Source organism: Ranitomeya variabilis, chromosome 4 (genome assembly GCF_051348905.1).
Source record: "Ranitomeya variabilis isolate aRanVar5 chromosome 4, aRanVar5.hap1, whole genome shotgun sequence".
Lineage (NCBI taxonomy): Eukaryota > Metazoa > Chordata > Amphibia > Anura > Dendrobatidae > Ranitomeya > Ranitomeya variabilis.
The window spans coordinates 98,923,111-99,067,289 of NC_135235.1; the positions used below are offsets into that span (position 1 = coordinate 98,923,111).

The 144,179-nt window shown below is 44.0% G+C and overlaps 1 protein-coding gene across 1 annotated transcript; it reads right to left on the reverse strand.

The window, feature by feature from the left end:
* Positions 1-37,492: 37,492 nt before the first annotated feature.
* Positions 37,493-40,045, reverse strand: LOC143768453 (D(1C) dopamine receptor). The gene has a single exon (XM_077257133.1). The coding sequence runs from the start codon at positions 39,582-39,584 to the stop codon at positions 38,187-38,189; it is 1,398 nt and encodes a 465-aa protein (XP_077113248.1). The 5' UTR covers positions 39,585-40,045; the 3' UTR covers positions 37,493-38,186.
* Between the last annotated feature and the right edge of the window lie 104,134 nt (positions 40,046-144,179).

Consider the following 144,179-nt stretch of genomic DNA (forward strand, 5'->3'; position numbering starts at 1 on the left):
GTTTTCCAGTCCAGGACAGGATTATGAGTTTGTAACCATGGCAGACCAAGCACTAGTACATCATGTAAATTATACAGTACAAGGAAGCGAATCACCTCCTGATGAACGGGAGTCATGCGCATGGTCACTTGTGTCCAATACTGCGGTTTATTCATAGCCAATGGTGTAGAGTCAATTCCCTTCAGAGGAATAGGAACTTCCAGAGGCTCCAGACTAAAACCGCAGCGTTTAGCAAATGACCAATCCATAAGACTCAGGGCAGCGCCCGAATCCACATAGGCATCGACGGAAATGGAAGACAGTGAAAAAATCAGAGTCACAGACAAAATGAACTTAGGCTGCAGAGTACCAATGGCAAAAGATTTATCAACCCTTTTTGTGCGTTTAGAGCATGCTGATATAACATGAGCTGAATCACCACAATAAAAACACAATCCATTTTTCCGCCTATAATTTTGCCGTTCACTTCTGGACTGAATTCTATCACATTGCATAGTCTCAGGTGCCTGTTCAGAAGACACCGCCAACTGGTGCACGGGTTTGCGCTCCCGTAAACGCCGATCAATCTGAATGGCCATAGCCATAGACTCATTCAGACCTGTAGGCGTAGGGAACCCCACCATAATATCCTTAATGGCCTCAGAAAGACCATTTCTGAAGTTTGCAGCCAGGGCGCACTCATTCCACTGAGTAAGCACCGACCATTTCCGAAATTTTTGACAATATATTTCCGCTTCATCATGCCCCTGAGAGAGGGCTAATAAAGCCTTTTCAGCCTGAATCTCTAGGTTAGGTTCCTCATAGAGCAATCCCAATGCCAGAAAAAACGCATCCACACTGAGCAATGCAGGATCCCCTGGTGCCAATGCAAATGCCCAATTCTGAGGGTCGCCCCGCAGGAAAGATATTACAATCTTGACCTGTTGAGCAGGGTCTCCAGAGGAGCGAGATTTTAAAGAAAGAAACAATTTACAATTGTTCCTGAAATTCAGGAAGGTAGATCTACCTCCAGAAAAGAACTCTGGAATAGGAATTCTAGGTTCAGACATGGGAGTGTGAACAACAAAATCCTGTATGTTTTGAACTTTTGCCGCGAGATTACTCAGGCTGGAAGCCAAACTCTGGACATCCATGTTAAACAGCTAAGATCAGAGCCATTCAAGGGTTAAGAGGAGGTAAGAAGCAGCTAGACAGCAATTAAGGGCTAGGCAGCAAAACTCTGAAGGGAAAAAAAAAAAAAAAAAAAAAATTTCCCTTAAACACTTCTTTTTCTCCTGCTTCAGCCCAAACAATTAACACTTTGCGGGCCGGCTATACTGTCATGAATCCCCAATGGCTAGGGATAGCACAGGACAAGCAAAGTACAAATAGATAACGGACGAGCTCTAGGGTGATGGAACCTGGGCTGACCGCTGCCCTACGCCTGACAAACGCAACTAGAGATAGCCAGGGAGCGTGCCTACGTTGGTTCTAGACGCCACGCACCAGCCTAAGAGCTAACTAGTACTGCAGAGAAAATAAAGACCTCACTTGCCTCCAGAGGAATGAACCCCAAAAGATATAGTTGCCCCCTCACATGTATTGATGGTGAAATGAGAGGAAGGCACACACATAGAGATGATATATATAGTTTTAGCAAATTGAGGCCCGCTGTCAACTAGAAAGCAGAACGATACAAAAGGGGACTGAGCGGTCAGCAAAAAACCCTAATCAAAAAAACCATCCTGAGATTACAAGAACCCATGTGCCAACTCATGGCACATGGGGAGAACCTCAGTCCACTAGAGCTACCAGCTAGCATAGAGACATAATAAGCAAGCTGGACAAAAAAACAAACAACTGAAAATCAGCACTTAGCTTATCCTGAAAGATCTGGGAGCAGGTAGGCAGGAACCAAACAGAGCACATCTGAATACATTGATAGCCGGCAAGGGAATGACAGAAAGGCCAGGTAAAATAGGAAACACCCAGCCTCTGATGGACAGGTGGAAACCAAAGGCCGCAACCCACCAAAGTCACCCAGTACCAGCAGTAACCACCAGAGGGAGCCCACAAACAGAATCCACAACACATACTATCCCCACTGTGCCCCCATACAGTAATAATATCCCTTATTGTCACCCACATACAGTATACTGTATCTGATTGTGGCCACCATGCAGGATAATGTAAGTGTAGAGGGGTGTTGTGAATTTGCTTTTTGCTCCCTCTAGTGGTTACTAGTTTTTTGACTCTGGTTTTTCTGTCATTCCTTTTATCCGCACCTGGGTCGTTAGTTAGGGGTGTTGCTATATAAGCTCCCTGGACCTTCAGTTCAATGCCTGGCAACGTAGTTATCAGAGCTAGTCTGCTGTGCTCTTGTCTACTGATCCTGGTTCCAGTTATATCAGCTAAGTCTGCCTTTTGCTTTTTGCTATTTGTGTTGGTTTTGTATTTTTGTCCAGCTTGTTCCAAAACTATATCCTGACCTTTGCTGGAAGCTCTAGGGGGGCTGGTGTTCTCCCCCCGGACCGTTAGACGGTTCGGGGGTTCTTGAATTTCCAGTGTGGATTTTGATAGGGTTTTTGTTGACCATATAAGTTACCTTTCTTTATTCTGCTATCAGTAAGCGGGCCTCTCTGTGCTAAACCTGGTTCATTTCTGTGTTTGTCATTTCCTCTTACCTCACCGTCATTATTTGTGGGGGGCTTCTATCCAGCTTTGGGGTCCCCTTCTCTGGAGGCAAGAAAGGTCTTTGTTTTCCTCTACTAGGGGTAGCTAGATTCTCCGGCTGGCGCGTGTCATCTAGAATCAACGTAGGAATGATCCCCGGCTGGCTGATCTTGATGCGTTTTTTCTGGCGCTCGGTTTACTTTATGAGGAACCCAATCTTGAGATTCAGGCAGAAAAGGCCTTGCTGGCTATGTCTCAGGGGCAGGACGAGGCTGAAGTGTATTGCCAAAAATTTCGGAAATGGTCCGTGCTGACACATTGGAACGAGTGTGCACTGGCCGCTAATTTTAGAAATGGCCTTTCTGAAGCCATTAAGAATGTTATGGTGGGTTTTCCCATTCCCACAGGTCTGAATGATACTATGGTACTGGCTATTCAAATTGACCGGCGGTTGCGGGAGCGCAAAACCGCAAATTCCCTCATGGTGTTGTCTGAACAGACACCTAATTCGGTGCAATGTGATAGAAAAACCGCAAATTCCCTCATGGTGTTGTCTGAACAGACACCTGATTTAATGCAATGTGATAGAATCCTGACTAGAAATGAGCGGAAAATTCATAGACGCCGGAATGGCTTGTGCTACTACTGTGGTGATTCTACACATGTTATCTCAGCATGCTCTAAACGTATAGCTAAGGTTGTTAGTCCTGTCACCGTTGGTAATTTGCAACCTAAATTTATTCTGTCTGTAACTTTGATTTGCTCACTGTCATCTTATCCTGTCATGGCGTTTGTAGATTCAGGTGCTGCCCTGAGTCTCATGGATCTCTCATTTGCTAAGCGCTGTGGTTTTACTCTTGAACCATTAGAAAATCCTATTCCTCTTAGGGGTATTGATGCTACACCATTGGCTGCAAATAAACCGCAGTATTGGACACAGGTTACCATGTGCATGACTCCTGAACACCGCGAGGTGATACGTTTCCTGGTTTTACATAAAATGCATGATTTGGTTGTTTTAGGGCTGCCATGGTTACAGACCCATAATCCAGTCCTGGACTGGAAGGCTATGTCAGTCTCAAGTTGGGGCTGTCGTGGTATTCATGGGGATTCCCTGCCTGTGTCTATTGCTTCTTCTACGCCTTCGGAAGTTCCGGAGTATTTGTCTGATTATCAGGACGTCTTCAGTGAGTCTGAGTCCAGTGCACTGCCTCCTCATAGGGACTGTGACTGTGCTATAGATTTGATCCCAGGCAGTAAATTTCCTAAGGGAAGACTGTTTAATCTGTCGGTACCTGAACATACCGCTATGCGTTCATATATCAAGGAGTCTCTGGAGAAAGGACATATTCGTCCGTCTTCTTCCCCTCTTGGTGCGGGATTCTTTTTTGTGGCAAAAAAGGACGGATCTTTGAGACCTTGTATTGATTATCGGCTTTTAAATAAGATCACTGTCAAATTTCAGTATCCTTTACCGCTGTTGTCTGACTTGTTTGCCCGGATTAAGGGTGCCAAGTGGTTCACCAAGATAGACCTTCGTGGTGCGTACAACCTTGTGCGCATTAAGCAAGGTGATGAATGGAAAACCGCATTCAATACGCCCGAAGGTCATTTTGAGTACTTGGTGATGCCTTTTGGTCTCTCCAATGCGCCTTCAGTTTTTCAGTCCTTTATGCATGACATTTTCCGGAAGTATCTGGATAAATTTTTGATTGTTTATCTGGATGATATTTTGGTTTTTTCTGATAATTGGGATTCGCATGTGGAGCAGGTCAGGTTGGTCTTTAAAATTTTGCGTGAAAATTCTTTGTTTGTCAAGGGCTCAAAGTGTCTCTTTGGTGTACAGAAGGTTCCCTTTTTGGGGTTCATTTTTTCCCCTTCTGCTGTGGAGATGGACCCAGTCAAGGTCCGAGCTATTCTTGATTGGACTCAGCCCTCGTCAGTTAAGAGTCTTCAGAAGTTCTTGGGCTTCGCTAACTTCTACCGTCGTTTTATCGCTAATTTTTCTAGCATTGTGAAACCTTTGACGGATATGACCAAGAAGGGCTCCGATGTAGCTAACTGGGCTCCTGCTGCCGTGGAGGCTTTCCAGGAGTTGAAACGCCGGTTTACTTCGGCGCCTGTTTTGTGCCAGCCTGACGTCTCACTTCCCTTTCAGGTTGAGGTGGATGCTTCGGAGATTGGGGCAGGGGCCGTTTTGTCGCAGAGAGGCCCTGGTTGCTCTGTTATGAAACCTTGTGCCTTTTTCTCTAGGAAGTTTTCGCCTGCCGAGCGAAATTATGATGTGGGCAATCGGGAGTTGTTGGCCATGAAATGGGCATTTGAGGAGTGGCGTCATTGGCTCGAGGGTGCTAAGCATCGTGTGGTGGTGTTGACTGATCACAAAAATCTGATGTATCTCGAGTCTGCTAAACGCCTTAATCCGAGACAGGCCCGCTGGTCATTGTTTTTCTCCCGCTTTGATTTTGTTGTCTCGTATTTACCTGGTTCAAAGAATGTGAAGGCCGATGCTCTTTCTAGGAGCTTTGTGCCTGATGCTCCTGGAGTCGCTGATCCTGTTGGTATTCTTAAAGATGGAGTTATCTTGTCAGCTATTTCTCCGGATCTGCGACGTGTGTTGCAGAGATTTCAGGCTGATAGGCCTGAGTCTTGTCCACCTGACAGACTGTTTGTCCTGGATAAGTGGACCAGCAGAGTCATTTCCGAGGTTCATTCCTCGGTGTTGGCAGGTCACCCGGGAATTTTTGGCACCAGAGATCTGGTGGCCAGGTCCTTTTGGTGGCCTTCCTTGTCAAGGGATGTGCGGTCATTTGTGCAGTCCTGTGGGACTTGTGCTCGAGCTAAGCCTTGCTGTTCTCGTGCCAGCGGTTTGCTCTTGCCCTTGCCTGTCCCGAAGAGACCTTGGACACATATCTCCATGGATTTCATTTCTGATCTTCCGCTATCTCAGGGCATGTCCGTTATCTGGGTGATATGTGATCGCTTCTCCAAGATGGTCCATTTGGTTCCTTTGCCTAAGCTGCCTTCCTCTTCCGATCTGGTTCCTGTGTTTTTCCAGAACGTGGTTCGTTTGCACGGCATCCCTGAGAATATTGTGTCTGACAGAGGATCCCAGTTCGTTTCCAGGTTCTGGCGATCCTTTTGTAGTAGGATGGGCATTGATTTGTCGTTTTCGTCTGCTTTCCATCCTCAGACTAATGGACAGACGGAGCGAACCAATCAGACTTTGGAGGCTTATTTGAGGTGTTTTGTCTCTGCTGATCAGGACGATTGGGTGACATTCTTGCCGTTGGCTGAGTTTGCCCTTAATAATCGGGCTAGTTCCGCCACCTTGGTTTCACCTTTTTTCTGCAACTCTGGTTTCCATCCTCGCTTTTCTTCGGGTCATGTGGAGCCTTCTGACTGTCCTGGGGTGGATTCTGTGGTGCATAGGTTGCAGCAGATCTGGAATCATGTGGTGGACAACTTGAAGTTGTCACAGGAGAAGGCTCAGCGCTTTGCCAACCGCCGCCGCGGTGTGGGTCCCCGACTACGCGTTGGGGATTTGGTATGGCTTTCTTCCCGCTTTGTTCCTATGAAGGTCTCCTCTCCCAAATTTAAACCTCGTTTTATTGGGCCTTACAAGATATTGGAAATAATTAATCCTGTATCTTTTCGTCTAGATCTTCCTGTGTCGTTTGCTATTCACAATGTATTTCATAGGTCCTTGTTGCGGCGGTACATTGTGCCTGTAGTTCCTTCTGCTGAGCCTCCTGCTCCGGTGTTGGTTGAGGGCGAGTTGGAGTACGTGGTGGAGAAGATCTTGGATTCTCGCCTCTCCAGGCGGAGGCTTCAGTACCTGGTCAAGTGGAAGGGCTATGGTCAGGAGGATAATTCCTGGGTGGTCGCCTCTGATGTTCATGCGGCCGATTTAGTTCGTGCCTTTCATGCCGCTCATCCTGATCGCCCTGGTGGTCGTGGTGAGGGTTCGGTGACCCCTCACTAAGGGGGGGGTACTGTTGTGAATTTGCTTTTTGCTCCCTCTAGTGGTTACTAGTTTTTTGACTCTGGTTTTTCTGTCATTCCTTTTATCCGCACCTGGGTCGTTAGTTAGGGGTGTTGCTATATAAGCTCCCTGGACCTTCAGTTCAATGCCTGGCAACGTAGTTATCAGAGCTAGTCTGCTGTGCTCTTGTCTACTGATCCTGGTTCCAGTTATATCAGCTAAGTCTGCCTTTTGCTTTTTGCTATTTGTTTTGGTTTTGTATTTTTGTCCAGCTTGTTCCAAAACTATATCCTGACCTTTGCTGGAAGCTCTAGGGGGGCTGGTGTTCTCCCCCCGGACTGTTAGACGGTTCGGGGGTTCTTGAATTTCCAGTGTGGATTTTGATAGGGTTTTTGTTGACCATATAAGTTACCTTTCTTTATTCTGCTATCAGTAAGCGGGCCTCTCTGTGCTAAACCTGGTTCATTTCTGTGTTTGTCATTTCCTCTTACCTCACCGTCATTATTTGTGGGGGGCTTCTATCCAGCTTTGGGGTCCCCTTCTCTGGAGGCAAGAAAGGTCTTTGTTTTCCTCTACTAGGGGTAGCTAGATTCTCCGGCTGGCGCGTGTCATCTAGAATCAACGTAGGAATGATCCCCGGCTACTTCTAGTGTTGGCGTTAGGAGTAGATATATGGTCAACCCAGTTACCACTGCCCTATGAGCTGGATTTTTGTATTCTGCAGACTTCCACGTTCCTCTGAGACCCTCGCCATTGGGGTCATAACAGAGGGGTACACATTCTAAAATATACCTTATATTTGAATTAATTTAAAATTATCAAGTCATAACAAAATTACATGTGACATAGCTCACTTTCAATTCATTGTCTGTTATGACCTGGTGGTTAAGGAGCAACATGGGACGTGCTCTGGAGGAGGTGGTACCTGTACTGACCGCAGTTCCTGAGCTTAACACAACACTAGAAGTAGCCGTGGGATGTTCCTGTCACTCCCTAGACACCTCGTCACAGCCGGAGGACTAACTACCCCTAAAGATAGAAACAGGAAAGCTATCTTGCCTCAGAGAAAATTCCCAAAGGATAGGACAGCCCCCCACAAATATTGACTGTGAGTGGAGAGGGAAATGACATACGCAGAATGAAACCTGGATGTAGCAAAGGAGGCCAGTCTAGCTAGATAGATAGAACAGGACAGAATACTGTGCGGTCAGTAATAAAAACTAGAAAAATCAACCACAGAGTTTACAAATATCTCCACACCTGACTAAAGGTGTGGAGGGTAAGTCTGCTTCCCAGAGCTTCCAGCATAACTGAATAAATCCATACTGACAAGCTGGACTAGAAAAAACATAGAAAGTGCAGAAAGATTAAGTCCACAACAAGTGGATTGCAAAAGAACAAAGCAAGGACTTATCTTTGCTGAACTGGTCAGAAATCAGGGAAATCCAAGCAGAGATGTGAATCCAACCAGGAACCATTGACAACTGGCACAGGCTGAAGGATAGAACCAGGCTAAATAGCCAAGCCAGAAAGACAATCAGTGGAAGCAGCTGCTGACTACTAAATCCAAGAAGCAGCAGTACCAATTACAACCACCGGAGGGAGCCCAAGAGCGGAATTCACAACAGTACCCCCCCTTGAGGAGGGGTCACCGAACCCTCACCAGAGCCCCCAGGCCGATCAGGACAAGCCAAGTGAAAAGCACGAACCAAATCGGTGGCATGGACATCGGAGGCAACAACCCAAGAATTATCCTCCTGGCCATAACCCTTCCACTTGACAAGATACTGAAGCCTCCGCCTCAAAAAACGAGAATCCAAAATTTTCTCCACCACATATTCCAACTCCCCATCAACCAACACCGGGGCAGGAGGATCAACAGAGGGAACAACGGGCACCACATATCTCCGCAACAAAGATCTATGGAAAACATTATGGATGGCAAAAGAGGCTGGAAGGGCCAAACGAAAAGATACCGGATTGATAATCTCAGAAATCTTATAAGGACCAATAAACCGAGGCTTGAGCTTAGGGGAAGAAACCTTCATAGGAACATGACGAGAAGATAACCAGATTAAATCCCCCACCCGAAGCCGGGGACCAACACACCGACGGCGGTTAGCAAAACGTTGAGCCTTTTCCTGAGACAACGTCAAATTGTCTACCACATGAGTCCAAATCTGCTGTAACCTGTCCATTACAGAATCCACACCAGGACAATCAGAAGGCTCAACCTGCCCTGAAGAAAAACGAGGATGAAAACCAAAATTACAAAAGAAAGGCGAAACCAAAGTTGCCGAACTAGCCCGATTATTAAGGGCAAACTCGGCCAACGGCAAGAAAGCCACCCAATCATCCTGGTCAGCAGACACAAAGCATCTCAAATTGGTTTCCAAGGTCTGATTAGTTCGCTCAGTTTGGCCATTAGTCTGAGGATGAAACGCCAAAGAAAAAGACAAATCAATGCCCATCGTAGCACAAAAGGCCCGCCAAAACCTAGAAACAAACTGGGAACCTCTGTCAGACACAATATTCTCCGGAATGCCATGCAAACGAACCACATGCTGAAAAAACAATGGAACCAAATCAGAGGAGGAAGGCAATTTAGGCAAAGGTACCAAATGGACCATTTTAGAGAACCGGTCACAAACCACCCAGGTAACAGACATCTTCTGGGAAACAGGAAGATCCAAAATAAAATCCATGGAAATATGCGTCCAGGACCTCTCAGGGACCGGCAAAGGCAAAAGCAACCCACTAGCGCGGGAACAGCAAGGCTTGGCCCAGGCACAAGTCCCACAGGACTGCACAAAAGAACGCACATCCCACGACAAGGAAGGCCACCAAAAGGACCTAGCAACCAAATCTCTGGTACCAAAAATCCCAGGATGACCAGCCAACACAGAGCAATGAACCTCAGAAATTACCTTACTTGTCCATCTATCAGGAACAAACAGCTTCCCCACAGGACAGCGGTCAGGTTTATCAGCCTGAAATTCCTGAAGCACCTGCCGTAAATCAGGAGAGATGGCAGAAAGAATCACCCCTTCCTTAAGAATGCCAACTGGCTCAAGGACTCCAGGAGAATCAGGCAAAAAACTCCTAAAGAGGGCATCAGCCTTAACATTCTTAGATCCCGGAAGATACAAGACCACAAAATCAAAACGGGAGAAAAACAGGGACCATCGAGCCTGTCTAGGGTTCAGCCGCTTGGCCAACTCGAGGTAAATCAGATTCTTATGATCGGTCAAGACCACAACGCGGTGCTTGGCTCCCTCAAGCCAATGTCGCCACTCCTCAAATGCCCACTCCATGGCCAACAACTCCCGATTGCCGACATCATAATTGCGCTCCGCAGGCGAAAACTTTCTGGAAAAAAAGGCACACGGTTTCATCAAAGAACCATCAGAACTCCTCTGAGACAAAATGGCCCCTGCCCCAATCTCAGAAGCGTCAACCTCAACCTGAAAAGGAAGAGAATAATCCGGCTGACGCAGCACAGGGGCAGAAGTAAATTGGCGTTTAAGCTCCTGAAAGGCCTCAACAGCCGCAGAGGACCAATTCATCACATCAGCGACTTCTTCGTCAAATCGGTCAGGGGCTTAACCACACTGGAAAAGTTGGCAATGAAACGGCGATAAAAATTAGCAAAGCCCAAAAATTTCTGAAGACTCTTCACAGATGTGGGTTGAATCCAGTCATGAATGGCTTGGACCTTAACAGGATCCATTTCTATAGACGAGGGAGAAAAAATAAAACCCAAAAAAGAGACCTTCTGAACTCCAAATAGGCACTTAGACCCCTTCACAAATAAAGCATTATCACGAAGGATCTGGAATACCATCCTGACCTGCTTCACATGAGACTCCCAATCATCAGAAAAAATCAAAATATCATCCAAATACACAATCATGAATTTATCAAGATAATTGCGGAAAATATCATGCATGAAGGACTGAAATACAGAAGGAGCATTAGAAAGCCCGAAAGGCATCACAAGGTATTCAAAATGGCCTTCGGGCGTATTAAATGCAGTTTTCCATTCGTCACCCTGTTTAATACGAACAAGATTATATGCCCCTCGTAGGTCAATCTTAGTAAACCAACTAGCCCCCTTGATCCGAGCAAACAAATCAGAAAGCAAAGGTAAAGGGTATTGGAATTTGACTGTGATCTTATTAAGAAGGCGATAATCAATACAGGGTCTCAAGGAGCCATCCTTCTTGGCAACAAAAAAGAATCCCGCTCCCAATGGTGACGAAGACGGCCGAATATGCCCCTTCTCCAAAGACTCCTTAACATAACTCCGCATGGCGGCATGCTCTGGCACAGACAGATTGAAAAGTCGGCCCTTAGGGAACTTACAGCCAGGAATCAAGTTAATAGCACAATCACAGTCCCTATGTGGAGGAAGGGAACTGGACTTGGGCTCATCAAATACATCCTGGAAATCCGACAAAAACTCAGGAATTTCAGAAGAGGGGGAAGAGGAAATTGACATCAAAGGAACGTCACTATGTACCCCTTGACAACCCCAACTAGTCACAGACATAGATTTCCAATCCAGCACCGGATTATGTCCCTGCAACCATGGAAAACCCAGTACAACAACATCATGCAAATTATGCAACACCAGAAAACGGCAATCTTCCTGATGTGCTGGAGCCATGCACATGGTCAGCTGAGTCCAATACTGAGGTTTATCCTTGGCCAATGGCGTAGCATCAATGCCCCTCAAAGGAATAGGGCTCTGCAAAGGCTGCAAGGAAAAACCACAGCGCCTGGCGAATTCCAAGTCCCTCAAGTTCAGGGCAGCGCCTGAATCCACAAATGCCATGACAGAAAAGGACGATAATGAGCAAATCAAGGTCACAGATAAGAGAAATTTAGGCTGTACAGTACTGATGGTAACAGACCTAGCGACCCTCTTAGTACGCTTAGGGCAATCAGAAATAACATGAGCAGAATCACCACAGAAAAAACACAGCCTATTCTGGCATCTGAATCCCTGCCGTTCTGCTCTAGTCAAAATCCTATCACATTGCATAGGCTCAGGACTCTGCTCAGAGGATACTGCCATATGGTGCACAACTTTGCGCTCGCGCAGGCGCCGATCAATCTGAATGGCTAGAGACATAGATTCGCTCAAACCAGCAGGCGTGGGGAACCCCACCATAACATCTTTAAGGGCTTCAGAAAGACCCTTTCTGAAAATTGCTGCCAGAGCCTCCTCATTCCATTTAGTGAGCACAGACCATTTTCTAAATTTCTGGCAGTATACTTCTGCCGCTTCCTGAACCTGACACAGGGCCAACAAGGTCTTTTCTGCATGATCCACAGAATTAGGTTCGTCATACAATAATCCGAGCGCTTGAAAAAATGTGTCTACATTAAGCAATGCCGGATCCCCTGATTCAAGGGAGAATGCCCAGTCCTGAGGGTCACCACGCAGCAGAGAGATGACAATTTTAACCTGCTGAATGGAATCACCAGAGGAACGGGGTTTCAAGGCAAAAAACAATTTGCAGTTATTTTTAAAGTTCAAAAACTTGGATCTGTCCCCAAAAAACAAATCAGGGGTTGGAATTCTAGGCTATAAAGCCGGAGTCTGGACAACATAATCTTGGGTACTCTGTACTCTTGCAACAACTTGATCCACACGAGAAAACAAACCCTGAACATCCATGCCAGCGCCAAAATCCTGAACCACCTAGAGATTAAGAGGAAAAAAAGACAAAACAGGCTGCAGAAAAAAAAATGGCTCAGAACTTCCTTTTCCTTCTTTTGAGATGCATTTAATTCATTTTTGGCCAGTTGTACTGTTATGACCTGGTGGTTAAGGAGCAACATGGGACGTGCTCTGGAGGAGGTGGTACCTGTACTGACCGCAGTTCCTGAGCTTAACACAACACTAGAAGTAGCCGTGGGATGTTCCTGTCACTCCCTAGACACCTCGTCACAGCCGGAGGACTAACTACCCCTAAAGATAGAAACAGGAAAGCTATCTTGCCTCAGAGAAAATTCCCAAAGGATAGGACAGCCCCCCACAAATATTGACTGTGAGTGGAGAGGGAAATGACATATGCAGAATGAAGCCAGGATGTAGCAAAGGAGGCCAGTCTAGCTAGATAGATAGAACAGGACAGAATACTGTGCGGTCAGTATTAAAAACTAGAAAAATCCACCACAGAGTTTACAAAAATCTCCACACCTGACTAAAGGTGTGGAGGGTAAATCTGCTTCCCAGAGCTTCCAGCATAACTGAATAAATCCATACTGACAAACTGGACTAGAAAAAACATAGAAAGTGCAGAAAGATTAAGTCCACAACAAGTGGATTGCAAAAGAACAAAGCAAGGACTTATCTTTGCTGAACTGGTCAGAAATCAGGGAAATCCAAGCAGAGATGTGAATCCAACCAGGAACCATTGACAACTGGCACAGGCTGAAGGATAGAACCAGGCTATATAGCCAAGCCAGAAAGACAATCAGTGGAAGCAGCTGCTGACTACTAAATCCAAGAAGCAGCAGTACCACTTACAGCCACCGGAGGGAGCCCAAGAGCGGAATTCTCAACAGTACCCCCCTTTGAGGAGGGGTCACCAAACCCTCACCAGAGCCCCCAGGCCGATCAGGACGAGCCAAGTGAAAAGCACGAACCAAATCGGCGTCATGGACATCGGAGGCAACAACCCAAGAATTATCCTCCTGGCCATAACCCTTCCACTTGACAAGATACTGAAGCCTCCGCCTCGAAAAACGAGAATCCAAAATTTGCTCCACCACATATTCCAACTCCCCATCAACCAACACCGGGGCAGGAGGATCAACAGAGGGAACAACGGGCACCACATATCTCCGCAACAAAGATCTATGGAAAACATTATGGATGGCAAAAGAGGCTGGAAGGGCCAAACGAAAAGATACCGGATTGATAATCTCAGAAATCTTATAAGGACCAATAAACCGAGGCTTGAACTTAGGGGAAGAAACCTTCATAGGAACATGACGAGAAGATAACCAGACTAAATCCCCCACCCGAAGCCGGGGACCAACACACCGACGGCGGTTAGCAAAACGTTGAGCCTTTTCCTGAGACAACGTCAAATTGTCTACCACATGAGTCCAAATCTGCTGTAACCTGTCCATTACAGAATCCACACCAGGACAATCAGAAGGCTCAACCTGCCCCGAAGAAAAACAAGGATGAAAACCAAAATTACAAAAGAAAGGCGAAACCAAAGTAGCCGAACTAGCCCGATTATTAAGGGCAAACTCGGCCAACGGCAAGAAAGCCACCCAATCATCCTGGTCAGCAGACACAAAGCATCTCAAATAGGTTTCCAAGGTCTGATTAGTTCACTCAGTTTGGCCATTTGTCTGAGGATGGAACGCTGAAGAAAAAGACAAATCAATGCCCGTCCTAGCACAAAAGGCCCGCCAAAACCTAGAAACAAACTGGGAACCTCTGTCAGACACAATGTTCTCCGGAATGCCATGCAAACGAACCACATGCTGAAAAAATAATGGAACCAAATCAGAGGAGGAAGGCAATTTAGGCAAGGGTACCAAATGGACCATCTTAGAAAACCGATCACAAACCACCCAGATGACGGACATCCTTTGAGAGACAGGAAGATCAGAAATAAAATCCATGGAAATATGCGTCCAGGGCCTCTTCGGGACAGGCAAAGGCAAAAGCAACCCACTGGCACAAGAACAGCAAGGTTTGGCCCGAGCACTAGTCCCTCAGGACTGCACAAAAGAACGCACATCTCGTGACAAGGAAGGCCACCAAAAGGACCTAGCAACCAAATCTCTGGTACCAAAAATCCCAGGATGACCAGCCAACACTGAACAATGAACCTCAGAAATAACTTTACAAGTCCATCTATCAGGGACAAACAGTTTCTCCACTGGACAGCGGTCAGGTCTATCAGCCTGAAACTCCTGCAGCACCCGCCGCAAATCAGGGGAGATGGCAGACAGAATCACCCCCTCTTTGAGAATACCAGCCGGCTCAGGAACTCCCGGAGAATCAGGCAAAAAACTCCTAGAAAGGGCATCAGCCTTCACATTCTTAGATCCCGGAAGGTACGAGACCACAAAATCGAAACGGGAGAAAAACAGCGACCATCGAGTCTGTCTAGGATTCAACCACTTGGCAGACTCGAGGTAAGTCAGATTCTTGTGATCAGTCAAGACCACCACGCGATGTTTGGCTCCCTCAAGCCAATGTCGCCACTCCTCGAATGCCCACTTCATAGCCAACAACTCCCGATTGCCGACATCATAATTACGCTCAGCAGGCGAAAACTTTCTAGAAAAGAAAGCACATGGCTTCATCAAAGAGCCATCAGAACTTCTCTGAGACAAAACAGCCCCTGCCCCAATCTCAGAAGCATCAACCTCGACCTGAAAAGGGAGCGAAACATCTGGCTGACGCAACACAGGGGCCGAAGTAAAGCGACGTTTAAGCTCCTAAACAGCCTCAATGGCCGCAGGGGACCAATTCACCACATCAGCGCCTTTCTTCGTCAAATCAGTCAAAGGCTTAACCACACTAGAAAAATTAGCGATGAAGCGACGGTAAAAATTAGCAAAGCCCAGAAACTTCTGAAGACTCTTCACAGATGTAGGTTGAGTCCAATCATAAATGGCCTGAACTTTAACAGGGTCCATCTCGATAGTAGAAGGGGAAAAAATGAAGCCCAAAAAGGAAACCTTCTGAACTCCAAAGAGGCATTTAGACCCCTTCACAAACAACGCATTAGCACGAAGGACCTGGAATACCATCCTGACCTGAATCAAATGAGACTCCCAATCATCCGAAAAGACCAAAATATCATCCAAATATACAATCATGAACCTATCCAGATACTTCCGGAAGATGTCGTGCATAAAGGACTGAAACACAGATGGAGCATTGGAAAGCCCGAATGGCATCACCAGGTACTCAAAATGGCCCTCGGGCGTATTAAATGCTGTTTTCCATTCATCGCCCTGTTTAATACGCACAAGATTATACGCCCCTCGAAGGTCAATCTTGGTAAACCAACTAGCCCCCTTAATCCGAGCAAACAAATCAGACAGCAGAGGCAAAGGGTACTGAAATTTGACCGTGATTTTATTGAGAAGGCGATAATCTATACAGGGTCTCAGAGAGCCATCCTTCTTGGCCACAAAAAAGAACCCTGCTCCCAACGGTGACGAAGACGGGCGAATATGCCCTTTCTCCAAGGACTCCTTTACATAACTCCGCATAGCGGCATGTTCTGGCACAGATAAATTGAAAAGTCTGCCCTTAGGGATCTTACTACCAGGAATCAAATTAATAGCGCAATCACAGTCCCTATGAGGAGGTAGGGCACTGGACTTGGGCTCATCAAATACATCCTGGTAATCTGACAAAAACTCAGGGACTTCAGAAGGAGTGGAAGAAGAAATTGACATCAAAGGAACATCACTATGTATCCCTTGACAACCCCAACTAGACACAGACATTGATTTCCAATCCAGTACTGGATTATGAACCTGTAACCCCTTAAGGGAATAGGACTCTGCAAAGGCTCCAAGGAAAAACCACAGCGCCTGGCAAACTCCAAGTCCATCAAGTTCAGGGCAGCGCCCGAATCCACAAATGCCATAACAGAGTAGGACGACAATGAGCAAATCAGAGTAACAGACAAGAGAAATTTAGGCTGTACAGTACCAACGGTGACAGACCCAGCGAACCTCCTAGTGTGCTTAGGACAATCAGAAATAGCATGAGTGGAGTCACCACAGTAAAAACACAGCCCATTCTGACGTCTGTGTTCTTGAAGTTCAGCTCTGGTCAAAGTCCTATCACATTGCATAGGCTCAGGCCTCTGCTCAGAGGACACCGCCAAATGGTGCACAACTTTGCGCTCGCGCAAACGCCGATCAATCTGAATGGCCAAAGACATTGATTCATTCAGACCAGCAGGCGTGGGGAACCCCACCATAACATCTTTAAAGGCTTCAGAAAGACCCTTTCTGAAAATTGCTGCCAGGGCACACTCATTCCATTGTTTAAGCACAGACCACTTTCTAAACTTCTGGCAATATACTTCTGCTTCATCCTGACCCTGACATAGAGCCAGCAAGATCTTTTCTGCCTGATCCACAGAATTTGGTTCGTCATAAAGCAATCCAAGCACTAGGAAAAATGCATCTACATTAAGCAATGCAGGATTTCCTGGCTCAAGGGAGAATGCCCAGTCTTGCGGGTCACCACGCAACAAAGAAATAATAATCTTTACTTGCTGAATGGGGTCACCAGAGGAGCGGGGTTTCAGAGCAAGAAACAGTCTGCAATTATTTTTGAAATTCAGAAATTTAGATCTATCCCCAGAAAACAAATTAGGAATTGGAATTCTAGGCTCTAACATCGGATTCCGAACTACATAATCTTGAATACTTTGTACCCTTGCAGTGAGTTGATCCACACAAGAGGACAAACCTTGAATATCCATATCGACACCTGAGTCCTAAACCACCCAGAGGTTAAGGGGAAAAGAAAGACAAAACAAGCTGCAAAGAAAAAAAAATTGACTCAGAACTTCTCTTATCCCTCTTTTGAGATGCATTAACACTTTGTGGGCCAGCTGTACTATTATGGACCTGGTGGTTAGGAGCACTCGGAATGACCTGATGGTTAAAATGGAAAACCTGGGACAAGCTCTGAGGAGGTGGTAACTCTACTGACCGCAATCCCTAATCCTATCACACACACTAGAAATAGCCGTGGAGCGTGCCTAACTCTCCCTAGACGCCTCTTCACAGCCTAAGAGCTAACTACCCCTAAAGATAGAAATAGAAGCCTACCTTGCCTCAGAGAAATTACCCAAAGAAAAGGTAGCCCCCACAAATATTGACTGTGAGTTAAGAGGGAAGTGACAAACACAGGAATGAAACAGATTTTAGCAAAGGAGGCCGAAACTTCTCTAAGATAGACAAAGGATAGGAAAGTGAGCTATGCGGTCAGTAAAAAAAACTACAAAAACCACGCAGAGTGTGCAAAAAGACCTCCACACCGACTCACGGCGTGGAGGTGCAGCTCTGCACCCCCAGAGCTTCCAGCTAGCAAGGAAATATCATAATAGCAAGCTGGACTAGAAACATAGCATGTACTGAGAAATATATTCAAAAACCAATGAACAACAAATGAACTAGCAGGGACTTAGCTTCTGCTGGAGTAGACAGGTCATCTGAGAAATCCAAGAGAGATCTGAACCAGTACTGAGACATTGACAGCTGGCATGAACTAACGACCTGGGCAGAGTTAAATAGGGAAGCCAGCAGAAGCAATAAGCGAGGGCAGCTGAGAAAGCCAACCTCAAAGATCAGCAGTTCCACTCAAAGCCACCAGAGGGTGTCCAAGGACAGAACTCACCAAAGTACCATTCACGACCACAGGAGGGAGCCCGAGAACGGAATTCACAACACATCACAAGGTATTCAAAAAGGCCTTCGGGCGTATTAAATGCAGTTTTCCATTCGTCACCCTGTTTAATATGAACAAGATTATATGCCCCTCGAAGGTCAATCTTAGTAAACCAACTAGCCCCCTTGATCCGAGCAAACAAATCAGAAAGCAAAGGTAAAGGGTATTGGAATTTGACCGTGATCTTATTAAGAAGGCGATAATCAATACAGGGTCTCAAGGAGCCATCCTTCTTGGCAACAAAAAAGAATCCCGCTCCCAATGGTGACGAAGACGGCCGAATATGCCCCTTCTCCAAAGACTCCTTAACATAACTCCGCATGGCGGCATGCTATGGCACAGACAGTGTTATGACCCCAATGGCAGAGGGTCTCAGAAATAATTACTAAGTCTGCAAACACAAAAAACCAGCTCATAGGGCAGTGGTAACTGAGCTGACCATATATCTAATCCTAGCACCACAAATAGCAGCAGCCAGGGAACGTGCCTACGTTGGTTCTAGACGTCTCGCGCCAGCCGGAGAACTAACTAACCCTAGAAGGGAAAAGAAAGACCTTTCTTGCCTCCAGAGAAAAGACCCCAAAAGTTGGATACAAGCCCCCAACAAATAATAACGGTGAGGTAAGAGGAAAAGACAAACGTAAGAATGAGCTAGGTATTTAGCAAAGAGAGGCCCACTAGCTAATAGCAGAATATAGTAAGATGACTTATATGGTCAGCAAAAACCCTATCAAAATATCCATGCTGGATATTCAAGAACCCCCGAACCGTCTAACGGCCCGGGGGGAGAACACCAGCCCCCTAGAGCTTCCAGCAAAGTCAGGAATCACATTTAGTACAAGCTGGACAAAAATAAGAGCAAGGCAAATAACCAAAAAACAAAGAAGCAGGACTTAGCTTAATTTTGCACGAACCAGGATCAGCAGACAGGAGCAAACAGAAAGGATCTGATTACAATGATGCCAGGCACTGGACTAAGGATCCAGGAAGTTTATATAGCAACACCCCTGGACTAACGGCCCAGGTGGGTGCCAAACAGAGGAAAGACAATCCCAGAGTCATATCACTAGTAACCACAAGAGGGAGCCAAAAAGTCTAATTCACAACAGTACCCCCCCCTTAAGGAGGGGTCACCGAACCCTCACCAAGACCATCGGGGCGATCAGGATGAGCAGCGTGAAAGGCACGAACTAAATCGGCCGCATGCACATCAGAAGCAACCACCCAGGAATTATCCTCCTGACCATAGCCCTTCCACTTGACCAGATACTGAAGCCTCCGTCTGGAGAGACGAGAATCCAAGATCTTCTCCACCACGTACTCCAACTCGCCCTCAACCAACACCGGAGCAGGAGGCTCAACAGAAGGAACCACAGGTACAACGTACCGCCGCAACAAAGACCTATGGAACACGTTGTGAATGGCAAACGACACCGGAAGATCCAAGCGAAAGGACACAGGATTAAGGATTTCCAATATCTTGTAAGGACCGATGAAGCGAGGCTTAAATTTAGGAGAGGAGACCTTCATAGGAACAAATCGAGAAGACAGCCATACCAAATCCCCAACACGAAGTCGGGGACCCACACCGCGGCGGCGGTTGGCAAAACGCTGAGCCTTCTCCTGTGACAACTTCAAGTTGTCCACCACATGATTCCAGATCTGCTGCAACCTATCCACCACAGAATCTACCCCAGGACAATCAGAAGGCTCCACATGTCCCGAGGAAAAACGAGGATGGAAACCAGAGTTGCAGAAAAATGGCGAAACCAAAGTAGCGGAACTAGCCCGATTATTAAGGGCAAACTCAGCCAACGGCAAGAAGGTCACCCAATCATCCTGATCTGCTGAAACAAAACACCTCAAATAAGCCTCCAGAGTCTGATTAGTTCGCTCCGTTTGTCCATTAGTCTGAGGATGAAAGGCAGACGAAAACGACAAATCAATGCCCATCCTAGCACAAAAGGATCGCCAGAACCTGGAAACAAACTGGGATCCTCTGTCAGACACAATATTCTCAGGAATGCCGTGTAAACGAACCACATTCTGAAAGAACACAGGAACCAGATCGGAAGAGGAAGGCAGCTTAGGCAAAGGCACCAAATGGACCATTTTAGAAAAGCGATTACATACCACCCAGATGACAGACATGCCCTGAGACACCGGGAGATCTGAAATGAAATCCATGGAAATGTGTGTCCAAGGCCTCTTCGGGACAGGCAAGGGCAAGAGCAACCCGCTGGCACGAGAACAGCAAGGCTTAGCTCGAGCACAAGTCCCACAGGACTGCACAAATGACCGCACATCCCGTGACAAGGAAGGCCACCAAAAGGACCTAGCCACCAGATCTCTGGTGCCAAAAATTCCCGGATGCCCTGCCAACACCGAGGAATGAACCTCGGAAATGACTCTGCTGGTCCACTTATCAGGAACAAACAGTCTGTCAGGTGGACAAGAGTCAGGTCTACCAGCCTGAAATCTCTGCAACACACGTCGCAAATCAGGAGAAATGGCCGACAAGATAACTCCCTCTTTAAGAATACCAACTGGTTCTGCGACTCCAGGAGAGTCAGGCACAAAGCTCCTTGAAAGAGCATCAGCCTTCACATTCTTTGAACCTGGTAAATACGAGACCACAAAGTCAAAACGGGAGAAAAACAATGACCAGCGGGCCTGTCTAGGATTCAGGCGTTTAGCAGACTCGAGATACATCAAATTTTTGTGTTCAGTCAAGACCACCACACGATGCTTAGCACCCTCGAGCCAATGACGCCACTCCTCAAATGCCCACTTCATGGCCAGCAACTCCCGATTGCCAACATCATAATTCCACTCAGCAGGCGAAAACTTCCTAGAGAAGAAAGCACATGGTCTCATTACCGAGCAACCAGGGCCTCTCTGCGACAAAACGGCCCCTGCCCCAATCTCAGAAGCATCCACTTCGACCTGAAAGGGAAGTGAGACATCAGGCTGGCACAAAACAGGCGCCGAAGTAAACCGGCGCTTCAACTCTTGGAACGCCTCCACGGCAGCAGGAGCCCAGTTAGCAACATCAGAACCTTTCTTGGTCATATCCGTCAAAGGTTTAACAACGCTAGAAAAATTAGCGATAAAACGACGGTAGAAGTTAGCAAAACCCAAGAACTTCTGAAGACTCTTAACTGACGTGGGTTGAGTCCAATCATGAATAGCTCGGACCTTGACTGGGTCCATCTCCACAGCAGAAGGGGAAAAAATAAACCCCAAAAAGGGAACCTTCTGTACTCCAAAGAGACACTTTGAGCCCTTAACAAACAAAGCATTCTCACGCAAAACCTGAAACACCATCCTGACCTGCTCCACATGTGAGTCCCAATCTTCAGAGAAAACCAGAATATCATCCAGATAAACAATCATAAATTTATCCAGATACTTCCGGAAAATATCATGCATAAAGGACTGAAACACTGAGGGAGCATTAGAGAGCCCAAAAGGCATCACCAAGTACTCAAAATGACCTTCGGGCGTATTAAATGCTGTCTTCCATTCATCTCCTTGCTTAATGCGCACAAGGTTGTACGCACCACGAAGATCTATCTTGGTGAACCACTTGGCACCTTTAATCCGGGCAAACAAGTCCGACAACGGAGGCAAAGGATACTGAAATTTAACAGTGATTTTATTCAGAAGCCGATAGTCAATACAAGGTCTCAAAGATCCGTCCTTCTTGGCCACAAAAAAGAATCCCGCACCAAGAGGGGAAGAGGATGGACGGATATGCCCCTTCTCCAGAGACTCCTTGATATACGAATGCATTGCGGCATGCTCAGGTACAGACAGATTAAATAGTCTTCCCTTAGGAAATTTACTACCTGGAATCAAATCTATGGCGCAGTCACAGTCCCTATGAGGAGGCAGAGCACTGGACCTGGACTCGCTGAATACATCCTGATAATCAGACAAATACTCAGGAACTTCCGAAGGAGTAGAGGCAGCAATAGACACCGGCGGGGAATCAGCATGAATTCCCTGACAGCCCCAACTTGACACAGACATTGCCTTCCAATCCAAGACTGGATTGTGGGTCTGTAACCATGGCAGACCCAAAACGACCAAATCATGCATTTTATGCAGAACAAGAAAACGAATCACCTCCCGATGTTCAGGAGTCATGCACATGGTTACCTGCGTCCAAAACTGCGGTTTATTTTCCGCCAATGGTGTAGCATCAATACCTCTAAGAGGAATAGGATTTACCAACGGTTCAAGAACAAAACCACAGCGCTTGGCAAATGACAGATCCATAAGACTCAGGGCAGCACCTGAATCCACAAACGCCATAACAGGGTAAGAAGACAATGAGCAAATTAAAGTCACAGACAAAATAAATTTAGGTTGCAAATTACCAATGGCGACAGGACTAACAACCCTTGTAAGGCGTTTAGAGCATGCTGATATAACATGTGTAGAATCACCACAGTAAAAACACAACCCATTCTGACGTCTATGATTTTTCCGCTCATTTCTAGTCTGAATTCTATCACATTGCATTAAATCAGGTGTTTGTTCAGACAACACCACCAGAGGATTAGCGGTTTTGCGCTCCCGCAAACGCCGGTCAATTTGAATAGCCAGCGCCATGGAATCATTCAGACTTGTAGGAATGGGGAAACCCACCATCACATTCTTAATGGCTTCAGAAAGGCCATTTCTGAAATTTGCGGCCAGAGCACACTCATTCCACTGAGTAAGCACGGACCATTTCCGAAATTTTTGGCAATACACTTCAGCTTCATCCTGGCCCTGAGAAATAGCCAGCAAGGCTTTTTCTGCCTGAACTTCAAGATTGGGTTCCTCGTAAAGCAATCCGAGCGCCAGAAAAAACGCATCAATATTTGCCAATGCCGGATCTCCTGGCGCTAGCGAGAAAGCCCAATCCTGAGGGTCGCCCCGTAAAAAAGAGATAACAATTTTAACTTGCTGAGCTGAATCTCCAGATGAACGGGGTCTCAGAGATAGAAACAATTTACAATTATTCCTGAAATTCCTAAACTTAAATCGGTCTCCAGAAAACAGTTCAGGAATAGGTATTTTAGGTTCAGACATTGGACTACTGGTAACAAAATCTTGTATGCCCTGCACACGAGCAGCAAGCTGGTCTACACTTGTAATCAAGGTCTGGACATTCATGTCTGCAGCAAGCACAAGCCACTCAGAGGTAAAGGGGAGGAAGAGAGGAAAAAAAAAAAAAAAAAAAACCTCAGAATTTCCTTTCTTATTATCCCACTTCTGCAATGCATTAAACATTCAATGTTGCCCCTGGCATACTGTTATGACCCCAATGGCAGAGGGTCTCAGAAATAATTACTAAGTCTGCAAACACAAAAAACCAGCTCATAGGGCAGTGGTAACTGAGCTGACCATATATCTAATCCTAGCACCACAAATAGCAGCAGCCGGGGAACGTGCCTACGTTGGTTCTAGACGTCTCGCGCCAGCCGGAGAACTAACTAACCCTAGAAGGGAAAAGAAAGACCTTTCTTGCCTCCAGAGAAAAGACCCCAAAAGTTGGATACAAGCCCCCAACAAATAATAACGGTGAGGTAAGAGGAAAAGACAAACGTAAGAATGAGCTAGGTATTTAGCAAAGAGAGGCCCACTAGCTAATAGCAGAATATAGTAAGACGACTTATACGGTCAGCAAAAACCCTATCAAAATATCCACGCTGGATATTCAAGAACCCCCGAACCGTCTAACGGCCCGGGGGGAGAACACCAGCCCCCTAGAGCTTCCAGCAAAGTCAGGAATCACATTTAGTACAAGCTGGACAAAAATAAGAGCAAAGCAAATAACCAAAAAACAAAGAAGCAGGACTTAGCTTAATTTTGCACGAACCAGGATCAGCAGACAGGAGCAAACAGAAAGGATCTGATTACAACGATGCCAGGCACTGGACTAAGGATCCAGGAAGTTTATATAGCAACACCCCTGGACTAACGGCCCAGGTGGGTGCCAAACAGAGGAAAGACAATCCCAGAGTCATATCACTAGTAACCACAAGAGGGAGCCAAATAGTCTAATTCACAACAAGACAGATTGAAAAGTCGGCCCTTAGGGAACTTACAGCCAGGAATCAAGTTAATAGCACAATCACAGTCCGTATGTGGAGGAAGGGAACTGGACTTGGGCTCATCAAATACATCCTGGAAATCCGACAAAAACTCAGGAACTTCAGAAGAGGGGGAAGAGGAAATTGACATCAAAGGAACGTCACTATGTACCCCTTGACAACCCCAACTAGTCACAGACTAGATTTCCAATCCAGCACCGGATTATGTCCCTGTAACCATGGAAAACCCAGTACAACAATATCATGCAAATTATGCAACACCAGAAAACGGCAATCTTCCTGATGTGCTGGAGCCATGCACATGGTCAGCTGAGTCCAATACTGAGGTTTATCCTTGGCCAACGGCGTAGCATCAATGCCCCTCAAAAGAATAGGGCTCTGCAATGGCTGCAAGGAAAAACCACACTCAATGCCCCTCAAAGGAATAGGGCTCTGCAATGGCTGCAAGGAAAAACCACAGCGCCTGGCGAATTCCAAGTCCATCAAGTTCAGGGCAGTGCCTGAATCCACAAATGCCATGACAGGAAAGGACGATAATGAGCAAATCAAGGTCACAGATCAGAGAAATTTAGGCTGTACAGAACTGAAGGTAACAGACCTAGCAACCCTCTTAGTACGCTTAGGACAATCAGAAACAACATGAGCAGAATCACCACAGAAAAAACACAGCCTATTCTGGCATCTGAATCCCTGCCATTCTGCTCTAGTCAAAATCCTATCACATTGCATAGGCTCAGGACTCTGCTCAGAGGATACTGCCATATGGTGCACAACTTTGCGCTCGCGCAGGCGCCGATCAATCTGAATGGCTAGAGACATAGATTCGCTCAAACCAGCAGGCGTGGGGAACCCCACCATAACATCTTTAAGGGCTTCAGAAAGACCCTTTCTGAAAATTGCTGCCAGAGCCTCCTCATTCCATTTAGTGAGCACAGACCATTTTCTAAATTTCTGGCAGTATACTTCTGCCGCTTCCTGACCCTGACACAGGGCCAACAAGGTCTTTTCTGCATGATCCACAGAATTAGGTTTGTCATACAATAATCCGAGCGCTTGAAAAAATGTGTCTACATTAAGCAATGCCGGATCCCCTGATTCAAGGGAGAATGCCCAGTCCTGAGGGTCACCACGCAGCAGAGAGATGACAATTTTAACCTGCTGAATGGAATCACCAGAGGAACGGGGTTTCAAGGCAAAAAACAATTTGCAGTTATTTTTAAAGTTCAAAAACTTGGATCTGTCCCCAAAAAACAAATCAGGGTTTGGAATTCTAGGCTCTAAAGCCGGAGTCTGGACAACATAATCTTGGATACTCTGTACTCTTGCAGCAAGTTGATCCACACGAGAAAACAAACCCTGAACATCCATGCCAGCGCCAAAATCCTGAACCACCCAGAGATTAAGAGGAAAAAAAAGACAAAACAGGCTGCAGAAAAAATGGCTCAGAACTTCCTTTTCCTTCTTTTGAGATGCATTTAATTCATTTTTGGCCAGTTGTACTGTTATGACCTGGTGCTTAAGGAGCAACATGGGACGTGCTCTGGAGGAGGTGGTACCTGTACTGACCACAGTTCCTGAGCTTAACACAACACTAGAAGTAGCCGTGGGATGTTCCTGTCACTCCCTAGACACCTCGTCACAGCCGGAAGACTAACTACCCCTAAAGATAGAAACAGGAAAGCTATCTTGCCTCAGAGAAAATTCCCAAAGGATAGGACAGCCCCCCACAAATATTGACTGTGAGTGGAGAGGGAAATGACATACGCAGAATGAAACCAGGATGTAGCAAAGGAGGCCAGTCTAGCTAGATAGATAGAACAGGACAGAATACTGTGCGGTCAGTATTAAAAACTAGAAAAATCCACCACAGAGTTTACAAAAATCTCCACACCTGACTAAAGGTGTGGAGGGTAAATCTGCTTCCCAGAGCTTCCAGCATAACTGAATAAATCCATACTGACAAGCTGGACTAGAAAAAAACATAGAAAGTACAGAAAGATTAAGTCCACAACAAGTGGATTGCAAAAGAACAAAGCAAGGACTTATCTTTGCTGAACTGGTCAGAATATCAGGGAAATCCAAGCAGAGATGTGAATCCAACCAGGAACCATTGACAACTGGCACAGGCTGAAGGATAGAACCAGGCTAAATAGCCGAGCCAGAAAGACAATCAGTGGAAGCAGCTGCTGACTACTAAATCCAAGAAGCAGCAGTACCACTTAAAACCACCGGAGGGAGCCCAAGAGCAGAACTCACAAAAGTGCCACTTACAACCACCGGAGGGAGCCCAAGAGTGGAATTCACAACAATTGTCCACTATTTGGACAATTACTTGTCATACCCCTCACTTGGTCCCCATAAAATAATACAGTTTATACTCTTTCCCGTGGTGTCGGCACTCTTTCTCCATAGGCTCCCGTGCGGCTGTTGTAACATGTGACGCCAGCGCCCAATTGGCACCAGTGTCACTGTCCCCACCTCCTGTCAAATTGTGCATGAAGAGGAGGTCAGGGATCAGTTGCAGCCCTGACTTCCTCTTCATGTTCGTTTTGTCCAAAGGCGGAGCCAGTGAAGCCAGCGCTGATTGGGCGCTGGCATCACATGTCACAACACCACACGGGAGCGCCAGAAGAGTGAGTGCCAACACCGCTGGAACGGCACCGGCACATGAAGTGAGTATAAGCTTTATTATTATTGGGGTCCAAACATTTTGATGATAAAAGGGTGGACAACCCCTTTAAGTATGTGTTGCACCACATAGGCAGTATCACCTCTCTTCTAAAAAAGTATATTGTGCATATAAAAGAGAAGTATTATAGACAGATTTGATTTTAATCAGACAAGAAAAGAATTGAAGAACTGAATAATTTCAGTACTTAATCCATTCAGTTGTGGTTGAACATTTATTTCAAATTTTCAGCATAAAGGGATGATTATATAATCCAAATACAATCAGAGATTTTCATGCATATTCCCTTAGAACTCCATTAATACTTTCCTTCACTTATCTGCCTATTGTTCCACAACTATACTGTGTGCACAATTATTAGCAATTTGTATTGTTAGGCTAAGTGCCCACGTTCAGGATTTTTTGCATTTTTTTAAGTATTTTTTGCGCAAAAAACGCTTAAAAAATGCTTACATTAAGCATCCCATTATTTTAATGCATTCCGCAATTTTTATTGCCCATGCTGCATTTTTTTCCGAAAAAAACGCAGCATGTTCATTAATTTTGCAGAAAATCTGCAGATTTGCCACTATATTATTGCATTGGGAAGCTCCGGAAAAAAAAAAACGTGTGAAATCCGAGAGAACCGCAAAAAACGCGATTAAAATGCATGCAGATTTCCTGTGAAAGCAGTCCGGTTTTGTTCAAGTAAATTCTGCAAACAATCCTGAACGTGGGCACATAGCCTTAATGATTAATTTTGTTATTGAACAGCTACACTGCTGTCAGTTAATAAATAATATTAATTAACCTGAATATTTAAAAAATTAAAAGTGAGGTTTTGTCTACGTGTACAGAATTATTGTACACCTAAATGAAAAACATAAACATTCTTATTTCATTTTTTTATTTTCATCTGTTAATGTGAGAATCATAACCAAACAACTTAAAATGTAGAAAAATTTATTTCTGACATTTAAAAAAAATATATCAGTGATCAGTATAGCCAGTGTTCCTTTCAATAACAGTCATAAATCTTCCATTTATACATGGAGTCTGTCAGTTTATTAATTTGTTGAGATCAACCTTTTGGGCAGCACCAACCATAGCCTCCCAGCACTGTTTAGGGGCAGACTAATAGTTTGTTTATCCACAACTGCAAGCCCAAGGGGGATTCTACTTTCTTGAGGCTCACGGGACTCCAGAGGCAACAGCAGCTTCAAATACCTGCTTGCTCATTTGTAATGGTATTTTAGCAGCTGCTCTCTTAATCTGGTGAATATGTCCTACAGAAAACTTCCTCATCATGCCTTTATCTGCACAAACCCATCTGTGCTCTGTATCAGCCACAAGTCTCTTCACGGTACGAAGATCACAATTAAGTTTTTGGGAAATATCTATGTTTTCATACTCTGTCCAAAGCATTTAACTATTTGATGCTTTTCAGCAGCAAAGAAATCCTTTTTCTTTCCCATAATGCTTGAAACTTGTGGCCTGCCTAATAATGGGGAATGTTCTTAAGTAGTATTCCTTAATTGCGCTCGCCAAGCAAGCTAATTATCACAGGTGTTTGAGATTGATTTCAGCGATCCAAAAAGCTTTGAGACACAATAACATCTGTGGGTTTATTTGAAAAACAAAATATACATCTTTATCATACTTAAATTCAATTTGCATAATAATTCTGATTTTTGTCAGATTAAATGAGATGGATTTGTCTGAAAGTACAATGACCATTTATAGCTTTACATAGATAACTAGCTGTTTCATAACACCAAAATGCAGCCACTCCTGGTGCTATGAGCCATTTGCAAAATGAAGAGAGGATTTTTTCTATGGTGGTAACAGACAAAAGTAAGTGCACAAGCTGAATGTTTACGTTGTATGAATAAAAGCTCACTGTAAGCAGCATATTCTGCTGATCTGAAATGTGAACGAATGTTATTTCCCAGCACCTGTGTAATGATGCATTTATTTTACATACTTGCAACCACTGTATATTTGACATCTACTTGGTGTTCCGTGGTTTCTTCAGATCAGCGATTGACAGTAATGTATGCCAGTATAAGATTTATGAGGCAGCTGTTTACCATTGTACTTTTTATAAAGCTGGAGATATTCACAATCAGTAATGTTCTCATTTTCAGATGACCTTCAGCACTAAACAGATCACCATTTTCCAACAGAAAGGTGTAAAAATATTGAAGGTGGTTCTAAATGCTTTGGCTCAGATAACAGAGCACAATATATGTCCAGATGGCTAGCTTTATCATCAGGACCAAGTTACCAATATTGTTCTAGCGTTCAGGGCTGCCACTAGGAACATCAGGGCCCCATACTGGCAAAATTTTCAAGCCCCCTTGAGACTAGACCCAGGCTCCACCCCAGATGCTCCTCCACACCTCGAACCTTCCGCAGTATCACCACCCACTCTTGAAAAAACTCAACTTCTGCACCACGTCCTCACCAATCAGATATTAACAGTTCCCAGCAAACACCATATCACATACATAGCCAGCAGCTTTTGTTTTGGCCAAAAGATTTTTTTAAGCAGAGAAAAGGCAGACTCTTTTGGCAGGGTACTACTCTACTCTAATCTATTAAACATTTCTTAAAGTATTCAATACTCTTTTTAGGCATATATATATTTTTTTTTTAAGGGAATGAGTCACATACATTTTTTAGAATAACCATTAATACCACATACAAGGGACAAATACCATCACACCATGACCAGACCATATATTACCACCGCATAGTGACCGTATACTACCACATACAAGGGAGAAATACCACCACACCATAACCAGACCACATAGTGACCGAATACAATCACATAAAAGGTAAAAATACAGCCACACCATGACCAGATTATATATTACCATGGCATAGTAACCAAATAATACCATATACAAGGAAAAAAAGCCACACCATGACCAGACCACATATTACCACCATATAGAGATTGAATAATACCAAATACAAGGAAGAAATACCTCCACACCAAGACCAGACCACATATTACCACCACATAGTGACTGAATACTACAATACTGATCATTAATAAAAAATAAAACACAATATTAAGTGCCATTATACACAGGAACTCTGTATTTACTGTCAGTGTACAGGTAATACAGTGATCACCAGTGACATTATACACAGGAGCTCTGTACATAGAGCTCTGTACATAGTATGCAGTGTCAGTTTACAGGTAATTCCGTGATCACCGGTGACATTATACCCAGGAGCTCTGTATATAGCATCAGTGTATAGTGTCAGTGTACAGGTAACACACTGACTTACCAGTAACTCCTCTAGCTGAAGTGCTTCATCTTCGCTTTTCTTTTTCATGCAGCGCAGACCGCCACCACTTCTTCCAGCCAGGACTTGTCTCTGCATAAAATAACACATAGTTACCTAGAGCACCGCTTCCAGGGCATATTCACTCTTTTTCCCTCTCTTGTACACTACACATCTGAACACAGACGTGCACCCACCATTGATATATAATTGGTTATTATGGAACCTACCATTCCAAATATAAATTATAACCCACCACTTTGCCCCCACCAACAATAAATAGCAATTTTCCCACCTAATAAATATATAAATTAATTAGCCTCTATACTCTTTCCCCCAATTCATTACCAGTCACTGCATCCTCAACACTCCTCACTCTGTACCTCCTGCTCCTCAAATTAATTATATTTACATGCCCCTTCCGTCCCAATTCATTGTCATGTCTTCTCTCTCATCCCCACTCTCTATTCATTATCAACTACTCTCCCCCCACATTCAATACATCATTTACTCCCACCACCCTCAAAATTCATCATTATTTGCTCTCCCCAGGTCCTTGTTTGCTCTCCCCATCCCCCACCTTCAATTCAATTGCTGTCCCCCCTCACTCACCCTCAATTCATCATTTGCAGCCCCCTCCCCCACTTCATCATTTGCAGTCCTCTATCCGCCCCTCACTTCATCATTTGCAGTCCCCCTCACCTAATTGTTTGCTGTCCTCCTCCCCATCACTTCATCATTTGCAGTCCCCCTCTCCCCACTTCATCATGTGCAGTCCTCCATCCCCTCCCTCACTTCATCAGTTGCAGCCCCTTCATCATTTGCAGCCCTCCTCCATCATTTGCAGTGCCTCCTCCATCATTTGCAGCCCCCTCCATCATTTTCAACCACTTCATGATTTGCTGCCCCACCTTCATCATTTGCAGCCCCTCTCACCCATGTAATTCATTTTATAAAGAAAAAAAACCTTTTTCATTCTTACCTCACAGACTATCCCCAGCAGGCGCATCTCTGCTTCTGGTGTCCTCATACATGTTGGGCGTAGGTACATCATTGTGTACAAGCCGTCACCTTACCAGAAGTCCAGGGAAAGGAGAAGGAGCTGCGCAGTTGTCTAGGTGCACCGCAGTGCACCGCACTTTAATGCACGATGAGGCCCAGTGAGCAGAAGCACAAGAGGCAGGGCCTCCCTCTGTACCGCTGCTTACTGCGACCCATACAGCAGTAAGGGCAGTAATGCTCTGATGGCGACCCTGCTAGCATTATCTAAATAGGAATTGATCACAGGATAAAACTTTCCACTTATTTGGCATCTTACAGCTTTGGCACATATATTCTTATTTTCAGCAAAAGCCATGCAGATTTGATAAATGTAATACATTTGGCAAAACATTGAGCTGAAGTAAGAAATCTGCAGCTCTACAGCTTTTTTTTTAAAAAAAAAAAAAAAAGCAAAACTACATAACAGCTGGAAAGCCATAACTCATGTGGGAGGCTAGACAAGAGATAATGTTATTTTGCATGTTTGAAGCGTGCAACTATCTAGGGATGCTATACACTTTGTGAGTAGAGGACGTATATACAAATATTTTTTTGGGAAAAAAAATGCCACACATCTCCGATCAATTTAATTTAGCACATTGTATGGCTTCTGTAAGCCAAAACAAAATGTAAAAACATAAAAGAAAAATCTCAAAATAATAAAAAAAAAAAAGAAATATATTGTACCCACAAATAAATATTTTTATGCAAAAAATAAACAAAAAAGTACACATATTTAATATCACTCCGTCCGGAACGACCCGACCTATATATATTATCATACTGCTGAACAAAAATTGGATAAAAATGTGATTAAAAAGAAAGATGTAAATAAAAATGGTATCTCTGGAAATGTTATTTTGACCCACAAGTAACAATCCATACAGTTCCACCAGCAGAAGCAAAAAAAAGTTATTGCTCTCAGAATAAAGCAATGTAAAAATATTTTTTTCCATAGAATACTTTTTATTGTGTAAAAGCTGTTTTTACTGTGTAAAAGCTGTTTTTACTGTGTAAAAAAAAATATATAACCGTGATATCGTTGTAATTGAACTGATCCAAAGAATAAAGCTGCCTTATCAATTTTACCACACGCGGAACGGAGTAATAAAAAATAAAACACAACTCCTAAATTGATGGTTATTGTTCATTGTGCCTCCCAAATATCGTCATAGAAAACAATCAAAAAATGTCATGTTGCTGAAATTGATACCAATAAAAAAAATCAACTCTTCCCACAAAAAGCAAGCCCTCACATTACTCTGTTGGCTGAAATATAGAACAATTTTAGCTATCAAAATATGGGGATGCAAAATCTTGTTTTTCCAAAATCTTGTTTTTTTCTTTTAGGCCCCCTTCACACGTCTTGGTGATTCCTGCACTGGAAAAAACAGTACTGGTGAGATCCGTGGTCTGTGTGCCAACCATATGTGCATATGTGACATCCTTGTATCGGTTTCCTGTCTGTGGGCCACATCCGTGACATGTACCGGCACCTAAGAAAAAGCAGCACAGCTCGCACTGTTGGCAGGTGTCGGGTGCTGAAGACAGCTCTCATCATTGTCGCCTGGTCTTTCTGAGATCAGCACGACCAAGCAACAATGATGGGAGTTGCATTCAGCACTACAGATGAGTGAGTTTGCTCGGGTTCCCTCTTTTTTGGCAAGCTATAGCACTTGCCGAATAAGCTGCAAAGAAACCCGGCTTCCTGGATCCCACCGGCCAATTAGCTGATTTGTGCCGCAGCTGCATGTGTTGCGGCTGTGTGACAGTCACGACACATGCATGGAGAGCCTAACAAACAGGCTCTCCATGCATGTGTCGCGACTGTGACACAGCCGTGACACATGCATCTGCGGCGCTGATCAGCTGATTGACCAGCGTATTCCAAGAAGATGGGTTCCCTATGCAAATTATTCGGCAAGTGCTATAGCTTGCCAAAAAAGAGGGAACCCCAGCAAATTCGCTCATCTCGATTCAGCACCCACTGTGTACATTGTGCATAAAATAAATAATTTTAAAAAATGGCTTAGGCTCCCGCATAATTTTTTGGAACCATCAGAGGAAAAGGGAGACCAGGCGACAATGATAAGAGCAGTCTTCAGCACCCGATGCCTGGGAACATTGCAAGATGTACGGCTTTTTCCCAGGCGCCGATATGTGTCACACTGATGACGCACGGATGTCATCCGTGTGTCATCAGTGTGTACAAATGCAGCACGCTTTTTGTTGGTGATGCGCGTGAAAAACTGACATGTCTGAGAATTTTCCACATGGATACACGGTCTGTGTGAAATTCTAACATGCGTGCACCACCATTGAATACAATGAGTGTGCGTGTGTCCGTATTTGTGGTCCTTACAAAAAGGAATGCATAAGAACACAAAAACATGGACATGTGAAGGGGACTTCAGTGTGTGACAACAGACAAACATTAAAAAAATATAATACTGGTATCACTGTATTCGCCCCGACCCGAAGAATAAAGTTCTCTAATCACTTATAATGCATGAAGAACGGCATAAAAGAATAAATAAAAACAATTCTTCACCTGCTGTTGATTTGTTCATTCTGCCTGTCAGTCAGGCTCGGCTCACATTTATCCTGCGCTCTACACTGAGCGCTTACACTGGGATTTCTGTGTAAACAGAGAACAACGCTGAACAGAGGCCAAAGTCCATAGTAGCTCTGGTGCATCATTATAATGAATGGTTCCCTGTGGAGTTTCATCTGAATCATGTCACTCAGAGATTTAAATAGAAATCACAAAGTAAATGGCAGCATAGAGTGCAGGATAAATGGGATCCAAAATTTTATGTAAAATTTTCCCAATGAAAGATTCAACTCAATCCACAAAAAAAGCAAGTCCCCACTTAGGTCCGTCATCTGTTAATGCAAATATTGGAGGCTTCCACATTACTGGTAACACAAAGGCTCAGGAAAAGTGAAATGGCTCCTCGCCCTCAAAAGAAATACAGCAAATTCTGCGCTCCCAATTGCAAATGCCCCCCCTCCTTCTGAGCTCAAATGTGCCTAAGCCACATTTAGCATCCACATGTTTGACATTCCTGTACTGATGAAAGCTTGCATGTCTCCAAAAGCATGAGATGGGCACAACAACGTACTGGGTACTACAATAGCAGTTTTCAATTTTCACTAAGCAACATCCACTGCTGCTTGTTTCTGGAAAACACCCTTGAAGTCTAAATCGTCACCACATCTGTATAATTTCCAAAATGGAGTGACTTGAGGGGGATTCTGCACTTGTAGCACTTAGGGGCTCTGTACATGAATTCCGCAAACTATTCTAGGAAAATCTGTGCTCCAGTAGGCAAATAGTGCTCCGTTCCTCCGGAGTCTTTCCGTATGGCTAATGCTGGGTTCATACTGCATTTTAGGTGTCCGTTAGATGGACTACGTTACACCGTGGCATAACATGGTGTAACGCAGTCTGTTAACGCCGCCATTAAGTCGAATGTCGGACTCATCGCTAGCACACGCCCACAATGGGTGTGTGCTAGCAATGTGCCATCAATGAGTGACGGACCCTGGGACGCGGGCTGCAGCTTTTCTGGGTTCATCACTGCTAGTACAGATAAAGCATCTGCTAGCTCTATCTGCGCTAGCACGATGTCAAGTCGGCACTTGCGTTACCAGCAGCCCATTAACGCATGTGTTGAACGGGCTGCTGTTAACGTAATGTGAACCTAGCCTAAGCTGTACTGTACAGCCACATGTCATGTATTTCCACATTCTGCAGAAATTGTGTGACAAATCTTGGTGACATTTTTACCCATTTCCCAGTGTGAAAATGTAAAATCTGGGCTAAAACAACATTTTAGTGATAAAAATGTAATGATTTTTTCTTTAATGGCCAAATGGTATAAAATTCTGTGACATACCTGTGGTGTCAATATGATCTTTACAACCCTAGATGAATTCATTGTGGGGTGCTTCTTCCCTTCTGAGCTTTGCACTGTGCCTCAAAAGAAGTTTTCAACCACATATGGGATATTGCTGTACTCAGGTGAAATTTCACAACAAATTTTAGGGTCCATTTTCTCCTGCTATCTTTGTAAAAATTAAAACATTTGGGTCTAAAGCAACATTTTGTGGGAAAAATATATATTTTTTCATTTTCACAGATCATAGTTGCAAAATTCTGTGAAACACCTGTGGGTTCAAGGTGTTCAACACACATCTAGATAAATTCCTTCCAGGGGTCTAGTTTCCAAAATAGGATTAATTGTGGGGTGTTTTCATGGTTTAGACACATCATGGGCTCCCCAAATGCACCATGACACCAGCAGACCATTCCATCAAAGTATGTGTAATAGGGTGCAGGGTTGAGTATGTCACCACGGAACAGACAGACCAACTGTTGAGGGGAATTTATTAACAGGAGTAAGATTCTCCTCGCAGGGAGTAAACAGGGGGTTAATAGAGATAAATCAAACAGTAAACAGTTAAGCGGAATCAAAAGGGTTAACGAGTGTTCTTGTAACTTATCAGTCCAGGGAGGTCCTGACTGGAGGGTCCTAATTCCAACGTGGGTACAGTCACCAGCAGCGCTTGAGATCCTGAAGTCTCTCCTCTGTCTCCTGGGAACTGGAGACTCTGGGGTTAAGTCTTTTGCAGTCTTTTCTCCTAGTGAAGCTGAAAGCAGGAAGTAACTCAGCCACTCTGCTGTGAGTCTCTGTATATTAGGCTGGCAGTCTCTCTCTCTCTGCAGCAGCAATGCTACACACACACACTGAGCAGTTTACTTGTCACACTCTGGGGTCCTGACTTGTCACTGCGGTCACCGGGGCTGCGCGCTCAGGTCACTGTCAGGGGATTCGTCTTCTCTGATTACGGAGGCTTCCAAGTCCACATTCTCACATCCAGCCTCCACTATGGCTGGTATCTCAGCCTCAGTGCCCTCACGGGGAGCACTCTCTTTCGGGGAGAGCGGCGCTGCAGCCTGCTCTCTGTCTGGAGCGCTGTCCCCTCTGTCTCACGCGCTCTGCTCTTTTCTGACCACACCCCCCTCTCTTCCTCTCTCCTCCCAGCAGTCACATGGTCCCTTCTGTCCAGGGCAGAAAGTCTTCTCCCCGACAACCCAGCTGTCTGACTAAGTGGTTCCAGGTAAGGAGCAGGGAAAGCAACCTCCTTACATATGCATACCAAAATGTCATACCTTCTTTTTGAATGTATCTTATAGAAATCTGCTTCTTTCTCCTCCTGGACTAATCATTCATTCTCAAAATTCTCAATTCACGGGTAAAATCTGTGTTCAGTGAAGACCGACTTTTACATTACTGAGATAGGAGAGCGCAGTTGGTGCTGATAAGATTCTATGTAGAGGGGAGGATGGAGGAAACAGAGACAGAGACCTTCCTCCTTCTCACTCCCTTCCTTTTCCTCTCCCTTCCGTCTATATAGAACCCTATCAGTAGTAGCTGATAGGTAATAATCTGTCTTCACTGAATATAGATTTTACCTATGAATTGAGAATTTTGTAAATGACTGATCAGTCCAGGAGGAGAAAGAAGCAGATTTCTCTGATAAGATATATTAAAAAAAAATTTATTTTCACTTTCAGGGTATGTGCACACGTTCAGGATTTCTTGCAGAAATTTCTTGACAAAAAACACACATTTCTGACAGAAATCTGCATGCGTTTTTTGCACATTTTTTGTGCGTTTTTTTCCGGAGCTTTCCCAATGCATTAAATAGCGAGAAAAACGCAAAAAATCCGCAAAATTAATGAACATGCTGTTTTTTTTACAGCGACGTGTTTTTTCGCGGAAAAAAACTCAGCATGTGCACAAAAATTGCGGAATGCCTTCTAAATGATAGGATGCATATGTATGCGTTTTTATGCATTTTTATTGCATTTTTATGGCGAAAAAACGCGAAAAATTCTGAACATGTGCACATACCCTCACTACTGATTTAGTAAATTAAGAATTAAAATGTGATATAGTTCTGCATGGACAGAAATTATTTTGGCTCCATCTTTAATTTTTTCAACATGTTTAGAATTTTCATTTAGCTTGGGGAAACATACTGACTTTTTCGGGTGTTTTCTAATTTTAACACGATTTGTATAAAGCTGAATGTGATCATCTGGACTGCAGTGATACCTTAATAGTTAAAATTGGTTCAGAGGATAGAAATATTACAATCTTTACATGCATTGTTATGGAAGAAAAAGGCAAAACACTGCATTTATAAATGTCTTTAATGTAGAGAAGTACTAGTTAGATGTATACCAGCTGAGACTAAATCAGGACACTTTTACATCAGATATAGACTGGATACTATAAACAACAACTGTTTAGTCAAAATTGGTCTGATGGTCAACACTGGTGAATAGTTTTGATTGAAAGTTGACTATCTTGATGAAATGATTTACCAACAGGTTGTTTGTTAGAAGTTTTCATGTCTGCTTGATTTGTGCTATTTTAGTTATACAGTTAATGCAATTTTGGATTTCAAATGTACCAATCTGATGCCAAAAAATAGGAGAGGGTCAAGAGGGACAGTCTTTCTTCTTTCATTTTTCTTATTATACAATCCACTCCTGACAGTGACTTCAAAAACTGCATAAAAAGCTTCTCCAAAAAATGACGAGTGTAAAAGCATGCTCATAAGAAAATTGTTCTGTATATTGCCACCTAAGGTCAACATTGTTCAGAAGACCAAAGTGAGGAATACCAACGTCCTATCAAATGCTGTCCTCTTTGAAGTTACTAAAATCTAAATTACCACAATAGAGAGCAAGATGGCAGAATACTAAGAATAGTCCCTGACTCCCTGAGATTTACTGACACAGAAGATGTTGAACAAGCAGAAAAACATAGCATTGACTAGGGGTATGCCTTCCCTTTAAATGACAGTACTCACCATCTTTGATATAAAATCAACTGGGTTATTGAAGGTGATGGTTGGTTAGAGATAATTACTGTTACATATCTAGTATAGTTTTGTAGTAAATTGACTGTCTTCATCAGTCATTGTATGAGGATGACATTCTAGGGGTCCTGCAGAAGTAAATGGGGTGATTGTGTCCAATGATATTTCTGCTTCACATTCAAATTGAACACTAACAGGTAATAACAAGGTTTTCTGACTCCTGGTTCCATGAGAATTCGATATCACAGATACTTTGTCAAAACAATGTCCTTCCAAATCCTCTTGGTCTTGAGTCACAACATTGGGGAGCTGGGGAGTATTGAAAGTGACCGGGATGTCTTTCTGAAAAGTGGTGTCATGATGGTAGGACACTAACTCATTGCTGAAGTTGACGGCTTCAACGTTGGTACTAGAACAGAATCTGTTGCATCCAAGTATTGTAGTAAATGCTTTTCTAAAATCTGCATTAAATGCGTAAATAACAGGGTTGAGAGATGAGTTTGCCCACCCAAACCATACAAATATGCTGAATGTGGTCTCACTAACACAGGGAAGTTCTGGATCACTGTGTTCTGGAAGACCAAGGTGACAAAAGGGTACCATGCAGTTTAGAACAAAAAATGGCAGCCAACAAAACACAAATACCCCCATAATAATGGACAACGTTTTCAGGACCTTGGTCTCCTTCCTAAAGGATGTCTTTAGTGAGTTTTCATGGGGACAATCAGAATGACAACTTTGAGCATGCTCTACAGCTCTTTCAAGAGAAGAAATCCTCCTGATCTGAGTTTGAGCTATCCGATATATTCTTGTATATGTCCCAATCATGATGACCACGGGTATGTAGAAGCTAATGAGAGAAGAAGATATGGCATATGTCCTATTAAGGCTGGAGTCACAGTTCTCTGTCTGGTTTGTAGCATTGAGGTCTCCAATAGTTCCTTGAGATTTATGCCAGCTGAGCTGCACTGGAATGAATGATATCAAGATTGATAAAGTCCATGCTACACCAATCATGATGAAAGCCACCCTCTGGGTCATTTTTCTCTCATATCTGAAAGGACTTGCAATTGCCCAATATCTGTCTAAGCTAATGATGCACAGGTTCAAGATAGAAGCAGTAGAGCACATTATGTCAAATGCAATCCATGTGTCACAAAAGTTTCCAAAGATCCAGTAACCAGCTACCTCAGTCACTGCCTTCCATGGCATCACCAGAAGGGCAACAAATAGATCTGACACAGCCAAAGAGATGACAAAGAAGTTGGTCACCTTGGACCTAAGGTGTCTGAACTTGATGACAGCCAAACAAACCAAAGTGTTCCCTAAAAGAGTGGAAAGTATGAGTAAGGACAATAACAAGCCGGTAACTGCTCGGAGGCTCAAGTCCTTGCTGGCAACATCTAGTTCTGCACTTAATACATTGATTGTGACATTGTAAAAGGAGAGGTTTTCCATGGGGTGGACACCAGGTGATGTCCACTCTGTTTATTTACAGGTGCAGCTTCCGCTCTAGAATGCTTTTATCTCATTTCGAAAAATTTCAGACATTTAAAAGTCAGTAAAAGTAGAAAGTACAGGGAACATACACAGAATTATACGATGATCAGCCAGAGTCATTTGCAGCCTCTGGTTTGTGCATCTGAAACATGACCACAATGTGCAGAAAACCAATAAAGTAGCTACCTCTTCATATTTTAAGATGTGCTTTTATCCATAAAAGAAATCCAGCCAAGATCCATGAGCAATGAATGATAAAATCCATGAGAGGAGGAAGGACAAATGACCATTCTATGTGTCTTCATGGAAACCGAAGAATCCTGTTGTGTCAGTCTAATCCCGATCTCCTAAAATTCTGAGCGCAGTTACCTCCCAGCTAGGAGCTAAAAGAGGAGAATCATGTGTGCTGGGACTCAGAGAGCCAGAGCTGCATCACTGCTCATTGTGATTATCCAGCACAAATACTCATTGCTGCTGAAATCCTCTCTATTGGTTTGGGTTAAAAATAGATTCCCGGTCCTCTTCTGTAGGGCACTTACTCTGTGCTCCTCTGCTCAACCTACGGTTGCCGTGATTAATTTCTTCACAGCCAGTAGGTGTTTGTTTTTTATCTTAAGTGACTTTTATATTACCAATAGATCAAATATGATAGATAGATATACAGATAGATTTTAGATAGATAATAGATAATTGATAGATAATAGATTGATAGATAGATAGATATATAGATAGATAATAGATAATTGATAGATAGATAGATAGATAGATAGATAGCTAGATAGATAGATAGATAGATAGATAGATGATAGAAGATAGAAGATAGATAGATAGATAGATAGATAGATAGATAGATAGATAGATAGATAGATGACAGATAGATAATGATAAATAGATAGATACAGTGGAATGTGAATGTTTGGGCATCCCTGGTCAAAATTACTATGTAGGTGGCTATCAGATAAACACAAAATCTCAGAAACAGATACCATAATAGTAGTTCTTGGAAACAATCCACAAAACTACTTGGGGCAATACCCTGTGATGCTTCCTACTAACATCCAAACCATAATTTTGAAGCATATGATCACACAAAAGAAATAAAATTGCAACTAATTTTATTGTATTACCATAGAAAGTTTACCATAAATTACATATAACAACAGTCAAGGTTCAATTATCATTATCCAGTTATCATTAACAGAGCAATTTGAAAGTAGGGAACAGGTGCACCCATACAAAGATGTGTAGCACCACACCGGGATCATGGGTACAAAGATGAAAGGATAGGGGTCAATACAACAATTCTTTCAAGAGTAAAGTGCCAGTGCATAGTATCCACAAGAAGTTGTAAACTACCTGCTAATACAACAATATAGGGAAATACTCATCCCACAATTCTAAATCGGTCAAAACCGCATAGCAAGAGACCCCCTTATATCCATAGAACCAGTGTTTCCATCAACAGATCTTACCCATATCCTTCTCCATAGGTGCCCACACGCGCCCCGACGCGCGTTTTGCCCTCGGCTTCCTCAGGGGGCAGTAACAGGAAGGAAACTGGATGGAGCGTATATCTCTCCCAGAATGTTAAGCTGGGCAAGATATTAAAAGTCGATTAGTACTCGTTGGTGCAAGCAGCTTAGGTGCTGAACTGTTTTATTCACGGTAGTTCCGGGCCGGTTTTTATTGGAGTAATGAGTACGATTTGGCAGTTGAACTCATCACTCCCACTCCCGCTCCAGTACAGGTACCATTACAGACACAGAAACGGCTGAAGGAAAAGCTTCAGAGAGACACAGCCTCCAGACAGTTATTGTGTATTTCTGAGATATGCATGGTGGGTAAACGTGTTAAAAGCTGAGTTGCTGGAGAGTCAAGCCCTGCACACATCCCTGGTAGCGTGAGTCAGAGGTATGGTAAATTAGTTAGTGCCTAGCTGGGCAAGTCTTTGGTGTTTGGTGGCTTAAGGATAACAATGTCAATGTTTTGGAGTGGCCATCACAAAGCCCTGATCTCAATCTTATTAAAAATTCATGGGCAAAGCTGAAGAGGCAGGTGTCTAATTATTCTGGTATTTGGCAAATATTAATAATTATGGTAATCCTAATTGACCTAAAACAGGAAAGGTTTATTCTGATTTCATGTCAGATATTGAGGAAAACTTGTTTAAATAAACTTCTGGTTTCAACTGTATCTAATTAATCTATTTCTATCTATAAATCATCTATCTATTTATCTATCTATATTTAGTACAGTGGCATGTAAAAGTTTGGGCACCCCTGGTCAAAATTACTGTGTTTGTGAACAGTTAAGCAAGTCAAAGATTAAATGATCTCTAAAAAGCCTAAAGTTAAAGATGACACATTTGCTTTGTATTTTAGGCAAAGAAAAATATAATGTAATGTTTACATTTTTTAAATACAAAAGTTTGGGCACCCTGCATGGTTAGTACCTAGTAGCACCCCCTGTTTGGGCACCCTGCATGGTTAGTACCTAGTAGCATCCCCTTTTGCAAGTATCACAACTTGTAAATGCTTTTTGCAGCCAGCCAAGAGTCTTTAATTCTTTTTTTGAGGAATTTTCATCTAAACTTGTTGGAAAATTCTTCCATTCTGTGAGATTCCTGAGTCGTCTTGTATGCACTGTTAATTTAAGATCTAGTCACAGATTTTCAATGAAGTTCAGAACAGGGGGCTGTAAGAGCCATTATAGAACCATCATCTTACGCCTTTTGAAGTATCATTATCCATTTGTAGAAGCCATACTCTTTTCAACTTCAGCTTTTTTACAGATAGTGTGATGTTTCCATCAATAATTTGTTGAAATTTCATTGAATCCACTCTTCCCTCTACTCGTGAATTGTTCCTCAAAGCAAGATTGATCCCCCCCCATGCTTAATGGTTGGCGAGATGTTCTTTTCCTGAAATAATGTGCCCTTTTTTTCTCCACATATACCTTTGATCATTGTGGCCAAAGAGTAGGAGAGGTTTTCTTCTGATGACTCTTCCATGAAGGCCATCTTTGTGCAGGAGAACAATGTACCACAACTACAGAGTTAGCTAAATCCTTCAGAAGGTCTTTTTCAGTCAAGCAGGGATTCTGATTTGCCACTGTAGCCATCCTACGAGCAGCTCTCACTGGAAAATTGGTTGGTCTTCCAGACCGTAGCTTGACCTCCACTGTTCCTGTTATCTGCCATTTCTTAATTTTATTTTCATAGTGCATGGCAGCTGATTAGAAGAACCCATGGCTGTAGTTATTTGGTACAAGGTTAGAGAGGCTGGGTTTTTGTAAAAAAAATGCTGTCACCCCCGTGTTTCACAGTTGGGATGGTGTTCTTAGACTTCCAAGCTACTCTCTTTTTCATCCAAACGTAGCGATAGTTATTATGCCAAAAAGATCAATTATAGTTTTACCAGGCCACAGGACATGTCTCCAAAAATTAAGGTATTTATTCCCGTGTGCATTTGCATACATTAATCTGGCTTTTGTATGTTTATTTTGGATTTATCGCTTCTTCCTGGCAGAGTGGCCATTCAGCCTATGTTGATGCAGTACTCATTTCACTGTGAATATTGACACAATCTTACCAGATTCTGCCATCATCTTCACAAGGTCTTTTGCTTTTGTCCTTGGGTTGATATGCACATGTCAGACCAAAGCACTTTCATCTCTGAGACACAGAACCCATCTCGTTCCTGAGCGGTATGATGTCTGGCCATCTTGTTTGTGCTTACATATAGTTGTTTATACAGATGAACAAGGCACCTTAAGCTATTTTGAAATTGTACCCAAGGATGAGCCAGAAATGTGCAAGTCCACAATTCTCTTCATGAGATCTTGGCTGATTTCCTGAGACTTTTCCATGATGCTACACAAGGAAGCAGTGTGTTTCAGAGGTGCTTTAAAATACATCCACAGTGTGTCTCAATCTCAGATGTAGCCAAAAAACCTATCAGAAGCTTCTAAACACATGACATCATCATATGGGCAGTCCAGAATTGTTCAAAGGCATAGTAATTTTAGTGTATGTAAACTTCTGACTTTGCAGTAAGTAATAGATTTAAATGGCTTAAAACATTCTTTCTCTCATTATTCTGGCATTTGGCAAATATTAATAAGTGTGGTAATCCTAATTGACCAAAAATGGGAAAGGTTTATTCTGATTTCATGTCAGATATTGAGAAAAACATTCATATATATCTTTTTATATAGTGTTTGTAAACTTCTAGTTTCAAATGTAGATATTGTAGATATGTACTTATTGATAGAGCCTAATAGATGTTGGAAAGATAGATAGATAATAGATAGATAAATTTGATAAATAAATAGATACTGTAGATAGATGAATAGATAGATACAAATAGATATACAGTATGTAGTTATTGGTTATCTAGTCTGTCTCTCTCTCTTTTCCCTAAATTTTAGCATTGGCATAACCCCTTTTCAGATTTACCTAAGATATATATTATATAACCTAGTGCGTGCAAGCGGTCGGACTGGGGTGTTCGGTGCCCACAGGGGGAATTTACTCTAGGGTCCCTAGAGGCCCAAGTTATCACCGATCGATAGGCTCTACACGATAGGTGATCACTTTGGTACGACCATTAGAAACTGCACTGATCGGAAGAATGAGGGAAGTTTTATCCCTGACAGGACATTGACAGGACACTTATCCCCATTTTAAAATGCAGCGGCAGGTGGGATTTCTGACCGCAGCTTGATTCATTCTCTTTGGCGCTTCCAGAAAAAAAACAATGCATTGCGCGCAGCCACAGAGTGAATGAATGGATCAGTGGTCAAGTCCGACATTCCACTCCAGTCTAATGTAAATAAAAGTTCCACATTCTGCCAATTGGGTCCAAGCAGTCAGACCCCCACCAATCAATACGTCATCACTTATCCTGTGGAAAGGTGACTACTTTTTTCACAGGAGAACCCCCGTAAGTGCCTCTCTGTCCCTGTGTACAAAGTATTTAATCTCTAATGGAAATAAAGAATCTTCTCCTAATTAATATCAGAGAGATCAAATGACCACTATACACAACACAACCACTATACCAAGATTAATAATACCACATACAGGAATAAATACCACCACACCATGACCGGACCACATAGTGACCAAATAAAACCACATACAAGGGACAAATACCTCCACACTGTGACCAGACCACAAATTACCACCACATAGTGACCGAATAATACCACATACAGGGGATAAATACCGCCACACCATGACCAGACCACAAAATACCACCACATAGTGACAAAATACAATACTGATAATGAATACAAACCACAATACTAACAACACTATTACCACCAGTGATATTACACACTGGAGCTCTGTATATAGTATACAGTATATAGTGCAAGTGTACAGGTAATACAGTGATCACTAGTGACATTATACACAGGAGCTCTGTATATAGGGTGTAGTGTACAGGTAATACAGTGATCACCAGTGACATTATATACAGGAGCTCTGTATATAGTATACAGGTAATACAGTGATCACCAGTGACATTAAACACAGGAGTTCTATATATAGTGTATAGTGTACAGGTAATATAGTGATCACCAGTGACATACACAAGAGATCTGTATATAGTGTCAGTGTATAGATAATACAGTGACCACTAGTGACATTATACAAAGGAGCTTTGTATATAGTGGACAGGGAAAACAGTGATCACCAGTGACATTATACAAAGGAGCTTTGTATATAGTGTATAGTGTACAGGTAATACAGTGATCACTAGTGACAGTATACACAGGAGTTCTGTATATAGTATATAGTGTACAGATAATATAGTGATCACCAGTGACATTATACACAAGAGATCTGTATATACTGTCAGCGTATGGATAATACAGTGATCACCAGTGACATTATACACAGGAGCTCTGTACATAGTGTATTGTGTACAGGTAATACAGTGATCACCAGTGACATTATACACAGGAGCTTTGTATATAGTATAAAGTGTACAGGTAATTGTCATGTCGGACGCTGTTCAGACCAGGTCGTCCGACAGACAGCGGTAATTCCGCTTTTGACCACTATTTGATCATTGGCGTCTGCTAGATTTTATCTAGCTGTTCCGGGGTTAATTTACCTAATCCTCGGATTGGAAGCTGGGCCATTCCCATGGCCTTTAAATAGTTCTCCTGTTCATTGGGCGTCGCCGATTATAGCTTCTGTCTTGTGCGTTGTTATCTCGGTCTGGAGTGGAGAGCTGGTTGTTGGAGATTCGTTGCTGGTGGTGTATTTTTCTCTGTCTTATTTACTGCTTCCTATATTTGTATTTATTTTGCCCTGCACATTTATAGTGTATTCCTGAGTGACTGCGGCGTGGTGTATATTTTCCTTTATCCTTGTCTGTGCTTACTGTGGGTATTGGTGTATTGCATTCACTGGGTGGTGGCGGAGGTTTTCAGCCTAGGGTTGAAACAGGAGGCAGGGTGAGGTTCGAGGCCTGGACATTCACACCATCAGTGTAAACTTCAGGTGGAGGGTCAGTCAGGAATTCCCTAGTCTGAGGGAAATTGCAGGGGCCCGGGTTATTAGCTCTCGCCCACCTAGTCTCCCCGTGACATTATAATCGGCCAATGTCACGGGGAGACTAGGTGAGCGAGAGCTAAAAACCCGGGCCCCTGCAGTTTCCCTCAGACTAGGGAAAAACTGACTGACCCTCTACTTGGAGTTTACACTGATGGTGTGCATGTTCAGGCCTCGAACCTCACCCTGACTCCTGTATTAACCCTAGGCTGATACCTCCGCCCTCCACCCAGTGAAAAGGTAATATTCCAATACCCACAGTTAGCACAGACAAGGATAAAGGAAAATATACACCACGCCGCAGTCACTCAGGAATACACTATAAATGTGCAGGGCAAAATAAATACAAATATAGGAAGGAGTAAATAAGACAGAGAAAAATACACCACCAGCAACGAATCTCCAACAACCAGCTCTCCACTCCAGACCGAGATAACAACGCACAAGACAGAAGCTATAATCGGCGACGCCCAATGAACAGGAGAACTATTTAAAGGCCATGGGAATGGCCCAGCTTCCAATCCGAGGATTAGGTAAATTAACCCCGGAACAGCTAGATAAAATCTAGCAGACGCCAATGAGCAAATAGTGGTCAAAAGCGGAATTACCGCTGTCTGTCGGACGACCTGGTCTGAACAGCGTCCGACATGACAGTACCCCGCCTTCTACGAGGGACCCCAGGGCCCTCATGGCTTATAGGACCCGGCTTGTCTGGATGGCGACGATGAAAAAACCTGACCAGCCGATCCGCATGAATGTCCGAGGCTGGTACCCAAGACCTCTCCTCAGGCCCATAACCACGCCAGTGTACCAAGTACTGTAAAGTGCGACGCACTACTGTTGTGAATTCGGTTTGTGGGCTCCCCCGGTGGTCTGTTATGGTAGTGTCTCTTATGTGCCTTCCTCCATCTCTGATTACCTGTCGCCACCCTCTAGGGGAGTTTCCTATTTAAGGCTGCTTGGCTGTTAGTCACATGCCGGCCAACAATGTGCTAGTAGCATTCTGTTGCATTCACCTGCCTCAAGTCCCAGTTCAGCTAAGTTGAATTTTGTTTCTTGTTTTGCTATTTTTGTCCAGCTATCTGCAATGTGACTCTTCAGTGCTGGAAGCTCTTGTGGACAGAAAATTACTACTCCAGTGGCATGAGTTGTCACTGGAGTTTAAAGTAATTTCTGGATGGTGTTTTTGAATAGTGATTTTTAGGTCGACCGTGAAGTAACTCTTTCCTGTCCTTCTGCTATCTAGTAAGCGGACCTCACTGTGCTAAATCTGCTGTTCATCCTACGTATGTCATTTCCTCTGAACTCACCGTCAATATCTGTGGGGGCCTACTATCATCTTTTGGGGTTCCTCACTGGAGGTAAGGCAGGCCTGTATATTCCTCTTATAGGGGTAGTTAGATCTCCGGCTGGCGCGTGGTGTCTAGGGCATCGTAGGTACATCCCCCGGCTACTGTAAATGTTGGGTCAGGTTCAGGTCACGGTCGACCTTAGTTTCCATCACCCGAGAGCTAGTCCGTTTTGTATTTTTTTCCCATGGTCATTGGGGTAACCATAACAGTTTGGCCGGCCCATAAAAAATCTATGTGTTAAAATATGCACTAAAGTAGGAAGGAGAAGAAAAGGTTTTTTTTTTTCTGTGTTTGAAAGTGCACCTTAGTTTGATCATTTGTATTCCTTGCTTAAACTGCAGTCTTCAGCCTTTTTTTTTTTTTCTCCTCTCCTCTTAACCTCTGAATGCTTGGGTTACACCCATTTGAAACATGGATCCACAGAGTTTAGTTGCAGGTTTGAATAACCTTGCGACAAAAGTACAGAACCTACAAGATTTTGTTATACGTGCTCCAATGTCTGAACCTAAGATTCCTCTGCCTGAATACTTTACCGGAGACAGATCCCGGTTTTTGAGTTTCAGAGAAAATTGCAAATTGTTTTTGTCTCTGAGATCTCACTCTGCTGGTGATCAGACTCAACAAGTTAAAATTGTTATCTCTCTACTGCGCGGCGACCCACAAAGTTGGGCATTTGCATTATCGCCAGGAGATCCTGCGTTGTTAAATGTAGATGCGTTTTTTCAGGCTTTGGGGTTGCTTTATGAAGAACCTAATTTGGAGATTTTGGCTGAGAAAGCCTTGATAGCTCTTTCCCAAGGGCAAGATGAAGCTGAGATATACTGCCAGAAATTCCGTAAATGGTCGGTGCTTACTAAATGGAATGAGTGCGCTTTAGCAGCTAATTTCAGAGAAGGTCTCTCTGATGCCGTGAAGGATGTCATGGTGGGGTTCCCTGTGCCTACAGGTCTGAATGATGCCATGAAATTGGCTATCCAGATTGATCGGCGTTTGCGGGAGCGCAAATCTGTGCACCATATGGCGGGGTCTTCTGAGGAAAAATCTGTGCACCATATGGCGGTATCTTCTGAGCAAAAACCTGTGCACCATATGGCGGTGACCTCTGAAAAGGCATTAGAGCATATGCAATGCGATCGTGTTTTGTCTAGAGGCGAACGTCAAAATTACAGGCGCAAAAATGGATTGTGCTTCTACTGTGGAGATCCAGCTCATGTTATATCAGCATGCTCTAAACGTATAAATAAGGTTGATAAAAAGGTTGATAAATCTTTTTCTACAGGTACCTTGCAGTCAAAATTTCTTTTGTCCGTGACATTGATTTGTACCTTATCATCTGTGACTGTGAATGCTTATGTGGATTCTGGCGCCGCTCTGAGTCTCATGGATTGGTCCTTTGCCAAGCGTTGTGGGTTTGATTTGGAGCCGTTGGAAGTTTCTATTCCCCTGAAGGGTATTGATTCTACACCTTTGGCTAGCAATAAACCACAATATTGGACACAAGTGACTATGCGTCTTACCCCAGACCATCAGGAGATTATTCGTTTCCTTGTATTATATAACCTACATGATGTCTTAGTGCTTGGATTGCCATGGTTACAGATTCATAATCCCGTCTTGGACTGGAAATCTATGTCTGTGTTGAGCTGGGGATGTCGGGGCATTCATGGGGATGCACCTTTGGTTCCTATTTCTTCATCTACTCCCTCTGAGATCCCAGCATTTCTGTCAGATTTTTATGATGTCTTTCAAGAGCCTAAAGTTGATTCTCTCCCTCCCCACAGAGAGTGTGACTGCGCTATTGAATTGATCCCCGGTAGTAAGTTTCCTAAGGGTCGCTTGTTTAATTTGTCTGTACCTGAACATACTGCTATGCGGGAGTATATCAGAGAATCCTTGGAAAAGGGTCATATTCGCCCCTCGTTGTCTCCACTAGGGGCAGGATTTTTCTTTGTAGGTAAAAAGGATGGTTCATTGAGACCTTGTATCGACTATCGACTTTTGAATAAGATTACAGTTAAATACCAGTACCCGTTACCTTTACTGACTGATCTGTTTGCTCGTATAAAGGGGGCTAAGTGGTTCACTAAGATCGATCTACGTGGTGCGTATAATTTGGTGCGGATTAAGCAGGGGGATGAGTGGAAGACCGCATTTAATACGCCTGAAGGCCATTTTGAGTATTTGGTAATGCCTTTCGGTCTCGCAAATGCCCCTTCCGTTTTTCAGTCCTTTATGCACGATATTTTCCGTGAATATCTGGATAAGTTTATGATTGTGTATTTGGATGATATTCTTGTTTTTTCGGAGGACTGGGAATCTCACGTTCAACAGGTCAGGAGAGTTTTTCAGGTTTTGCGAGCTAATTCTCTTTTTGTAAAGGGCTCAAAGTGTAGTTTTGGAGTTCAGAGAATTTCCTTTTTGGGATATATTTTTTCCCCTTCATCTATGGAGATGGACCCTGTCAAGGTCCAGGCTATTTGTGATTGGATGCAACCTACTTCTTTGAAGAGTCTGCAAAAGTTCTTGGGTTTTGCTAATTTCTATCGCCGATTTATAGCGGGTTTTTCTGCCATTGCTAAACCTTTGACTGATTTGACCAAAAAGGGTGCTGATGTTGCTAATTGGTCCTCTGCGGCTGTGGAGGCCTTTCAAGAGCTTAAGCGCCGCTTTTCTTCCGCTCCTGTGTTGCGCCAACCTGATGTGTTACTTCCGTTCCAGGTTGAGGTGGATGCTTCGGAGATCGGAGCAGGTGCAGTTTTGTCGCAGAAAGATCCTGACTGCTCAGTAATGAGACCATGTGCGTTTTTCTCCCGAAAGTTTTCGCCCGCTGAGCGAAATTATGATGTGGGAAATCGGGAACTTCTGGCCATGAAGTGGGCGTTTGAGGAGTGGCGTCATTGGCTTGAGGGTGCTAGACACCAGGTGATGGTCCTCACTGACCACAAGAATCTAATTTATCTTGAGTCGGCCAGGCGTCTGAATCCTAGACAGGCGCGCTGGTCGTTGTTTTTCTCCCGATTTAACTTTGTGGTGTCATATCTGCCTGGGTCCAAGAATGTGAAGGCGGATGCCCTCTCTAGGAGTTTTGAGCCTGACTCGCCTGGTGATTCCGAACCTACCGGCATCCTGAAGGATGGGGTGATATTGTCAGCTGTCTCCCCAGACCTGCGGCGTTCTTTGCAGGAGTTTCAGGTGGATAGGCCTGATCGCTGTCCGCCTGGTAGACTGTTTGTCCCTGATGATTGGACCAGTAGAGTTATCTCGGAGGTTCATTCTTCCGCGTTGACAGGTCATCCTGGAATTTTTGGCACCAGGGATTTGGTGTCTAGGTCCTTCTGGTGGCCTTCTTTGTCTCGAGATGTGCGCATGTTTGTGCAGTCTTGTGATGTTTGTGCTCGGGCCAAGCCCTGCTGTTCTAGGGCCAGTGGGTTGTTGTTGCCCTTGCCTATTCCTAAGAGGCCTTGGACGCACATCTCTATGGACTTTATTTCTGACCTTCCGGTTTCTCGTAGGATGTCTGTCATCTGGGTGATTTGTGACCGTTTTTCCAAGATGGTTCATTTGGTACCTTTACCCAAATTGCCCTCCTCCTCTGAGTTGGTTCCTCTATTTTTTCAGAATGTGGTGCGTTTGCATGGTATTCCTGAGAATATAGTGTCTGACAGGGGTACTCAGTTTGTGTCTAGATTTTGGCGGACGTTCTGTGCCAGGATGGGTATCGATTTGTCTTTTTCGTCTGCATTCCATCCTCAGACTAATGGCCAGACTGAGCGTACTAATCAGACCTTGGAGACTTACTTGAGGTGTTTTGTGTCCGCTGATCAGGATGATTGGCTTGACTTTTTGCCATTGGCAGAGTTTGCCCTTAACAATCGGGCTAGTTCTGCCACTTTGGTTTCTCCATTTTTTTGTAATTCAGGGTTTCACCCTCGGTTTTCGTCCGGTCAATTGGAGTCTTCGGATTGTCCTGGAGTGGATGCTGTGGTTGATAGGATGCATCGGATTTGGGGACAGGTTGTGGACAATCTGAAGTTGTCCCAGGAGAAGACTCAACAGTTCACTAATCGTCATCGGCGTATTGGTCCTCGTCTTTGTGTTGGGGACCTGGTGTGGCTGTCTTCTCGATTTGTTCCTATGAAGGTCTCGTCTCCTAAGTTTAAGCCTCGGTTTATCGGCCCTTATAGGATTCTGGAGGTTCTTAATCCTGTGTCCTTTCGTTTGGACCTCCCAGCATCTTTTAATATCCATAATGTTTTCCATCGGTCATTATTGCGGAGGTATGAGGTACCGGTTGTTCCTTCTGCTGATCCACCTGCTCCTGTGTTGGTTGAGGGTGAATTGGAGTATGTGGTGGAAAAGATCTTGGACTCCCGTGTTTCCAGACGGAAACTTCAGTATCTGGTTAAGTGGAAAGGTTATGGCCAGGAGGATAATTCTTGGGTGACAGCATCCGATGTTCATGCTCCCGATTTGGTTCGTGCATTTCATAGTGCTCATCCAGGTCGCCCTGGTGGTTCTGGTGAGGGTTCGGTGCCCCCTCCTTAAGGGGGGGGTACTGTTGTGAATTCGGTTTGTGGGCTCCCCCGGTGGTCTGTTATGGTAGTGTCTCTTATGTGCCTTCCTCCATCTCTGATTACCTGTCGCCACCCTCTAGGGGAGTTTCCTATTTAAGGCTGCTTGGCTGTTAGTCACATGCCGGCCAACAATGTGCTAGTAGCATTCTGTTGCATTCACCTGCCTCAAGTCCCAGTTCAGCTAAGTTGAATTTTGTTTCTTGTTTTGCTATTTTTGTCCAGCTATCTGCAATGTGACTCTTCAGTGCTGGAAGCTCTTGTGGACAGAAAATTACTACTCCAGTGGCATGAGTTGTCACTGGAGTTTAAAGTAATTTCTGGATGGTGTTTTTGAATAGTGATTTTTAGGTCGACCGTGAAGTAACTCTTTCCTGTCCTTCTGCTATCTAGTAAGCGGACCTCACTGTGCTAAATCTGCTGTTCATCCTACGTATGTCATTTCCTCTGAACTCACCGTCAATATCTGTGGGGGCCTACTATCATCTTTTGGGGTTCCTCACTGGAGGTAAGGCAGGCCTGTATATTCCTCTTATAGGGGTAGTTAGATCTCCGGCTGGCGCGTGGTGTCTAGGGCATCGTAGGTACATCCCCCGGCTACTGTAAATGTTGGGTCAGGTTCAGGTCACGGTCGACCTTAGTTTCCATCACCCGAGAGCTAGTCCGTTTTGTATTTTTTTCCCATGGTCATTGGGGTAACCATAACACACTACATAAGAGTCCGTCAAGGTGATGAGTGGAAGACGGCTTTTAATACCCCTGAGGGTCATTTTGAAAATTTGGTGATGCCGTTTGGGTTGACTAACGCACCTGCAGTGTTCCAACATTTCATCAATGATGTGTTCTCGTATGTTTTGGGGAAATTCGTTATCGTGTATCTAGATGACATTCTCATATATTCTTGCGACCGTGAGGCTCATTTAGATCATGTCAGGCAGGTGTTACAGCTTCTCAGAGAGAATAAGCTGTATGCTAAACTTGAGAAATGTGTATTTTCTGTTCAAGAGTTGCCTTTCTTGGGTTATATTGTGTCTGCTTCAGGGTTTAAAATGGACGCCGCTAAGGTGCAGGCGGTGCTGCATTGGGAACGTCCTGATAACCTGAAAGCACTTCAGCGGTTCCTTGGGTTTTCTAATTACTATAGGAAATTTATCAAGGATTTTTCCATCATTGCTAAACCGCTAACTGACATGACTAAAAAGGGTACCAATTTCTCCGTTTGGCCTGAGGCTGCTGTGCGCGCATTTGAATTTCTTAAGAACAGTTTTGTTTCAGCCCCCTTTCTTGTGCAGCCAGACGTATCTAAACCCTTTGTTGTGGAAGTCGATGCGTCTGAGGTTGGTGTGGGGGCGGTACTATCTCAAGGCTCATCTTTGAGTGGTTTACATCCGTGCGCCTATTTCTCCAAGAAACTGTCGTCCGCCGAACGTAACTACGATATCGGCAACCGGGAGTTGTTGGCAATTAAGTTGGCCTTTGAGGAATGGCGACACTTCTTGGAGGGGTCGGTACATCAGGTTACTGTTATTACCGATCATAAGAATCTGCTGTATTTGGAGTCAGCCAAGCGTCTGTCCCCCAGGCAGGCTCGCTGGGCATTGTTTTTCACGCGGTTCAATTTTGTGGTCACTTACAGACCGGGGTCTAAAAACACTAAGGCGGATGCTCTGTCCAGCTGTTTTCCGGGGGGAGAACCTCGGGAAGATCCAGTACCCATCCTCCAAAAGGGTGTTGTGGTTTCGGCTCTCACTACCGAGGTTGAGGCTGAGATTGCCGAGGCTCAGGAGGAGGTACCATCTGAGCTTCCCGTCAACAAATCTTTTGTACCGCTTCATCTCCGCCTAAAGGTTTTGGCGGAGCATCATGATCCTGTCCTGGCTGGCCACCCAGGGGTTAAAGGTACCTTGGAGTTGGTGTCACGTTGGTTTTGGTGGCCCAAGATCCGACAGGACGCGGTCTCATACGTGTCAGCTTGTACCACGTGCGCTAGGGCTAAGACGCCTCGCTCCCGTCCTGTTGGCACACTACTTCCTCTTGAGGTACCTAGTAAGCCTTGGACGGAAATCTCCATGGATTTCATCACTGATTTGCCCTCATCAGCTGGGAACATGGTCATCTTGGTGATTGTTGATCGGTTTTCTAAAATGTCGCACTTTGTGTCTTTGCCTTCGTTGCCTAACGCTAAGACTCTGGCTCAGGTATTTGTGCAGAAGGTGGTCAGACTTCATGGGGTTCCGTCTGAAATCGTGTCTGATAGGGGGTCTCAGTTTGTGGCAAAATTTTGGAGAGCATTTTGCTCACGGCTGGGGATCAAGTTATCTCATTCTTCAGCGTTTCATCCTCAGTCAAATGGTCAGACTGAGCGTATGAACCAAAATTTGGAACAGTACTTACACTGCTTTGTCTCTGATAACCAGGAGGAGTGGTCTACCTTTCTTCCTTTGGCTGAGTTTGCCATCAATAATCACCGCCAGGAGTCGTCTGGGGAGTCTCCGTTTTTTTGTGTTTGCGGGCTACATCCTCAATTTTGTACCTTGAGTCAGAGGGGCTCTTCCGGCATTTCGGAGGAGGACCAGTTGGGGACACAATTGTCTTCAGTCTGGAGGAGAGTTAAGCAGCGCCTGTTGAGTGTGGTTGCTAGGTACAAGCGTGTGGCTGACAGTAGGCGTGTGCCAGGTCCGGACCTGAGTGTGGATGACTGGGTGTGGTTATCCACAAAAAACATAAGACTCAAAATACCGTCCCTTAAATTGGGTCCACGGTTTATTGGTCCATTTAGGGTCACCGCCGTCATTAACCCAGTAGCGTACCGATTGGAGCTCCCTACGGTGTATAAGATACACAATGTGTTCCACAGGTCTCTTCTAAAGAAGGTGGTGGGTTCTGTGGATGCAGCGCCTATGCCACCTCCAGTCTTGGTGGATGGTAATTTGGAGTTTGAGGTCTCCAAGGTGGTTGACTCTCGTGTAGTGCGTCGCACTTTACAGTACTTGGTACACTGGCGTGGTTATGGGCCTGAGGAGAGGTCCTGGGTACCAGCCTCGGACATTCATGCGGATCGGCTGGTCAGGTTTTTTCATCATCGCCATCCAGACAAGCCGGGTCCTATAAGCCGTGAGGGCCCTGGGGTCCCTCGTAGAAGGCGGGGTACTGTCATGTCAGACGCTGTTCAGACCAGGTCGTCCGACAGACAGCGGTAATTCCGCTTTTGACCACTATTTGATCATTGGCGTCTGCTAGATTTTATCTAGCTGTTCCGGGGTTAATTTACCTAATCCTCGGATTGGAAGCTGGGCCATTCCCATGGCCTTTAAATAGTTCTCCTGTTCATTGGGCGTCGCCGATTATAGCTTCTGTCTTGTGCGTTGTTATCTCGGTCTGGAGTGGAGAGCTGGTTGTTGGAGATTCGTTGCTGGTGGTGTATTTTTCTCTGTCTTATTTACTCCTTCCTATATTTGTATTTATTTTGCCCTGCACATTTATAGTGTATTCCTGAGTGACTGCGGCGTGGTGTATATTTTCCTTTATCCTTGTCTGTGCTAACTGTGGGTATTGGAATATTACCTTTTCACTGGGTGGAGGGCGGAGGTATCAGCCTAGGGTTAATACAGGAGTCAGGGTGAGGTTCGAGGCCTGGACATGCACACCATCAGTGTAAACTCCAGGTAGAGGGTCAGTCAGGATTTCCCTAGTCTGAGGGAAACTGCAGGGGCCCGTTATTAGCTCACGCTCATCTAGTCTCCCCGTGACAGTAATACAGTGATCACCAGTGACATTACACACAGAAGCTATGTACTGTATATAGTGTAAGTGTACAGAAAATACAGTGATCACCGGTAACATTATGCACAGGAGCTTTGTATATAGCGTATAGTGTACAGGTAATACAGTGATCACTAGTGACATTAAAAACAGGAGCTCCCCCATATATATGCATCCTGGGCCTCCATATATCCATCCTGATCCCTTGTTCTGCCCCAGATATATCCATCCTGGCCCCCTCCATATATCCATCCTGGCTCCCAATATATATCCATCCTGGCCCCCCAGATATCCATCCTGGTCCCTTGTCCTGCCCCCCCATATATCTATCCTGGCCCCCATATATCCATCCTGGCCCCCCATATATATGTATCCTGGCCCCCATAGATCCATCCTGGCCCCCGATATATATGCATCCTGGCCCCCCAGATATCCATACTGGTCCCTTGGCTTGGCCGCATGCACAGAGAGAGAGAAAAAATAGATTCCTCTTACCTGCCTGTGCTCCCTCTTCTACAGATCCAGCGCGGTCATATTAAAATGGCCACCGGCCTATGCTAAGTAAATGCTTGTGTGCCCGTCGCATGTGGCGCATGACACTGACATCATACACCGGTGATGACAGACACACACTCGTCAGTGTTCATCAGGACGTGCAACGCGGCTGTTCAGGTAATGAATGCTGCGTGCGCGTGCCCCTGCACATACTCTGCCTGCGCTTTTAAAGGGCCCGTGCCCCTAAAAAAACACTTTTTCTCATCTTCTTCCCACCGCTATCTATCTGGTCTATCTGGTCCACTGCAAGGGCTCATCGGGGATTTCCCCTATACCCAGCCAGGCCAGTCCGACCCTGTGTGCAAATTTCAGTTAACAGTGATATAAAGTAGTGCACAGACACATGACAATTCTACCATATACTGCTAATACAACTGAAAATGAATCATTTAAAAAAATCACAATGTAAAAATTTGCAAAATTATAATATTGATGGACTGTAAGCTGCAATCACAACACATATATGGTCAAATGCAGTGAAAGAACGAACAGCTCACATGCAAACATTTCCTAACAGAATTACAGAACTGTAAATACAATGCTGCTGCCTTTGACACAGTTATACATGTTGCTACTGGTAATAATAACATTTTGATGTAGGCGCAATCAATTTTGATTAACAATAAACACTTATATAATTTATACTTAATCTTTTTGTAAATTTACTTGGAAATTATCATTCTGATTACTCAGAAATGAACAAATCGTAATAGTAAGTGCCCAGAATTAGCAAGACTCGCTACAATCCTATTCTGTTTACTGTGATCTCAGAGGGTACACATTATGGGGATTAACAGGTTTGCTTTGCTAGAATGTAAATTAATTTTCCTACAGTAATTACTCCCAGCATGCCAAGATACAGTATCTCTTAGTAGACACAGCCTAAAGTGTATACTTATTAAATTATCAGGATTAGAGAGAAAAATATGTAAAGCCATAATAAGTACTGATGTTGTGAGGGTACTATTCAGTGTACTTTGCTGTAAAACCCTGGCAGTTTGACAATCCTCTAGAAATCTTGTATGACAAGCCTCCCTACAGTGCAGTAACAAGACTGTAACCCCCCACTAGATCCACTGTCAGGTCTTTTTTTTTTTTTTTTGCTGTAAGAAATTGCATACTGTCTATCAAAGCCTTGTTGTTTACCGATATCTTCCCCACTTCTTGCATTCTTCACTGTTCATGACATTTTGTTTTCTAGTTTAGTCTCCAGCTGTCTCTATCAAACCTGTGACAATACTGACTTCCCGATGCTGCCAATTCTATAAATTCTGTTATTTTGCGTCTTCATTTTGCTTAGATTCAAACTAGAAAGTCCTGATAAATAACAAATATTTCTAGGCAATATTTTTGGAAGCAGTATGAAAATGATGGATTGACGACAGATAAATAGATAGAGATAGACAGAAAGATAGATAGATTTGCTGTAAGAATACATATTAAGAAATTTAATCAGTTGTTGTCACGAGTAGGTCATGTCCACCTTTGAGATCTAGTGTTAGAAAATCACTATGTATCGTGAATCACAGATCTTCCATTTAGCCTGTGTGTTTGTGTTTGTGTTTCATATTAAATGGATTTTATTTCCGTTGTTGCTGAAGAGGTTAACAACCTCTTCAACCGAAACTTTAACCCCCTAAATGTTGAAATGGAACAGATCGCATCATTCTGGGAGTCGGCAGAGGGATAACAGCCCCTCTACCCTTGGATCGGAGACCCCGCAGTGCATAATCAGCAACTTTCACTGTCAGTTCTGAGCTGACAGTTTGAAAAGCATGGTTATGCTGCTGCATCCCCATGCTATGCAAGCAATCAGCCTGCAAAAAATGATAGTCCCATAGTGGGACAAAGTAAAAGAAAGTTTTAAAAAAAGTAAAAACTTTTTAAAATAGTTATAAAAATATTTAAAAAATAAAATAAAAAATAATAGTAAAAAATCAAAAGATATTGTACCCATAAATAAATATTTGTATGGAAAAAAACCCCAAAAAAGCAAAAAAAAAGTACACAAATTTGGTAGCACCGCGTCCGGAACGACCTGACCTATAAAACTGTTCCACTAGTTAACCCCTTTTTGCTAACACCATAAGATAAATAAATAATAACAGAAAACAATGCTTTTTCATCATACCATTTTCATTCAACAAAAAGTGGAATAAAATGCGATCAAAAAGAAGGATTTAAATCAGTGTTTCCCAAACTTCAGTCCTCACGGACCCCACAGGCCATGTTCTCAGGATTTCCTTAGTATTGCACAAGTGGTGGAAGTTTCATCAAGCCCTCAGGAATTCTCTCACCTACGCAACACTAAGGAAATCCTGAAAACATGACGTGAAAAACTGATTTAAATAAAATGGTACCACTGAAAATGTCATCTTGTCCTGCAAAAGAAAAAAGCTGCCATACATTTCCATCAGCGGAACAATAAAAAAGTTATAGCTCACAGAATAAAGCGATGTAAAAATAATTATTTTTTCTATAAAATAGTTTTAATTGTGTAAAAGCTCCAAAACATAAAAAAACTATATAAATGAGGTACCGCTGTAATCAGACTGACCCAATGAATAACACTGCCTTATCAATTTTACCACACGTGGAATGACATAATCCTCCCCCCCCCAAAAAAAAATCCTCAATTGCTGACTTTTGTAAACTCTACCTCCCAAAAATCAGAATTGAAAGCAATCAAAAAATATCATGTGTCTGAAAATAATACCAATAAAATTCTCAATTCATCCCACATAAAGCAAGCCATCAAATGACTCTGTCAGCTGAAATATGGAAAAATTCTAGCTCTCAAATTATGGTGATGCAAAAAACTAGCATCTTTTTGTGCGTGACAGCAGCCAAAAGTAAAAACCTGATATAAATCTGATATCGCTGTAATCGCACTGACCCGAAGAATAAAGTTACCTAATCACTTATATCGCACGAGGAACAGCGTAAAAAATAAATAAAACCAATTCTTCACCTGCTGCTGTTCATGTTTTAATTTTGCCTCCCAAAGATCGCAGTAAGGCTCTGCACACATTTATCCTGCGTTCTGCACTGAGCACATACACCGGGGTTTCCGTGTAAATTTCTGAAATACGTGATTCAGACGGAATCCTCAATGGAATATTCCCTATAATAAGGCAGACGAAGGCACCGTGGACGCCATCTGACCTGTGGTTCAGCTGTGTCTGTCTGTTTAGGTTTGCATAAAAGTGCCGTCAGCCACAGTTTAGTGTATTTCTGAAAAGAAGGACACCGCTGAACAGAGGCTAAATGAAGTACAGAGTAACTCTGCTGTCTCATTATAGTGAATGGGTCCCTTGGGGGTTTCATCTGAATTACGTCACACAGAGATTTAGATGGAAACCCCAAAGTAAGTGCTCAGCGTAGAGCACCGGATAAATGTGATCCCAAACGTTATGTAAAATGTTCCCAATAAAAGCTTCAACTCAATCCACAAAAAAAACAAGTCCTCACTCAAGTCTGTTATCTGTTAATGGGAATATAGGGGGCTTCCATGTTACTGGTAGTACAAAAGCTCTGGAAAAGCAAAATGGCTCCTCACACTCCAAAAGAAATTGAGCAAATTCTCTGCTCTCAAATCCAAATACCCCCTTCCCTTCTGAGCCCCACAGTGTACCTAAACTACATATAGCATCAACACATTTGGCATTTCTGAAGCGATGAGATCCCGACTAACTTATGGGTGCATGTCTCCAGAAGCACGTAATGGTCACTACAACATACTGGTCATTATAACGGCAGTTTTCAATTTTCATTTGGCAACATTCATTGCCGCTTGCTTGTGTAAAATACCCATGGGTCACGACATCTGCAAACCATAACAGTAAAATCTGGCGCTCTTTGCCTTCTGAACTTTGCACTGTGCCTGAAAAATATTCCCAGATTACATGTAGGGTACTGGAGCACTCAGGAAAAAATGGACCTCAGTTTGTTGTAAAAAAAATTCTTATTAGCTCTTAGAAAAATTTAAAATGTGGGACTAAAGCAACATTTATAGTGGAAGACATGCAATTATTTTTTCTTCACCGCTCAATGGCTTTGTGGCACATGTGGTGTTAATATCACTGCACCCCTAGATGAATTCATTGGGGAGTGTGGTTTGTAAAATAAGTTCACATATGGGAGATTTCTGTTGTTCTGGCACCTTAGCGGCTCTGCCAATGTGAAATGGCACGCTCAAACCATTCCAGAAAAATCTGAACTTTAATATGGTGCCTCTTCCCTTCTGAGCTTTGCACTGTGCCTCAAAAGTAGTATTCCCCCACATATGGGGTATCAGCGTACTCAGGAGAAATTGCACAAGAAATTGTATGGTGCAATTTCTCCTGTTACCCCTATGAAAAAGCAAAATCTGGGAATAAAATAAATGTTTGTGGGGAAAACATAATTTTATTATTTTCACGGCTCAACGTTATAAACTTCTTTGAGGCACCTGAGGGTTCAAGGTGCTCACCACACATCTAAATACATTCCTTGAGGGGTCTAGTTTACAAAATAGGGTCACTTGTGGGAGGTTTCCACTGTTTAGGCCAGGGGTGGTGAACATCCAGCCCACGGGCTGTATACGGCTCGCAATATCATCTGGTGCGGCCCGCAGCCACTTTTCCCGTTTTTTGGCAGCGAACCCTTTAATTCTTTAGAGGTGCGTGCGGTATTGTGTCCGACGTGCTGTAAGTGCCAGGGCCTGAGAATTCTGTGGGAGGAGTTGCTGCACCGTGTTCTCCAGCTCCCCTGAAGCCACTGAAGCGCCTAATCAGTTCCTGCGGTCACAATACCTTCCACCACCTCAGTATTTGTGTGAGTAGAAAAAAAAAGAAAAAATAACGCTATATTTGTTCTCTGCTGAATTACTAAGGTGCAGGAATCGGGTCTCTGTCAGCAGCAAAAAGGAGATCCAGCAACGCATCTAAAGGAGGGAGATAAAAATCTATAAAAACAAACCATGTTGAATCATATATGACCATATTGATTTTATCTGCCTTCCCTTGGATGTGTTGCTGGATACATCTAGTTTTTGCTCTGACCTCGTATACCACCCACCACCCATATGTTGTATACCTCAGACTCCGTGTACCACCTATGTTCTGTATGCCTCAGGCCCCATGGGGACTCCCCATGTGCTGTATACCTCAGATCCCGTGTACTCCCCATGTGCTGTATACCTCAGGTCCCGTGTACTCCCCATGTGCTGTATACCTCAGGTCCCGTGTACTCCCTATGTGATGTATACCTCAGGTCCCGTGTACTCCCCATGTGCTGTATACTTCAGATTCCGTGTACCACCCATGTGCTTTATACCTCAGGCCCCGTGTACTCCACATGTGCTGTATACCTCAGGCCCCGTGTACCATTGTAGTGTGAATATAAAAATTGATATTTTGAGTCCAAATTGAAACATACAAAATGCATACACACAATGAGAAAGCAGCATTGCTGGTCATACATTTACAGCATAGTGACATAATCTTGAGAACTCTTTACTTATTGTCTGAAAGCTTTTAACTCACAAACAGTTCTATATTTCTCTATGTTTGTTGTTTTTTATTGTAAAGCATGAAGGTTTATTTATCCTCTGTCTGTGGTGGTTTTATCTAATCCTTGTGGCTTTTATATTCTAAGGGTTTATGGCCCATCGTTTGATGTTTGCCTGGTATCTCTTTTTCATCTTATCTTGAAAGCTGGCCACTGGAGGGGAAAGGTGAAACCAGAGATACTGCATAGTGCAAATCACTACATAAGGCCAGAGAAATATGACTAAGATAGAAGCAGAAACTTGGGTACCTGTACTTACTGTATATGTGTACAATGTTGTGATGCCTGCATAAGTGGGGTCGCCAGTGCAGTGTTATGAATTTCCCAGGGGTTCTCTGTCTTGGTGTTGCTCCTTTGATATTCCAGACATATGATATTTAAAAGCTCCCGCACATCACAATGGGGCAGTGGATGCGTTGTAAAACTGCATCCGCTGCCACCATTGTGTTTTCTAATCACAGTTTGCGTCGGTACGTCGCCACGTCGCATTGCGACGTGCGTCGTACGACGCTAATGTGAAAGTAGCCTAAATGTGTTTCTTCACAGCATTAAAGTCCAATTCACATAAATGCATATAACTTCAGTGGATAATATCAGTGACCAGTTTACACCAGTTCAAAGCAACACATAACACATGGCTTTAGATTTGCGGACCCTAAACAGGCCAGACTTCCTTTGTCCAGTTTCCTGGGGCGACCGCACGCTATCTCACAGTCTCTATACGTCTCCATACACACAGCCTCATATGTTGCAGACACTGCACACGCCAGCCCTCCTCTGACTAGTTCGCGTGGGTGTCCTGCATCGCTGTATCACAGTCTCTTTACAGACTCTTTACTCACACAGTCGTACACAGTTCAGGATATCCTCCAGATAGCAGCCAGGCACCATATCCACCTGTTTGCAATCGTTGCACATGCTAGTCCTCTTTCGGGCACAGGACATCCACCTCCGGGCACAGGACTGTCCACATCTGACTCCTTCGGGCATAGGACATCCACCTCCGGGCACAGGACTGTCCACATCCGAGATCAGTACCATGGATGTCTTGCATCTCTGTGTACGCTGCGAGTGCCAGGCTATTCAGCTGCCCTGGGTGCTGGCTCTGCTGGCCTGTACCTCCATGCACTCTGCAGACCAGCCCACACCAGCCTGACACTGACGTGCACCTCGCACACCTGACACGTCCCCTGACACCTGACCTGACACACCCATACCCCTTACTGCAGGGTTTTTAAACACACACAAACCTGTGGCCTTCAGCCACATGGAAAACCCGGAACAGAAATCCGTGACTCTCATGCACACCTATGGACTTCATCTGTCTGCATACACATTCTGGGGAGAACAAACAGCGCCCCCTAGCTGTATCAGAGGCCACAGCCTCACAATATGTACTTAATCATTTAATCTGTATATGTACTTAACCTTTGTATGTTAAAATATACAAAAAAGTACGCAGTCATACTATTACTTCAAGTTACAAAAAAAGCAGTAAAGCCGCACCCTATAATTATATAGTCTCTATGGACATCAGGGCGCACGTCCTCACCAGGGGGTCCATCCCAGATAGAACATCCAAATCCAATCTGAAGAAAAGGACAGCAGCACACCAGATAGTGAAAAGCAGCTCACATATTTATTCTGCCTCCTGCGGCAATGTTTCGGTCCAAAGACCTTTGTCAAGGTTGATTGATTTACTTCAATCTTGTACTTTAAAATAAAATTGCATTATATCACAAGTAGTAGCCTTCTTTAAAGCCATATCCGAACCTTAGTGTTAAAAAGTTGGCAATACAACTACCCATGTGCTGTATATACCTCAGGTCCCGTGTACTCCCCATGTGCTGTATACCTCAGGTCCCGTGTACTCCCCATGTGCTGTATACCTCAGATTCCATGTACCACCCACATGCTGTATACCTCAGGCCCATGTACTCCCCATGTGCTGTGTACCTCAGGAACCGTGTACCACCCATGTGCTGTATACCTCAGGTCCCGTGTACTCCCCATGTGTTGTATACCTCTCCAGGTCCCATGTACTCAGGGCCGGTTTTAGATAAAGTGGGGCCCTGGGCAAAAGTTTAAAGTGGGGCCACAAATGCTCACATATTGCACCATCACACAGAAACATTTCTGTTGTATTTACATGCGCTGACTTCAGGCCGCTAAATGAACGCAATCGACAATATTGAAGTCATTCGACGCTTGTTTCCTGGCCTCTTTACTCTGGCTGAGGAAGAATGCTGGGAACAGATAGTCCTCAATATAGTATAATGCACCCCCTCAGAGTATAATGCAGCCCCCTCAGAGCATAATGCAGCCCCCCTCAGAGTATAATGCAGCCCCCCTCAGAGTATAATGCAGCCCCTCCAGAGTATAATGCAACCACCTCATAGAGTATAATGTAGTCCCCTCAGAGTATAATGCAGCCCCCTCATAGAGTATAATGTAGTCCTCTCATAGAGTAAGAGTATAATGTAGTCCCCTCACAGAGTATAATGCAGCCCTCTCAGAGTATAATGCAGCCCCCCACACACAGTATAATGCAGACCCCCTCAGAGTATACTGCACCCCCTCAGAATATAATGTAGTCCCCTCAGAGCATAATACAGACCCCCTCAGAGCATAACGCAGCCCCCTCAGAGTATAATGCAGTCCCCTCATAGAGTATAATGTAGTCCCCTCAGAGTATAATGCAGCTCCCTTATAGACTATAATGTAGTTCCCTCATAGAGTATAATATAGTTCCCTCATAGAATATAATGCAGCCCCGTCAGAGTATAATGCAGCCCTCCATAAACTCAGTATAATGCAGCTCCTTCAGAGTATAATGTAGACCCCTCAGAGTATAATGCAACCCCCAGAGTATAAAGCAGCCCCCTCAGAGTATAATGCACCCACACACACTATATAATGCAGTCCCCACACACACACAGTATAATGCAGCCCCCTCAGAGTATAATGCAGCACCCTCACATAATAATGCAGCCCCACACACACAGTATAATTCAGCCCCCTCAGAGTATAAAGCAGCCCCCTCAGAGTATAACGTAGCCCCACAGAGTATAATGCAGCCCCCTCAGAGTATAATACAGCCCCCTCAGAGTATAAAGCAGTCCCACACACAGTATAATGCAGCCCCTCACACACACAAACAGTACAATTCAGCCCTCCCATAAACCCACACAGTATAAATAAGCCTGCCCACAAACACACAGTATAGTGCAGCCCCCCATACACAGTATAATACAGCCCACATGCACACACAGTATAATGCATCCTGTTGTGAATTCCGTTCTCGGACTCCCTCCTGTGGTCATGAATGGTACTTTGGTTAGTTCTGCTCTTGGACTCCCTCTGGTGGCTTTGAGCGGAACTGCTGGTCACTGAGGTTGGCTTTGTCAGCTGCTCTCGTTTATTGCTATGCTGGCTTCCCTATTTAACTCCACTCAGATCGTTACTTCATGCCAGCTGTCAATGTTTCAGTATTGGTTCAGATCTCTCTTGGACTTCTCTGAGGACCTGTCTACTCCAGCAGAAGCTAAGTCTTTGCTAGTTCATTTGTTGTAACTGCTTCCTGAATATATTTCTTAGTACTGCTAATTTCTAGTCCAGCTTGCTATCATGATATTCCCTTGCTAGCTGGAAGCTCTGGGGTGCAGAGTGGCACCTCCACACCGTGAGTCGGTGTGGGGAGTCTTTTTGCTTACTCTGCGTGGTTTTTTGTAGTCTTTTGTGCTGACCGCATAGTTCCCTTTTCTATCCTCTGACTATTTAGTGAAATCTGGCCTCCTTTGCTAAAACCTGTTTCATTCCTGTGTTTGTGACTTTCCTCTTAACTCACAGTCAATATATGTGGGGGCTGCCTTTACCTTTGGGGAATTTCTCTGAGGCAAGGTTAGGCTTCTATTTCTATCTTTAGGGGTAGTTAGCTCTTAGGCTGTGAAGAGGCATCTAGGGAGAGTTAGGTACGCTCCACGGCTATTTCTACTTTGTATGATAGGAGTAGGGTTAGCGGTCAGCAGAGTTCCCACTTTCCCAGAGCTTGTTCCGATTACTAGTTACTCATCAGGTCATTCCGGGTGCTCCTAACCACCAGGTCCATAACAGTACAGCTGGCCCAACAAAGTGTTAATGCATCTCAAAAGAGGGAAAAGAGAAGTTCTGAATCCATTTTTTTTCTTTGCAGTGTGTTTTGTCTCTCTTTTCCCCTTAATCTCTGGGTGGTTCAGGACTCAGGTGTAGATATGGATATTCAAGGTCTGTCCTCTAGTGTGGATCATCTCACTGCAAGAGTACAAAGCATTCAAGATTATGTAGTTCAGAATCCGATGTTAGAGCCTAGAATTCCAATTCCTGATTTGTTTTCTGGGGATAGATCTAAGTTTCTGAATTTCAAAAATAATTGTAAACTGTTTCTTGCTTTGAAACCCCGCTCCTCTGGTGACCCCATTCAGCAAGTAAAAATAATTATTTCTTTGTTGCGTGGCGACCCTCAAGACTGGGCATTCTCCCTTGCGCCAGGAGATCCTGCATTGCTTAATGTAGATGCGTTTTTTCTGGCGCTTGGATTGCTTTATGACAAACCGAATTCAGTGGATCAGGCAGAGAAAATCTTGCTAGCTTTGTGTCAGGGTCAGGATGAAGCGGAGATATATTGTCAGAAGTTTAGAAAATGGTCTGTGCTTACTCAATGGAATGAGTGTGCCCTGGCAGCAATTTTTAGAAAGGGTCTTTCTGAAGCCCTTAAGGATGTTATGGTGGGATTCCCCACGCCTGCTGGTCTGAATGAATCAATGTCCTTGGCCATCCAAATTGATCGGCGTTTGCGTGAGCGCAAAATTGTGCACCATTTGGCGGTGTCCTCTGAGCAGAGGCCTGAGCTTATGCAATGTGATAGAACTTTGACCAGAACTGAACTGCAAGAACACAGACGTCAGAATAGGCTGTGTTTTTACTGTGGTGACCCCACTCATGCTATCTCTGATTGTCCTAAGCGCACTAAGCGGTTCGCTAGGTCTGTCACCATTGGTACTGTACAGCCTAAATTTCTTTTGTCTGTTACTCTGATTTGCTCTTTGTCATCCTACTCGGTTATGGCATTTGTGGATTCAGGCGCTGCCCTGAATTTGATGGACTTGGAGTTTGCCAGACGCTGTGGTTTTTTCTTGGAGCCTTTGCAGTATCCTATTCCATTAAGGGGAATTGATGCCACGCCGTTGGCCAAGAATAAACCTCAGTACTGGACTCAGTTGACCATGTGCATGGCTCCTGCACATCAGGAAGATATTCGCTTTTTGGTGTTGCATAATTTGCATGATGTGGTCGTGTTGGGTTTGCCTTGGCTACAGGTTCATAATCCAGTATTGGATTGGAAATCAATGTCTGTGTCTAGTTGGGGTTGTCAAGGGGTACATGGCGATGTTCCATTGGTGTCAATTTCTGCTTCCACTACTTCTGAAGTCCCTGAGTTTCTGTCGGATTACCAGGATGTATTTGATGAGCCCAAATCCAGTGTCCTACCCCCTCATAGGGATTGTGATTGTGCTATAAATTTGATTCCTGGTAGTAAGTTTCCTAAGGGCTGACTTTTCAATTTATCTGTGCCAGAGCACGCCGCTATGCGGAGTTATATAAAGGAGTCCTTGGAGAAAGGGCATATTCGCCCGTCTTCATCACCGTTGGGAGCAGGGTTCTTTTTTGTGGCCAAGAAGGATGGTTCTCTGAGACCCTGTATAGATTACCGCCTTCTCAATAAGATCACGGTCAAATTTCAGTACCCTTTGCCTCAGCTGTCTGATTTGTTTGCTCGGATTAAGGGGGCTAGTTGGTTCACCAAGATAGATCTTCGAGGGGCGTATAACCTTGTGCGTATTAAACAGGGCGATGAATGGAAAACAGCAATTAATACGCCCGAGGGCCATTTTGAGTACCTGGTAATGCCATTCGGGCTTTCAAATGCTCCATCTGTGTTTCAGTCCTTTATGCATGACATCTTCCGAAAGTATCTGGATAGATTCATGATTGTATATTTGGATGATATTTTGGTCTTTTCGGATGATTGGGAGTCTCATGTGAAACAGGTCAGAATGGTATTCCAGGTCCTTCGTGCTAATTCCTTGTTTGTGAAGGGGTCTAAATGTCTCTTCGGAGTTCAGAAGGTTTCCTTTGTGGGCTTCATTTTTTCCCCTTCTACTATCGAGATGGACCCTGTTAAAGTTCAGGCCATTTATGATTGGACTCAACCTACATCTGTGAAGAGCCTCCAGAAATTCCTGGGCTTTGCTAATTTTTACCGTCGCTTCATCACTAATTTTTCTAGTGTGGTTAAACCTTTGACTGATTTGACAAAGAAAGGTGCTGATGTGGTGAATTGGTCCTCTGCGGCCGTTGAGGCTTTTCAGGAGCTGAAACGTCATTTTTCTTCGGCCCCTGTGTTGCGTCAGCCAGATGTTTTGCTCCCTTTTCAGGTCGAGGTTGATGCTTCTGAGATTGGAGCAGGGGCTGTTTTGTCTCAAAGAAGTTCTGATGGCTCTGTGATGAAGCCATGTGCCTTCTATTCTAGAAAGTTTTCGCCTGCTGAGCGTAATTATGATGTTGGCAATCGGGAGCTGCTAGCTATGAAGTGGGCATTCGCGGAGTGGCGACATTGGCTTGAGGGAGCCAAGCACCGTGTGGTGGTCTTGACGGATCACAAAAATCTGACTTATCTCGAGTCTGCCAAGCGGTTGAATCCTAGACAGGCTCGATGGTTGCTGTTTTTCTCCCGTTTTGATTTTGTGGTCTCATACCTTCCAGGTTCTAAGAATGTGAAGGCGGATGCCCTTTCTAGGAGTTTTGTGCCTGATTCTCCGGGAGTCCCTGAGCCGGCTGGTATTCTCAAAGAGGGGGTAATTCTGTCTGCCATCTCCCCTGATTTGCGGCGGGAGCTGCAGGAGTTTCAGGCTGATAGACCTGACCGTTGTCCAGCGGAGAAACTATTTGTCCCTGATAGATGGACTAGCAGAGTTATTTCTGAGGTTCATTGCTCAGTGTTGGCTGGTCATCCTGGAATTTTTGGGACCAGAGATGTGGTGGCTAGGTCCTTTTGGTGGCCTTCCTTGTCACGGGATGTGCGTTCTTTTGTGCAGTCCTGTGGGACTTGTGCTCGGGCTAAGCCCTGCTGTTCTCGTGCCAGTGGGTTGCTTTTGCCCTTGCCAGTCCCAAAAAGGCCTTGGACGCATGTTTCCATGGATTTTATTTCAGATCTTCCTGTCTCTGAAAGGATGTCTGTCATCTGGGTGGTTTGTGATCGCTTTTCTAAGATGGTCCATTTGGTACCCTTGCCTAAATTACCTTCCTCCTCTGATTTGGTGCCATTATTTTTTCAACATGTGGTTCGTTTGCATGGCATTCCGGAGAACATTGTGTCGGACAGAGGTTCCCAGTTTGTCTCTAGGTTTTGGCGGTCCTTTTGTGCTAAGATGGGCATTGATTTGTCTTTTTCTTGGCCTTTCTATCCTCAAACAAATGGCCAAACCGAACGAACCAACCAGACTTTGGAAACCTATCTGAGATGCTTTGTTTCTGCTGATCAGGATGATTGGGTGATCTTCTTGCCATTGGCTGAGTTCGCCCTTAATAATCGGGCTAGTTCGGCTACTTTGGTTTCGCCTTTTTTTTGCAATTCTGGTTTTCATCCTCGTTTTTCTTCGGGGCAGGTTGAGCCTTTTGACTGTCCTGGTGTGGATTCTGTGGTGGACAGGTTGCAGCAAATTTGGACTCACGTAGTGGACAATCTGACGTTGTCCCAGGAGAAGGCTCAACGTTTCGCTAACCGCCGTCGTTGTGTTGGTCCCCGACTTCGTGTTGGGGATTTGGTTTGGTTGTCTTCTCGTTATGTTCCTATGAAGGTTTCTTCTCCTAAGTTTAAGCCTCGTTTCATTGGTCCTTATAAGATTTCTGAAATTCTCAACCCTGTCTCATTTCGTTTGGTCCTTCCAGCTTCTTTTGCCATCCATAATGTGTTCCATAGGTCGTTGTTGCGGAGGTACGTGGCGCCTATGGTTCCCTCCGTTGATCCTCCTGCCCTGGTGTTGGTTGAGGGGGAGTTGGAGTATGTGGTGGAAAAAATTTTGGATTCTCGTATTTCGAGACGGAAGCTTCAGTACCTGGTTAAGTGGAAGGGCTATGGTCAGGAGGATAATTCCTGGGTTGTTGCCTCCGATGTCCACGCTGCCGATTTAGTTCGTGCCTTTCATTTGGCTCGTCCTGATTGGCCTGGGGGCCCTGGTGAGGGTTCGGTGACCCCTCCTCAAGGGGGGGGTACTGTTGTGTATTCCGTTCTCGGACTCCCTCCTGTGGTCATGAATGGTACTTTGGTTAGTTCTGCTCTTGGACTCCCTCTGGTGGCTTTGAGCGGAACTGCTGGTCACTGAGGTTGGCTTTGTCAGCTGCTCTCGTTTATTGCTATGCTGGCTTCCCTATTTAACTCCACTCAGATCGTTACTTCATGCCAGCTGTCAATGTTTCAGTATTGGTTCAGATCTCTCTTGGACTTCTCTGAGGACCTGTCTACTCCAGCAGAAGCTAAGTCTTTGCTAGTTCATTTGTTGTAACTGCTTCCTGAATATATTTCTTAGTACTGCTAATTTCTAGTCCAGCTTGCTATCATGATATTCCCTTGCTAGCTGGAAGCTCTGGGGTGCAGAGTGGCACCTCCACACCGTGAGTCGGTGTGGGGAGTCTTTTTGCTTACTCTGCGTGGTTTTTTGTAGTCTTTTGTGCTGACCGCATAGTTCCCTTTTCTATCCTCTGACTATTTAGTGAAATCTGGCCTCCTTTGCTAAAACCTGTTTCATTCCTGTGTTTGTGACTTTCCTCTTAACTCACAGTCAATATATGTGGGGGCTGCCTTTACCTTTGGGGAATTTCTCTGAGGCAAGGTTAGGCTTCTATTTCTATCTTTAGGGGTAGTTAGCTCTTAGGCTGTGAAGAGGCGTCTAGGGAGAGTTAGGTACGCTCCACGGCTATTTCTAGTTTGTGTGATAGGAGTAGGGTTAGCGGTCAGCAGAGTTCCCACTTTCCCAGAGCTTGTTCCGATTACTAGTTACTCATCAGGTCATTCCGGGTGCTCCTAACCACCAGGTCCATAACAGCATCCCCTTCCATTCACAGTATAATGCAGTCCCCACACACAGTATAGTGCAGTCCCCCCACACACACAGTAAAGTGCAGTCCCCCACACAAAGTATAATTCAGCCCCCCACACACAGTATAGTGCAGACCCCCACACACAGTATAATGCAGCCCCCACAAACACACAGTATAGTGCAGCCACCCCACACACAGTATAATGCAGCCCCCCACACACAGTATAATGCATCCCCTTCCACTCACAGTATAATGCAGCCCCCAAACACACAGTATAGTGCAGTCCCCCACACACAGTATAGTACAGCCCCCACACACAGTATAATGCAGCCCCCTCCACTCACGGTATAATGCAGCCCCCACACACACAGTGTAGTGCAGCCCCCACACACACAGTATAGTGCAGTCCCCCACACAAAGAGTATAAAGCAGTCCCCTCAGAGAATAATGCAGCCCCACACACAGTATAATGCAGACCCCCCACACAGTATAATTTAGCCCCCCCACAAACACACACAGTAAAGTGCAGCCTCCCACACACAGTATAATGAAGCATCCTCCACTCACAGTATAATGCAGCCCCCCAAACACAGTTTAGTGTAGTCCCCCCACACACAGTATAGTGCAGCCCCCACACACAGTATAGTGTAGCCCCCCACATACACAGTATAGTATAGCCCCCCACATACACAGTATAGTGCACTCCCCCCATGCAAAGTATAATGCAGCAGACACACACTATAATGCATATATACACACACACAATGCTTACCTCTTCTCCTCGTTCCCTCCTGCTCTGGCTTGACTTCTGCAGAGCATCTCAGCGAGTCAGAGGCAGAGGAGGGAATGATGGGAGAGGGAGTGTCACATGATGCTCTCTCATCCATCACTGCTTTCAACTATATCGGTATGTATGATGCCAATAAGTTGAATGCAGTAGAGAGCGGCGCCAGGCCCCTCTTACTCCCAGGCCCCATAGCGGCCGAGTGGTGTGCCGCTATTAGTGGCATGCCAGTTGGCTGGGGGCCACTGGAGGAGCGGGGCCCTAGGCAGCTGCCTGGTCTGCATGCCCCTAATGCCAACCCTGCGTGTACTCCCCATGTGCTGTATACCTCAGGTCCTGTGTGCTCCCTATGTGCTATATACCTCAGGCCCCATGTACTCCCCATGTGCTGGAAACACAAAAGCCTTCCACAATACTTGAATGTGCGGTTGAATGTGCAAAACTAATTGAAGCATTTGATGAAAGATTCAAGGATGTCAAAAGTAAACAAATGAAATTAAACATTCTTGCTACACCATTCAATGTGGAACCAGCTGATGTGCCTGATGACCTACAACACAAAATGATTCAGCTGCAAAACAATGATGAAACCTAGGTACAATAACCTCCCATTGCTTCAGTTTTATAAACGTTATGTGAACAATTATGATTTTCCCACTGTGAGGAGACATGCATTGAAATGTGCATCTGTGTTCGGAACAACTTATTGCTGTGAGCAGTTCTTTTCAAAACTTTCCATCGCAAAGTGTCGACTTCGCTTAAGACTGACTGATGCAAACTTAGAAAACTAGTTGCAAATAGCAACATCATTAATACCTCCCAACATCGCACGCCTCACCAAAGAGAAGTCATTCCTGCCATCATATTATTATTATTATTTATTTATATAACACCATTAATTCCATGGTGCTGTACATGAGAAAGGGGTTACATACAGAGTTATACATTAGGTGGGAATTATTTAAATGTTTGAATAAATGTAGTTGAATAATGTTTAGGTTAATAATTGTAAACGGCCCCTGAATACTATTATAAAATTCCAAATGGACCTTCGCAGAAAAAAGGTTCTCCGCCCCTGGTTTAGGCAATCAGGGGCTCTCCAAACGGGACATGACGTCCACTAATGATTACAGGAAATTTTACATTCAAAAAGTCAAATGGCTCTCCTTCCCTTCCGAGCCCTGCCATGTTCCCAAACAGTAGTTTTCTCCCTATAAGGGGTATCGGCGTATTCAGGAGAAATTGCACTACAAAACTTTCACAAAATTTCCATTTTTTTCACAAATAAACGCAAGTCATATTGAAGAAATTTTACCACTATCATGAAGTACAATATGTCATCAAAAAAACAATCTCAGAGTCATCGAGATCCTTTGAAGCACTAACCACAGATTAGTGGATGTAGACTTCCCCAAATAATTCTGTCTCTTCATGTAATCCCAGACAGGCTCAATTATGTTGAGATCAGGGTTCTGAGGGGACCATATCATCACTTACAAGACTCGTTATTCTATTTTATGCTGAAGATAGTTCTTAATTTTGTTTTGGGGTCCTTAACCCTTTATCTACAAATGTCCTTTTTTTGGGACGTCTAATTTTTTTCTTCTAGCAACTAAGATTTTATAATTTTAATAATTAGGTCCAATTTTTTGTGTTGTGTTTGTACAATGAATGTTTTCAAAACAGGAAATCATGTCATTGTCATTTTTAATTGAATATTGGGACGCCCTTTTCTGAATCATCCGTACTTGTAAAAATTTGGCAAATTATGTTTCTGATTCTTTAGGACCCAAAATCATTAAAAATCTGTCATTTTTAAAAAAAAAAATTAAAATTGCTAATTTGGCAAGTAATGGATTAACCTGCAGCAGAATACATTTGAAGCCAATCAGATACCTTACGGATGGTATTGCTTTATGAATAAATATCTGCCTGTATTTCTCATCATCAGGAACACTAATAATCTTGATGGATGTAGCTGGTTCCCATTTGTTGCTTCTAGTTCTGAACTGATTCCATTAGTTTCCATGTATAACAATTATGTCTATTGTTCCCAACGTTGCCCATTTCTTAGTGCCCTCATTTATGAGCAATGTAGAAAGATACTGTCAAAACTCCGTAGTCGGGTGACCTGTCCCTAATAGTGATGAGCGAATATACTCGTTACTCGAGATTTCTCGAGCATGCTCGGGGGTCCTCCGAGTATTTTTTAGTGCTCGGAGTTTTCATTTTTCTTGCGGCAGCTGAATGATTTACATCTGATAGCCAGCTTAAGTACATGTGGGGATTCCCTAGCAACCGGGCAACCCCCACATGTACTTATGCTGGCTATCAGATATAAATCATTCACCTGCGGCAAGAAAAACTAAACCTCCGAGCACTAAAAAATACTCGGAAGACCCCCGAGCGTGCTCGAGAAATCTCGAGTAATGAGTATATTCGCTCATCACTAGTCCCTAATGCTATGGGGCGCCCTAGCTTGACCTATTCCCCGGGTTACTTCTGAAGGTGAAGTTGACAGAGCCATGTACCTTGCCTTATCTCCTGTATACGCCCTCCATCTGTACCCTTCCCCACCCAGGGAAAAGGGGAGCAGCCATGCACCGTAGTACACTAACCAGACGAATAAGGCAACACAAACAAGAGCAAATAAAAATACCAGGTATACAAATATTAACTCACATATAACATAGGAATGCACCGTGGAGTGGAGGATGGGGAAAAACCAAAGCAGGAGAAGGAAAGGGAATTATCAAACATACAAACCCAAGCAACAGTCACAGATAAATACACCAAACTCCTTTTCATATAACCACCAAACATCTATTCTCCCAACCATGCAGCATAAACTAGCTCTGATGAGGTGTTTCAGTTAGGATCCAGATTATATAGAGGATAGGAGTGGGTAACCGTGCTCAGCTGAGAGCCCAGACATCCAGAGCTCCCAATATGGGTAATTAATCCCTGTACCCCTGTGCCAAAATAAATTAACACCATTTAAAAGGAAGGTACAGTGCTTCTTTTCGGCGCAGGAGTAGGAGCAATCAGACGCTGTGGTCTTCTGGCTCCCCTTGAGAGATACTTTATCCATCATACAGTACCATCAGGGAGGCATCTGACTGGATCCAAATGTATTCTGCAGCAGGTCAACCCCAAAATATGGCCTGTGTCATTAAAAATTTAATTTAGATTCAAGAAGAACACTGAGTCATGGAAGTAATGATATGGCTCCCACAGAGCCCTCATCTTGACATTAGCAAGTCTTTGTGGGATTATATGAAGAGACAGATGTCTTCATTCACAAAAGATCTGTGGTTAATTCTCCAAGATATTTAGAATTAATTCAAGGCAGATTTCCTTCAAAAGCTTTGTGCAAGTGTACCTAAAAGATTTGATGTTGTTTTGAATGCAAATGGCAGTCACTCCAAATATTAATTTACTTACATTTCTCATTAACTTTACATTCTGTTGATAACAAATAAACTATTAACAATTCTATTTTTTTTAAAGCATTCTTACTTTTCGGTATTCTTTCCACACCTGCCTAAAAATCTTGCACAGTAGTATATATACACAGATATGATTATGGAGGATGGCAGACAGACAAGTGGTGCAGGTAATACAGATGAAACAGAGCCTCCATATATAGATACACATCGGAACTGTAACTTCTAGCAGGGAAACAGTTAATCACAGGGATGAAGTCTAATATCTTCCATCAGGGCAATGGTGAAACACAAGAATAACAGAGATATAAATATAGTCTGGTATCTTCCAACAGGGTAATGGCTAATAGTAGCAACACAACAGAAATAAATGCAGTTTGGTGTCTTCCAACAGAGCAATAGTTAATAGCAGCTATGTAATAGATAAGTAATTGCAAACTGGAAAAATTCTTGAACAGATACTTGATGTTGATTGCAATGGCTAAGAGTGAACAGGACTGAGAACAGTTACTAGGAGTAGGTAAATTTAGTGCTGAGAAGCTGATGTGGATAACACTTAGCAAGTTGAACTGAGATCGGAACTAATACTGGTTGTAGCATGTAAGCTAGCTAGGATTTGAAGAGATCATCAATGACTAGACACCTTGCTAATGCTCACCAAAGTGAATTAGACAAAATATCCTGACCAAATTGAGGAAACTGTGGATAGTGCTACTTAAAACTCAAGCGGCTGACTTTTGCCAAAGCTGGCCTTAAAAGGCACAGGGTGATGATGTCAGAGAAATCAACCGGGTTACCTGTGTAACCTTGTGAGGACTACAGCAAAGAGAGCAGAGATAGAAGAGAGCTAGGCACTGGTGCTGGGACACATGAGTAAGACTTGGCTTTGGGAATATCAAGCTCCATTCTTGCTACCTCATCGAAGACTATTACATTAGGCTTAAGTGGAAAAGAATTGATAGAGACCCCTCATAGAATTACAGAAAGGGTCAACCTAGTGCAAATATCACAGATATTCATAACTATTCCTATGCAAACCATAGGGTATCAGCATAAACATAAGGGGAAATGTATTAAGCTAAAGACACCAGACTTCTGGCATAATGTGTAACAAGAAACTCTTTGATTACGTCCACTTATTATACTTATGTGTTTAGACAATTTCTGCACCTGTTCTGACAAGTGAGTCTGACCATGCCGAAAAGGGGCACGGTCTTCTCGAAAAACCATTTCAAAATTTTGGGTCAAGTTTCTGGCACACAGTAACCATAGATGATATAAAGATAACACAGTGGCTTAGTGGTTTTCACTGATACCTTGCAGCACTGGTATCCTGTGTTTAAATCCTTCCGATAACATCTGCATTTCCAGGTTTGCATAGGTCTCCTCTGGGGTCTCCGGTTTCCTCCCACACTCTTAAGACATATTGATAGGGAATTAAGATTGTAACCCTCCCAGCCACCCCCCAATGGGGACAGTGTTGATAGCATCTGTGGAATTAATAGTGCTATGTAAGAGAGTAAAACAAATAAATAATAATGTAAAGATGCACCATATCAAACTGCATGAATGGCTGCAATGAATTTGGAGCATTTTAAACTGTCTAGTCTAAGTTAATCAGAAATTAGATGTTTTTGATTAAAAAGGTAAGACCCAAAGTCTATAGATACAGTGTCACTCACCTGTCCCAGCTCCAGCACCAGACTCTGTGTTCTTTTCCTCCAGCAGCCAGCTTCCTCAGCTCCTGTGCATGGCCGGATACCATTGTACCCAGATATGTTGCTCTTCCCCCAGGTTCCTTCAGCATATCCAATGCTGCTACTCATGCAGCCCAGCATCTCCAGCTCTACTGTTACATGCTACTCCACGTACTGTCCAGCATATCCGTCTCTGATGTTCTAAGTTTCTCCATTGTGCCATCCAGTGCTGCTGTTCTAGGCTACTCCCAGGAATACCAACTTTACTTTTTATTCTTTTTGGACAGTTTTTTAAAAAATGGCAGGCAGACAACTTTTTATACGGAAACATTTGATTACCAATATAAATCATACAGTCCTATATGAAAACATTAGCTGCATTCACTGTAAAATCGTGATAAATACAGCCATAAAAATCTGTACAAATTTCTCCAACTTAAAAAAAAAAAAATAGCAGACACATCAAAAATGTTTTAAGGACAGGGAAAAAGTGCCCTTGTTTTATGGACGGTCCTGGAATTTCTGGATGGTTAGCAACTCTGGCTGCTCCACGTGACATCCAACATATTCAGCTCAGCTTTTCCACACTGCTCCCAGGTGCCATCCAGCAAATCCATTTATGTTGTTCTGTGCTAGTCTCAGGTGCTTTCCAGCATGTACAGCTCTGCTGTTCCAATACCTCAGGTCTGTGCTGTACATCTACACTAGGGATGAGCGAACATGCTCGGTGACACTCGAATATCATGCAAGTATCTGAGTGCTCGGATGTGCCTGTTTCTCAGTGAGCATTGGGTGGTGCTTGATTTAAAACTCGAATACCCGCCCCACAGCCACTAAGCATGCGGGGATTGTCTGCACGTCTCTGTAATGCCGTAGCCATCTTGGTAGTGGCATTACTGTGATTGGTTGGCCATATTACATCATCAGGGGTATAAAAGGAAAGGCGCCACCACGCTCAGCTCACTGCCGCGATTACACAGCTCAAGGACAATTCGTATTGGAGGGGGAGAGTGCTTGTCCAGGGCTGTGTGTGCGCAGTGTAACTAATCTGAGTCCTCTAGCATCGATACTGGTGCTGATGCTGAACCATCATACTAACAGCCCTTCTAAGGGCTAATAATGTGCTTTGCTGTTTGCTTCAGAAACATTTGTCATTTAGCCTAGGGACAGTTGCAGGAGCAGGGAGAGTGGTAGAATAAGGTCTCAAGGCAGGGCTGAGTGCTTCACAGTCTGTTACTACATATTGTATGTGCTGAATGTGACCAGCTTTTTTTGGGGGGTGCAAAAATTGACTATATTGTCATCAATAGAGTATTACGTGTTTTCTGCTACATTTCTGTGATATATAATATTCCCGAAAAGTATAGAAAATGTTTTCTGGATTCAGTTACTCACCCATATAGTATTATGTATAGTATGTATATTGCATGTATGTATAGTGTTTTGTATTATGATACATTTCAGTGTTAAAAATACACTTCCAAAAGAGTTTTAAAAAAAAAAAATGGGTTAAATTACTCTCTTACAGCAATTCGGATTAAAATTTACTTTTTAATATAAATTTCTATAAAAGTATCACAAAATGCAAAGTGCAAGGTGCATAAGACATACAACACTAAGGCTGTGTGCACACGTTGCTGATTTTTTGAGTTTTTTTCGCAATAAAAAATGCTATAAAACCGCAAAAAAAGCATACAATATGCATCCCATCATTTAGAATGAATTCCGCATGTTTTGTGCACATGATGCGTTTTTTTCCGCGAAAAAAAACGCATCGCGGTAAAAAACGCAGCATGTTCATTAATTTTGCGCTTTTTTGCGGATTTCCCACTATAAAATGCATTGGGAAATGTCCGGAAAAAAACGCATCAAAAACGCATCAAAAACGAGTCAAAAACGCACAAAAAACGCATGCAGATTTCTTGCAGAAAATTTCAGGTTTTCCTCAGGAATTTTCTGCAAGAATAACTGAATGTGTGCACATAGCCTAAAAAATTAACGAACAAACAGCGGAGTGCATATAATCAATGGGGTCCTATACACACTAGCATAAAGAAGGGTCTTGTATGCTAATTAGGAATGGACCGTAAAAAGGCTGAAGCAGGTTGTATTCTATACGCAGAATAAGTGATGCTGAGATAGCTGGAATATGCGGAGTTGAGCTATTAGGGGCAATACATGTTGCTTATAAGTGTCCACAGAACCGGGCCATTTGTTTAGGAATGTTACTAACCGCATGGTGTATATGAGCGGATTTGATGGTCGGTTTCCGATGTATAAGTGGCTCATATAAAAAATACCCCACTTACTGTATGCAGACGGATATGACGGTCAGGCTCTTGCATATAAGGGGCTAGTGTGTATAGTACCCCATTGATTATATGCACCCCGCTGTTTGTTCGTTAATGTTTTAGTGTTGTATGTCTTATGCACCTTGCATTTTGTGGTGAATATTATTTTGTGATACTTTTATAGAAATTTATATTAAAAGTACTGTCCTCTGGGTTCCCCACCTCCTATTCGGGAGCAGGCAATGGTGCAGGTGACACAAGGGGCTGTTGTGCATTTATATGTGTCAAGTACGCTGGCACTACCAGAAGTCGGGTCACTTACAGCCTAGGCACCTGGGAATCAGGCTCCAGAAAGCAGGTGGAGGCATATTATTACTTGCTCTGGGGTACATTGCAGTGGTATCTAACCCTTCAAAAAAAGCATTGAAAAAGTTATCTGGATTCAATTACTCATCCACATACTATTATGTGCGCTAGGGTACATTATGTTGGTATCTAATTCTACCAAAAAGCATTGAAAAAGTTATCTGGATTCAATTACTCATCCATATGCTATTACAAGCTCTGGGGTAGGGGTACATTGAGGTGGTATATAGCCCTCCAAAAAGTGTTTTAAAAGTTACCTGGATTTAATTCCTCATTCATAGACTATTAAGTGTTCTTAGATAAATTTTGGTGGTATCTAACCCTAAAAAAAATTGTTCAAAAATGTATCGGTATTATATTGCTTATCCATAGAGTATTGTATCTTCTTAGGTACATTAAACTTTCAAAAAACCTTCCAAAACTTTTGATGGATTCAATGATTCATCTATACACTGTAAAGTGGTTCTTGTTACATTTCACTGGTATATTAAACTCTAAAAAACTTTACAAAAATTTTTATGGATTCAATTATTCATCCATACACTGTAACAAGGTTCTTGTTACATTTTGCTGGTTTATTAAACTCACAAAAACTCTTCTAAATCTTTTTATGGATTCAATGATTCATCCATGCACTCTAAGGTGGTTCTTGTTATATTTTGCTAACATATTAAACTCACAAAAAACTTTCAAAACTCACAAAAAAACTTCCAAAAATGTTTATGGATTCATAAACTGTAACAAACTATAACACAGTTTTTGTTACATTTCGCTGGTATATGAAGATCTAAAAAAAAGCTTTCAAAAATTTTTATGGATTCAATGATTCATACATACAGTTCAACATGCTCTGTGTAAAACTATGGTGAATTTAAAAAAAAATTGCTTGGACTGGTACAGTTAACAAAATATTTGACTATTGTCTTATATACTGTAGAACCTGCTTTGTGTGAAATGTTGTTGGTTTGAACTAAAAAACAAAATTGTCCTGCTACAGGTGTACACTTTTTCAATATTTTAATGAGGTCGTCCAGTTTTGCCTTCAAGGGGGTATAGATGACCCTGCTTGTAATTTCTGGAAGTCTTTGCACTGTGCAGAACTTTTATGAGTGTAGGAGTACCACAACTATACTTTACTCACAATATTTGAATGAGGTACTATCCTTGCATTTAGTGCATAGTCTTTATGAGTCTAGGAGTACCGCTACATTACAATTTTGAACAGAATGTGTATGAGGCCCTCCTTTATGTCTAATTTAGGGTGTATTTGAGTCCCTTTTACTTCACAAATTTGGCAGTTCTTGCTTCCTTCATAAATGACACTAAAATTTCCAATTTTTTACTAAAAATTTTAATTTTAGCTTACTTAAATTATTATTTTAAAAAAATCCTGTTTAAATTTTGCCTTATACACAAGTCATTATACAGGAAAGAATGTTTCTTAACATTTTTTTCAAGTAAGCTTCAATTTCTTGTTGATTTTTTTTTTTTTAAACAATACATTTTTATTGAAGTTTGCATATATGATACAGGAAAAGAAGAAACTTTAGTATTATCATATAGTACATTGTGTCATAACAAGGGGGTAACAGTCCTTCATTTATGTTCTGGTAACTGGCAATAAACTTAAGACGAGTCATATCAAAGGACGAGTGTAACAACGACAAAAACACACACAAAAGGGGGGACAAGGGTTAGGGGAGGGGGAAGGGAAGGGGGACCCGAGAAGAGGTTATAATAAATCCATACCCATTTGGGTAATTTTAATCAGAAGCCTGAGGACTACGGTTAGATAGTCGAGATACCGGAATAGCGAAAGGGGTGTGGCTGGCGTATTCTGCCCAGGGGAGCCAAGTAAGTTCGAATCTCTCTACTTTGTCAGTGAGTATAGCTGATAATTTTTCGTCTACCATGTACCATGATAGACGAGATTTAACTCCCAACAAATCCAAGCCAGGTTTTTTCCAAGCCGAGGCTATAGTTTGTTTGGCTGCTAAGAAAATAAACGTGATAAGGGCTTGGGAATATTTAGAAATATTGGGGATACGCTTGTTTAGTAGGGCTTCCCAGGGGTTTTTCCTAAGGTTGATATTTGTTATTGAGAGAATCAAGTAGTATACCCTGGTCCAAAACCTTCGAGCCATTGGGCATAGCCACCAAATATGAAGCATATCTCCTATAGAGTTACATCCCCGAAAACAGTTTGGAGAGTAATTAGCGACTGCCTTCGCCACTCTAGCTGGGGTCAAGTACCATCTTGTAAGTACTTTGTAATTGGTCTCTAGCATGAGGGTGTTAAGCAAGCCTCCAGTGGAGGAAGACCAAATCTGGATCCATTCTGAGTCCATCAGGGTTGAACCAATATCAGACTCCCAGCGAGAGGTGTAGCCCAGGCACCACCTGTGGGTTGGAGAGTTGATGTGTGAGTAAAGAAGGGATATGATACCTGGAGCATGTGGGTTTTGGCGGCATCTCTGTTCAAAGGGGGTGAAGGAATAGGGGGGGCAGAGTTTCTTAGTAGAGATTGAACAAAATTTTGAAGTTGCAAGTATCGAAATATTTCTCTCGGTGGGAGATGGTATTTTTCACTCAAAGCAGAAAATGGGATGAGCCCATCCAAGTTGATGAGATGGTGAACTCACGTTATTCCCGCCGCGACCCATAGTCGGAAGTCCCTAAGGGAATCCACTCCCGGGGGGAACTGGGCATTACCCCACAAGGGGGCCAAGGGTAAGAATGAAGATATTAAATGTGAGGAGTATTTTAATGAGTCCCAGATTCTGAGAGAGTGAACCATGATGGGGTTAGTGATTTCTCTCCGGTGTATTGGGAGAGTCCAGAGCAACGTATCTAGGGTACTCAAGTGGAGTTCTGAGGCCTCTAGAGCTAGCCATAGGGGGGGTTCAGAATAGGCGTGGTACAACGTCAGTTGACCAAGTTGGGCTGCTTGATAATATTTCGAGAGGTTTGGTACCCCCAATCCCCCTTTTAGACGATGGCGATAAAGGGTGGCTCTATTAACCCTAGAGAGACCCCCCTCCAAACAAAGGTATTAATCGCTCACTGAGCTATTTTAAGGTATTGTGTGGGGACCGAGACTGGGAGGACCCGAAATAGATAAAGTAATTTAGGGAGTATAGTCATCTTTAGTGCGCGTACTCTGCCGAGCCAGGAGAGGTTAAGTTTGCCCCATGACTGGAGTATTGATCGAATTTTATGGAGCATATGAGGATAATTAGCCGCGTATAATGAGCCGTACTCTGAAGTGAGTTTCACTCCTAAATAGTCCAAATGGTTAGAGGTCCACTGAAACGGGAAATCCTGTTTTAGCAATGTGATAGTGGAGGAAGGGAGAGTAATGTTCATAGCAGAGGGTTTAGAGGGATTAATTTGTAGACCTGAAATGTGTTCAAAGTTATTAAGAGTTTGAAGTAGGGCAGGGAGGGATGACCGAGGAGATGTTAGGAGGAGCAGCATGTTGTCAGCAAACAAGAAAAGTTTATTGGGGACTGATGCTATGGTGACTCCCTGGATGGATGAATTGAGTCGAAGGTGTATCGCCAAGGGTTCAAATGCTAAAAGAAATAATATGGGTGATAAGGGACAGCCTTGGCGACTGCCTCTATGAATAGGGAAGCGCGGGGAGGAGAAGCCGTTGTATCGTACATATGCAGAAGGGGAGCTATAAAGGGCCTGAATCATTGTAAGAAAGTAAGGAGGAAAACCCCATTTCCGCAAGAGCACAAACAGATAAGACCAAGAAATAGAGTCAAAGGCTTTTTTAATGTCAAGCGACAATAACATGCTTGGTAAATTTCTTGTTGATTTTGAATGTTTTATGAATTGTCCGATTCGAGTAATGAGCATCCAAGCATTTTAGTGCTCGCACATCTCTAATCTAGACCCACGGCTTAGAGAATCCACCTTACCTGCATTAATGGGGAACTTTGGCTTCAGAGTTTTACTTACCGGCAGGGATAACTATAATAGATTTTTGAGGTATCCTCAATGTTAACGTTCTTACCCTAGACCAGCTATCAGTTTTGCCTGGCTGGTTAATAAATATACAGGGGAACCCACACCATTTTTTTTAACTATTTATTTACAATGCAGGTGCTGCCTGATGAATACTCCCATCAGCCACTCCTGCTCTCATTCTTATTAGCGGCAGCAAGCATCAGATAGTGGGATCAGTAGTCCCATCAGTCGACACCAATGAAAGGAGGTAAACTTTATACCTCCGATCATAGCTGCGGGCTCAAGCTGTCATTTAACAGCATGGGAACCACGGCTGTCTGGCCGGCGGTGATGATTTTACTGCCGATCAGTAGCGTTGTTTGCCGCGCTGTCATGCAAACAATAGAGCAACAAACACCCAGTGTTCGGGGTACTGAACCCAAATAGTAACACTACAATGCAGTTAATATCACTGTAACAATGGCTCAGCAGCGGTGGATCCTCTGTCCCTGCAAGAGTAAAAATACTGGAGAAATGGCATATCGCTAGTATTTTACAATCACTTTGTGATCCATAAAAATTGAACCTCTGGAACCCTCTGAGATGTTTCCTAATTTTAACACTAAATTAAAGCAACAGAGACACCAAAACAGTAACCAATATACAAAAAATAAATAATTAAATATATACATATATATATATATATTCAATTGTATATTATAATAATAATCTTTATTTTTATATAGCGCTAACATTTTCCGCAGCGCTTTACAGCTTTTGCATACATTATCATCGCTGTTCAAGATGGGGCTCACAATCTAAATTTCCTATCAGTATGTCTTTGGAATGTGGGAGGAAACCGGAGAACACCCACACAAACACGGGGAGAACATACAAACTCCTTGCAGATGTTGTCCTTGGTGGGATTTGAACCCAGAACTCCAGCGCTGCAATGCTAACCACTGAGCCACCATGCTGCCTATACATATCTACTGAATAGTCCTGGTGCTCTGTGAAGAAAAAGAGTGAAACCACTCAAGGTAGGAAAGCCAGCCAAGACAACCAAAAATCGCCAAAGCAGGAAATAAATAGCAAATACCTTTATTAAATAATAGTGGCAAAATGTTATATAAAAAACAATGTGCGCGTATCAGGATAGAAAATGTAACAGTAATGAGATAATTACATACATATATATATATATATATATATATATATATATATATATACATATAGGAAAGGGCAGACCCAAATATAAAGGTTTAAAAATTAAATATGTAAAAAATATAATTTTTTTCAAGTACAGAAAAAAATAAAAAAGCAAACAGTATGTGTAAAAAAATGGTAAATCCAAAAAATGTAGCCAAATAATTGGAAATGTAACAAAATTAATAATCACACAAAAGTGCATGTGCAAAATATGAGGAACACATCAAGATGTGGATGAGGTGTAAATATATCAAATGACAAATAAAATACAATGCCGCAAACAAAGTGCAAAGTGCAAAAAGGAGGGCATGAGGAATAAAATATGGAGGTAATATACCTTTAAGGGTCGCCACATCCCGTTACCAAGCACCCCAACGCACGTTTCGTGCATCAGGGGGTGGCTAGTGTAAAATCCAGGAGGTTAATGTATTATGTAAAGATTTGCGCTGATGATCGTGACCCGAGTGTAAGCGGGCCATCAGTGGTCAGGATGACCCGGAAGTCCTAGCACCCGAGCCACATGACCGGAAGCACGGGAACGGAGTACCCAGCGTTGCCAAGGCAACGAAGATATGGTGAGGTATTTGCTATTTATTTCCTACTTGGTATTCTTTGGCGATCCAGTGTTTTTTGTTGTCTTGGCTGGCTTCCCAATCTTGACACTGAAGTGGTGGCAGCATTGATTGAGCTCTGGCACACTTTTGCTGTTTTTTCTTGGATAGTCTGCTGTCCAGGGTTCTGGAGCACAACCTACACAGAAGAATGGGGCTTGCTGCAGTTCCGTGCTAATTGATATGGCTGGGAATGTATTAGGTCACTGTGCATGGAAACATTGGAAGAGATGCAGCCCTAAATCAGTGCTGCAGCCATTTCATTGTCAGGATTATAGAGGTGCCAGAGGTTAGACCTCATGATCATAACTGATGGCATATCTTCTAAAATGGGAATACGTATTACATCTAATGCTGTCCTGTTACTTATTATTTACTACAGAATTGGAGTTTGCACATTAGTTTAATAGTCCTTAAAATTATGTCTACTCGCTAAATACCCCTTAATGTTACATTTCTTGCCCTTAATGATCCCATTAGACACTGACAAACTATTCCAGACAACAGTTATTGTAATAATGTATATGTACCATGTATAAATGACATCATTGGTTGTTACAGAAAGTCCTGTTTGGATGAATCAGCAGGGGGTTAACAGGTAATGAGCATGTGAGGGAATACATACAACTGACCTTTAATAATCGATGCATAATTATCATCCTTTAACTTTTTACCCATCAGCAACATCCAGAGATGTACTATAGTAATTTAGGAACACCAATTACCAAGTCATTTACTGTTTGTACATGCAGTGTTCTACTTTTTTCTTCCTTTTCTGTATTATGCTGCAAGCTTGGGAACACATCCAAGAGGGTTTGCAGGTAATAACCACCTCAGATGCCTCCAAATGTGAATTATAATATCTGTGTAGCATAATACATACATAATCACACATCTCCTGATCAGTTATATAGGGTTTATATATATATAGTATATACATATGTAGCGCCCCCACTGCCGCAGGGCTGAGGGGTACCCGGTACCGGGCCTCTAAGTCTCTGCTCTGGGGTTGTCACGGTGGCTGGACCCGGCCCGTGACCCTGCTGAGGGGCGCACAGTAATAGATAGATGTGGATGGTGGTGGTGGTGCGGTGCAGTAAATAACGAGGACACCAGGTTGCAGTCTCTTTACCTCTTTACTGAAGATCTCTGGGTCCTCAATCCGGTATACGGTTAACCAGGCTGCGCAAGTCTGGCCGGTCCAATGGCACCTCCAGAGTTCTCCTTGCAGGTGGAAATCGGTGCCTTCCTGCTAGCGCTATGTGTTGTGGTCCTCCCCTGCTGTGCTTACGGGATAGTACCCCACAACTGTTGTGTCTGTTTCTGATGTTCCCTCACAACTCGTTCGGATGATGTTCTTCTCCTCCGTCCCTCCCTGATGTTACGGTTAGGACGGCACCCGTATGACGGGTAGGCTCGGAGCTCTTCCGGGACCCTAGAGTCGCCCCTCTCCACAAGTTGCCCCCTATGTCTTCGTAGGTGATTTAGGTGAGACAGCCCGCCTATGACTGACTGTCCTGCCGTTGGTTTGAAGTATTGCTTGAAGCTAGATTTATAAATACTTCCTCGGCGTTCCGGCCGCCGGTTGTGCGCCTCAGTAGAATGTTGCCTCGGTCTCACAGCACGACTCCTACTGGTATTCTCCTTGTTGCTTTGATCTCGTTTCTCACTCAGCACAATCTATCTCGCTTCCAATCCTTCCTTGGGCACCGCCGCTATGCTGAGCAGGCACGGTCCCGTTACGTTCTCTCTAGTTGCCAGGCCTCTGTCAGGATCCCACCCCTGACAGGGGCCCTACCGAATCTTTCCCCACAACACCCTCTGCCACAAGGTGTTGCCTGGTTCCAACCCAGTCAGCTTTGTCCCTAACTTCCTGCCTGACCCCCAGTTTTACCAGTATGTGAGGAGTGGCCTAATGAATAGAACCCTTAGCTCCCCCTGGAGGCCCGGCTGTGAAATGTATTGGTGTCTGTGATACCTGGTCAGATGAACTCCTTCAGTGCTATCAGACGTACCATAGCTCCCCTTAGCGGCGGAGCCACAGTACTGCAACGACCAGGACTCTGGGGCGCTGCACTCCCCCCCGGTTAAATCCAGTACTCCTGGACTGGGAAGAAAACAACAATACAGGTTAGCAAAAAGACATACAATTTTGAAAATGCAATAACAATAAGTAAGCTTGAACAGAGCTTCCCTTTATGGGAGGTGAGGACACTTGAACGTTACAAACATGGTTAAACATTATAAATTACAGGCTATAAACAACTCCTGTTACCCAACCGGGTATTGTACTCAGTGCAAACTTTTGAATAATAAGTTAACATTGTCCTTAAGGACGTACTCTTCCTATCCACTAAAGACTTTACTTATAAAACATTATGAAACTGACTTCTTCTTCAATGGCGTACAGACTAAACCCACTAAAGAATTATTCCGAACATTATAATATTAATTAACTCTTTCTCTTTCATTCTCCTTCGTTGAATCTGCAGGACCGCCTGTCCTAACTGCTCCAGGCCTGCTGCCTCGCCTTTCTTTACAGGACCGCCCCTTTCAGCCCGGGCCTACTGCCTTTTCAACTACTATACACAGTATAGGACATAACATTTACTTTCAGTTTTGAAATCACTGAGCCATCCCTACATGGCTCCTAAGAGGACTCACTGACTAACCCGTACGGGTTCACTTTCTGTCCTCATTTTTCTATCAACATCATTAAACATTTCTTACAATTAACTCGTTGGTTACATATAACTTCTTCACATTAGCATCATTACTTTCTCTTTTAAGACATTATTGCTATCTATCTATCTTAAAGCAATATCATTCTTTAAGTGCAACAAGTGAACATCCCCTTTAAGAGGGGACCAAGTCTTTATGAGGTAGTGCAACTTTTCAAGCTGCAAGTCCGTATGCAGCAAGGACTCCAGTACAAGTTCCAAAAACCGTATCTTCGCAAAGAGTCCATCTTTTATACAAAACCAGTAGAGAGCACCTTTAAGAAGGTGCAAACTATATACAAGAAGTTTGTATCATGCACTGTTCATGATTCCAGCAGTTTTTGGGAAGTTGTGCAAAAATTAGAAAACAAACCAAAAAGCAATAGGGATCCCTTTAAAAGTTAACCCTGGACAGGTCTTAGCAGCAACACGGCAGAACAGTAACTATTTACATGTTATACAGAGTTTTAAGATCTTACTCTTGTGGTGCAGAAGGTGGTTTCCTTCCGGGCCTCACCAGACCAACGGGTCGCGCTGCCGATCCCAGGAGCGGTTCCTGCCCCAGCAAGGACAGGATTCCTCGCCGTGATGCCCTTCTCACTGATGGACCGGCACGCCCCCAGGGTACATGGTGGGTCCGGGTTCCCCGCTGCTCCGCAGGGACAGGTTCCGTTGCCTTTTCAGCAGGAGGTTCGTCTTCCGATATTCCGGCAGCGGCCTGGAGCGCGACACACCGCTGGACGCCCCGAGCGATCCAGCCAGCTTCACCTGTTTCCCTCCTCCACCTGGTGTAGGTCACAGCGTCACCTGGCTCCAGGTCGCGAGCGAACCTTCCTCCACAGGGCTCCACTTCCTCCCGGTCCACACGGACCTGTAGCGGCTCCCCAATCTCCTGTATAACTCCCCTTCTGCGTCGGGAGTTAAAGGACACCACTACACCCCAGTGTGACGGCGGGGTTTCTTCTACGCTGGTCAAGTCAATCTGGGCTGCAGGCTGGGGCCGGCTCCGCCACGCCGTCATCAAGCGCCGCAGGTGTTCGGCCTCCGGCAGGATCCTCATGCCCTGTATCTGCAGCGTACCTTCAGCCGCAGCCGGGTTGGGAGGAGCAGGGGACACCGGAGACAGGCGGACCTCCGTGGGCTGGCCTAGCCGAGCGAGCACGCGGGCATCAGCCTCCAAGCGGCGTGCTATCTGTCGGGCCTCGGCTGCGGCCACACACTCCTCGGACATCTGCCAGTTAGGTCGACCCATCGGTGGTTCCGTGAGGGCCAGTCCCCGCAACAATGGCGTCTCCGAGGCTGTGTCCGGTGATGCGGCTCCATGCCGAGTCAGGTCATCCCCACGCGGTGCTCCCGGCGTCGCCATCTTTATCTCCTCTCCAGTATCTTCTTCCCGCGGTCTCTTTCGTGGGCGGCCCCGTCTCCATGGTCTCCACCCTCCAAACAGGATCAGAAGGCGGACCTCGGCTGTTGACGGACACGTCCTCAGGACACAGAAATATTTAGACTGGGCGGCCATTGTCCTTCGCGCTCTTCAGCTTGTCTACGCCCACTCCACGCCCTTCTTCTTCTCCCGCGCTCTCCTTAGCGCTACAATGGCGGCAGATTTTGGCGGTAAATGGCACAGCACAGTCTTTGCAATAAATCACAGTCCAAGTATAATAAATCACAGTTCCAAGGCACACATGACCTGATTCTTCAGGCTTAAGTAGATCCTGTTCGTGACGCCAAAATGTAGCGCCCCCACTGCCGCAGGGCCGAGGGGTACCCGGTACCGGGCCTCTAAGTCTCTGCTCTGGGGTTGTCACGGTGGCTAGACCCGGCCCGTGACCCTGCTGAGGGGCGCACAGTAATAGATAGATGTGGATGGTGGTGGTGGTGCGGTGCAGTAAATAACGAGGACACCAGGTTGCAGTCTCTTTACCTCTTTACTGAAGATCTCTGGGTCCTCAATCCGGAATACGGTTAACCAGGCTGCGCAAGTCCGGCCGGTCCAATGGCACCTCCAGAGTTCTCCTTGCAGGTGGAAATCGGTGCCTTCCTGCTAGCGCTATGTGTTGTGGTCCTCCCCTGCTGTGCTTACGGGATAGTACCCCACAACTGTTGTGTCTGTTTCTGATGTTCCCTCACAACTCGTTCGGATGATGTTCTTCTCCTCCGTCCCTCCCTGATGTTACGGTTAGGACGGCACCCGTATGACGGGTAGGCTCGGAGCTCTTCCGGGACCCTAGAGTCGCCCCTCTCCACAAGTTGCCCCCTATGTCTTCGTAGGTGATTTAGGTGAGACAGCCCGCCTATGACTGACTGTCCTGCCGTTGGTTTGAAGTATTGCTTGAAGCTAGATTTATAAATACTTCCTCGGCGTTCCGGCCGCCGGTTGTGCGCCTCAGTAGAATGTTGCCTCGGTCTCACAGCACGACTCCTACTGGTATTCTCCTTGTTGCTTTGATCTTGTTTCTCACTCAGCACAATCTATCTTGCTTCCAATCCTTCCTTGGGCACCGCCGCTATGCTGAGCAGGCACGGTCCCGTTACGTTCTCTCTAGTTGCCAGGCCTCTGTCAGGATCCCACCCCTGACAGGGGCCCTACCGAATCTTTCCCCACAACACCCTCTGCCACAAGGTGTTGCCTGGTTCCAACCCAGTCAGCTTTGTCCCTAACTTCCTGCCTGACCCCCAGTTTTACCAGTATGTGAGGAGTGGCCTAATGAATAGAACCCTTAGCTCCCCCTGGAGGCCCGGCTGTGAAATGTATTGGTGTCTGTGATACCTGGTCAGATGAACTCCTTCAGTGCCATCAGACGTACCATAGCTCCCCTTAGCGGCGGAGCCACAGTACTGCAACGACCAGGACTCTGGGGCGCTGCACATATACAGTATATATATATATATATATATATATACAGTATACACTCACCGGCCACTTTATTAGGTACACCATGCTAGTAACGGGTTGGACCCCCTTTTGCCTTCAGAACTGCCTCAATTCTTCATGGCATAGATTCAACAAGGTGCTGGAAGCATTCCTCAGAGACTTTGGTCCATATTGACATGATGGCATCACACAGTTGCCGCAGATTTGTTGGCTGCACATCCCAAAGATGCTCCATACAAGGCAGGATGGATCCATGCTTTCATGTTGTTTACGCCAAATTCTGACCCTACCATCCGAATGTCGCAGCAGAAATCGAGACTCATCAGACCAAGCAACGTTTTTCCAATCTTCTACTGTCCAATTTCGATGAGCTTGAACAAATTGTAGCCTCAGTTTCCTGTTCTTAGCTGAAAGGAGTGGTACCCGGTGTGGTCTTCTGCTGCTGTAGCCCATCTGCCTCAAAGTTCAACGCACTGTGCGTTCAGAGATGCTCTTAGGCCTACCTTGGTTGTAACGGGTGGCGATTTGAGTCACTGTTGCCTTTCTATCAGCTCGAACCAGTCTGCCCATTCTCCTCTCACCTCTGGCATCAACAAGGCATTTCCGCCCACAGAACTGCCGCTCACTGGATTTTTTTTCTTTTTCGGACCATTCTCTGTAAACCCTAGAGATGGTTGTGCGTGAAAATCCCAGTAGATCAGCAGTTTCTGAAATACTCAGACCAGCCCTTCTGGCACCAACAACCATGCCACGTTCAAAGGCACTCAAATCACCTTTCTTCCCCATACTGATGCTCGGTTTGAACTGCAGGAGATTGTCTTGACCATGTCTACATGCCTAAATGCACTGAGTTGCCGCCATGTGATTGGCTGATTAGAAATTAAGTGTTAACAAGAAGTTGGACAGGTGTACCTAATAAAGTGGCCAGTGAGCGTATATATGTATATATATATATATATATATATATATATATATATATATATATATATATGTATATAGGCGGGCCAGTCCATAGCTTCAATGCCTTCATCTTGCAGGAACTGCTGACACACTCCAACCACATGAGGTCTGGCATTGTCCTGCATTAGGAGGAACCCAGGGCCAACCGCACCAGCATATGGTCTCACAAGGGGTCTGAGGATCTCATCTCGGTACCTAATGGCAGTCATGCTACCTCTGGCGAGCACATGGAGGGCTCTGCGGCCCCCAAAGAAATGCCACCCCACACCATTACTGACCCACTGTCAAACCAGTCATGAAGGATGTTGCAAGCAGCAGATCGCTCTCCATGGAGTCTCCAGACTCTGTCACGTCTGTCACATGTGCTCAGTGTGAACTGGCTTTCATCTGTGAAGAGCACAGGGCGCCAGTGACAAATTTGCTAATCCTGGTGTTCTGGTGCCAATGCCAAGCATTCTGCACGGTGTTGGGCTGTGAGCACTGTGCGCGCGTCTCCTGCCTCCCGTGATGTCACGGCTTGTGATTGGTCGCGTCGCCCATGTGACCGCGACGCGACCAATCACAAAGCCGGAACGTAATTTTAAAATACTGAATGCCTAGAAGGACCTGAAAATTACGTCACGGCTTGCTGTGATTGGTCGCGTCGCGGCCACATGGGCGGCACGCGACCAATCAGAAGCCGTGACGTCACGGAAGGAAGGAAAAGCGCGCATTTTAAGCAAACAACGCTGCCGGTTCCCTCGGTGAGGTCCAGGCTGCGTCGGAGAGGTGAGTATAGCAATATTTTTTATTTTAATTCTTTATTTTACACATTAATGTTGTTTCGATACCGATACCACAAAAGTATCGGATCTCGGTATCGGAATTCCGATACAGCAAATATCGGCCGATACCCAATACTTGCGGTATCGGAATGCTCAACACTAGTCGCTGGTGAGATGTCAAACAGCGAGATCGCAGCAGCGATCGTTGGGAAGATCTCACTGTTTGACATCTCACCAGCGACCACATAGCGACGCAGCAACGATCCCTGACAGGTCGTATCGTTGTCGGGATCGCTTTAGCGTCGCTAAGTGAGACGGGGCCTTTAGGGTTAGGGCTAGAGTTAGGACTAGAGTTAGGGCTAGGGTTAGGGTTAGGGCAAGGGTTAGGGCTAGGGTTAGGGCTAGGGTTAGGGCTAGGGTTAGGGCTAGGGTTGGGGCTAGGGTTAGGGCTAGGGTTAGGGTTGGGGCTAGGGTTAGGGTTAGGGCTAGGGTTAGGGCTAGGGTTGGGGCTAGGGTTAGGGTTAGGGCTAGGGCTAGTGTTACGGCTAGTGTTAGGGCTAGTGATAGGGCTAGGGTTATTGCTAGGGTTAGGGCTAGGGTTGGGGCTAGGGTTGGGGCTACAGTTAGGGTTGGGGCTAAAGATAGGGTTAGGGTTTGGATTACATTTATGGTTGGGAATAGGGTTGGTGTGTCTGGGTTAGAGGAGTGGTTAGGGTTACTGTTGGGATTAGGGTAAGGGGTGTGTTTGGATTAGGGTTTCAGTTATAATTGGGGGGTTTCCACTGTTTAGGCACATCAGGGGCTCTCCAAACGGGACATGGAATCCGATCTGAATTCCAGCCAATTCTGCGTTGAAAAAGGAAAACAGTGCTCCTTCCCTTCAGAGCTCTCCCGTGTGCCAAAACAGGGGTTTACCCCAACATATGGGGTATCAGCGTACTCAGGACAAATTGGACATCATCTTTTGGGGTCCAATTTCTCCTGCTACCCTTGGGAAAATACAAAACTGGGGGCCAAAAAATAAGTTTTGTGGGAAAAAAAAGATTTTTTATTTTCACGGCTCTGCGTTGTAAACTGTAGTGAAACACTTGGGGGTTCAAAGTTCTCACAACACATCTAGATAAGTTCCTTGGGGGGGGGTCTAGTTTCCAATATGGGGTCACTTGTGGGGGGTTTGTACTGTTTGGGTACATCAGTGGCTCTGCAAATGCAACGTGACGCCTGCAGACCAATCCATTTAAGTCTGCATTCCAAATGGCGCTCCTTCCCTTCCGAGCTCTGTCATGCGCCCAAACAGTGGTTCCCCCCCACATATGGGGTATCCGCGTACTCAGGACAAATTGGACAACAACTTTTGGGGTCCAATTTATCCTGATACCCTTGTGAAAATACAAAACTGGGGGCTAAAATATCATTTTTGTGAAAAAAAAAAGAATTTTTATTTTCACGGCTCTGCGTTATAAACTGTAGTGAAACACTTGGGGGTTCAAAGTTCTCACAACACATCTAGATAAGTTCCTTGGGGGGTCTAGTTTCCAATATGGGGTCACTTGTGGGGGGCTTGTACTGTTTGGGTACATCAGGGGCTCTGCAAATGCAACGTGACGCCTGCAGACCTATCCATTTAAGTCTGCATTCCAAATGGCGCTCCTTCCCTTCCGAGCTCTGTCATGCGCCCAAACAGTGGTTCCCCCCCACATATGGGGTATCAGCGTACTCAGGACAAATTGGACAACAAATTTTGGGGTCCAATTTATCCTGATACCCTTGTAAAAATACAAAACTGGGGGCTAAAAAATCATTTTTGTGAAAAAAAAAAGAATTTTTATTTTCACGGCTCTGCGTTATAAACTGTAGTGAAACATTTGGGGGTTCAAAGTTCTCACAACACATCTAGATAAGTTCCTTGGGGGGTCTAGTTTCCAATATGGGGTCACTTGTGGGGGGTTTGTACTGTTTGGGTACATCAGGGGCTCTGCAAATGCAACGTGACGCCTGCAGACCTATCCATTTAAGTCTGCATTCCAAATGGCGCTCCTTCCCTTCCGAGCTCTGTCATGCGCCCAAACAGTGGTTCCCCCCCACATATGGGGTATCAGCGTACTCAGGACAAATTGGACAACAACTTTTGGGGTCCAATTTATCCTGATACCCTTGTGAAAATACAAAACTGGGGGCTAAAAAAATCATTTTTGTGAACAAAAAAATAATTTTTATTTTCATGGCTCTGCGTTATAAACTGTAGTGAAACACTTGGAGGTTCAAAGCTCTCAAAACACATCTAGATAAGTTCCTTAGGGGGTCTACTTTCCAAAATGGTGTCACTTGTGGGGTTTTTTAATGTTTAGGCACATCAGGGGCTCTCCAAACGCAACATGGCATCCCATTTTAATTCCAGTCAATTTTGCATTGAAAAGTCAAATGGCGCTCATTCCCTTCTGAGCTCTGCTATGCGCCCAAACAGTGGTTTACCCCCACATATGGGGTATCGTTGTACTCAGGACAAATTGAACAACAACTTTTGTGGTCTAATTTCTTCTCTTACCCTTGGGGAAATAAAAAAATGGGGGCGAAAAGATCATTTTTGTGAAAAAATATGATTTTTTATTTTTACGGCTCTGCATTATAAACTTCTGTGAAGCACTTGTTGGGTCAAAGTGCTCACCACACATCTAGATAAGTTCCTTAAGGGGTCTACTTTCCAAAATGGTGTCACTTGTGGGGGGTTTCAATGTTTAGGCACATCAGGGGCTCCCCAAACGCAACATGGCGTCCCATCTCAATTCCAGTCAATTTTGCATTGAAAAGTCAAATGGCGCTCCTTCCCTTCCGAGCTCTGCCCTGCGCCCAAACAATGGTTTACACCCACATATGGGGTATCAGCGTACTCAGGACAAATTGCACAACAATTTTTGGGGTCCAATTTCTTCTCTTTCCCTTGGGAAAATAAAAATTTGGGGGCGAAAAGATCATTTTTGTGAAAAAATATGATTTTTTATTTTTACGGCTCTGCATTATAAACTTCTGTGAAGCACTTGTTGGGTCAAAGTGCTCACCACACATCTAGATAAGATCCTTAGGGGGTCTACTTTCCAAAATGGTGTCACTTGTGGGGGGTTTCAATGTTTAGGCACATCAGGGGCTCTCCAAATGCAACATGGCGTCCCATCTCAATTCCAGTCAATTTTGCATTGAAAAGTCAAATGGCGCTCCTTCCCTTCCGAGCTCTGCCCTGCACCCAAACAATGGTTTACACCCACATATGGGGTATCAGCGTACTCAGGACAAATTGCACAACAATTTTTGGGGTCCAATTTCTTCTCTTACCCTTGGGAAAATAAAACAAATTGGAGCTGAAATAATTTTTTTGTGAAAAAAAGTTAAATGTTAATTTTTATTTAAACATTCCAAAAATTTCTGTGAAACACCTGAAGGGTTAATAAACTTCTTTAAAGTGGTTTTTAGTACCTTGAGGGGTGCAGTTTTTAGAATGGTGTCACACTTGGGTATTTTCTATCATATAGACCCCTCAAAATGACTTCAAATGAGATGTGGTCCCTAAAAAAAAATGGTGTTGTAAAAATGAGAAATTGCTAGTCAACTTTTAACCCTTATAACTCCGTCACAAAAAAAAATTTTGGTTCCAAAATTGTGCTGATGTAAAGTAGACATGTGGGAAATGTTAATTATTAAGTATTTTGTGTGACATATGTCTGTGATTTAAGGGCATAAAAATTCAAAGTTGGAAAATTGCAAAATTTTCAAAATTTTCGCCAAATATTCATTTTTTTCACAAATAAACGCAAATTATATCGAATAAATTTTATCACTATCATGAAGTACAATATTTCACGAGAAAACAATGTCGGAATCGCCAAGATCCGTTGAAGCGTTCCAGAGTTATAACCTCATAAAGGGACAGTGGTCAGAATTGTAAAAATTGGCCCGGTCATTAACGTGCAAACCACCCTTGGGGGTGAAGGGGTTAAGTGTTCCCTTTATTTTTTTGAGCAGTGTATATACTGATCATCCTTTTTCTTCTTGGTGTTGTAATTTTAATGTTGGGAAGGGTATATACACTCACCGGCCACTTTATTAGGTACACCATGCTAGTAACGGGTTGGACCCCCTTTTGCCTTCAGAACTGCCTCAATTCTTCGTGGCATAGATTCAACAAGGTGCTGGAAGCATTCCTCAGAGATTTTGGTCCATATTGACATGATGGCATCACACAGTTGCCGCAGATTTGTCGGCTGCACATCCCAAAGATGCTCCATACAAGGCAGGATGGATCCATGCTTTCATGTTGTTTACGCCAAATTCTGACCCTACCATCCGAATGTCGCAGCAGAAATCGAGACTCATCAGACCAAGCAACGTTTTTCCAATCTTCTACTGTCCAATTTCGATGAGCTTGTACAAATTGTACCCTCAGTTTCCTGTTCTTAGCTGAAAGGAGTGGTACCCGGTGTGGTCTTCTGCTGCTGTAGCCCATCTGCCTCAAAGTTCGACGCACTGTGCGTTCAGAGATGCTCTTAGGCCTACCTTGGTTGTAACGGGTGGCGATTTGAGTCACTGTTGCCTTTCTATCAGCTCGAACCAGTCTGCCCATTCTCCTCTGACCTCTGGCATCAACAAGGCATTTCCGCCCACAGAACTGCCGCTCACTGGATTTTTTTTCTTTTTCGGACCATTCTCTGTAAACCCTAGAGATGGTTGTGCGTGAAAATCCCAGTAGATCAGCAGTTTCTGAAATACTCAGACCAGCCCTTCTGGCACCAACAACCATGCCACGTTCAAAGGCACTCAAATCACCTTTCTTCCCCATACTGATGCTCGGTTTGAACTGCAGGAGATTGTCTTGACCATGTCTACATGCCTAAATGCACTGAGTTGCCGCCATGTGATTGGCTGATTAGAAATTAAGTGTTAACAAGAAGTTGGACAGGTGTACCTAATAAAGTGGCCAGTGAGTGTATGTCTGAGGAATGTTCTGCCACGCTGAATGCACTTTGGTTAATCATCAAGATCCGCTGCTGGCAGCTCTCTTATTGATTGCTGACTAATGACGTCCCATATGTACTCAATGAGAGACAAGTCTGGGAACGCTGAAGACCATGGTAGCATGGTTAGGCCCAGCAGGCTGCTCATAGTAGTATGTGCAACATGCATTGCATGAGCTGTTATAGTGATGCAAGAAATCTGCCCAAAATTATGTGGGAGGAGGCATGTGAGATTGCGAGTAAGTAATGACATCAAAGCTAGTTCATATATGGAACATGTGCACAGGTCAAGAAAAGCATAAAGAAAGGTTTTGCTGGGTAGTGGTTTGCTGGGAAAATTTTGTATACTTGAAGCTGCATTGCAGCTACTAACTCACAGGCAATACAGGTAGAGATACATCTGTACACAGCAGTGTATTTCTATGTCCCTGTATTCTAGAGGAAAAATAAAAGAGATTTTTTTTCTTCCCATAAAATTACAAAAAATAATGAAAAACAATTCATAATAAATTATTTTTAATGTGCTTTTTAAAAAAAATAATAAACATCACAAATCAACAAATATCATGAACTTATTTGGTGTTCCTGTAATCATAATGACTCAAACAACAAAGCAATCAGATTATTTACGATTGCTAAATTTGTGGCTTCAAATCCAGCCATACCAAATCCTAGTGGAGCGCCCGCCAGGGCCTAGGGGTACTTGGTACCGGGTCTAATTGATGTTAAAGGGGAGGTCACGGTAGCGGTGACCATGTCCGTGGCCCTGGACACCCAAGTAAAAGTGGGATAGTCTTTAAAGGGGATGTGAAAATAAAAGTTCGTGACGGCACCTGTGGTTCTCGGTCAGAGGTGACTGACGCTGCTTAAAGGGGTTCTCTGGGGGCAATGGTGCTGCAGTAAAGATGGTGTTGCTTCCCACAGGTGAAGCAGGGTCCCCAGGGCTCCCGGTGTGTTTGGCCAGAGTGGTGTGGTGCCAGAATAAACAGAGGACACAGGATTACAGTCTCTTAACTGGTTTACTGGCTGTAGTAAGCCACAGTCCAGGGTACCAGCAACAGGTGGTGATGTGGTCTGGCTGGCCTGGAGGCAATGGTGGATCCCTCTCCCAGGTGAGGTTTGTAAGCCTTCCTGCTTGCGCTCTTATGCATGGTCCTTGCTGCCTGTGGCTCCCTTACAAAGTCCTCTCTCCTGTCCTGGAACAGTAACCTGTATGATGTGCAATGCAAGCCTTTTTACAGGGTCTCTATCACGACCCGGGCTCTCTGTGTACTGCTGCACCTTCAGGTGTGGGTGCGGACAGATGACCTGCAATCCTCTGTCCTTCTGGTTCTGCTGTGAGACTTGGAGTACAACACAGCTTCGGGCTCCCGGTGCCCGGTTTCTGTGCTTTAGCTTAGAGGGTGCCCAGTCACAGTTCCCCTCCAAGCTCCTTTCTTCTCCTTTGCTTCTCCCCTCAAATGCTCACTATCACTGCAACCCTTCTGGTTCTCTTACATACTGGAGCTGCAGCTCACACGTGGCTGAACGGCTCAACTCTCTGCTTTCACTCCTCTCTTCTCCACTTCTGCTACCAACTCTCTAACTCCTCCTCCAGACTAGAATACATATATCTTGCGAAGCTCTCCTGAATCCAGGTTCAGAGCTCCCCCTTCTGGCCTGGATTCAGAATGTGTTGCATGTAGGTGCTTTACCTGATAAATGGAATCCTCCTTGCCTCCAAGCATGACATTACCCTCCCCAAAGGGAAGGCAACATCACTGTAACAACCGGTTACCTGGGGTGTTACACTAATAATTTGTTGATGAATTTTTACTATCTCTAGGGCAGTCAGCTTGACTCATACACAGGGGCTTGACTCATACACAGGGGCGTAACTACCAGGGTCGCAGCAGTCGCCAGGGGTGGATCAGGGGCCCGGTGGCTCAGATGCACGCCGATACCAGCAAAAGTTAAAATCTGTTGCCGTGCAGGAGATTCCTCCCGCATGGCAACAGACAGCCCTGCCCTCCAAGCAGTAGCATAGCTATCGGGGGGCAGAGGGGGCAGTGGCCCAGGGCCCCACGCTCTGAAGGGGCCCACCTGGAGCTACGCTACTGTAACTGTATTGGCGTGCATAGTGTGCCGATACAGCTACATTCTGCGGCAGAGCAGGGCGACAAGATCTGCCGTCCAGCCGCTGTGCGGTCCTTAATGATGCGGTGGGGGGTCATGTGCCAGCAGTGGGCCCCCCGTCTGTCATCACAGGGTCAGCTTGATGAGAGAGGGAGCGTTAGGCTTCTTCTCCCATCATCCCCCTGTCAGCGTCTGACGTCATTGATGCCGACACTGACAGGGGGTAGCGATGATGTCAGGACCTGACACCCGCTGTTAGGTGATGAGCGGGTGCTCAGAGCACCATGGGAACAAGAAGGAAGAAAGGTGAGCATTGTTTTTTTTTATCGGGTGCATTATACTATACAGGCTGCCTAATGGAGATGCATTATATTGTACTGTCTGCCTAATGGGGGTGCATTACACTATACAGGCTGCCTAATGGGGGTGCATTATACTATACAGGCAGCCTAATGGGGGTGCATTACACTATACAGACTGCCTAATGGGGGTGCATTATACTATATAGGTTGCCTAATGGGGGTGCATTATACTATAGAGGCTGAATAATGGTGATGCATTATACTATATAGACTGCCTAATGGGGTGCATTATATTGTACTGGCTGCTTAATGGGGGGTGCAATATACCATACAGACTGCCTAATGGGGGTACATTATACTAGACAGACTGCCTAATGGGGGTGCATTATACTATACTGGCTGCCTAATGGGGGTGCATTATACTATACAGACTGCCTAATAGGGGTGCATTATACAGTACTGGCTGCCTAATGGGGGAGCATTATACTGTACTGGCTGCCTATGGGGGTGCATTATACTGTGCTGACTGCCTATGGGGAGTGCATTATACTGTACAGGCCTATGGGGAGTGCATTATATTATACAGGCCTATGGGGGTGCATTATACTGTACTGGTCCCACACATTACCATACGAGGCTCCGTCCTCACACATTAACACACGAGGCTCCGTCCCTCCACATTACCACACGGGGCTCCGTTCCCCCACATTACCACACAAGGCTCCGTCCCTCCACATTACCACCCGAGGCTCCGTCCCCACACATTACCACACGAGGCTCCGTCCCCACACATTACCACACGAGGCTCCGCCCCCCCACATTACCACACGCAGCACTTCCTTTCTATGTAATTCAACCACTTCAGCCAAGGTAAACATACATTTAATTGCATCCGCAGTCTCCCAAACAAAATGAGCTAAGAAGAGTCACCAGGTCCATCTCACAGGCTGCAGGAAAATCCGGACAACGATGCAGTAGCTGATCGACAACAACAATATCAACAAAATCGTAGGATTGGTTATCAACAACGAACACCTGGGCAGATTGATAAGGACAGAGAGAGATATCTCAACGTTTATATCAACCGAGTGACAGAAAGAAGGGAAGCTGATATATATAACCAGGGTCAACGAAAAAGGAATTTGACACCTGCGGAAGTTGAAAACAACAATGCCCGTCGACGTAAACTGCCACCACCTTGGAGGTATGCAGCAAGAAATCCAGAGAATATACCCAGTGAACACCACGTGGGAAAGGGAGACGTTACGTGTAGTGATTGCGGTGCATCTCACTTTTGGAAAGAACAATTACACAGTGCAAAGTTTGCGTCGTGCTGTGGAAGTGGCACTATACACTTACGTGAAGTAAATGAATATCCTCAGCAGTTTCAAGCATGGTTAACTGAAGATACGAACGAGGCAACAAAAATTTTTAGGAAGAACATCAGAAAGTACAACAGTGCTTTTGCTTTTGCATCCTTTGGATTTCAGTCAATGAAATTTTCCGGTGGCCCACCCGTTTTAATCATTCATTCAAGTGTACCACTGTACATCAACTTCTCTAAGGTGAAAGACCTGAATACAATTAAATGTACGTTTTTAATTCATTCCTACTCTTTTTTAATAATTAAAAATATATTTGTGCTTTCTTTAGATCTGATACTCCTTCATATTCACAACTCTACATATTGGATCGTGAGTATGCAAACATTCAACGATTAAATAACGAGCAAAATGAAGGATGCAAGAGGGACACAATGAATACTATTGACTGTTTACTCAGAGATATCAACTCATTTGCTCAGGCTTTCAAGATGATGAAGAATTTGATTGATCAGCATGGCTACGACCAGCATAAAATCGAAATGTGGATAACCAAGGATAGACAACACAACGCTCGCTGACAGCCAATGAAGTTGCAGCTGTGTTTGTCTCCGATGATGGAGAGCCACCGATCAAAAGAGACATTGCCGTTCATCCCATTGGGCAGCGAGGACTACAGAATATTGTGTACCATAACCCAAACTGTGATCCAGTGGTGTATCCACTCCTCTTTCCGTATGGTGAACACAGATGGCAACCTGGAATACGGAAGCAAGGGAGAACTGCAAAAAGGAAAAGTCATGAAATGGAGGAAGGTGACGATGAAGAACAGGAAGATATCAGTCACGATGCAGGGGAACAAGAAAAAAAAAAAGAAATGTGGCGATGAGGGAATTTTATGCGTACCGCCTTCAGGATCGACAATCCTTCAACCCGCTGTTACATTCTGGCAAGCAGACACAACAATACATAATTGATGCCTACCTAAAGGTTGAAGCGCAGCGACTGGACTGGAACAGACAAATCCAAAAGAAACTCAGTGTAGAATTATATGTCGGGCTTATGGATTATATCAACAGTAGGGCTGAACAACAAGATCTGAGACCGGGTCGCATCGTCATACTTCCCTCTTCTTTTACCGGTGGAAAACGTGCTATGACACAGAATTACCAAGATGCGATGACTTTGGCAGCAAAATTTGGAAAGCCGGATTTATTTATTACGTTCACTTGCAACCCAAAGTGGGAAGAAATTCAGTCAGGCCTTTTACAACATGAAACATGTGGGGGTTGCCTGGTTGCTAGCCAACCCCCACATGCACTTATGCTGGCTAACAGATGCAAATCATTCAGCTGTGGCAAGAAAAACTAATTCTGCGAGTACTAAAAAATACTCGGAGGACCCCCGAGCATGCTCGAGAAATCTCGAGTAATGAGTATATTCGCTCATCACTAATAGGGACACATACGGCACCAACATTGGGGTGCTAGTAGGATGATGAGTTTGTGCAGGTTGGGAATAGATGGTGACGTGCTGACAATATGAGAAGTGAAATGTGTCTTTGCTGTATTTTCAGCAAACGAGTCCTGGGTGGAAGAAGTTGTGTCGGTCTTGGCCAGATGGAAAGAATGTCAGCGGTAAGTCACCATCTGTAACTGTGCTGTGATCTCTTATATGTTCTGCAGGGCTGGTATTTACCACTGACCATATGGCAGTAATATCAATGTTGCTCTTTGTATAGAATTATTTTCAGCAACATCGCGGTCATCTGCTGAGGTTCTCCTCCGCTATTAGGGTGCGTCACCCAGTTGTAATCAAGGTTACCTGGTTAGGGGTCCACTCAGAAGCTTCGCGCCTCCTGAACCAAAACCCTAGCTACGCCTCTGGAGTGCAGGGCTGCATCTGGCGGCCCTGTGTAACCAGACATGTGGCTCGTCTTTCCAGACCACAGCATGTTTATTTATCTTGCGCAGACGCAAGATAAATAACACAGTCTATGAATACGATGCGGTGATTCCGCATGTGTTCAATGAACACATCCGGAATCACAGCACATAGAACATGGAGTGGGGCTTTGGGCGGAGTGAGGTATCCGCTGCGTCCAAAGCACTAGGTTTCTTTAACGTGGAAACATATCTTTATTGTAACTCATTCTCTTTTGGATGTTTCAATTAGGTGGGCCCATGGTAACTTGTATCTCCTCTCCACACAGTGACATATGTGGGATCGCAAGGTTCCCACTGATCTCTAGACTAGGGGTCCTCATACACAGGGCAGCCCATGGAGAAGAGTGATTGGTTACCTCCTTCAGTCCCATAGACATTGGTATAGTGGTAGCGCACAAGAGGCCACCACTCCATTCAATGACCACCTTTCCATTCCCATCAACATCAGACTGGTCATCTGGAAATACTAGCAAATGCCAGATAGGTGGTCTGGCGGTGGGCCGCATCGGCCCACAACACTCATAATATTATATAGAGGACTATGGGGGTGCATTATACTTCTTATATGGATCCCCATGACTACTATGTAAGCCCATGATGAGTATAATGGTTTATTTTCTTTGAACAACGGCAGTAAGGCAGACAATTATATACCAGGATGGGGCACTGGATAGTTATGCCACTGAGGTCAGACTATACAACATTGTAACAAAGCTATAGTGTGCAAAATGAATAGGGAAAATGTGAATTTGGGTGGAAATTTTTTTGGCATAGGGGGTCCCATTTGAAAGTTTGCACCCGGGCCCATAACTTTGTAGTTACGCCACTGCTCATACAGTACATGCCGGCAGGCCTCAGATACGTACTCTGTGTCCTAGCATAAAGTTTAATGTGCCAGAACCTCTAAATTATACTTTGCTTGTTGGTGGATGGTCTTGTATCACTCAGTTTTGACTGGTAGTTAGACATGGTTGTTTTGCTTTTTTAGTTTGTTTTTTTACAATTTTGTTGACATTTTATAATGAATTTATAGAACTTGGTGGTATAAGTACAATACCTCCTCAGTTTGCATGCATGCTTTACAATTTCAAGGATTTTGATGTTGAGGGGTGATGTTTTGATGTTGAGGGGTGAAATTATCTTCAGTATTGTTTGGCTATAGCTTTTAAAATGTTACCTTGAAACATACAGGTCTGATCACATTAACAATACAAAGCATTGTTGGTTATAGTTACGGTAATTTAGTGACAAAATGTACAAATGGTGGAAAAGGTTGAGCTTGACGTACCTAGGTCTTTTTTTCAACTTATATAACAATATAACTATGTAACCTTTGTGATAACCGATGCAACTCATGTCCCAGTGCTATTGAAACTAGAAATTGTTTGGGGTTTTAGTTGTTTTATGGATGTTTTATAGCTCTAGCTCTCACCAAGGTTTTTAAATTTAATTTTCTCCACTGAAGTCTGAGGATAACTATATGATGCTTTCAAACAGCAGAACAAGTGCCACTGACAGCAGTTTACAGGTAGATAAATACAAAGCAATTGTCTGAATGGCCACGCACAAAAATGTAGGCCCAGGTTAATTAAAGCAATTAAGCTAAAAATCTGTCATAAGAGACATTGAAAAGTCACAAATTTTCAGAAGGTGTTGTGAAAATAAATTTGACTTTTTATATTGCCATACCACAGGGGCGGACACTGACAGCTTGGGACCCCTGTGCAAGAAATGTGTCTGGGCCCCTCTCCCTTCCCGATACGCTGCTTATGATGAGGGAAATCTGGCAATGGGACACCTGGAGCCTCGAGCTCCGAGAAACAAGCCAGATTTCCCTCATTATTACTGCCCTGCAAGCAGGGGCATATGTAGCAATCACAGGGCCCCATAGCAAAAGTTTTATTTGAGCCCCTACACCTCTACGAAATATATTTATTTATATTATTTCACTCAGATGGAGATACATACTGAACTATTTGAAGAGCCCAGGGTTGCCCGGGCATAGTAATTAACAGTGGTTAGTTATAGCACCTCATATCTCTCATTTTCCCCCTCACATCTCTTATTTTCCCCCTAACATCTCTCATTTTCCCCCTCACTCCTCTCATTTCCCCCCCTAACACCTGTCATTTTGACCTCACATCTGTCATTTTCCCCTCAGTATATACCTGTTTGTCATCTCCCCTGTATATAGTATATACCTATGTGTCATCTCCTCCTGTATATAGTGTATACCTGTGTGTCATCCCTTCCTGTATATAGTATATACCTGTATGTCATCTCCCCTGTATATAGTATATACCTGTATGTCATCTGCCCTGTATATAGTATATAGCTGTGTGTCATCTCCTCCTGTATTAGACCTCGTTCACACGTTATTTGGTCAGTATTTTTACCTCAGTATTTATAAGCTAAAACTTGGAGTAAAACAGTCAGAGGAAAAGTATATTAGAAACACGTCACCACTTCTGAATTTTTCTCCCACTCGTGGTTTTGGCTTATAAATACTGAGGTAAAATACTGACCAAATACTGAACATGTGAATGTGGCCTTATACACAGCCTCCACCTGCAGCGCTTCACTCTTCTCTATACACAGCCTCATACTGCAGCAGCTCCTCACTTCTCTCATTTTCCCCAACATGTCTCATTTTCCCCTTCACATCTCTATCCATGAGGCTCCTCCCTTTCCATTGACGTCATGCCTCACAGAAGCAACTCCACTCTAGACACGATGGAGCTAAATGTGGCCTGTGCCTGCTATGTGGAGTGGGCGTCACTCAATACATACACACACGCATACATACATACACTCAACTTTATATATTAGACTAGAAATATGCTCGATGCCATCGCATCGGGAGTGCGGTGAAATTAAAATCTGTGTATGCTTAGTGGTGCTGACAGGAGCAGAGGACATGTCTCACACCGTTTGTGCTTTACAACATACCTTATTTTTCGGACTGTAAGACGCTCCGTATTATAAGATGCACCCCAAATTTTGAGGAGAAAAAATAAAAAAATATATTTTTTAATAAAATGGTGGTGCTTCTTATAATTCTTGCATCTTATTGCTTACCGAGGGTGGTGGCTGCAGTGAAGCGGGTCCCAGGGTCACTTCTGGAGGAGGCAGGAGTGGGGTGATGCTGCAGGCTGCATGCAGGGATGAGGGGTGCTCCAATGTGTGGCGCGCTGCTGCGGGGGTATTGTGCTGCTGCTGGGTGTCTCCCCGGGTGCCTGGTGGTGGCTGGTCGGTGCTGCGGGTGTCTCCGGTGCTCAGCGGTGCTCCTTGTGTGTCTGGCGCTGCCCGGGCTCTGCCGACATTTTGCGACAGGCCAGAGCCCCAGCACTTCTACGGTTCCATACACAGATGGTGATCTCGGGACCAAGATCTCGAGAGATGAGATTTCAGTGCTGATTTCATTGGTCCCGAGATCACCATCTGCGCATGCACCGCCCCCAGTGGCGGCCACATTCCCAGAGACCACCGCACATGGAACCGTGGAAGTGCCAGACACCCACACAGAACCGCTGGGCACCCGAAACACCCGCAGCACCGGCCAGAAGCCGCCGGACACCCTGTATGTCACTTGTGCAAGCGCAGTTCGTGACTCTGCGCAAGTGACACTGTCGTGGTGCCTTATGGGATTCGGGGACAGTGGCCGGAAGTCCCAACTAACGATTATATAAGATATGTAATAAATATAAATATATATATATATATATACAGCTCTGGCAAAAATTAAGAGACCACCACATCAAAACCCTGTCATGGGCAGCCCAATCTCCAGACCTGAACCCCATTGAAAACCTCTGGAATGTAATCAAGAGGATGATGGATAGTCACAAGCCATCAAACAAAGAAGAACTACTTAAATTTTTGCGCCAGAAGCAGTGTGAAAGACTGGTGGAAAGCATGCCAAGAGTCATCAATGCTGTGATTAAAAATCATGGTTATTCCACAAAATATTGATTTCTGAACTCTTCCTGACTTAAAACATTAGTATTGTTGTTTCTAAATGATTATGAACTTGTTTTCTTTGCATTATCGTTCCCACAGTCCCCACCCATTATCCCCACAGTCCCTACTCCCTATTCCCTACTGTACATGTGCTTTGGCAAAACTAATGGCTATTTGGTCCTGCCAATAAACCTTCTTTGAATTGAATTGAACATATACATATACTGTACAAACATACAAACATAGATACACACACATACACAGATATACACACATACAGTATATACACACAGATACTCACATATACTGTACATACATACACACACACATACATACATAAACTGAACATACCCACATATACATACACATATACATATACTGTACATACATACACACACATGGACATAAACAAACACACACATACCTATCTATGACCTCAGGTGTTCAGATGAGCTGTGGAGGAGGTTGGCCTCATAGTGCAGAGATCAGCTGGAGAGTGCTGCAGAACCCACTGTGGCCCCATAGCGGCTGCATACTCTACCACAATGGGCAGTACGCCCCTGCCTGCAGGGCCCCCTCTCTACCTTAATTTATTGTATAAACTACCCAGTTTCTTATTATATAGACCAGGGGTCAGGAACCTTTTTGGCTAAGAGAGCCGTAAACGCCACATATTTTGAAATATAATTCCGCGAGAGCCGTACAATATGTTTAAAGGGCCATTGACAGATCAATCGCTCCAATGTTCACTTAGTACAGCAAGGAATGCTCCTCCCTACTGTATAAAGCCACAACTGGACTGAAACAATGGTAATTAGCAGTAAAAAAAATTAAATAAATAACTTACATTGTGAGCTTGCGATGCATGACATCAGTCCAGCAGTCTGGCTTCTTCTTTTTCCTGCGCATGACTGGAAGCTGGCATTCTTCCCACCTGATGTTGAGAGAATGCCAGCTTTGAGGCATTCGCAGAAGAAAGAAGCTGGAATGTTGGACATGTCACACAACGCATTGTCAGTTATGTCAATTATCTATTTTATTATTTTACAGCGAATTATTGTTTAGGTCCAGCGGTGGCTTAGTGCAGCAGAGAGGAACACTCCTTTGTGTACTAAGTGACCGCAGTGTATATATACAGGACAGGAGAAGTGGTACTGTGCAGTGTATATATACAGGACAGGAGGAGTGGTACTGTGCAGTGTATATATACAGGAGGAGTGGTACTGTGCAGTGTATATATACAGGAGGAGTGGTACTGTGCAGTGTGTATATACAGGAGGAGTGGTACTGTACAGTGTATATATACAGGAGGAGCGGTACTGTGCAGTGTATATATACAGGACAGGAGAAGTGGTACTGTGCAGTGTATATATACAGGACAGGAGGAGTGGTACTGTGCAGTGTATATATATACAGGAGGAGTGGTACTGTGCAGTGTATATATACAGGAGGAGTGGTACTGTGAAGTGTATATATACAGGAGGAGTGGTACTGTGCAGTGTAAATATACAGGAGGAGTGGTACTGTACAGTGTATATATACAGGAGGAGTGGTACTGTACAGTGTATATATACAGGAGGAGTGGTACTGTGCAGTGTATATATACAGGAGGAGTGGTACTGTACAGTGTATATATACAGGAGGAGTGGTACTGTGCAGTGTATATATACAGGAGGAGTGGTACTGTACAGTGTATATATACAGGAGGAGTGGTACTGTGCAGTGTATATATACAGTGGTACTGTACAGTGTATATATACAGGAGGAGTGGTACTGTGAAGTGTATATATACAGGAGTGGTACTGTACAGTGTATATATACAGGAGGAGTGGTACTGTACAGTGTATATATACAGGAGGAGTGGTACTGTGCAGTGTATATATACAGTGGTACTGTACAGTGTATATATACAGGAGGAGTGGTACTGTGAAGTGTATATATTCAGGAGGAGTGGTACTGTGAAGTGTATATATACAGGAGGAGTGGTACTGTACAGTGTATATATACAGGAGGAGTGGTACTGTACAGTGTATATATACAGGAGGAGTGGTACTGTGCAGTGTATATATACAGGAGGAGTGGTACTATGCAGTGTATATATATATAGGACAGGAGGTGTGGTACTGTGCAGTGTATATATACAGGAGGAGTGGTACTATGCAGTGTATATATATATAGGACAGAAGTGGTACTGTACAGTGTATATATACAGGAGGAGTGGTACTGTGCAGTGTATATACTTCAACAGCCGCCCAGCATAGGCCCCCAGCACCTGTCCTGTATATATATTATATACACTGTATCTATACAGGCTGTGCTGGGGGCCTGGGCTGGGCGGCTGCTGTAGTATATATATATATATGTCAGCTGCAGCCGCCCAGCCCATGGCCGCCCCAGGTCACCCAGTCCCAGACTGTCAGAACATACAGCGATATAGCATGGCACTCACTCAGGTGTTGGTAGGAGCTCCGTCTCCTCCATAAGTTCAGCAGTGCAGCAGAAAGGGGATTCAGAGCAGGAGAACTCTCCGCCCACAATGTCACGCTGGCTGTGTCCTTAATTAACCCCTATGTGTCCTGGCCCTGCACTGACAGTGAGAAGATGCTTGTGCCAGCGCAAATTGAAAGGGTAGAAAGGGTTAAAGCAGCCAGATGGCTCTATGACTGTGTGAGTGGGCCCCCCTGTCTGCGAGCCAGATACGGCCATCAAAAGAGCCATATCTGGCTCGCGAGCCATAGGTTCCCGACCCCTGAATAGACTCATAGGTATATTTGTAAAGGAGGGTTATGTAATATTTGCATGTAGCTAAGCAGTAGGCCCCCAGAGTCAATGTTTTTGGTAGGTTCTTGTTATCCCAATACGACATTGTGCATTATGCATGATTTTTTATTATATGCGGGTGCATTATCGAAATTTCAATATCCTGTAAACTGACAAGTTTGTGCTATTCAGTTATCAGCTATTCAATACTAGGTTTATTACTCCAGTCTCAGAGATACTGCAAAACACCATCAGGTTCTAGCAGAATGACACAGAGACAATAGCTTCTCAAGACTATTTTTATTTTAAGTCAACAATTCGGATCATTATACACTTTCAGCCTCAGCTGAAACTAAGACGTCTGCAGAATGCCACTTTCTCTAGTTACATGACATATCTCAGTGCATATAACTTCAATGAACACGCTAGGAGAAAATTATTTACTGCTAAGAAAGGTGAAATGTGAATTGTATTGTATGTCACATAGTTTCGGGCACCTAGCAATTATTTAGCTGCCATGGCTTTAAAATGCACAATTACATATTTTAGCACCTTGTTCTTGGTCAAAGTTAAATTAAACTTGTTACTGTACTATTATCCTCTCTGGAGAAAAGTTTATTTTTGGAGTTTCTGCTAGGAGCTTTAGATGGCTGATAATTTTCTTCATGTCACTGTGGCATTTTGCTGCTCACTTTTAGGCTGTGCGCTCCACAAGAGCTTTAAGTCTAAAATTACACGTTTTAGTTTATGTACAGGAAAGTATGGAATCAATGGAAATGTACACAAGGCTAGGCAATTTGTCTATTGTGGAGCTGTGGACTCAAAATGAATTGTGCTGAATCCTTGTTAGGGTATGTGGGCGCAGCTTCTTTTTCAGGCAGGTTTTCCAATCTCCAGAGATAGGCAAGGAACAGTAATCTTTGGGACATTTGGTCCCTTCACGACCTATGACGTAAATGCATTACTTCTGCCCCCCCGTCTTATACTCACCTTCCACCGCCTTCATCCTTTTCCAGCATCGCTCTCGTCAGTCTTCTGCGAAAAGCTTGGAGGTCAATTTTCAATACATCTCCTTAAGAGACTCTGGCTCTAATATACTTGCATTGAGCTCTTGTGATGCAACTTTTGACTTCCAGACAGTCAAAAGTTATGGGTACAAGATGGTGCTGTGGGACCGGAGCTGCATGAGTAAAAGGTAAAACCGCCAAAAGGTGAGTATAAGAATGGGAGCAGGGGTGTCACGACTTTGGGGCCAGGATCACATTGGCCTACCTTAGGCCAGGGGTTCCTTCCCTGTCCCTAATGCTAGGTGCGCCCTAGCTATCCCTGCTTCCTGGATTACCTTTGATGGTGAAGACGCTGGGGCCGTGTAACAAGCTGAACTCGTGAATCAGCCCTCTGTTATGATCTGGTGGCCTAAGAGCAGCATGGGACGTACTCTGGAGAAGGTGGTACCTGTACTGACCGCAGACCCTGAACTTAACACCGCAACTAGAAGTAGCCGTGGAATGTACCTATCACTCCCTAGACATCTCGACACAGCCGGAGGACTAATTACCCCTAGAGATAGAAAAGGGAAAACTACCTTGCCTCAGAGAAAATTCCCAAAGGATAGCCAGCCTCCCACAAATATTGACTGTGAGAGGAGAGGGAAAAAACATACACAGACTGAATCAGAATTTAGCAAAGGAGGCCACTTCTAGCTAAATAGAAAGGATAGGAAAGAGTACTATGCGGTCAGTATTAAAACACTAGAAAATATCCACCACAGAAAATACAAAAATCTCCACAGCTAACTAAAGATATTGAGGGTATATCTGCATCTCCAGAGATACCAGCTTGGCTAAACAAATCCTTATTCAGACCAAGCTGGACAAGACAAAAACATGGAAAAGAACTGAACAATAAGGCCACAGCATGTGGACAGCAAAAATCAAGGCCAGAACTTATCTTTGTTGAAAGGAACAGCCAAGCAGGAGAGAGCAGGCAAGGATGTGAATCCTCCAGGAACAATGGACAACTGGCACTGACTAAAGGGTCAAGCAAGGCTAAATAGCCCAGTCAGGATTGCAAAAACTTGACACACCTGATCAATGCTGCGATCCAGAGACAGCAGCACTACCACTTATAACCGCCGGAGGGAGCCCAAGAGCAGAATTCACAACAGCCCTCTATCTGTCCCCCACACAGGGAAGCAGGGAGTTATAGTGTATATCTATACACAAATTACACTAACAAGGTAGGATATACAGGGATTAATTAAATACAAAACATACAAATATACACTCACAGACAACAGAGAGGAACACCAGGGAGAAAAGGAAGGTAAGCCAAATAGAAAAGGGTTAGGATTTGCACATAGTACTGCTCATATAAGAGGGTGGTGGCCCACTCCTGCACAGGGGCCCACTGGAGGATTATTCTGTTCTCCTGTGGGCCAGTACAAGCCTGGGAAAGAATGAGGATTTACACACAGCCGAACCACCAAGCAACAGTCACAGATCAACACTCCAAACACCTCTACCAACAACTGACTCCTCCACTCCACACCAGGCAGAACAAGACTAACCCTGGCAATCTAGAATGCAGAGGCGAGTATACATAGGAGAAGAGGAGTGGACAATACTGAACAGCTGAGATCATCCAAGAAGGAACGCTTCAGAGACTCTAAGCTGAACAGTTTAACCCCTGCATTACTAACAGCAAACTGTCAGTGCAGGAGTACATGAAATCAGGTGCTGCTGTGGACTTCTGGCCACTCTCTGTTGCGGTAATGCCTCTCCAGCACTAAAAAAAAAACCTGCTGGAGTGGTGCCTGAAATAAATTTAACATTAAAGGGGGTATCTGGGACTTTATAAAAAACAGAAAAAATATAGCTAAGCACTAACAGGCAGGTAATTGCAACTTACCTGACTGTTGTGTCCGGTGCCATTTTTCTCTGGCTCAGACTGCTCCTGCCAGGGATTCAGCAAAAGCCTCCCTGCTATATCCCTGGCAGGAGCGGCCTTTGCCTGCTCTGTGCCGGGGAAGAACGATAACTTGCACAATAGGCAGGTACCGTAGGCTACAATTACCTGCCTGTTAGTGCTTAGGTACATTTTTCGTATTTTATAAAGATATACCCTTTAAGGTCAGTAAGGATTACATTAAATGCAAACCCAGTGTCACAATGGCGTGAGGACTTTAGGAGCTAACTAGGGGTGCCTTAGTCTATCCCTGTCGCCCGGATTACTCCTGAAGGTGAAGATGCTGGGTTCTTTGTGCCCTGCTATGCTCTTATATCTGCCCTGATCTGACCCCTCCCCCTCCTAGTGTAGTGGGAATCTAAAGTGTACAGGAACACTTGTTTGTCTGGTTAGTACCAGAGAAACAAGAGAAGACGGACAGGGATACATGAAAATACCAAACCTGCAAAATACACACAGCAAACAACAGTGGGACACATGGCAGTTAAAGGAGGGAGAAAACAAATAGAGTATGAGGATGTGCACGCAAACAAAATTCCGAGCAACAATCTCCAAACGCTAACTCCAACCATGAACTACACCTCCAACTCCAGAACCAGGCAATAAGAAGACTGGCAATCCCTGCAAGAGGCTGGCATAAACAGCTCTGGAAAAAATTAATAGACCACTGCAAAATGAACAGCTTTATTTTTGAGTAAAATTTAAATTGCTCATTTATTCTGTAAACTTCTGACAACATGTCTCCGAATTTCCAAGCAATAAATTTTGTATTTTTTTCTGAAAAGGAGAAATGGTCAAAATGTAAAAAACAGTGCTTTCAGACATCAAATAATGCAAAGAAAACAAGTTCATAATCATTTACAAACAACAACTAATGTTCTCAGGAAGAGTTCAGAAATCAATATTTTGTGGAATAACCATGATTTTTAATCACAGCTTTCATGCATCTTGGCATGTTTTCCACCAGTCATTCACACTGCTTCTGGTGCAAAAATGTAAGCAGTTCTTCTTTGTTTGATGGCTTGTGACTATCCATCATCCTCTTGATTACATTCCAGAGGTTTTCAATGAGGTTCAGGTCTGGAGATTGGGCTGCCAATGACAGGGTTTTGATGTGGTGGTCTCTTACTTTTTGCCAGAGCTCCATATACCAGAGGGGAGTGGCCAACTCTGAACAGCTGAGACAATCCAATTAGGAAAGTTCCAGGAGTTTCAACAGAACAGATTTACCCTTGCAGTGCTATTAAGGAAAAAACCTGCAATATTTAATACGATGGTGAAGTATACTTCTAACCAGTGCAGGAGTACGTGAAACCAGACACTACGGTCTTCTGGCCCCTCTCTGTTGCGGTATCCCCTTGACACCCAGCCACAATTAAGTCATTCATGGAGAGTACTACATGCCAGACAATGCACATGTTTTAGAAATGTTATAGTTTGAATGTCACAGGACATTTTAACATATACTATGCTTGAAAATATAAAAATAAAAGAAGTGAGGTCAAATTCTGTCATTTTATTTTTAGATTTTGCTTTTACCACATTCATTGTGCAGTAAATGTGACATGGCAATATAATTCACAAGGTCAGTGTAGTTGGTTTCGGGCAATAGCAAACTTGTAAAGTTCTTTTTTTAAGGGGTTAACAGCAGCTATCGGGGCTATCTCCAGCGGCTGCTATTAGCAGAGTATGTTATCTTTGGAAAACAGTCAGCCCGTGCCCTACTCCATACATCACCACCATACATGTGCTGTTTATGCATGGTGGATATCAGAAAACGGTTACATTTTTCCTGGTCTGATTACCAGGTGCCCCACTGTTAAGATCACTACTGATCACGAGTTTGGGGTAATTCGTCCTGTACTCAAGAAATGTAACAAATAGTTAAAGTAATGTGTAAAAATGGAAATAAATCTTTAAAAAAATATATCTATATATATACTCTTGGATTTAATTATGTACCAACATAGTTGAATGTTTGCATAGAGATTCGTAGCTTGTGAACTGAAATACTTGTTGCTAAGGCATTTTATTTGTTTAGATTACAACAGCCTTGGAATTAACTAACTTCTGTCACCAAGCTTTTTCTACCTAACCTGAGAGCACCAAATTGTAGACAAAGACCCTGATTCCAGTGATTTGTTACTCATTGGGCTGCTTGTCATAGTTTTGATAAAATCACAGTTTTAACAACAGGAAATTATCCCTAGATGACTAGTAACCTGTTGCGATTTAGTCCTCCATATTCGTGAGCAGTGTATAACTCCACCCCCATTACTCATTTGCAGCTTTTTGCCTATGCACAGTGTCCACAGAAAGATGCCAATCAATGGTGTGCGGCGTTATCTAGAGCTCAGCATTCAGAGAACTGGTAGATTTTTAGCAGAGAAAACAGTGATTTCATTAAAAAAAATAACAATCAGCCCAGTAAGTGACATATCACTGGAATCAGGATCTCTGCTCCTACATCATGCTGTTCTCAAAAGGGGTCAGATTCCCTTTAATTGAGGTGAAAAATGTCAATGTACAAATTAATCCAGAATTGGAACAAAATTTCTAAAGAGAAATAAAATGTATGAAGTCAATGAAGAGAAAAAATAATGATTAATAGTACTTAAATCAAAATAAGTAGGAACAAGTTACATAAGCGAAAATCTCCCAACTTGCAAGTGATAGATAATTCATGGCTAATTTCCTATTTGTATATCAATACAATCCGGTTACAGTGCCTTGAAGTCATTTATAAATATTAAAAAATGTGAAAACAGCAGTACTTAATAACCACTTCAGAAATTGCCGAGAAACTATGCATCAATTCCCAAACCTGTAGCTTCATAATGATAACTTTTTATTCACAGCATTTTTTACACGGCATGTTTCAAACCCTTGGGGCCTTCAGGTCAAAGCATTTTTTTTACTGTCACCTTCAAACAGTCATAACATTTTTAATTCTCTTTTGATGTAACCATATGAGGGCTTATTTTTTTTCAAGATGAGTTGTATTTATCTGTGGGATCAACATTGGATCATAAAATTGATTAACCATTTTTTATTAACTGTTTTTGTAAAGGATTAGAAAAAAAACATCAATTCAGCCATTGTTTTTTTACATTTTAAAGTTTACACCATTCAACATGCTGCAGAAATGAAATGTAATCTTCATTCTGTGGGGGAGTATGATTATGATCATACCAAATGTATATAGTCTTTTGTCTTATTACATTGTACATTAAATTCACAATTTAAAGAAAAAAATCTTTTTGTGCTGTCGTTCTGTGGTACGTGCAAGTTTTCGATAATATTCTTTCTTATGCTTCTGCTCTGTGATAGTTTCAGGGTTCTGTTTGAAGCACAGAGAGCATCATGAAGACCAAGGAACACAAGAGGCAGGTCCGTGATACTGTTGTGGAGAAGTTTAAAGCTGGATTTGGATACAAAATGATTTCCAAAACTTTAAACATCCCAAGGAGCATATTGAATTGGAAGGAGTATCATACCACTGCAAATCGACCAAGACCCGGCGTCCCTCTAAACTTTCACCTCAAACACGGAGAAGACTGATCAGAGATGCAGCCAAGAGGCCCATGATCACTCTGGATGAACTGCAGAGATCTACAGCTGAGGTGTCCATAAGACAACAATCAGTCATAGAAATCAATGACGTAGGCACTACTGATTTGTGGTGCTCAAGTAGGTGCCCAAACCGTGTGGATTTGATAGATAAACTTGGCACACATAGAACGTAGATGCAGTGAAATTTAATGAGGTAAAGTACATACAGTAGACGTTTCGGTCTGTTTAGACCTTCATCAATGTACTGGATAAACAGAAATCAGGTAATAAAATAGAAGTGAATATCTAAATAAAGTATATACAAAAATTACAGGTCATGTAGTCAACATTGAACACTGTTTACTCGCCATAATAGTTTGACAGTATGTGCGGAATGAAAAATTATACATAAACCGTATTTCGTCACAAATATTATAGAACAATCATAATGGAAAGGGCTAGCATCACAGCAGTTAGAATTACAGCAGAAAAGATACCAGTGACGAAGTGCATGTGATTAAACAAAGGTTTGTGCCATGAGTGTAGCAGACTTTAAGATTAAAGAAAGTAGAAAATGTAAAAGTATAGAATCGGACCTACCCTCACATAAATATTTGTGAGTCTCAGGGTCATATATTATAGATAGACGTTCCTAATAGGAATAAAACAGGAACGTTGCTGGTAATTAGCTATACGTGCATTGTGCAGGCAGACCGTGATATAATGTAATAGAACACCTACCCTATGAAAATGGGTAAAGCCGGTTATGCCGGGGTATAAACGCTAAGGGGTTAAAAAGTAATGTCTGGCTTTAGAACATGATCCCAGAACAACGTGCAGAGTTGCAAATAGTCGTAATATGGCTACGCATGTGGAGTATTCGACTTACCCAGGTCAAGAGCCGTATGTGAGTGGATGGACGCAGTATCCACTGCTCGTCCGGTGTGGTAAGTGGGTGCTCCGGAGGTCTGTTATATCCGCGCTGGTCTCCGGAATGAGGAGACCGCGTGGCCAGAGGTAGCTTACTAGAAGTGACGTGGGTGAGTCCATGTGAGTGTCGTCTGCGTTCCACTTGGTAAAAAGTGGGTGGGGATGGAGGCATGTCTGCATTCCATTACCAAACATGCGCAGACCGGTCAAACTACGAGCTATACTTGTAATAGGAATGATTCCTGTGGACATTGAGTGATAAGAAAAAGAGGAAAAAGTGGCGGTGATCCTGCAGATAGTCGTAGACATAAGATCTTAGTACAGACGATTCTGAAAGGAAAGTATACAGAAATTATTCTAATTATATTGGTACATGTAAGACAGAATGCAATAAAATAACTCAATAAAGAGACTGGAAACATTTTCTATGGCATACATTTAAGGCAAATTATTCAAGGTAAAAAGGATTGAATATCATATTCAGGCCCCTCGGGGCCAATGTCTGAAATTCATGAATCCAGTACGCTTCTCTTTTCTTTAACAGGCTAATGCGATCACCTCCCCTGCGGGGTGGTGTGACCGATTCAATTACCTGGAATTTTAATTGGGCAATGGTATGTCCCAAGGTTATAAAGTGATGAGGAATGGGTAACAAGATTTTTGCACCTGATAGTAGACTTATGTTTCGGTATGCGGTCTTTTATGGGTTGGGTGGTTTCACCTACACAACAGAGAGCGTCCCTGTAAACTTTCTTCTCATACAAGGAGAAGACTGATCAGAGATGCAGCCAAGAGGCCCATGATCACTCTGGATGAACTGCAGAGATCTACAGCTGAGGTGGAACAGTCTGTCCATAAGACAACAATCAGTCATTCACTGCACAAATCTGGCCTTTATGGAAGAGTGGCAAGAAGAAAGCCATTTCTCAAAGATATCCATAAAAAGTGTTTTTAAAGTTTGCAACAAGCCACCTGGGAGACACACCAAACATGTGGAAGAAGGTGCTCTGGTCAGATGAAACCAAAATCGAACTTTTTGGCAACAATGCCAAACTATATGTTTGGGGTAAAGGCAACACAGCTCATCACCCTGAACACACCATCCCCACTGTCAAACATGGTGGTGGCAGCATCATGGTTTGGGCCTGCTTTTCTTCAGCAGGGACAGGGAAGATGGTTAAAATTGATGGGAAGATGGATGGAGCCAAATACAGAACCATTCTTGAAGAAAACCTGTTGGAGTCTGCAAAAGACCTGAGACTGTGAAAGAGATTTGTCTTCCAACAAGACAATGATCCCAAACATAAAGCAAAATCTACAATGGAATGGTTCACAAATAAATGTATTCAGGTGTTAGAATGGCCAAGTTAAAGTTCAGACCTCAATCCAATCGAGAATATGTGGAGGGAGCTGCAAACTGCTATTCACAAACGATCTCCATCAAACCTCACTGAGCTCGAGATTTTTGCCAAGAAAGAATGGGCAAGAATTTAAGTCTCTCGATGTACAAAACTGATAGAGACATACCCCAATCGACTTGCAGCTGTAATCACAGCAAAAGGTGGCGCAACAAAGTATTAAGTTAAAGGGGCCGAATAATATTTCATGCCCCACTTTTCTGTTTTTGAATTTCCACAAGAATTTAAAATAACCAATACATTTCGTTCAACTTCACAATTGTGTTCCACTTGTTGTTGATTCTTCAACAAAAATGTACATTTGGTATCTTTGTTTGAAGCATGGTATGTGGGAAAAGGTTGAAAAGTTCAAGGGAGCCGAACACTTTCGCAAGGCACTGTACTCCTGCACCATCCTTTCCACTTGTTCACAACGTGTCCGGACTGCCTTGGCCCAGGCTATGCAAAAGGACATACTGCACCAGGGCTCGTCGCAGCTGCAACCGCCACTGCAACATGTTCAGAGTGGAATTCCACCATGTCGGAACATCACAAATCAAATGGTTAACCGGTAAGATGAAAGACCTCTTTAGCGATGCAAATTGATGACCTATGGGGTGGGATCGTCGGAAGTGAGCACACAGCAACTCTGCTTTCTGCAGCAGCACATCCAGGCCGGGATAGTGGCGGAGAAATTGCTGTACCACCAGTTTGAGGATGTGAGCCATGCAAGGCACGTCTGTAAGGTTGTCACGGCGTAGGGCCACCACCAGGTTTGCAACATTATCACACACGGACTTCCCTGGCTCCAGGTTTAGTGCAGACAACCATTTCTCTAACTCAGCCTGGATACCTGTCCACAACTCTTGAGCTGTGTGACTGCAATCTCCAAGGCATATTAATTTAAACATGCCTGATTACGGTGAGCCATGGCTGAGAAGTACAGAGGTGAGGGAGATTCCATCTGCACTGTTGGAAAGCGTGTCTGATTAAGGGAGACAGGTGGAGATCCTAGAGGCGTTGGAGGAGGCAAGAGCAGTGGAGGAAGTGTTAGATACAGAGGTTTGTCCCACAAGCCTTGGGGATTCAAAGACTTGTGGAGCAGCCCCTTGAATGCCTGCGCCCATAGCCACCAGACTCACGCAGTGCCCAATCAGAGAGATTAAATGCCCCTGTCCATGTTTGATTGTCCAAATGTCAGTGGTGAAATGCACCCTGGCAGACATAGGTGTTTTCAGGGAATGGGTGATGTTGTTGGCGACATGCTGGTGTAGCACAGGTTCAGCTTTCTTAGAGAACTAATGGCAACTGGTACTGGGGGACTGCAATGGCCATTAGCTATCAGAAACCAGCTGTATCTACCAGGTGGAAAGGCAGCATTTCTGTGGCCAACATATTGGAGATGGTGGAGTTCAAGCTCTTAGCTTAGCCATGTGTAGGAGGAAACATTTTTTTGCCTGATCATAACTGCGGGACCAAGGGCTGGCTGCTGTGCTGAGAGAGAGCGGAGTAGATAGAACAGGACAAACTTCTGGACTGTGAGTGAGGTGCAGGCGGAGATGTTATGGTGGATTGAGAAAGATGTGATAGGTGATACAAAAGCAGCAGTCATGTCTACTTCCGTAAAAGCTGACCGTCTCTCTCTCATCTCGACTGTGGTTGGTAATCAATTGTAGTTTCTATGGCTGGAGACCTATGTTTGAAGACTTGGAATGGTGATGGAGGAGACAGAGGAGAAAGAAGCAGCTGATGGGGTTGATGGGATGGCCGATGGTTGGTGAGGCCCACTAGTCGTCATTCTAGCGCATGTGCCGATTCATGCATGTAGTTGTCAAATTGTTGCGATTTTTGCCTCTTCTGGAGGTTTTTTTTTTGCAAATTTGACAGAATGTGTGTTGGGTCAAGAAAGGCCCAGGCTAGGCATCCCTCTCCACCCCGGCGCACTGCACACCCGCGATCGATCCTGATCACAGCCAGAGTTGAGGCTGAGGATGCAGAGCTTGTCATTGTTGCATCACTTTGTGTCTGTGTGGGAATCCACAACGTAACCTACTAATCTTCCTCCTCCTCCACCTTCTTTGCTGGGCTACTCAGCTGCGTACTTATGGGTTCACACCAAGTGGGATCTACAACCTCATCATCATCCTCTTTATTCTCACACTCCTCACCCTGAGAATCATCCTCCTCCTCTTCCTGCCCTGTCATCACAGTACAGTCTGCATGTGCCTCTGGTATCTGTGTCTCATCAGGATCACCTCCACCCTTGGTGGTTAACGTCTGATGACGAGGGTCTAGATTCTGCTTGGACCCTACTTTGTCCAGCCCCAGATGAAAAAATTTGGGGCATCAGTGCAGATACTTTCCTCCTCTGGATTCTGTGATTCTTCAGAGCAGACCTCTGATGCCCATGGAATCGAATGTGTGAAAAGCTCTTCAGAATGGCCCATCTGTAGTTCCCCACAGTCAGTCGGGTGTTTGGAAATTTTTGGCACGGGGAAAACAATGGTGATTGGGGTGCCACCTCTGAGCATTGTACTGTGTGTGATGTAAAGGTGAAGGAAGAGGAGGAGAGGCCACTTGATGCAGTGCTTGCTATCCATTGGAGCACATGCTCTTTCTGAGCTTCACCTGCAAGGCGTACCGCTGCGCACTGCCAAAGAAGGGGAGTCGAGTAGGTCGGCCAGTAACAGATGTTAATATAAATATTAGAAAAAACCTTTGGTACAATTTGTAATCTTGATGAAAATGGTATATTTATTATGAGACAGAATTCAAAACCAATGCTTCGGCCTTTTGGCCTTTCTCAAAGTTATCTATACAAACATAAGTGATCAATATAAAAAATATGATTGATAATATGATAACACCAGGTTGTGTCTCAAAAAAAATAATAATGATCATTGGTATATCAATGGTACACAAAATGAGAATGATGGGTCTGGGGGAAAATGTGTGTAAATGGGTAAGTAACTGGCTTAGTGATAGAAAGTGGTTATAAATGGAATATTCTCTGACTGGGTCGCTGTGACCAGTGGGATACCACAGAGGTCCGTGTTGGGACATGTTCTCTTCAACATATTTATTAACAATCTGTTAGAAAGTTTACACAGTAAAATATTGATATTTGCAGATGATACAAAACTATGTAAAGCAGTCAATACAAGAGAAGATAGTATTCTGCTACAGATGGATCTGGATAAGTTGGAAACTTGGGCCAAAAGGTGGCAGATGCGGTTTAGCAATGATAAATGTAAGGTTATACACATGGGAAGAAGGAATCAACATCAACATTATACACTGAATGGGAAACCAATGGGTAAATCTGACATGGAGAAGGACTTGGGGATCCTAGTTAATGATAAACTTACTTGGAGCAGCCAGTGCCAGGCAGCGGCTGCCAAGGCAAACAGGATCATGGGGTGCATTAAAACAGGTCTGGATACACATGATGAGAACATTATACTGCCTCTGTACAAATCCATGGTTAGACTGTGTACAGTTTTGGGCACCAGTGCTCAGGAAGGATATAATGGAACTAGAGTGAGTACAAAGGAGGGTAACAACATTAATAAATGGGATGGGGGAACTGCAATACCCAGATAGATTACCAAAATTAGGATTATTTAGTCTATAAAAAAGACGACTGAAGGGCGATCTAATAACCATGTATAAGTATATAAGGGGACAATACAAATACCTCACCGAGGATCTGTTTATACCAAGGAATGTGACGGCTACAAGGGGGCATTCTCTGCGTCTGGAGGAGAGAAAGTTTTTTCCACCAACATAGAAGAGGATTCTTTACTGTTAGGGCAGTAAGAATCTGGAATTCCTTGCCTGAGGAGTTAGTGATGGCAAACTCAGTCGAGGGGTTCAAGAGAGGCATGGATGTCTTCCTGGAGCGTAACAATATTGTATCTTACAGTTATTAGGTTCTTTAGAAGGATGTAGATCTGGGGATTGATTCTGACGGAATATAGGCTGAGCTGGATTGACAAATGTCTTTTTTTCGGCCTTGCTAACTATGTTACTATGTTACTATGCTAATACAATGTGAGAAAAAACAGAAAATTAACAGTATAAAAAAATTCAAGTTCTGTATATGACTTGTAGAAATGACTTGCAGAAATATAATGAAATAGGGCCATTTTCTAGCTTGAAGTAAACAAACATTATGGGAAAGAAGATGATATAGTATTATATAAATAAATAGAAGTCCCCAGGAAGGGGATAAAGGCTGACAAAAATGACTTATAATAATCTTAATAATATTATAATCTTTATTTTTATATAGCGCTAACATATTCCGCAGTGCTTTACAGTTTTGCACACATTATCATCACTGTCCCCGATGGGGCTCACAATCTAAATTCCCTGTCAGTATGTCTTTGGAATGTGGGAGGAAACCGGAGAACCCGGAGGAAACCCACGCAAACACGGGGAGAACATACAAACTCCTTACAGATGATAGATCTAGATCTAGATGTTGTCCTTGATGGGACTAATAAAGAAACAGTGGTTTCTACTTTCAATTATTAAGAGAAAAAATATGTACTAATGGAAAAATCAATGTCAACCACAGGTAACAAAACAAATACAGAAAAAATAATCCAAAGTAAGAACAAAGCTAGTAACCAGAAATCTCTCATGGAGAAAAGGGAGAGAAAAATGGAGGGGGTTTGATAAAATGAATCATTTTGTAAGAAATAGGGTTCGTGATATCTATAGAGCAAAGAATCAAAGTAACAGAACATGTTTTAACTGTCCGTAGTGAAATACCTGTCGATGGTCTATGAAATGTATAAACCAAATTAGTTCATAGTAGATATAATGACAGTCTATATATGTGACAAAATTAGGAAAACAAACGGAAAGTCAGGGTTAAGAGGCGTAGCTATGGTTTTGGTTCAGGAGGGGCGAAACTTCTCAGTGGGCCCCTAACCAGGTAACCTTGATTACAGTGGAGGAGAACCTCAGCAGATGACCGCGCTATTACTGAAGATAATCTCTATATAAAGACCAACAGGGATATTACCGCTATGGTCAGTTGTAAATATCAGCCCTACAGAACATGTAAGAGATCACAGCACAGTTACAGATGGTGACTTACCGCTGACGTCCTTTCTGATGGAATCGTTCACTTTTCCCATCTTTTCCATCTGGCCCAGACTGACATGACAACTTCTTCCAACCAGGACTCGGCTGCAGAGAATACAACAAAGACACGTTTCACTTCTCATATTCCAGCCCCATCACCATCTATTCCCAACCTGCACAAACTACTCATCCTGCTGATACCCCAAATACTGAGCCGCTGCTGCCGTATGTGTCCCTATTATTGCACCTGCTGTGTGATTCTCTGTGCCCTCTAAATTCCAAAGCACCCTTCTATAATATAGTAATGCCGGGTGCAATTGCCCTACAAAACAGTGCCCACATTTTGCCCCCTAGAAAGTAATATTGCCCTGTGTGCCCCTTTAATAGTCACAGTAACCCGAGTTCCCCTATACCAATAAGTGCCCACTTTATATTTAATAATGTCCCGAGTCTCCCCGTACAGCTCCCCTATACACAGTATGATGCTCTCTTATACATACCATGATGTCTCCTCACTGTAATGCACCCCCACACAGTATACTGACCCCTTAGTAGCCCCCAAACTGTTTGATGGCTCCAGCACTGTACGATGGCCCCTTCACTGTAATCCCCACACTGTACGATGGCCCCCTCACAGAAATCCTCACACTGTACGATGGCCCCCTCACAGAAATCCTCACACTGTACGATGGCCCACTAGATGGCCTATATATAGTATAATGCACCAGATAGTTCTCAATATAGTATAATGTACTCCCTATAGGCAGACTCTATAGCACAAGGCAGCACCCCATAGGCAGACTCTGTAGTATAAGACAGCACCCCATAGGAAGACCCTATAGTATAAGGCAGCACCCCATAGGCAGATCCTGTAGTAAAAGGCAGCACCCCATAGGCAGACCCTGTAGTATAAGGCACCACCCCATAGGCAGACCCTGTAGTATAAGGCAGCACCCCATAGGCAGATCCTGTAGTATAAGGCAGCACCCTATAGGCAGATCCTGTAGTATAAGGCAGCACCCCATAGGCAGATCCTGTAGTAGAAGACAGCACCCCCATAGGCAGACTCTGTAGTATCAGACAGTACCCCTATAGGCAGACCCTGTAAGTATAAGACAATACCCCCATAGGCAGACCCTGTAGTATAAGACAGCATCCCCATAGGCAGACCCTGTAGTATAAGACAGCACCTCCATAGGCAGACCCTGTAGTATAAGACAGTACACCTATAGGCAGACCCTTTAAGTATAAGACAGTACCCCCCATAGGCAGACCCTGTAGTATAAGACAATACCCCCATAGGAAGACCCTGTAAGTATAAGACAGTACCCCCATAGGCAGACCCTGTAGTATAAGACAGTACCCCATAGACAGACCCTGTAGTATAAGACAGTTCCCCATAGGCAGACCCTGTAGTATAAGACAGTACCCCATAGGCAGACTCTGTAGTATAAGACAGTACCCCCATAGGCAGGCCCTGTAAGTATAAGACAGTACCCCCATGGGCAGACCCTGTAGTATAAAACAGTACCCCATAGGCAGACCCTGTAAGTATAAGACAGTACCCCCATAGGCAGACCCTGTAGTATAAGACAGTAGCCCATAGGCAGACCCTGTAGTATAAGACAGTACCCCATAGGCAGACCCTGTAGTATAAGACAGTACCCCATAGGCAGACTCTGTAGTATAAGACAGTACCCTGTTATGACCCCAATGGCGAGGGTCTCAGAGGAACAAGTAAGTCTGCGAAGTACAAAAATCCAGCTCATAGGGCAGTGGTAACTGGGTTGACCATATATCTACTCCTAACGCCAACACTAGAAGTAGCCGGGGAACATGCCTACGTTGGTCGCTAGATGTCTCGCGCCAGCCGGAGGACTAACTACCCCTAGAAGAGGAAAACAAAGACCTCTCTTGCCTCCAGAGAATAGACCCCAAAAGTTGGATACAAGCCCCCCACAAATAATAACGGTGAGGTAAGAGGAAATGACAAACACAGACATGAACTAGGTTTAGCAAAGAGAGGCCCACTTACTAATAGCAGAATGTAGTAAGATAACTTATATGGTCAACAAAAACCCTATCAAAAATCCACACTGGAAATTCAAGAACCCCCGAACCGTCTAACGGCCCGGGGGGAGAACTCCAGCCTCCCTAGAGCTTCCAGCAAGGTTAGGATACAGATAATGTACAAGCTGGACAAAAATGCAAACAAAAACAAATAGCAAAAAGCAAGAAAGCAGACTTAGCTTAATCTAGCAGGAACCAGGATCAGTAGACAAGAGCACAACAGATTAGCTCTGATTACAACGTTGCCAGGCATTGAACTGAAGGTCCAGGGAGCTTATATAGCAACACCCCTGAACTAACGGCCCAGGTGAGCATACAAGGGATGACTGACATACCCAGAGTCAAATCACTAGTAACCACTAGAGGGAGCCAAAAAGCAAATTCACAACAGTACCCCCCCCCTTAGTGAGGGGTCACCGAACCCTCACCAAGACCACCAGGGCGATCAGGATGAGCGGCGTGAAAGGCACGAACTAAATCGGCCGCATGCACATCAGAGGCGACCACCCAGGAATTATCCTCCTGACCATAGCCCTTCCACTTGACCAGGTACTGAAGCCTCCGCCTGGAGAGACGAGAATCTAAGATCTTCTCCACCACGTACTCCAACTCGCCCTCAACCAACACCGGAGCAGGAGGCTCCGCAGAAGGGACCACAGGCACAACGTACCGCCGCAACAAGGACCTATGAAATACGTTGTGAATGGCAAACGACACCGGAAGATCCAGGCGAAAGGATACAGGATTAAGGATTTCCAATATCTTGTAAGGACCAATGAAGCGAGGCTTAAATTTGGGAGAGGAGACCTTCATAGGAACAAATCGAGAAGACAGCCATACCAAATCCCCAACGCGAAGTCGGGGACCCACACCGCGGCGGCGGTTGGCAAAACGCTGAGCCTTCTCCTGTGACAACTTCAAGTTGTCCACCACATGACTCCAGATGCGCTGCAACCTATCCACCACAGAATCCACCCCAGGACAGTCAGAAGGCTCCACATGTCCCGAGGAAAAACGAGGATGGAAACCAGAGTTGCAGAAAAATGGCGAAACCAAGGTGGCGGAACTAGCCCGATTATTAAGGGCAAATTCAGCCAACGGCAAGAAGGTCACCCAATCATCCTGATCAGAAGAGACAAAACACCTCAAATAAGCCTCCAGAGTCTGATTAGTTCGCTCCGTTTGTCCGTTAGTCTGGGGATGAAAAGCGGACGAAAACGACAAATCAATGCCCATCCTACCACAAAAGGATCGCCAGAACCTGGAAACAAACTGGGATCCTCTGTCCGACACAATATTCTCAGGAATGCCGTGCAAACGAACCACGTTCTGAAAGAACACAGGAACCAGATCAGAAGAGGAGGGCAGCTTAGGCAAAGGAACCAAATGGACCATCTTGGAGAAACGATCACATATCACCCAGATGACAGACATGCCCTGAGACACCGGAAGATCAGAAATGAAATCCATAGAGATGTGTGTCCAAGGTCTCTTCGGGACAGGCAAGGGCAAGAGCAACCCGCTGGCACGAGAACAGCAAGGCTTAGCTCGAGCACAAGTTCCACAGGACTGCACAAATGACCGCACATCCCTTGACAAGGAAGGCCACCAAAAGGACCTGGCCACCAGATCTCTGGTGCCAAAAATTCCCGGGTGACCTGCCAACACTGAGGAATGAACCTCGGAAATGACTCTGCTGGTCCATTTAGCAGGCACAAACAATCTGTCAGATGGACAAGAGTCAGGCCTACCAGCCTGAAATCTCTGCAACACACGCCGCAGATCAGGAGAAATAGCTGACAAGATAACTCCTTCCTTAAGAATACCCACAGGTTCAGCGACTCCAGGAGCATCAGGCACAAAGCTCCTAGACAGAGCATCGGCCTTCACATTCTTAGAACCTGGTAAATACGAGACCACAAAGTCAAAACGGGAGAAAAATAATGACCAGCGGGCCTGTCTAGGATTCAGGCGTTTAGCAGACTCGAGATACATCAGATTTTTGTGATCAGTCAAGACCACCACACGATGCTTAGCACCCTCGAGCCAATGACGCCACTCCTCAAATGCCCACTTCATGGCCAACAACTCCCGATTGCCCACATCATAATTTCGCTCTGCCGGCGAAAACTTCCTGGAGAAAAAGGCACAAGGTCTCATAGTAGAGCAACCAGGGCCTCTCTGCGACAAAACGGCCCCTGCCCCAATCTCCGAAGCATCCACCTCCACCTGAAAGGGAAGTGAGGTGTCAGGTTGGCACAAAACAGGCGCCGAAATAAACCGGCGTTTCAACTCCTGGAAAGCCTCCACGGCAGCAGGAGCCCAGTTAGCTACATCAGAGCCTTTCTTGGTCATATCCGTCAATGGTTTAACAACGCTAGAAAAATTTGCGATAAAACGACGGTAGAAGTTAGCAAAACCCAAGAACTTCTGAAGACTCTTAACTGACGAGGGTTGAGTCCAATCATGAATAGCTCGGACCTTGACTGGGTCCATCTCCACAGCAGAAGGGGAAAAAATGAACCTCAAAAAGGGAACCCTCTGTACACCAAAGAGACACTTTGAGCCTTTAACAAACAAAGAATTTTCACGCAAAATCTTAAAAACCATCCTGACCTGCTCCACATGCGAGTCCCAATCATCAGAAAAAACCAGAATATCATCCAGATAAACAATCAAAAATTTATCCAGATACTTCCGGAAAATGTCATGCATGAAGGACTGAAAAACTGAAGGTGCATTAGAGAGCCCAAATGGCATCACCAAGTACTCAAAATGACCTTCGGGCGTATTGAATGCGGTTTTCCATTCATCGCCTTGCTTAATGCGCACAAGGTTGTACGCACCACGAAGGTCTATCTTGGTGAACCACCTGGCACCTTTAATCCGGGCAAACAAGTCTGACAACAGCGGCAAAGGATACTGAAATTTGACAGTGATCTTGTTTAAAAGCCGATAGTCAATACAAGGCCTCAAAGATCCGTCCTTTTTGGCCACAAAAAAGAATCCCGCACCAAGAGGGGAAGAAGAAGGACGGATATGCCCCTTCTCAAGAGACTCTTTGATATATGAACGTATCGCGGTATGTTCAGGTACCGACAAATTAAACAGTCTCCCCTTAGGAAACTTACTGCCAGGAATCAAATCTATTGCACAGTCACATTCCCTATGAGGAGGCAGTGCACTGGACTTAGACTCGCTGAAGACATCCTGATAATCAGACAAATACTCCGGAACTTCCGAAGGCGTAGAAGAAGCAATAGACAAGGGCAGGGAATCTCCATGAATTCCATGGCAGCCCCAACTTGACACCGACATTGCCTTCCAGTCCAAGACTGGATTATGGGTCTGTAACCATGGCAACCCCAAAACAACCAAATCATGCATCTTATGCAGAACAAGAAAACGTATCACCTCCCGATGTTCGGGAGTCATGCACATGGTAACCTGTGTCCAAAACTGCGGTTTATTTTTTGCCAAAGGCGTAGCATCAATACCCCTGAGAGGGATAGGATTTTCTAATGGCTCCAAAACAAAACCGCAGCGCTTGGCAAATGACAGATCCATCAGACTCAGGGCAGCACCTGAGTCTACAAACGCCATGACAGGATACGATGACAGTGAGCAAATCAAAGTTACAGATAGAATAAATTTAGGTTGCAAATTACCAATGGCGACAGGACTAACAACCCTAGTAAGACGTTTAGAGCATGCTGAGATAACATGTGTAGAATCACCACAGTAGTAACACAAGCCATTCTGGCGTCTATGAATTTTCCGCTCATTTCTAGTCAGAATTCTATCACATTGCATTAAATCAGGTGCCTGTTCAGACAACACCATGAGGGAATTTGCGGTTTTGCGCTCCCGCAACCGCCGGTCGATTTGAATTGCCAGGGCCATGGAATCATTCAGACCTGTGGGAATGGGAAAACCCACCATCACATTCTTAATGGCTTCAGAAAGGCCATTTCTGAAATTTGCAGCCAATGCACACTCGTTCCACTGGGTCAGCACGGACCATTTCCGAAATTTTTGGCAATACACTTCAGCCTCGTCCTGGCCCTGAGACATAGCCAGCAAGGCTTTTTCTGCCTGAATCTCAAGATTGGGTTCCTCATAAAGCAAACCGAGCGCCAGAAAAAACGCATCAATATCAGCCAATGCCGGATCTCCTGGCGCCAGCGAGAAGGCCCAATCCTAAGGGTCGCCCCGTAAAAAAGAAATAACAATTTTCACTTGCTGAGCGGAGTCTCCAGATGAACAGGGTCTCAGGGACAAAAACAATTTACAATTATTCCTGAAATTTCTAAATTTAAATCGGTCTCCGGAAAACAGTTCAGGAATCGGTATCTTAGGTTCTGACATAGGATTTCTGAAAACATAATCTTGTATGCCCTGCACACGAGCAGTAAGCTGGTCCACACCTGTAATCAAGGTCTGGACATTCATGTCTGCAGCAAACACAAGCCACTCAGAGGTAAAGGGGAAAAGAAAAAAAAAAAATGAGAAAAAGGGAAAAAAAAACCTCAGAATTTTCTTTCTTATAATCCCGCTTCTGCAATGCATTTAACATTTAATACTGGCCTGGCAAACTGTTATGACCCCAATGGCGAGGGTCTCAGAGGAACAAGTAAGTCTGCGAAGTAGAAAAATCCAGCTCATAGGGCAGTGGTAACTGGGTTGACCATATATCTACTCCTAACGCCAACACTAGAAGTAGCCGGGGAACATGCCTACGTTGGTCGCTAGATGTCTCGCGCCAGCCGGAGGACTAACTACCCCTAGAAGAGGAAAACAAAGACCTCTCTTGCCTCCAGAGAATAGACCCCAAAAGTTGGATACAAGCCCCCCACAAATAATAACGGTGAGGTAAGAGGAAATGACAAACACAGAGATGAACTAGGTTTAGCAAAGAGAGGCCCACTTACTAATAGCAGAATGTAGTAAGATAACTTATATGGTCAACAAAAACCCTATCAAAAATCCACACTGGAAATTCAAGAACCCCCGAACCGTCTAACGGCCCGGGGGGAGAACTCCAGCCTCCCTAGAGCTTCCAGCAAGGTTAGGATACAGATAATGTACAAGCTGGACAAAAATGCAAACAAAAACAAATAGCAAAAAGCAAGAAAGCAGACTTAGCTTAATCTAGCAGGAACCAGGATCAGTAGACAAGAGCACAACAGATTATCTCTGATTACAACGTTGCCAGGCATTGAACTGAAGGTCCAGGGAGCTTATATAGCAACACCCCTGAACTAACGGCCCAGGTGAGCATACAAGGGATGACTGACATACCCAGAGTCAAATCACTAGTAACCACTAGAGGGAGCCAAAAAGCAAATTCACAACAGTACCCCCATAGGCAGACCCTGTAAGTATAAGACAGTACCCCCATGGGCAGACCCTGTAGTATAAAACAGTACCCCATAGGCAGACCCTATAGTATAAGACAGTACCCCCATAGGCAGACCCTGTAAGTATAAGACAGTACCCCCATAGGCAGACCCTGTAAGTATAAGACAGTACCCCCATGGGCAGACCCTGTAGTATAAAACAGTACCCCATAGGCAGATCCTATAGTATAAGACAGTAGCCCATTAGGCAGACCCTGTAAGTATAAGACAGTACCCCCATAGGCAGACCCTGTAGTATAAGACAGTAGCCCATAGGCAGACCCTGTAGTATAAGACAGTACCCCATAGGCATACCCTGTAGTATAAGACAGTACCCCATAGGCAGACTCTGTAGTATAAGACAGTACCCCCATAGGGAGACCCTGTAAGTATAAGACAGTACCCCCATGGGCAGACCCTGTAGTATAAAACAGTACCCCATAGGCAGACCCTATAGTATAAGACAGTACCCCCATAGGCAGACCCTGTAAGTATAAGACAGTACCCCCATAGGTAGACTCTGAAGTATAAGACAGTACCCCATAGGCGGACCCTGTAGTATAAGACAGTACCCCCATAGGCAGACCCTGTAGTATAAAACAGTACCCCATAGGCAGACCCTATAGTATAAGACAGTACCCCCATAGGCAGACCCTGTAAGTATAAGACAGTACCCCCATAGGTAGACTCTGAAGTATAAGACAGTACCCCATAGGCGGACCCTGTAGTATAAGACAGTACCCCCATAGGCAGACCCTGTAAGCATAAGACAGTACCCCATAGGCAGACCCTGTAGTATAAGACAGTACCCCATAGGCAAACCCTGTAGTATAAGGCAGCACCCCCATAGGCAGACCCTGTAGTATAAGGCAGCCCCCATAAAAAATAATAAATACTCACCTCTCTTCCTCCTTGTTCCAGCAGTGCTCCGAGCTCCCGCTCATCTGACAGTGGGCGCCGGGTGGTAACGTCAGACGCTGACAGGGGGATGATGGGAGAAGGAGCACTCACCTTGCGGTGATGGGTGGGGGGCCCACTGCTGGCACAGGGCCCCCTGCCTGCTCAGGGGCCCCATAGCGGCTAGGCGGCAGAACAGGGATATCTGTTATGATCCTTAGTGGTTGAGGATCACAAATTACTCCAGCTAAGTAACAAACATAGGACAAGCTCTAGGGAGGTGGCAAACTGAACTGACCGCAAATCTGAACCTATCCAAACACACTAGAAGTAGCCGGTGAACGTGCCTAAAAATCCTAGACGTCTCGAGCCAGCCTGAGGAACTAACTACCCCTAGAGAGAAAGAAAGACCTCTCTTGCCTCCAGAGAAATATCCCCAAAGATATAGAAGCCCCCAACAGATAATAACGGTGAGGTAAGAGGAAGGCACATACACAGGGGTGAAAGCAGATTCAGCAAATGAGGCCCACTAATACTAGATAGCAGAAAATAGAAAATAGAATCTATGCGGTCAGTAAAAAACCCTTACAAAATAACCACTCTGAGATTTCAAGAACCCCCACACCAACTAACGGTGTGGGGGGAGAAACTCAGTCCCCTAGAGCAACCAGCAAGCAAGGAAATCACATTTTAGCGAGCTGGACAAAAAACATAATGAACACAGATAATCAAAAAATGATCAAACAAAAACTTAGCTTGTCTTGGAGAGACTGGGAGCAAGGTAGACACAAGGAATCTGAAGAGCACTGGATACATTGATAGCAGGCAAGGAACTAAGTCTCCAGGTGAGCTAAATAGGAAACAAACCAAGGATAACGAACCAGCTGATGCAGCCAACCTGCAGAAAGACAACACTACACAGTACCGCTTGTGACCACTAGAGGGAGCCCAAAAATAGAATTCACAACAGAGATCGATTCTCCCTGCTCTGCCGAAGAATGTAACTGTATCGATTCGCTGCACGCGCCGATACAGTTGCAGTAGCATAGCTCCGGGTGGGCCCCCTCTGACCTCCGGGCCTGGGGCGACTGCACCCTCTGCCCCCCCGGTAGCTACGCTACTGGTTAACATACAGTACTTATGTATTGCTTGACTCGTGAACAGAGGGATAGTGTGACATCTCACTGTGTGTTGTGTATGTGAGAGTCAGGATTAAATAGAGCAGGGAAGGAAGTTGTTTGGGTTAATGCCGAACAGCTGAGTGGACAGCTAATAGTAGGACATGTGTGCGCATGCACAAGACGGTTGTGGGACAAAGAGAGGCGGAAAAAGCCGGAAAACCTATTGGTCGAGTCATCGTAGCGCATACAAATGCCCACCTCTTTGGCCCTCATATAGTATAATGTTCTCCTCTTTGGTGTTCTTGACGCGAAAAGTAAAAAAAAATTGTTCTTTTCACCTACCCTACACAATGAAAGGCTTCTTCATCCTCCATCACACATTGTAGGTAGTAAAATGCAGTGATATCATTGTCACTGTATCATCTGCAACATCACCTGACTCATCACTCTGACAGGTCGATGACATGTACAGGTATTACGGAGCAGGGTTCCAGTGGTTCGCTGCTCCTAAATACTTTCCAACTGGTTGTGCATTCAAGGATGTGCATAAAGCTGAGACCAGTGGCGCTGCTAGTCAGGCACCTTCCTCCTTGGATGCAGTAATGGTCGCACATACTGTGATCACTACACCCCGGTTAAAGGGCCCATTGGGGGAGTCCCTGGTGCACTAAAGGTTCAATCCAAGCCTGGGTAGCATCTATGTCAGTAAAACATTCCATACATACTTTGCAGATGTCACGCATTGCATGCAAGTTGCACAGATCACTTACACACTACATACGGTATATGTTGTAAAAAGATCATACACATCACTCACACCACATTTACACTGCATATTGTATAAAAAATAAAAAGCAGCATTCTGTATGAGCCAAGATGTATTCAAATCCTGAAACCATTAAATCTAGACTATGTTGCTACTCAATATGATGTACTTACAAAAAATGAATGTTCTGGTCAGAGTTTCCGTTATATCTTACTACTAGCTGAAGAGCCTGGCGTTGCCTGGGCATAGTAACTAACTGTGGTTAGTTATAACAAATTACAATGATTATATTGCACATAAAAACATTTTACATCATATACTCAACACTACAGATTTGCAACACAAATTAACTAAACTATTACTTACGTATTGATAGTATTTTATTTTCAACTCATTCAAGAGCCTTTTGAATAAACATTTTTGGTTTCTCCTTTCAGTGCAAAGATGAACAGATTTTTGGCAGTTCCAACTCTTGAACAGGCCGCATAAAGTTGACTATGAGAAAAGCATGGAGATTGCAAATCGATCCCTACTACTTTCAATGACTGTCCCTAAGCCTTGTTAATGGACATTGCAAATGCCAGTCAAAGTGGAAACTGGAGGTGTTTAAAATCAAAAGGCAAATCAGATGGAATGAGAGAAATTCTTGGAATGAAAATGTCCTCTCCTTTGGCACAACCTGTTGCTGAGCTGTGTATCTAATCCTATCCTGTGTGATACCATCTGCTGAGCTGTGTATCTAATTCTGCCCTGTGTTATACTGTCTACTGAGCTGTATACCTAATCCTATCCTGTGTGATACTAGCTCCTGAGCTGTGTATCTACTCCTATCCTGTGTGTTACTGTCTGCTGAGCTGTGTATCCAATCCTATCCTGTGTGATACAGTCTGCTGAGCTGTGTATCTAATCCTATCCTGTGTTACTGACTGCTGAGTGGTATATCTAATCCTATCCTGTGTGATACTGTCTGTTGAGCTGTGTATCTAATCCTATCCTGAGTGATAGTGGGCTGTGTATCTAATCCTATCTTGAGTGATACAGTCTGCTGAGCCGTGTATCTAATCCTATCCTGTGTTACTGACTGCTGAGTTGTATATCTAATCCTATCCTGTGTTACTGACTGCTGAGTTGTATATCTAATCCTATCCTGTGTGATACAGTCTGCTGAGCCGTGTATCTAATCCTATCTTGTGTGATACTGGGCACCCGCTGCAGTCTGTGTCAGAGGGTGGTCTGTGTTGGCTGGAACGGTAATAAATGATGTTATTTCCAGCTTTACAGAAGGAGGATAACACCATAGAAATGATAAGAATAATAGGTCTCAGTTACCACAGCTGTCTACAAGGAAAACTGTTGCTCATAGCAACCAATCACAGCTCAGCTTCTTATAAACAGCTCTGGTGAAATGAAAGATGCTTAGTGATTTGTTGGCGATACATACACACACACACACACACACACACACACATACACACACTCATTTTTATATATATATATATATACACTCACCGGCCACTTTATTAGGTACACCATGCTAGTAACGGGTTGGACCCCCTTTTGCCTTCAGAACTGCCTCAGTTCTTCGTGGCATAGATTCAACAAGGTGCTGGAAGCATTCCTCAGAGATTTTGGTCCATATTGACATGATGGCATCACACAGTTGCCGCAGATTTGTCGGCTGCACATCCCAAAGATGCTCCATACAAGGCAGGATGGATCCATGCTTTCATGTTGTTTACGCCAAATTCTGACCCTACCATCCGAATGTCGCAGCAGAAATCGAGACTCATCAGACCAAGCAACGTTTTTCCAATCTTCTACTGTCCAATTTCGATGAGCTTGTACAAATTGTAGCCTCAGTTTCCTGTTCTTAGCTGAAAGGAGTGATACCCGGTGTGGTCTTCTGCTGCTGTAGCCCATCTGCCTCAAAGTTCGACGCACTGTGCGTTCAGAGATGCTCTTAGGCCTACCTTGGTTGTAACGGGTGGCGATTTGAGTCACTGTTGCCTTTCTATCAGCTCGAACCAGTCTGCCCATTCTCCTCTGACCTCTGGCATCAACAAGGCATTTCCGCCCACAGAACTGCCGCTCACTGGATTTTTTTTCTTTTTCGGACCATTCTCTGTAAACTCTAGAGATGGTTGTGCGTGAAAATCCCAGTAGATCAGCAGTTTCTGAAATACTCAGACCAGCCCTTCTGGCACCAACAACCATGCCACGTTCAAAGGCACTCAAATCACCTTTCTTCCCCATACTGATGCTCGGTTTGAACTGTAGGAGATTGTCTTGACCATGTCTACATGCCTAAATGCACTGAGTTGCCGCCATGTGATTGGCTGATTACTTAGAAATTAAGTGTTAACAAGAAGTTGGACAGGTGTACCTAATAAAGTGGCCAGTGAGTGTAGATTGGAGGTAGTAACAGCCTCCTATCTGATTCTGCTCTCCTCCCATTAATCTGCAGATGATTTTAACCCCTTTCTGACCTCAGACAGGACAAAGTGAAGTAGACCAAAAGATCCTCAAATGCTAGACATCATGCAGCAATCATTACCTGCTGAAGCCTCCAAACAAATACACTATCAGGGCGCATCGGACCCGATAAATGATGGCAAAAACACAGGTGCAAAAAATACAGATGAAACAACCACTTTCAATCCAGTATTGGTAGTGTTGAGCGATACCGTCCGATACTTAAAAGTATTGGTATCGGAAAGTATCGGCCGATACCGGCAAAGTATCGGATCCAATCCGATACCGATACCCGATACCAATACAAGTCAATGGGACTCAAGTATCGGACGGTATCCCTGATAGTTCCCAGGGTCTGAAGGAGAGGAAACTCTCCTTCAGGCCCTGGGATCCATATTAATGTGTAAAAGAAAGAATTAAAATAAAAAATATTGCTATACTCACCTCTCCGACGCAGCCTGGACCTCACCGAGGGAACCGGCAGCGTTGTTTGCTTAAAATTCGCGGGTTTACTTCCTTACGTGAAGTCCCGGCTTGTGATTGGTCGCGTGCCGCCCATGTGGCCGCGACGCGACCAATCACAGCAAGCCGTGACGTAATTTCAGGTCCTTCAGGATTTTAAAATTACGTTCCGGCTTTGTGATTGGTCGCGTCGCGGTCACATGGGCGACGCGACCAATCACAAGCCGTGACGTCACGGGAGGCTGGACACGCGCGCATTTTAAAATGCGCGCTTGTCCTGCCTCCCGTGACGTCACGGCTTGTGATTGGTCGCGTCGCCCATGTGACCGCGACGCGACCAATCACAAGCCAGAACGTAATTTTAAAATCCTGAAGGACCTAAAATTACGTCACGGCTTGCTGTCATTGGTCGCGTCGCGGCCACATGGGCGATGCGACCAATCACAAGCCGGGACGTCACGGGAGGCAGGACACGCGCGCATTTTAAAATGCGCGCGTGTCCAGCCTCCCGTGACGTCACGGCTTGTGATTGGTCGCGTCGCCCATGTGACCGCGACGCGACCAATCACAAAGCCGGAACGTAATTTTAAAATCCTGAAGGACCTGAAATTACGTCACGGCTTGCTGTGATTGGTCGCGTCGCGGCCACATGGGCGGCACGCGACCAATCACAAGCCGGGACTTCACGTAAGGAAGTAAACCCGCGAATTTTAAGCAAACAACGCTGCCGGTTCCCTCGGTGAGGTCCAGTCTGCGTCGGAGAGGTGAGTATAGCAATATTTTTTATTTTAATTCTTTCTTTTACACATTAATGTTGTTTCGATACCGATACCCGATACCACAAAAATATCGGATCTCGGTATCGGAATTCCGATACAGCAAATATCGGCCGATACCCGATACTTGCGGTATCGGAATGCTCAACACTAAGTATTGGCTGTTTGGCATTAGTGCACAAAAAGATAAGAGATAATAGTCTGTATGTGGCATTGTTCACACAGGCAATGCAGAGCATCTGGTTTACAGCCTATTACAAACGCACATACAGGCGGGCCGCCCAGTGCTACAAAATGCATGCTGTGTGAATAGAGGCCTACAGTTTACAGAGCCATCTTGGTCCGACTGCGCCCTGCAAGATAAAGTGCAAAAAAAACACATATCAATGTATGTAAGGTATTAGTTTATATTGGGGTCTCAATACGTAAGCTGGCAACCCACGTCAAGGGTCCTTACATTTTCAAGAGCAAGAAAAAAAAGGGGGGAGAAGCCAGCACTGCTGAAGGTCAGAACGCAATACTTAAGGTGCACATGCACATATTAAATTCTAACTGTATTTCAAATATGAGACATTTAGCAAACAATTGATCAATTCTTTGAGCTACCCCGCCACTTCACGGCATTCTCATAATTGTGCACCTGTGTCGCAGCCTGTCTCACCCTTTAACTTTGGTGCTGGTTTGGCAGTGTGGAAGCCAGATCTGAAATGTCCGCACAGAACGTGATCGGCCTTTACCCGCGCTTGCCTTTCCTGGCACCAAGGGAGTGATTCTGAAATGCTCCAGGTACAGTTTGCATGTAATGTGGTCTTTCTTTTTATACTCTTAATACATTTAGGAGGCCGTAATGGCACAACGCAAATAAAATATGTAGCGTAGGACTGCCCCATTATGAGAATGCAGTTAGAATTTAGTTTGTGCATGTGCACTTTAATTGTTGCGTTCTGACCATAAGCAGTGCTGGCTTCTCCCCTTTTTTTTCTGCTGTTGCATTGGTAAGTGGCTGACCACCACTTTTGCCGCGCACGCTGGGTTATGTACGCTATTCTTTCTGTGTTCTCTGTGATTGATAGGCTGCTGTGCACACACACAGCAGCCCTGCCCTGCCTCAGGCTTTAGTTAATTGTGCACCTGTGTCTCAGCCTTTCTCACCCTTTAACTTTGGTGCTGGTTTGGCAGTGTGGAAGCCAGATCTGAGATGTCCGCACATACAGGCAATGCAGAGCATCTGGTTTACAGCCTATAACTAACTAATCTTTTTTTTGCACTTTATCTGGCAGGGCGCAGTCGGACCAAGATGGCTCTGTAAACTGTAGGCCTCTATTCACACAGCATGCATTTTGTAGCACTGGGCAGCCCGCCTGTATGCGCGTTAGTAATAGGCTGTAAACCAGATGCTCTGCATTGCCTGTGTGAACAATGCCACATACAGACTATTATCACTTATCTTTTTGTGCACTAATGCCAAACAGCCAATACTGGATTGAAAGTGGTTGTTTCATCTGTATTTTTTGCACCTGTGTTTTTGCCATCATTATTCGGGTCCGATGCGCCCTGCTAGTGCATTTGTATGGAGGCTTCAGCAGGTAATCATCTCTGCTTTTTTCACTGTGATTTTTGACCTCATGCAGCAATCCAAATTATTCTTGAACAAATGAGAAACAAAGTAATTGAGATTTATTAGTCTGGAAAAGGTTATAGATGTAATTTTTCAAGCTTTGGGACTCCAGCAAATTACAATGAGAGCCATTACCCACAAATGGTGAAAACATGGAACTGTGGAGAACCTTCCCAGGAGTGGCTGGCCGACCAAAATTACCCCAAGAGCGCAGGAACGACTCATCCAAGAGGCCACAACAACATCCAAAGAACTGTACACATCACTTGCCTCAGTTAAGCTCAATGTTCATGACTCCACCATAAGAAAGAGTGTGAAGAGTTGGACACTAACTAAAGACTATTGAACGAATGGACGTGCAGCGGAGTTCACAACACTAAGGGATGCAGACTTTTTCCATCATGGAGCACAAAGCACTGATTGCATAAATATTATTTTTGTGTTTTATACCAAACCACCTACTGCAGATACCCCTAAAAAATTCTTGTATATAATAATCTACATATTCCATATTATATAGTTAGATTACTTTCTATATCCTGTTTTCTGGCTGCTCAAAATGGAAATGATCTTCAATTATAATTGAATTTAAGATGAAGTCTCTTAACATCTGCAGCATTTTGGAGAGCTGTCAGAAATACATAAACATTGCACCTGCACCACCTTGGCCAGCTGCCTAGTTGTTGGCAAACTCAGGATCTTGCAATTGGCTTCTCGTTGCTATATAACACTGAAGCCTTTGCACCATTTGTGCCTCAGTACTTTATAGAATAAAAAGCATCAGGAATACAGAAATAGGATGCTACATTTTATTTTCCAGGGCAGAAAGAGTTCTTGCAGATATGTATGTTGTCACTATATTTTTAGCCTAACTCTCTAATTTTATTTTTTAGACTGATCCACGCAGTTCCATTTTTTCACTTTTGTACTATATCTTGGCTCATCCTTCATTATTGTATGGCTGTGATGGTTATGAGTTAAAAGACAAGTTTTTGAAAAATTTTGCTTAATCTGTTTTATTATTTCAGAATGAAGCATTTTTGTATTTTACACAAAAAGTTATTCTGACAGTAGAGAAATTTTTCTAGCCAGGATTTCTTCACAAGATTAGATGATAGCAATCTAAACGCTCAACTTCTTTTAATGACAGGCGGCAATGACGTAAAAGAGATTTCTACCACATCCTAATCCTACCATGCCATTATATAGGTTAAGGTCATTTGTTTGATACAGATGTTCTTTGAAGACTAAATACATTATACGTTATTCCCATTTGACATCAAAAAGAGGAAAGGTACAAGAATTTAGTGGCTCAAATATTTTTACAGTCAGAATTTACTTGCAAAAAATCTTCCGTATCAGGGCTTCATGGTCCTGTCAATTCTTCCTATGGATCACTTGTCCTTGATACCCAAATAGCATATCGATTTGAATGGAGAACTAAGTCATGCTTAATTTCCCTGGTGATGCTGCAAGACATTGACCACTTATTGCTAAATTTCTCTATAGATCACAGCTGATTGCTAGGGGCCCCAGCAGGGAGGCATTTTGTGATCTATTGTCTCACGAATGTTTGCAGAAAAATAATGTGTGAAATATCCCTCAAGCCACTGTTAGGGTTGGCGGATTGCAGTAAATAGATTTAATGAGAAAGTGCAATCGCAACCCGGGGTCCACCATACAGAGATGTAAAACTGCAGCTAATGTGAACAATGGCGGAGAATGCAGTGAGCGATTGCTAGCTCACACTGGGTTTCATGTCACTCAGTGAACAGCACACTAAGTAGTGTCACTTGCACACAGTAATAAAACTGATGCTCTGCAATAGAGCTGTGTCACTCGCACACAGTACCGAAGCAGATGCTCAGCAATAAAGCTGTGTCACTCGCACACAGTAACGAAAGATAAGACGCTAGACACGATCACTGCTAACTTCACAGAGGATGGAAGCCCACTAACGGAGCAGGTAGCAATAGTGGTCAGAAAGTCAGCAACAGCACTCAAACAACTCCTCTCTGGAGGTGATGGAATTCTAGTGGCTTTACACCAGCCCTGAATCCACACGAACAAACTCCTCTGCAAAGGTGCCGGAATTCTAATGGCTAACAGCCGACCCTGAGCACATGCTTACACAGACCTCACTGTTGCAAAGTACATTCACTCATGAAATTAGATTGATACTAGTGCGCCTCTGAGAACCTTTTATACATACAGCTCAAGTCCAGTTGGACAGAACCTTGTCCGTGGACCAATCTGGAGCTGCCACATCACTAGAGCAGCTGTCGACCGACCACCAATGAGATGGCACCGGCTGCTTTCAAAGCAGAAAGAGAGACCTCAGATGCAGGCAAGGCTTGAGTCCAACCCCATGCAGCGGGAAAATTCTGGTGCCTAACAGCCACATTCACACATCCTTTTTAAACAGGTAGGTGGCATATAAAAGTTTGGGCATCCCTGGTCAGAATTACTGTTATTGTGAACAGTGAAATGATCTCTAAAAGGCCTAAAGTTAAAGATGACACATTTCCTTTGTACTGTATTTATTTGTATTTTAATATATATATATATATATATATATATATATATATATATATATATATATATATAATCTGCATCTTTTTACAGGAAGGAAAATGGGCAGATGCAAAAGTTTGGGCACCCTGCATGGTTAGTACCTAGCAGCACTCCCTTTTGCAAGTATCACAGATTATAAATGCTTTTTGTAGTCAGCCAAGAGTCTTTCAATTCTTGTTTGACTGATTTTCATGCATTCTTCCTTGGAAAATTCTTCCAATTCTGTGAGATTCCTGGGTCATCTTGCATGCACTGCTATTTTGAGGTCTAGCCACAGATTGTCAATGATGTTCAGAACAGGGGACGGTGAGGGCCATTGTAAAACCTTCAGCTTGTGCCTTTTCAGGTATTCTGTTATGGATTTTGACATGTGCATAGTATCACTGTCCATTTGTAGAAGCCATCCTCTTTTCAACTTTAGCTTTTTTACAGATGTTATATTTGCTTTAAAATTTAGTTGAAACTTCACTTGAATCTATACTTCCCTCTACCCGTGAAATGTTCCCCGTACCATTGACTCCAACACTACCCCAAAGCATGATTGATCCATCCCAATGTTTAATGGTTTGTGAGATGTTCTTTTCCTGAAATTCTCTGCCCTTTTTTCTCTACACATACCTTTGATCATTGTGATCAAAGAGTTTTATTTTAACCTTATTGATCCACAGGACTTGTTTCCAAAATGCATCAGAAAAATAATCTTTTAATAATTAAATACATGTACAGTAAGCTGCACACGCACTGCACTAATTGTATTTGTCACTGACATATCTATATCTACCTATTCTATTTGTATTTACTGTATGTAATCCATCTATTCTATCCTGTCACGCTATGAATTTACAGTACATGGCAGATGAATTGCCAGCTTTTCTTCTAAAGCTGAGTGTATGTGTGTGTGTGTATGTATCGGCCACGGCCACTCCACATAGCCCCGCCCACTCCGCAATCAATCACTAAGCATCTTTCATTTCACCAGAGCTGTTTAAAAGATGAAAGCTGAGCTGTGATTGGTTGCTATGAGTAACAGTTTTCCTTAGCCCACTCCGCTTAGCAGGCACAGGCCACATCTAGCTCCGTGTCTAGAGTGGAGTTGCTTCTATGAGCCATGACGTCAATGGAAAGGGAGGAGCCTCATGTATAGGGATGTGAGGGTCAAAATGAGAGATGTCAATGGGTAAATGAGAGAAGTGAGGTGCTGCTGCAGTATGAGGCTGTGTGTAGAGAAGATTGAGGTGCTGCAGGTGGAGGCTGTGTATAAGGCCACATTCACATGTTCAGTATTTGGTCAGCATTTTACCTCAGTATTTATAAGCCAAAACCACGAGTGGGAGAAAAATACAGAAGTGGTGACGTGTTTCTAATATACTTTTCCTCTAATTGTTTTACTCCAAGTTTTAGCTTACAAATACTGAGGTAAAAATAGTGACCAAATAACGTGTGAACAAGGTCTAATACAGGAGGAGATGACACACAGGTATATACTATATACAGGGGAGATGACACACAGCTATATACTATATACAGGGGAGATGACATACAGGTATATACCATATACAGGAGCAGATGAAACACAGGTACATACCATACACCGTGTTCCAAATTATTATGCAAATTGGATTTAAGTGTCATAAAGATTTAACCAAACCAGATCTCCACTTTGCACTGACGCGGGGCAGTACCCCGAAACACAGTGTCTGCAAATTGAGATCTGGTTATCCTAAGTCGTGTGATAAGGCTCGTTAAAGGGTCGACATTGACTGTTAGGATTGCTACTTCTAATAGGTGGCACTAGAGTTCTAGTCCTCTTCCTCTCTGAAAAGACCATATAAAAATGTAATGGTTTTGTTTTTCAAATAAACTCATGGATGGTATTG

Bases quoted from the DNA above. Each gene is read 5' to 3' on its own strand.
- LOC143768453 (XM_077257133.1), bottom strand. From the start codon at position 39,584: ATGGAAAACCTCTCCTTTTACAATGTCACAATCAATGTATTAAGTGCA.